The 118,612-nt window shown below is 32.5% G+C and overlaps 1 protein-coding gene across 1 annotated transcript; it reads left to right on the top strand.

The window, feature by feature from the left end:
- The first annotated feature begins 2,802 nt into the window (after window positions 1–2,802).
- Window positions 2,803–102,013, top strand: LOC129218566 (uncharacterized). The gene is made up of 2 exons (XM_054852876.1): window positions 2,803–2,913; window positions 100,638–102,013. Exons 1-2 carry the CDS (start codon window positions 2,878–2,880, stop codon window positions 101,733–101,735), a joined length of 1,134 nt encoding a protein of 377 aa, XP_054708851.1. The 5' UTR covers window positions 2,803–2,877; the 3' UTR covers window positions 101,736–102,013.
- Window positions 102,014–118,612: the final 16,599 nt, after the last annotated feature.

Consider the following 118,612-nt stretch of genomic DNA (forward strand, 5'->3'; position numbering starts at 1 on the left):
ATCCGACAAATTCAGAACCTCCTCCTTTTTTTTTTTGAAGCCTGCTAATTAATATAACCCTAATTCCAAATTGAACTGGCGGCATCGTGAAATAGTAAATCTAGAATATTGGTCAAACTTCAGAAATCATAAACAGTTATAATGTATACGTGGGGGAGGGGTGTTCTGTATTCAATTCCCCCTCAATTGAACACTAAATATATTTAAAAATTGGAATATTAAATAAAGAACTTTATATTTTAGTGCCTAAATAAAGTTATTTATTAGTAAATAAAATATTAAGGTAATTGATTCAACTATTAAAGTAGCAAATATGTTTAATTTACTGCTTTGCTACGCAGTAATAAATACATTAGTAACACCTATAATAAAAAATTAACAGGCAGCGCAGCGTTGCGAAAATTAATCATCCATGTGCCGCGAGAATTAAATATCGTTTAAGAGAAAACCAAAACCTTAGGTGTTAAAATACACCGATCACAGCAAAACCACATGATTGTGACGTATGAAATTTAAAGTTTCTTGGATTTCTCTGGGATCCCTTATTAGATCCAGACCAAATTACATTGGACCATCTGGGAAGTATACCCTTCCAAAGAATTTTTTTTTTTTTTGAAATCGGTCCAGTAGTGTTGGAATAATTCGAAAACACACATAAAAAGCCGCAATACGAAATCATAACCTCCTTTTTTTGAAGTCGGTTAAAAATTAGTTTTCAAGATATTTGAAGAAACTCGTTTCGGATTAAATACTGACGGTTGTGTTTTCGCGTTTTTTTTTTTTTTTTTTTTCAGTGGAAGCCAAATAAACAAGCTTTTACAATAAAGCTAACGTACAATTAATGACAAAAATGAAGAAATATGAAAAATGAAGAATTTGAAGTTACTATCTTTTTCTTTCCCAAGGCTTTTTCTTTCCTAATGCTTGTAAGCGGTCATTATTTAACAAAGTTATAAAATCAAAAGAATTCACCTGACCGGTCTACAATGTGTTAAGATTGAGATTTTGTTTCTCTCGCTGTTTTGGCTGTAGCTATATTTTCAATTTCGGTTAAGTCATACTTTGATACACAGTTTTTCCATTTTTGACTTTTCCACTTACGTTTAAGCAGCGTTTTAGCGTCTATTGCCAAATAACTGAAGATAAAATCTGATGTAAAGTTTTCCAAAACAAAGGAATAATAACTATTAAAGCCTTTTAAAATAAATTATTACCCTGGTTCAAAGTTATATATCCTCAATAGATAAGTTTGAATCTTACACAGTAAAAAACTCTATACCATTCCAAAATAATGGGCAGCTCGCGCCTTATTTCTACCAGTTATTCATCTGACAAAAACAGGAAATCTTCCCTCTAAAAGGCAGTGAACTTCCAGAAAACAATCTGGAATCTTTCTGTAGAATTCAAAAAACATTCCTAAAAATAGTCATTCAAGTTTCTGGAATAAACCAGAAACCTTTCAAGAAGCTTTTAATAATAGCGTGGTCTCTTCTTGATTTTCCAGGAAAGCTCCTAAAGCTAAGCCAGAAAGATAAGAAAGTACCGAACAGATTATATACATGCAATTCTTGCAAAGCTGCCTTATCCAGAGGCTATATTTCGCCCTCATTTGGGGCTTAATCAATCTAGAAGGAGCGTAGCAGAGCTGAAAGCGAAGCACCCAATAAAAAAGCAGCGTATGTGTGCGCACTGGTAGCTAAAAATGCTTTTCACAGCAGTACGAAGTCTGCATTCATTAATTTTGTAGCGATTCAGAAACCTTTCGCAAATATACTTATTTTTCACGGGAAACTGATGTAAACACGTGAAAGTGGGAACAGTGCCTGGAAATAATCTGTAACGTTTCGGAATTTTCTTACGTTGTATGGGAAATGTGGCATTAAATAAATTATTTTAATAAATGTAGTGAACTCGAGTCCCAAGGGACCGGCTAAAAACTTCGAGTTATTGGTAGCCGACTTATGGAAAGCTCTCACAGCCTTCAAGAGTTTGGGATCCAATAAAAACTTCGAAATGTTCGAGTTATAAGGCTTCGAGCTATCACGAGTTGACTGTATCTAAATGTTTAAAAACTCCCCGTTTTTGTTTCATAGCATCACACGATTTTATTTCAGCAACTTCAAAGTAGCATTCAAGAGTATTTTTCTAACAGTAATTTCTTGTTGGATAACTGATTTCCTGCACAAAAAGTAGTAAACTAGTACTTATATAGGTTCTACAGAAGAATACAGTATTGGACGTTTTACAGTTTCTATTGAAATCAAATACAGTAAAAAATATGAAGCGGAGCATAGTTCACCTACATATCTCAAAGTTACTCTATAAGACCGTATGTATACTTTGAAACTCAAGCATCATTTTTCAAAACTTTGTGAGACTAGCTATATGTGTTAAGGTATATTCCCTCAGTGACTGCACCTAAACGTTTTACATTTTAACAAACTTAAAAATGCCGATTAAATTCATGAATAAATATGTTATGGACGAGTGACTATTGCTCCGGACTTTACAAAAAGTATAAAAATTCAAGAACTTTAAAATATTTTGAAGGAAAACCCATTTTAAGGATACGTAGTAAAAATGCAAAATCATTTCTTAAATGGCATTTAAAACCCAAAAACATATTTCCCGGATCAAAATCTACTCACTTTAAAAGAGTACTCTCCCTTTCTCTAATCTCAGGCGATCCGTAAAAGTGCGTCCCCCGCAAAAGCCATTGCTGACGTCACAGAAAAGTCGACCAATGATGTGATGATTCCTGAAACTCGGAGTCAGAGCATATAAAATCTCCGGGAAATGATCCCGACGCACCCATTTGAAGAGGCGAAAGTTGCAGTTCGATAACCGCCACAAATTTTACCAGTTGCTCAAAAAAAGATGAAAGCTCTTATTTTTGTCAGCTTTTTCTTCCTGGTGAGTTTTGCTCGCGCAATTTATTCCAGTGTTTCACTTTTTTTCTTTGTTTCAAAACTTTATGCAATATGTTATTCGGTAATCTGGTAACCAGGAATAATGGGATAAAATAACTCGAAATACGGGTTTAACAGAATTACGGAATGCTAAAATTACTTTAAAAATATGATAATATGTGCCAAAAAGTGGCCCTAAATAAAATTCAGTGCTTTTTTTGTTAACTTTTTTTTTTATCATGGGTTTAACCCTTAACTGGGTGAGGTCTTACAATACAGAAGAAGTCGACTTTTGCATTCAAACGCATTGCAATGTTATATATACGGATTTATGTGTATCAGTATGTCACTTACGCTACTGTTTCAGTGTTGTTTATATGGATAAATAATGCGAAAAAACATTTAAACGAATTCAACTTTGATTTCCTACATTTTGTGAAGTGCGCGATAAATATAATGTTGGGGTTACTTAAACACCACCTCACCATTTACGTCAAAGAAAAATCACCAAACCAAAGGTTAATAACGCAACTCGTTAAGCCTTGATTTTTTAATCCAAAACTGAATTCACTGTGTTCATTTCCACGCTGATAGTTCTCATAACTGCATGGAAAACAATCATCTGTTTAATTACTAAGTGCAGAAGTAGATTTTTTTTTTAGTTGAGATAATCTTAAAAGAATACTCAGCTTCAAGATAAAAATCCTTTTAAAATTAGTTCGAATTAAATCAATTTGCTTAATTTTAGAAATCTCACTTGAAGAATTTTCCAAAATTCCTATCATTGTGGCCCCCAAGTTTTATATATTTTTCAGACAAGATTGAATGTTGAAGAAAGAAATTTGAAATGTGTAGAGAAAAAGTTTAAAAAATCGTAACAGATTTTTTTTTATGCTGCAATAAAAGGTGGTTCGAGTAATCTGGCGCCAAAAGAAGGTCCAAAAAATTTTACCACATATTTTTGTGCAGCAAACTCATGTTTTGGTGCCTGCCTGCGTGATTAAAGCTATCATTTGTAGCATATTATAGTGAAAAATACCACAAAAAAGTTTTAGTGTATTTGAAATTCATTACCTGGACACGATATAATATAGGAGTTTTTCAATATAGGTTCTTAATAAAGGATCGAAGTTTTGCAATCTTGAGTTTTATGTAGATTGAATTTTGAGCCCCTGAAAAGGTCTTCAACAGATATCTAAACATTTATTTATCTATACAATTAAAACATGTGGGAGTCTGCGTGTGTGTCTTTAACCCTATCTCCTCCGGACTGTGAATGTTTACCAGATCAATACTGGTACTGTTGGCTACAAGTTATCCAAGGAAAGCCATTCCGCTCTATCTCACCCCTCTAAATCTTAAGGGGCAAGAAATAAGAGGGCCAGAATGTCCTGAGGACATCCAGGGGTAAAAGTATTAAAATCTTCAATTGTCACACGCCGCAGGTGGCATTGTCTCATCACAGGTTGCAAACGGAGGTTAATGAGGGAAATGAGTAGGAGGAGGAGCATGTATATCAATGTGAAAGAGAAATTAAAATTGAAATTTAATTTCATATTTTTTTCATTTCAAAGTTAGGAAATTATTCTTTGACCTCCATTTTTGTTTCAATGCTACCTTACAACTTACGTCTAATAATCAAAAAGGGTCATGAAAACTTGGGTTTATGCTAGTTGGAGAGTAATTCAATAAAACTTTTCTTTATTGTTTTTGACAACTTTTTTTCCCAAACAAAATACATACTGCTTTTTAAATCCATTTGTGACTCGATTTTTCGATTTAAAATTCAACATGACTCTTATTTTTTTACAAAAAATCCTTCTACATTTTACTAGTAAAATTACTTGAACGGTATTTGCTAGCTGACAAACCCGTTTTATGTCGGAGTGTAATAAAAAGTTCTTAGAAAATATTAATTCAAATGAGGTGATTAATATTTAGATTGCGCAATTTGTAAGTTTTTCAAGTTTGCTGTTTAACTGCATCAAAAATTATCGTGTACTACTATTTATACGGCACAAAATCATGCTTTTATCATTTTACTTTCTTTGTAAAATCTTTATAATTTCTTCTCAATAAACGTACAATACAAAGAATTTGAAAGTGGTAGTATATGTCATGCTTGTTTTTAAACCGTTATTTGCAAAAACTATTACGTTTAATTTATAGGAAATAATGAACCAAGCAAAATGTTTATTTCACCTCCAAAATCCATTTAACATGACAGAAATTCCCTGTATATTTTATTTCAAATTTAAACTTCTTAATTGAGGATAAATATTAAGAGTTTTTAATTAACAGCTAATTCCTTTTTATACTAATTCTGCCCGAACATTATCACACACACACACACACACACACACACACACACACACATATATATATATATATATATATATATATATATATATATATATATATATATATATATATATATATATATATATATATATATATATATATATATATATATATATGTATATATCCCTACCCGAGATAAACGAAAATATTGGTCTCTTTAAGACACTACTGCATGCAATATTTGTAGAAACTATATGAATTGATATTGAATTTTTGAAAGAAAACATGCTTGTTTAGTTTAATTTTCCCCCTTTAGTTTTTTTAACGAAATAAAATAATAAAACAAAAACAAACGAAAACAAAACACCACTATAATTCCGTTTTAGAAAATTCTGAAGTAAAACATACATAAATATATAGTTAATGTTATAATTTTAGCCTTGATATAATAATTATCGTCATATTCCCATCAATGTTTCACGTGCAGCTTAAATAAGAGAAGTCCAAAATACATTACATTCAGAAAAATAAAAATTAAGTAAATAAAAATATAAAAAATAGAGTTAATAAAAAAATAATAAAAATAAGAGACCACATTTGTCTTAAAAAATAAAATGAAAAAAAAAAAAAAACATTTGTGCCTCAGTCGTACAATTTTGTTTTTTGAAAGATAGTTTTTTAACAAAATTTTAAGCAAAAAAAAAAGGTTTTTTAATATGAAAAAGACCTTTATTTGCAGTTATTAACTTCACTGCTCACTACAGTACTGTTCACTAAAGTATAAAGTCAGTAAAATTCATACAAACATTTCAGTGCTTCAATTCTTAAATTAATGATAAGGAAATAATTTTTGGATTGGATTTGGTTTGGATCTGCAACCTTTCCAACCTGAAGATTTTCTTAGTTTTAGTATAAAAGGAATAGAAAACACAATTATCCCACCTCAAATAGCTGAATTATTCATGTCATTATTTTACTAGCTTTAACATACAACATAAAATCTATAACACTAAACAAGTGCTATTTAAATTATCACAAACATATAAGAAACCAAATAATTACTGGTTAATTTTAAGCTGGCTTAATACAATTAATTTTAGTTACTTTGCAGGAATAAAATATTTTGAATTTAGTATTTGACTAAATTTAATTGAAAACTAGATCAAAATATTTTTTTTTGCTCATGCTACGTAATTTTGAATTTATGAACACGGACTGAAGTTCTTAAGATGCATGGAAATAATAATGCTTTCTCACACAGAAACGATGTTCTAATAGGACTGGTGTTTTTGGTCGAAGATAACAAATTTGCCTCTGCTTGAATTCAACGATAATAGTCTGATATTTGAGCAAAAAAAAAAAAAAAAAAACGGTTGTGTTTTGTACAAGAAATATTGCTTAAATCATATTTTTACAAAAAAAAAAAAAAAAATATGAAGAGCTATGTTTTGAGTTGAACAAAAAACACTTTTAAAACCTCTACTTTTATACTTTAAGATAAGATACTTTTAAAACCCTCAAATTTACCCCTGTGTGACATAAAATACTATTTTTTTTCCAAATCGACCAACATTTTGCAGCAAACATGACATTTAATATATGAGCAGTATGAATAATCAATGTAAGTATAAAGCATAAATCGTGAAATTGATGAGGCAAGTTGATTGTTCGTTTTATACATATTTCAGCAAAAAGAATTTCTGGTGGTGCTCATGGTTTACGTATGCACCTGCATAAAAATGAGAATTTTTTGTATTGATAGATACAGAAAGTTTAAATAACAAAGTTCCGTTACACCTTCTGCAGATCAGATGATTCAATAAAATTGAATCCGAAGGTGCTCTTAGGCAATGGCGATTGGAAGCAACAGGTTTAATGAAAGTTTCTTAATGGACTGTGTCAGGCGGCATGGAATATATTTCGCCTTTTAATGAGATGCGTCAAATGTAGTAAATAACACTGACAACACGTTTTAAAATTTTACGATTTGAAAATTCTGTGTATATGAAATGTCTCTCGAGGTATGTGCATAAAAATATTTCCTATTGATCACAAAGTAAACACAGGGCATCTCAATTCTTGCGAACAATAAGCATTTCTTTTTTACTATGAAAATGAAAGGTATAAGATAGATTGAAATAAACATTAGCTTATATTTCAACTGATGAGGAGGAAAAATTTGACGATGAAATTTGATTTTAAGAAGAAGATTATTGGGCAATCAAGATTGTTTACGGTTCGGTTGGCTCACGTTCCGATCTTTTTTCATTTCTTCATAATAAAGAAACGCATACTCGTAGCTTGTAGTAACCTATAGGGTTTCCAATCCCGAAATCCCGATCCCGAATCTCGCGGGATCCCGCATGATATTTAATGGGATCAATCCCGTGGGATTGAGAGCCAAATCTCGCAATTTTTTTCCATGTAAAAGTTTTCCAACTTTTGCCGCTCATAAAATGACAATTTTCACATGCATCATCTGAAGTTTGAAGAAATTTCCTCTTATATCTGTAAGAAGAGTAAGAAAAACTTTGTGTCTCATATCATAAACAGTGGATTTACCATATAACACAATGAAAAATTGAATTTGTTTTTCTGAGATTGAATTGGTATTCCATTCGAGGATTTAGTTTTCATACGTTCAGCAATTGAGAAAGTGCGTATAATTTAAAAACATTTTCGAAAACCATCACTTAAATTTAAATTCCAGAAAATTACGCTTCAGAAAAAAATGAGAGATTGCAAAACCCGATGGGGTAGCCTCAATGCAATATTGGAGAACTTATGTAAGCTTAAGGAATGCACTCAATACCTTTAACTTAAAGGGCACAATATTTTTCTACAAAGCAGAAAGCAATGTAAAACCTGCCATTACTAATATATTCGGCACGACTCTAAAAGAGGCGGCAGAAACTTGGATGAAACATAGGATGACTCGAATGACAGTGTAGTAAGTTAAGCTGTTCAAGTTTTTGAATGTCTCTTTAAAGTGAGAGGTAAAATTAGTGAAATTATCCAAAAACTGTTACTGAGCCTACGACTTGGTGAAACCAAGTAGCACACTCACCCCTTGCAGTAATGAACCAAATTCACTGATTCAATGACCAACGTTTATGAAACAAAAATGGCATTCTTAATGCAAGTTAAACTAAATACAGCAAAACATACATAGCCATCGTTTTTACCCGAAATTTGCAGTTCTTGTGGAAAAAACCATTCATAAGAGTAGAAAAATCTATTTCAGAAGATGATGAAGATAATGGGAATCTTTTGCAAAATTGGAGCCCCGGAGGAGTCACAGCACGTGTTTTCGTCAAGCGCATTATTTTTTGAGCAAAAATACCTTTCTCATCATGGACTAGCGATGCTTTTTTAGATGCATTGGACGTTTTTAGGGCATACTTTTGCGTACCAAACAATAATTACTAATTGTAATTTGATTTTGTAGTGCACTTCAATTGATGTATGGAATTTAAAAAAAACCTACTAGTTCAAGTAACGAAAACAGTCCTTCCTAAAAAGCACACCTTTTTCTATTTTTAGAAGAATAAAGTCAATTCCGCGGGATTCCGGGATCACTCAAAACTAGCTCCTTACAATCCCGAAATCCCGCGGGACTGAAATCGGCGCGGGATTGGAAACCCTAGTAACCTTGTAATAAATTGCGAAAATTATCGCCAGAGAGTTTAAAAAAAATTAATTAAAAAAAAGCAAAATTATTGTACTGATATATTTAATTTATCTTTCTCTCTCTCTCTATATATAATATATATATTGTTGCCTCAAAGCACGAGTAGAATATCTTTATGTTATTCCTAGGATTAGATATCTTACTGTTTTTCTGTTTTCCCCAATAACATCTTGAGAACGTTCGAACATTAAAATATGGCATTTCCCTCTTGTACACTATTGGCATTTTATTTTAGAAATTTTTTTGGGGATGTAGATCATTTCAATGGGTATTTAGATAATCACTGTAATTGTAGCTTGGCTAGAATCCTATTCCTTGGAAGACCAAAGTTGCTTATGGGAAATATCTGAAAAAGTTCTTTTCTCGTGTTTTCGTTTTTTAAATGAAAACTAAAAAAATCTAGTAAAAGTAGTGACATGACGATAATTTCGAGTTTTATTGGACAAGGATAATAATTTTAGAAAAAAAGGTGTTTAAACTTCTAGATGATACGGTAATTGTTATGTGTGTGTGAACTTAACTTGATTGATCGATGCTTTGTCTAAGTGCTTTATGTCTGTGACCCCCTGTATTGTTGCGATAGAGACTGTTTACATTGATTAAAAAACGGGTTCATTACAGGTCTTTTCAAACCGCGACAGGAAAATCTTTTTGCAGTGTAATTACTGGATCATAGCATGTAAAATTTTAAATCGACTTCTTAGCTAGTGGAAAGTAGATAGATTGCTCAACTCTAGGTTGCAATGTAGACGTTTGTAACTTACGGGCGTAGACGGGCGTTTATCTTATTTCCGACTTTAAGCCGGTTTATTACATTCCGATTGTAAACATGCTCATAGAGTCAACATGAAATACCGTCCTGGAAGGATCAACTTTTCCGAGGGTTTCAGATACCACCAATCTAGCCTCCACCTCTCCTTCGTAATTATTTTGGTTAGTGCCGACAGCAATAGAACCATATAGTTTCATCTTTACCTTCCTCATGCACTCAATTTTTATTTATTCTTGAAAGAAGAGGTATCGGGCATGTGGACTCATTCAAGAGGATTTTTAAAAGAAACAACTCCAAAAAGTAGGAGTAGGGTAGGGGTCACACTTACCCTTTCAGCTTTCTAGATACGCGGCAATTTTTACATATAAACAAGCAAATATTAAGTTTTGTTAATTTTCTTCAAAATGTCGCTATATAAAGTATCTAATTATCATATTTAACCAAAATAAACTGAGCGGTTAACGTTCAACATTACACTTAATAATGTCCAGTTAGGTAGTTTAATTACAGTAATTCAGACGGCAGCACGCAGAAATTAATAGATCAAATTTCTCTCCCTTAGCAAAGGAATATTCCGAGTGAAACGAAAGCGAGAAATAAGGAAGTATTACTATGTTTTATGAAGAAAAAACGTCAAAATATGAAATTGTCGAAAGCACTTTTCAATTGCAAAACTTCTTCTTCCTCAATTAAAAATGATTAATTTTATAACTTTAATAATCATTTTCGGAATTCCGGAATTTCTTAAAGTTCTTTTATGTAAAACATAAACCAACTCTTGCACAACGTTATATGTATATATATATATATATATATATATATATATATATATATATATATATATATATATATATATATATATATATATATATATATATATGCTTATGGAGTCGCAGCACAAATAAAAACAATGGAAATCAGCAGCAATATCTTTAACGAAATTTGAAACAAAATATCGATATTATAAATCCTGGAAAATGATCTTTCTATCATAAACTGGTTCTCCTCCGCTAGACTGTTAATCTGGAGAAAATGTTATTACTGCGTGCAATTCGAGTAAGCCGATTACCCACTAGTGTTATTTAGTGTAAAAGTCTAATTAATTAAAGAAAATAGGTCGGTATATTTTTGGCAAAATTAATTATATTTTCATTTTGAATAACTTTCTGAAAAGAAAGGATTTAGATATTTTTCCTTGGAATTATGTGTTTTAAGGAAAAAACTTATATGACAATGTGTACACGAAGTACTATATATAAAATTCAACTTTTTTGCTATAAAAACAGCGCCATGCAATGTTTCGAAAATGCTCAATCCATTGATGCTGAGGTGACATTTGTACACATATATTTTCTTTCTAATCCAGCAATTTTACACTTCGGCTTTTATTTTTTGTATATTTGTTTATAAGTAAACATTTTGTATCTTAATATAAAGAACCAATTTTATAAAAAATTGCTTGCGTTTGAAAAGTAATAATTTGAGCGTGTTGCAGTTGTCACGTACAAAGTCACACCCACGTTTTACGTACTAATTAGTATTCTTTTAAGTAAAAATTTTTTTGGAAAGTTGATACTTTTTTGTGTCATTTTTGAGCACTGTATCCAATTTTGTTGAATGTTTTACTTGTTCGGCCATTTTGATGAACATTTCTTTTAACATCATTAAAGTCTAAAAATTTGGCGAAACATTAACTAGGTTCATTCAAGTCTACACCTCAAGGCCTTTCGTTTCATGCAAAACTATCACATAAATTTCCTATTTTGGGGACGAAAAATCCTGGCTCGCTTTAAAGTTTTACATTAATCGAAATGAAATTTTAAAATACCAATTTTAAAGTGAATAAAATTAAATTTATGTTATATTTCCAAGAAAAATTATTTCAAGTCGGACTGAACGCAAGGAGATAGGAATAAATATTACACTAAACACGATTGATCGACATTCGACCACTAGTGATAGTAGTGTTTTAATAAGCTCTAAACATAAAAACTCACATACTTCGAAATGATAGGATTTGCCATGATGGATTTAGTTTCAAAATTTTAAATTTGTAACTCTACCATGTACAGTTGCAGAAGAACTTACATATTTGTTTTTGGTTTATTGAAAGTTAAATGTTTTCAAGTGAGTTACTAAACGCATTTGCAATTTGGCGGCTCTACAAAGCAAGTACTTTTAGTGACATATTTGTTAGATAGAGTCAAAATATTTGCGTGAAATTGATTTAGTTAAATAATTACTCTTATTTAGACAGTGGTCAAGAGCTATGTTCTAGATAAATGAGAGGATATAGTGATTTTGGTTTGAGTCTGCAGAATGTTTAGCGTTGCTTTGTATTACATTTTTGGTCCTATATTAGTTTAAGAAGAGGTTAAATGATCACTCTAAAGGAAATTATTTTTTAACACAGAAAAAAATATAAAAAACTAGAAGACATGTAATCTGTTAGACTTCACTAAGAGAACATATTTTTGAGAATGTTTGTCTACATAGTAATAAAAAGATTAAAACACTTACGAAAAGCCTATCTTAGTCTCACAAGTGCGACACAATGGTCACTTAATTTACTACTGTACTGAATGTTAAGTAATAAATTAAAAAACAATTTTAAGCATTTAAAGCATTACTAATAAACTATATTAAGAATAACAGCAACATTAGCATTACTATTAATTAGCTTTAAGCATACGGGACGAATTAAATTAATGACAAACTAAACACAACCTACTAGCCTACAGCAAAATAACGTGGTTTTATAGTTTTTCTACATATAACACAGAATCATAGAAATTTCCGACTAAGTAGGGTATATAAAATATACTTACCTGGATTAGAAATTTATATAAGTTTCATTATTTTCACAAAATAATTACAACTAAAAGTAGCAAAACAGTTAAATTTCAAAATTCAGTTTTAAAACTGATAAATGTTTAATTTATACTTCTAAAAACCGTCATTGCTTTAGTAATTGATTTCTGAACAATTTTATGCTGTTTTAACCAAATGTATTTTACAGCTTCTTCATTCTTTGATTTATGTTTATTCATGGTATCGTTAACTAGACCTTACTTGTCCTGAAAATACAAGTACTTTTATAACACATGCTTTTGACTTTTTATTTGCCGTATAGGCTAGTTTGGGCAATAAATCAATACAAGATATAAGTACTAAGTAAATAAATATATATATAATCGAAAGAATATCATAGGACATAGAAGCATATCAGAAAATGAATTAAGCCTAAGCACAAATGTTCACAAAATCGATAAAAATGTAGCTTTTGGAACATGACATTAAAGTATTTTTATTGATAAGTGTAATTATTTTTTAAAAAATAAATAAATAAAGCTGAGAAATTTTTAATTTGTCTGCTTAAGGTTTTTGGGAGTGTAAGTGAAAAGTGACGCAGAAACCTTGCAAATGGACACATCTAGTCAGTGGACAAACAAGGAACGTTCGAGTAGTTTCCTGTTTGGAATGGCATAGGAGGAAGTTACTGTTGCTAATTCATCTAAGAAAAACTCTTGGAACCGTTTTTTGGAACAAACACAAACTGCTAATTGTCTTTACTTGACTGAAGTTGGCGTTTCGGGTCACTTTTGAGGTCCACCGTGCGCGAATGCTCCTCCTGAGAGGTTGCGTCGATGTCCCCCGGAATCAACTTTATTTATACCCGACTCTCTCAACCTTACACTATCCTCTTTGGACAAAAACAGCATCCCATCACACTACATGCACCATCCAGTACACAACATGCAACATCCAGTACACAACATGCAACATCCAGTACACAACATGCAGCATCCAACATCTAGCATCCAGCACACGACGCCTAGCATCCAGCTATAGGATTAATTTGAATTTTGACGTCTTGAGTTCAAATTATGTGTTTTTAAATTATGATGGCGATATGAGCCAATTTTAGAAACAAGAAACCCAACGAGTAGGATCCTATCGCAATTCGTGATTGCGGAAAACAACTTTACTTTCTAACCAAACTTACAAACAATCCTTAGCATTACGTTAAGACGGTCTTGAGCCTTACATCTTCCATTCTACTTCAGTGGACTGTCTAGAAATTATAGGATATCATCATAATGTGGACGTAGTTGAGAAATTCTTCAAAAATTTCAAAGTTGTTTTTACTTTGCACCTAACTTCTGAATATTTGTTTCAATATTGATGCGAGTAACTTGTAAGTAACTTTGCAGAAAAAGGCTTTATTTCTCAATTCCTTTTTCCATATTGACTTTAGCTCTCCTTTTGCCTAAGAACGATACATGCTGCTTCTTTGCAGCAAACACTATTTAATAACTTCGCTTGAAATGCTTTCTACTCCATTAGTTTCAATCTTCTAAGACGTTGCCGAAGTATTAATAAAATTAAATGCCTTTTCAGAGTCAATGGGGACAAAAAGAGAGTGAGAGATGAACACATAGTATTTCTTATGGAACTTAATCAATCTTTTTTTCTCACACGGGCTACAGTGATAAACCACTCTCGACTCCTGCTTACTCCCTTTGTTGCATTAGTTCCCAAATTTTTGCAATCAGTCGCAATCTTTTTGAATATCTTGTGAAACATTTAGAGTAGAAGAAGAGCATCTTTTATTCCTTTATCTATTTCCTTCTTTCGATTCCTACTGTCTTGTTCAAATTTTCAATTATTGATAAAATACTTGTTATTCATCCACTCAAGTTCAATTTTTTAACTCGTTGTGGATGACACTTGATGTTAATAGTTTTTAAAAATATTAATTCATTAATTAAATTTAATTTCTATTTTGACGCTTAATATTGTGATTCTGTCATATGTCTATACATATTTATGTTAATTGCAATTAATTAATAAAAAGTAACTAAAATAAAATTTTTCTTTGTTGACCTAAGAAGTAATTGGCTAATTTTTTAAAAAATATTACTTTTTTGAAAAAAAAACAAAAAAACAAAACACTTTACATCCCTTAAACTTTTGTTACTATTGTGTTTATGAGGCATTCGGCGAATTAACACTAGAATTACGAGTGGGACCACTTTGACCCCAAGCTGACTTATTTTGCAAACTGCTCCTCTGTATTCTCACAGAAAACTTAATCCTTCCTAGAATTTTCCTAAATTATCGTACTGAATAATAATATAAAGTTTTTAAGCAAATTATAATTTTCTTAAATCCAAACTAGAGGGTTGTATCTAAAAGAGTAAGCAGGTGTCATTTTGACCCTTTTGAGAAAAAGAGAAATACGAATACATTTATTGATGCTGAAACAGAGCAAAAATTCAAAAATGCCTCTTAGAACATATCATTGTAAGAACATGAAGCATTTATAATGCAACTGTAACAGCTCTGTTTATTTTAAGGGGCTTATTTTTTATATTAATCTTAAAAAAAAAATCATTATATATCCTTGAAATCTCTGCATCCTTTAAAAAAGCTGCATACACGAAGACGGCCGTAACTCTAGTGTTAAACTTCCAGTATTGGTGGAAGCTTTTCACCTGTATCTTTGGACTAGGTCAATTAAAGCACCATGTTCTCCAAAAAGATCTTAGATTTTTTTCCATAATAAAACAAACTTTACCCCTTCAATATAAGGGTTATTTGTCGTCTTTATTCCTATAAGGCCAATGATATGACCACGCTTTACTTTCTGTTACGTTCAATTGCTTTTACTACAAGATCAAAATTAATTTTTTCTAAGTTTTATTGATATACATTTTTTTCTTGCAAAATTCAGGGTACTGAATCTTAGGAAGTGGATAGCTTCCATTCAACTTAAATTTCGTATCTTTCACAGTTCATTACAATGTAAAGTTAGATATTTTCTTCTTCAGTTTTGAGTCTTCTTTCCGATCTTCATTTAGTGCTCTTTCGTAGGATTTCAGGCAAACTTCTAGTAAATAGTAAATAATTTACTATTAATTACAGTGTTTTTTTGCGATGCTTAAAAATGAGTATGAAGAGGTGATGCACTTTTTGATACCAAATTTGGCCACAAGGTACACCAAAACTTAGTACCTTGAGTCACTGTGTAGTGTGCAACGTACCTTTTGGGCCATGAAAGAAATTTCTTAATCAACTTAAACAACTACGGTTAACCAAGTCATTCACTTTAACTTTTATGAAAATTTTCCAAAGGTCTTAAAATTTTCCAGATCTTCGCTAGAGGATTAGTAGTCGTAATCATTTTCACTTCATATCAAGCGATTTGGCAATGAATAGGCGAATAATCTGACAGAAGTGTCATAACAACCAAGCCCCACGGAAAATAACGTTGCCGAATATCAAGGTGCGGCATATCGATTTAAGGTGCCGAAGATCAAGGTGCGGCAAATCGATCTCCGGTGCCGAATATCAAGGTGCGGCATATCGATCTCCGGTGCCGAATATCAACGTGTGGCATATCGATCTCCCGTGTTTGGAGAGGGCGCTGGGTGATTTGTGGTGGGAATATGGCGATAAGGTGGTTTCGATCAATAGCGTAATTCGCGTCATTTGCAGTAGTCGCAATGGAGTAGCACGGTGAGCATCGACGTATGTTATGAAGGCGTATGACCATAATGGTGGTTTTTTGACTGCTACATTTTGACAGCAAGCATTCGGTTCCGACTAGGCCAATAGGACCCTGTTCGGTTGGAAAACGATTCCTGTAGTGAAAACCAATGTGCTGGATTCTTTTAACATTCCAATCAGACAACCGCAAGGCAGCTGCATGTTTAACTGATGAACCATTGAGAAGAGATAAAATGGAAGGAGTGAAGATTTTCTTTTGTGAAGCAAAGACCCCAATTCATGTGATAGATTTTAAAACAAAGCATTGTGGAAGAAATCATGTTTGTTTCGCTAGTTTCACGAAAAACATGTCAACCATTCGCCGTTAGTGAGTCACGTGACTTGGTCTTTACCTCAACTTTTGCTAAGCATATGATTGAGTTTGCTCCCTCTATTTACTAATTCCGGCTCTAAGTGCTAAACGCTTTGGCGAGTCTAGGATGAACGCTCTCACGCGCGCCAGTACTCAGCTTTGGTACGATCTGAGGTCAGTCAGGGGTTTTTTCTTCGGTGAAATGCCTATGGATATAAGATTTGATACCCACACGTGAGTAGAGTTTCTGCTTGGAACAGGGTTATGTCGGCCACTTTGGAATAGACTACGAATTTCTCTCTGAATAGCCACCGTAATCACAGCCACCGTAACACAAGACGATGCTCATCGTGCTGCACCATTGCGAGTACTAAAAGTGGTCTTTATGCTACGATCAATCAACACCACATTCTCCACCATAACCCCACCACAACCCACAAAGCGCTTTTCCAACTACGAGAGGTTGATCTCCCGCACCCTGTACTACTATTACTATTAATAATAATGATAATATTGGCTGTTGTATTTTGACTTGTGCATTTATGTTATTTATTTATTATGTTAACATTTTAATTACTTTTAATATTATTTAATGGCTAAAAATGTAAAGAAAAATTTATGTTTATATTTATTTACTTTGTAATCATTATCACAACATGAAAAAGAAAAGCTGAGTTTATATGTTTGGCGAGCTGTAAATTTAAAACGTTTCTGATGAAACACTAATAAAATGCTTAAAAAGCTTCTTAAAGTTTAAGTTAGGTGATTAAGTTGACATAAAATAGTCCGTCTGACTATAAGAATATTAAATTTGCAACGTTTTCGATTATTTTTCAAAATTTTTAATGAAGAATAAGTCACCAAGATCTATTTCAAAACATTATTTAGAAGCAAAATATTTTGCTTTTAATTTGAGCAAAAGTACAGAAGAATTTTTTAATTGCTTAAAAATGTTCGTTTACTAAAAATTTATTCTATAAATTTCAAATTCTAAGAAATTCCATAAAATATTTGATTTTTACAAAAAGGAAAATTTTGCAACATATGCTGTGGAAACCAAGGCAACATGCTTTTGAAAATTGTGTGGAAGCTTTTCGAGTGGGAATATAATGACTACGAAAAGTTTTAATCTGTCGGTAGAAAGAGTGAATTCTTTTTCCCTGAATTCTCCGAAACAAATCCGATTGCGTGAGTTTGAAAACGCTTCGATGTGAGTTGCTGAGAGATTCTTGTCTCCTCTTCCAGCGAAAGTGGGGGTGTCGCGGGGGTGGATTTAACGATAAATCGTCATTTTTCATTATTTGCATTCATTTCCCGGTATATGAATCAAAGACGACATTTGTCTTGGCGAAATATATTTTAAATTTACTTTTTTTTCTCTCTCTCTCTCGTATTCACACACACATATACAGTGAAACCTGCGTATAATGATACTGTCTATAACAATAAACCTGTCTATAATGATATTTTCCTTGGTCCCAGCAAAATATCAGCATGAATAATCAAGCTGTCTACAATGATAACCTGTCTATAACAATATTTTTTTAGGTCCCAACAGTATCATTGTACACAGGTTTTACTGTACATGTATCTATATATATATATATCTATATATCTATCTATCTATCTGTTTATCTATATATATATATATATACAAGGGTTGGGTTGGTGCCGGATCGCACCAGAAAGCCTTTCCAGCTCTACTATTCTAGTTTCTCCTTTGAAATTTAGTATACTTCATTTTATTTTGTAATTGATTTTAATTTTTTTACATTAAATATTGGCGCTAAGGTCCAAAAAGGGGTCTAAAGCAAGGGGGGCGGGGACGCTTAACCTGTAAGCAATTCCCGTCAGGAACCGGTTTTATTTTCGTTGACGTTCCAGTGATGGATAATTAATGGTACCAGAACATTCTTAAGATCTGGTTTTATGAAAATAGTCAGGAGTACATTCAGAAGTTCATATCTTCTATGAGGAACCGCTGCAAAGCTCGAGGAGGATTTACTTAATACCGAAGTGTTTTCTCATTATTGTATATAGTACTACTTTTAAGTATATATAATATTATAGCTGTTATGTGGAATTCTCTTTGACCAAAACGTGTGTGCATCTATTGCTTTGTTCAACGTTTTCTTAAATATTGCATTTTTCACCTTTTTTCATTTTTCGAAATAATTAAGAGAAAATATTTTTTAAATTCTAACAAAATGTGATTGAGATGCATTCTACAATTGTATATTCTCAAAATGATTCCACCATTGCATAAAATATGCACACAGTGGCGGATCTAGAACTCGAGCAAGGGGGAGGGGGGCTAACCTCGGTCCAAGTGAGGAGTCACCGTTTTAGAGGGTCTTTTTTCGTCGTTTTTGCGGATACTCTCAATCTTGGTGGGGGGAGGGGGCATCGCTCTTAAAGGGAGATACACTTTTGTTTAAACAATATGAAATGTTCTCTTCAAGGGGTCCCTCTCCCGAAAAATGTAGGACTTTAAATACGGTTTTTTACTGGAAAGAAACTTATATAGTATACTAAAGAATATAAATAATTTCGCAAACATTCTAAAGGTCTGAAGACAATACAAATTACCACCCCATGGCCAGAGCTAAGACGGAATTGCAAGCAAACTCCGAAAATGTCAGTTACAGCATCCAGAGAATGCAGCTGCACTCTAGCTTTATGTTCATGAGTCTGGAGTAGCTAAAACCATGCTCAAACAAAAAACCTCTTATAACGCTGAGTAGATTATCACATTGGTAGATAAAAATACATTCGCATAATAGAAAGAGGTGTGCAAACATGGCATGGCTCCCTATCGAAAAAAATAATCTCCAGAAATACAATCAAAACTACAAAGTAAAAAATAAATCACAATCTCCAGAAATATTCGAAAATAGTTTACTAAAAATGCAATTTTTAGTAATCTTTGATGACATTAGCAGGAAGCGGAGGCTCACACAATAAAATTTTCCGAAATTAAAATCCTGAAAGCAGTTTTATAGGCTCTCTTTGTAAATGTATTGCAGTATTTAAAATCTCTGAAAATTCGGTTTTATCCAATGCAAGTTCTGACCTCATTGGGGGGGGGGGGGGGGGGCTATAGCCCCGTTAGCCCGAGAACGAAGTAAAATATATAACTGTGAATTTGAAACTGAAAACTTCAGATTAAAAAACCTTGATAGCATCAGTACGAAGCTATTTCCTCCAAGCCTTCCCATGCTATTGCAATCTGTTGTACGTTTTGATCGAATGGGAGAAGGAGTTACAGTTCCTTAACCCCCCCCCCTCTTCAAATCACCATTAATAAGCCACAGTGTATTTTTTTTCATTTAAATATAATGTATATTTAAATTCGGAAAAGTATTGAAGTATTTGAAATTTTTGAAATTTCGGTTTTGTTTAGAGTTATTTCTGACCTCATAGAGGGAGGGGGGTGGGGTTATAGCCCCCTTAACCTGGGGATGAAGTTAAATATATATGGCTGGTTTAAGTTTGAACTTTTAACTTTCAGATTTAAAATAAAAATGATTGCAGAACGAAACTATTTCCTCCAAGTCTTTCCATTCCATTGCCGATCACATTTTAATCTGTTTTAAGTTTTGACTAAATGGGAGAATGGGAGGGGCTACATTCCTCCTAGCGATGCCCCCCCCTTTATATTAATATGCCGCTATATATAGTAGTTATATTTAAATGTAATACATATTGAATTCGCGAATATATTGCAGTATTAAAAGTCTTTGAAATTTCGATTTTATCTAGTGTAAATTCGGACCTCAAGGGGGGGGAGGCGTGCTTTAGCCCCCTTAGCCCCCTCCTTGGATCCGTCACTGCGATGCACATGAAAAGCATTGTTTTCACTTGTCCACTTCTTTGAAAGTGATATAGTTTTGTTTTGTTTTTGTCCGCCCTTGTACATAATATGCAGGGCCCAGCATATCAAACTCCCTTAGAAAAGGCACTGTGCGAGATGGTAGGGATACGGTAACAGAGGTGGTATCCATCCATCCACGTGCCATTTGCAGAAGTCGCAGTGGCACGGCACCTTGAACTTCGTCGTGGGTTGCAGACGAGTACATTCGTACTCTCTTTGATCACCATTCTGCAATCATTTTGCATTCAGCACCAGAGCTCTAATGCTTGATATCCAATCGTTTTCTTCCATTACAGTGGTCATATGAAAAAAACGACCCAACAAGAAATAATGGTTTTTGTAAAAGAGTTTGTTGAGTTCTGTCACATTCAATATATAACGACCGTAAAATCAAAACGACTCTTGATTAAAAAAAAACACCTGTATTGCGAGGTTCGAACCAAAAGCTGATAAAATTTACTGCTCTGCGAATGTTTCATGCATCTGGCAGGGGAAAAAATGCTGTTTCCCTCCCCCCCCACTATTGGAGCAATAGACAATTTCTTCAGAAATGAATATTCTCCAACTATTTTCCAGGCTCATTAGGGCATGTTAATTATTTCATTGCATTTAAACTATTGTAAACGATTTCATTTATAAATTCTTGTTGAATAATTTATATTTACATTTGATTGTATTTACATAGCATACAGTCGGACCCCGATTTAACGAATTCATTAGGACCGAAACTTTTATACGTTAAATCGGGGCTATTCGTAAAATTGGGGAGAGGAAAAAAAATGCACTTGCTTTATCTAAAAGCCCTAATAAACAACTGCACAAAAATATCCATAATTAGAAATTGTACACTTTTTATTCAGCATTCCGAGACTTATTACACACTAGTTAATATGAAATTTTAAAGTACTGAGCAGTGGAGATGTTTGACAATTTCCTTGATATTTGACTCGAAATAGTTATATTTCGACTTTATGGAGCGAAGAAAATACTGTGTCAATTTACAGCCTGCTGCATGAGATATGTTTTTTCAGTTTCTAGGCCATGTAAAGCATTTGAAAAAGTAAGTTTTAGTGGGAGTTTCATTATCGCCTTCTGAAGAATCGCTACTCAATGGCTGCCCCCTCGCCCGTTAAAAATAGCTTACGCGGTTAGCAATATTTAACACACGGTACTCAAACCCACACAGTACTCAAAATATGGATTTTTTTCAAGTTTAAGTTAAATTTTTCATTTTGAATACATTATTTTTTTTAGTATTCATTTGCAAATGTTGATTGGAAAATGTGTTCGCTATTGATTTTCGAATTTGATATTTTATTGAAATGTACATGTAATTTTTTAAATGATAAATCGAAAAATTCCATTTTTTGAAGAAAATCATAATTTTTAGGCCTCTTGATGGACACCTAAATACTTTTTAATTTGGATAAATATTTTTGCGGTACATGTGGGGCTATAGGGGCAACGTTTTATCAAAATGAAATTTCGAACTTCCCCCCAATTTTTTTTTATTTCTGCCTTATATACAGGGCTGATTTACACTTCCGGGCGCAAGTCGGCACGGGTTGTCGTTGTTCAAATTATATGAAACTTTTTTTACAACTGTTTTGACCCAAAAGGAAAAATATAAGATGGTTCGTGACTTGAAACATCGACTTTCGTTTTTCATGGGACACCCTGGTATATATGTATTACAGATATAAAATAATAAAAGCAAAAATGTTTGCATCATTTTAAGTACAAAAAAAAAAAAAAAAATACGATGTGTAAGATAAATATAAAGGAATAAAGAAAAAATATTAATGCGGCTTTAAGTACAAAATTAAAGATGAATACAAATGTACAAAATGTAAAAATAAACTGCGCAACGAAAATTGATGGGAAGAAATTGTTTTCATCGACATTCAAGCTTGGGACGTTTACGACATTTCCTTTTTCCTTACATATTTGTGTACTTGTTTCATGTTTGAAAGTGGAACATTACTAAGATATTCTTAAAATGGTGAACACTCTAACATTAGGCTCAATTACTTGTTTTAAAACTTTCGCAAGATTTATGTTACACTTGTTTTAATTTGGCAAGCAGCTTGAAGTAACTCAGTCAGGAAGAAATTGCTTTTGCCATAAAATTGGCGTAACTTTTCTGGTTTTATTTTGTCGTGCTTAATGATAAGGAAAGCTAGATTAAATGTACCAGTTCAACCAAAATAGTGTAGTTTGTGTCTGAATTTAGCAACTAGAAAGAATGAAGGATTGCGTTTGAAGAAAGAAACAAATTCTTCTGAGATTGTACTTGCTTCTTTGAATGGCGGTTTCTTTTGTGAAAATTGAATATATTTCGATATACTTTATGAACTTAACAAGAATTGAAGATTTTAGTGCAATTTACGCTTTTAACTTCAGAGCCTTTTATTTTGTGCAGGATTAAGAGGCTTAAGATAAGTTAAATCCATTGCACGATTAGACTACTCTTATAACGTTTTGGTTTTGTAAAAATGAGTAGATAGGACAAAGTCTAAAACTTTATCGAGTATTGAAAACTATTTTCATAAATTAAATTCAACGTAAGATTGTATTTATATTCAACATTAGAATACATACATTTAACAATATTAACTAAGAAAAATACACGCTGAAAGTATTATGACCGTGATTTCACGATCTGAAGGTCTGGATGCCTGTTTTGATGCTCTCTTTATTGGGGAGGGACAAAAAAAAATAAAATATCTATTACTATTAATAGAACATTCAGTGGAAATATACGTTTCAGACGTAGTGCATAGTTTTTTTGATGATTTTCTATTTTACAAAATTTTTTCTCAGTCCCAGCCTATTAAGGCTCTTGTGCAAAAACTAATAGAACCAAAGAGCCAAAATAGAAATTGGTTGCGTAGCTATATCAATAATTTTTGGAAAAAAAGCGATTACAAACGCCCTATTTTAAGGTTGTATGACATTGGAAAACATTTGTTTATCACTAGGTAATAAAAACGAGGGCTATTCAGAAAAAATGAACGTTTTCGAATTTAAAAAGAAATAAGTACAAGAAAAAAAACGTCTGCAAGAGCGAACAAAATTCTGCTTTTTCATCAAGTAACCACACAAATTGAGGCACTTATCATAGCGGTGTACAAGCTTTGAAATAGTTTCGTTATATAGTTCTTCCGTTTGCGATATCAGCCACTCAGTTTTCCTCGTCGTCGTCAGAGCACTGTGTAGCTAGCCAGTTAATCATTCTACGAAACAAGTAAAAACCACTAGGTGCAATATCGGGACTACATGGCAGATGAAAGAAAGCCTCCCATCATCAGCCTTTCTTTACCGTAAACGTTGGTTTGGCCAGTTTTAAACTGATTGCAACATATCCGGAAGCAACTTTCATTCATTACGTTGTTTCCATACATTCCACACACTTGCCGATAAATGTCTAAAAGTTTTAGGTTTTTTTGCAAACAAAAATCAAATCACAGACAGCATCACCCAACTCGTGGGTTTTTCAATTACAGCGAACATTTTACATTTTAATATCGAAAAAGCGGGCTGTGCGGAAATGTTCCCGTTGTGATGGCTGGATGCCAACTGAGATGCCGAACACGCAGACACCAAAATATAAACGATCGACGCGCTCCTGATAGCGTGAGATGGAAACGTTCTTTACTCCATGAATGGCCCTCGTATGTACGCTATCTTTTAGTTGTATTAAATACCTACACGTGCGATGGGTAAATGCATAATTTATATTTAAAGTAGAAAACTATTGTGTATACTAAACGTTAAGGAACCACATTTGAAGAAAATATATCGAAAGAGGTTCCTCTTGAAGAAGCCTTTATAAAGATGAATTAATAAAACGTTTTTTTTTTTCAAACTAATATTATACTTTTTTCCCCCGAGAGGAAAGCACTGTTGATGTATTACGGTTAAGCCTCAGGTGTATACGCAAAGGATTTGATTTAAAAAAGCACATAGCTTTTCAGCTGCATTAATTTCAACGACTGAGGTGTTATACGCGAAATACTTCCTTTAAAAATGCTATCATCGTAGACCGAGCAGGTACCCGATCTCTGGGTAATCGGTAGAAAGTCTAATGTTCTACTGACTGAGCTCTAAATATTAACAATGCCAGCGGGAGTTTGAAATTTAACCAAATGAATCCATCAGGTTTTTGGGTGTATTAAAAAAAAAAAAAAAAAAAAAAAAACAGTTTATTTTTTGAAAAAGCGGGGGAAAAATCTTTGAAATAATACTTACTTATGAAGTTTGGTGACTAATTAAAAAAGTTATGGTGTTTTCACATAAAAAAATGTATACGATATATTTATCTTAATGACAATAATTATATTTATTTAGTAATCAATCATTTTGGAGAGGAAAGGGATTCTCTAAGTGCTAAGAATAGCGAAAACATTACGTTCAAAAACATAAATAATATTGATTGTAAAACTCTCGTCTTATATAAACGTTCTTGGCCAGTGAATATCAAAATAAGTTTAGATAAAAAAATTTGGAAGTTTTTTCTAGACCATGGCTTACTTGAATCATGTTGGTTCTAAACAGTTTTGATTCATCAAAGCGGTTGATTCAATGAAGCAAAATTGTGTAAGCATTTTTTTAAATGTGAAATTCTACATGCATTTTAAGAGAACTTTAGTCCAGCTATAAAAAGTATCATTGAAAGTATGTAGTTCACGTAAAATTTTCATTCTTTGATTGTTTAAAGAACTTTATCGGAAAACAGTATGAAAAAGCAACTACAAATTCAAACTTTAATTTATCTGCTTCGAAAAATGCATCTGCTGTTGATTGCTAAAAATAGGGAGTAATTAAGACACACTTTTTTTTAAATGTCATAAAACTACCTGTAGTCCTCAGAATTCGCACCTTGCTGCCACTAACTTAACGCTACCGTTGACAATGCCAACAGCGCAGAAATCTTGTCGGCACCATGTCTCTCTCCGTCTAACTGTTTTTGTGTGATTTTTTCACGAAAAGAACTGTCTCTAAAAGTATGCAATATCCTGCTTTTCCTCTTTCCAGTATCTACAAAAAAAAAAAAAAAAAGTTACTGAGGGAAGGCAAAGAAAAAAAAAAAGACTGCTGATGCGATGAACCACGTGTTTGTAAGAAATGGTTAATCACACATGCTTGATTCACTTGCGGCGTATTTAATTCAAATATCCGGCAGTTTTTTAATGCTAAAGCCAGACTTCGTTCTTTTATTGAGAATTTGATTTATTAAAGCGGCTGATTCAATTAACCACTGATTTAATTACCTGGCACTCCGCACAATAGTAAGGCCAATGATAATAATTTATACGAAACCGTTTAATGGCATTACACTGGTTACTTGGAAAACAACAAGAGGGAACGGAAGAAAGAATAACAAAACACCAAATTTTAAAATTGGACATTTTTTTAAAAGTACAAAACACAAGTATTGGCATTATTTTTTGCTTGTGCCGTTATACTTAACAGTAATTACTTTTAAGAACACGCTTAGTTTAGCAAATTTGTTGTTTTTGTAAATAAAAGTTCACTGGTTTTTAATCAAATAAGCACCACTGGAAAGTCTTGATCTTTCGCTCCATTCGGTTCAACCATTATTTTCGTCTTTTCCACCATATATCATTACAGTCATCAAAGTATTCACGGGCATAGAAGGACAATTTTAAAATACTGCACTTTTTTTACATTAGTGAATAAAAAACCATTTTGACTCCAAAAATGAAAACAGAGAAGTTTTTGTTATTTTATCTTCAATTTAAAAAAATCAAATATAAAAGTGGAAGAAATGGAAAAAAGACTGGGAAATGCGTAAAAATGTATAGCAAACAATGAAATGATTTTGAAAATCGCATTAAAATTTAAAAATTACAACAAAAAGTTTTTTGATTTGTATAGACAGTACATTTTATTAGCTTTGTATGAAAATAAATTATTAAAACAGTTAACGCACATAGGTGGATATTTTTATGATTTACAGTTTAACTGCGAGTTGGCCAGTAGCTAGACATTTTTTTTCTTTCAAGTTCATGCAACGACTAGGCGTTTTTGGTCTATACACTGTTAAAAATTCAGGAAATTTTTGTGGTAAATATTACTGCAAAATGGAGTGTTTACAGTAAAGGAAAAAAACTACAGTAAATTGTACCGAAAAAAATAAACGATTGCAGCGTCAATTGATACACCACCTGACTTACATTGCGAAGCAGATAACACTGTGTTTCCCCTCACTCGAGTGTCCCAACCTGCATGGTAGTGAGCAAACCCACCCGCCAGTACAAAGGTCCCGAGATTGAACCTGCTGCTCGCATTTTGCGTTTTTTACCTCTCGTTTATACTACCGTAAAATTTTACAAAAAAAGAAAAAAGATTTTAAGGTGAAAGTTACTAGCAACATGGATGCCAGTAACTTTTACTGTAAAATTTCAGGACTTTTTAAAACAGTGTTCGGTGTGTCCATTTATGCCATACATTTAAAAAAAAATGTGTTCTCCTCCTAAATTTCGTGCTGTTGTTTGCTTCCAGTTTAGAGAAAGAAAGGATATTTTAACACGTTTAACGGCTCAGCATATTTAAATAAATATTGTTCACATGAAACTCCAATTGTTTTGAATTTCCATTAAGCTTTAACAAGTCTATTCTTCCAAAGAGATTGAACCTTGGGATAGCGAATGGACCAGACAAATTATTAAACTTCAAAAAGTGGAACAACACTGGGGTAAAACAAGTGGTAAGTTTTGAGCGTAAATGTCGGAAAAATAACGACACATTTTCAGTTCAAAATTTTAACTTACATAACATTTTCACGGTTTCCAGATGATGATGAATCTTAATATGCTTCTTTTTTGAAATTACAGTAACTCAAAAATAAGTTTAATAGTTAAATGTTACGTTAAGAACCAGTTTAACATGTGCAAGGCGTTTTCTCTGTTCAAGCCAATACCACTCGTATCCGTAAATGCACTTTTTTTGTTGTATGAGTTAAGCTGCAGTGAAAACGGCACGAGCGTTCAGCGCTATTTTACAGGAGATGAAGTTAGATAGAAATTTTCAGATTCTGAAAAAGTTTTTTATTTCTTCGTGATAAATTACGGATTGATGTACAGGTAACCCAATAGAAATTTCTTTTAATATTTAGTAGACTTGAATAAATTAGTTATTACTGCCGAACCAAATTCAAGACAAAAATAATCGGAAATAAAGTTCTGCTATGTATTAAAAGTTCCTTAAATAGTCAAATGATTTGTTGTATGTATTAGCTATTCTATAAGTTGTGAACTGATGTACAAAAACTATACAATAAAAGATAAAAGTTTTGACCATAAATCTACTTTAAAAAAGAAAAACGAAGTATTTAGAATTAACTGTGTAATAGTAATTAGAATTAACTGTCTAATGTATAATAAACTCAGTATTAAATGGTAAAATAAATAATATTTTGTTTCTAGTTTTTAAATTTTCATTCAGTTCAAATTGCTCGTTCAAACCAGTGGAAAACAGCACTAAAGCTGAGGAGCAAGAGGTGTATGAAAAGTGTTCTGGCACAAGCAGGACTCTGGAAAATGGCGCAAAGTTTGACAGTTTAAAAACTTTTTCGTTGCGTTTCGAGAGAAAAAAAAAAACCCGGAAGGTAAAAGGAAAGAAAAAAAAAAATCAGTGTGAAAAGATCCTCAAAAAGCAACATCAATTTTGAATGCCATTTTTTGTTTGCTTATATTTTCTATTCAATTGCTCGTGAATAAATCCAACACTGTAGCGTTGAAATTTTAATGCAAACTGCGTACACGTTCTTCGGATTTCCTGGATTCTTCCTTCTACTATTCTTCTATACAATCAAGTCAAACTATGCATGAGCCTTCTTTGCATAGTCTAACTTCCTTACACTGAAGAATGAATTCCAGGAAACTCTGAAGCACATGTATATTAATGCCATCAATTGATCTTTTCAGTTAAAAAAAACTGCATTAAAATGTAATATTTTTTGCAATTTTTTTTCGAATTTAAACTTGCGTCTATAATAATAATAATAATAAAACAATATGAATGTAAATTAAAAGAATATTATCCACAGCTCTGTAAATTTTTCCATGTTTCTTTTAAGAAAGAAAAATACTTAGATGAAGTTAAAGCTCAACAATAGGGAAAAATTTACTAGTTAACAGCTATTTTATAAGCGAGCTTGCTTTTCTATAATTTTTCTGTTTCGTGGTCTGATTTTTGTTTTAACAAATTTATGAGAAATTCTTATTATAATTATTATTTTTTAATGTATTATTTTAGTAAATGAAAACCCATTATAACCTATTTTTCAAAAATATTAAGCTGAAAATTTATTACTTTTCGATGAAACTTAAGAAGTGATTGACTATGGATTGTATTCAAAACAAGTAATTTTTACCGTCAGAATTTAAAATTTGGGTTAATTTGACTAAACTGACAAAAGTGGCAGGCACCATCTATGAATGTTTTTCTTTTTTTTTGATGGAAACATTTTTACCTGCAGCACTTATTTTTTCCTCCAATATGTAAGAGTACAAAAGAAGAACTGAATTATAGAACTGAGTTAACTACAATAAGTTAGCGGAATATAACATTTTAGGTCAGACAAGATGGATAATTAGGTCCTTTTCGTTGGATTGCTGACAATTTGCGAAATTTAGCACTTTAGGACAGACTAGACAAAAACATCAAACATAGTAAAAGTAAGTTTCATGTAATACTACAGAGAAAGCTTCTAGATTTAACCAGATAATATTGAAAATGCAATTTTCTTTTAGGTTCGTTATATTTTTTAATCAATTTCAGACAAAAAATAAATTAATATTCGAGTTTTCATTTGTCATTACATAAGAACAGAATTAACTTTGCAACCAAAGCAAAAGCAAAAACAACAATCGCAACATAAAAACTACTCTAAACTCAACTTACTGAAATTTTAAATCCTTTATGGTTCTAAATTCAGGAAAAAGAGACACGGATCCACTCCTGAAGCTGAGAAATTGATCCCTCGCATGCAATCCACAAACCGCTGCTGCTGTTTCCGTGACAAGTTTCACTGTTGTCTCAACAGCTATGGTAAGACATGGGAATTTCAGAAACTCAGAATTGATAAATGACTCTTCAATTAATTGCTTGGAGTGAATTTCTTCGACTTTAATTTCCATCGCTACTTGTGACTTTTGCCAGAAACTCATTTTCACGTCATCAGTAGTTGGAAATTTATATCAGGGATAACAAACTTTTCTCAGTTTGATCTTGTTTGAAACTGTAGTGTTAATTAATTTAAGAATTTTCAAGTCAATAACTTTGGTTTTCAGACTTCGACAAAGTTTTTCTAATACCACCATTGGAGTTCTCTGGTCTTGTAGTTTTTCCATCCAAAAATGTATAGAACTATCGCAAAATGTAGTAATCTTCCATGAAACAGACAAATAAGCCATTTTAGGGGCTTCCCAGCTTATTTTTCCTACTATGTTATGATTCTATATTTATTACCCGTGTTTTTAACAGTTCCATCGCATCCAATGTCTTTTTTTGGGGAGGAGGGGGGTGGAGAACGATTTCTCATGTGATATTAGTTTAAGTGAAAATTTCTTGGATGTCAACCATATGTGATGCCGTTGCTTATACAAGCTCGTACTGGAGCCTGCAGCCCCCCACATTCCACGCGCAAACCACTTTACTTTTTTTACTACATAAAAACTACAATAAAAAAAGCCCAATTGATGATACGAATTTTTAGAAGACATATTTGCATTAAATAAACAAATGCTAAAAAATTGACAAAATTCTAAAACTAGGGTACACCCCATGAAATTTTTTTTGTCATAGCCAAAATTTTGAACACTTTACCATAGCAGATAAGGTTCCTTTTTAGCGATATCGCTAAAGAGGTAATGAAAGATATTTTTTTCTGTCCACTCCATCCCATAACCTTTTTTTTCAAATTTTTATTTTTAAACATTCAATTATAATTCTTTATTTCATTTTAAATTATGTATTTCATGATTTTCATTAATTTTTGTCTTTAGATACATTTTTAAGAGATATGAAGCTATTATTGCTTCATTTCACACATACACATTTCTATTTTTAAAACTTTATTGAGAAAGTACTTTAAAACGACATTTGAACACAAAAATTTGAGTAACACTGCTTTATAATCACTTGTAAATCGGAGGAATTTCTGGGTCATTTTGGATATAGAGTTCTGTACGTGACACTTTTGTTCAGACTGCTACATTTATTTGTAATGCGCACATGAAGAAAGTAAATAGTCACAAGAGCATTGCAGAGATTTTCAGAGTTTCAAAGCAGTGTTTGTACGCCTTGTGTGAAATTTTTGAACTACGTATTTGAACTTTTGTTTTATATCAAGCCATATCTAATGAAAAAAATACTCTATATATGTTCGTTCATTTTCAGGAGTATTTTATTCTTAAGAAAAGGAGGTGGATAAACACTACTTCATGGTTACTCACAAAACATATAAATATATGTGTGATTGCAGAGGAAAGGAGTCATCTATTGTTTGGGTTGATTGCTGCAAAGAAAAAGCATTTAATTATATTTAACGCGCGAAAAAAAAGACAAATAGAAAAGTATACAAATGTTTTCTGGATCAAAATTATATATTTTAAAGCCGACGTATTAATGTTACGAACTTTTTTGATCCAGTATTTATTAGGGTGAATATGAAGACTTATCAATTCACCTCTTGAATTGCTATTCTTTCATGCGCACTCAAGCGTCAAAATACTCGTAACTTTATAATATGAAAAAAGACAGGCAATATCAAATGTTAAAATTTCTTTTCACGCATTTAACTTTCATTTAAGTTTAGATAAACATAACTGAAAAAGTCATACTTCTCATGTTTATTCGCTAAAGTCAGATACGAATTTATTATTTGTTTATTAGTATAAAAATATCTATTAGAATATGAGGCAAGGAGAAACAAAAGAATGTAAGTGCCAAAATCAAAAGTTTGGAGGTAACTTGTAGAAATCGCAGAACTCTCTCAAGGGCGGATCCAGAAATTTTTTAAGGCAGGGGCGACTGTTTTTTGCAATTTTCTTTTTACTCTGTATACTGGTTTACAAATATTGATTACAAAAGTTTTGGATCTCAATTTCGAAACATTTCTAAAGTAGAACCTCCCAAACCTCCCTTACCTCAACATCATTAAAACGTATCTAAATTTGCGCTTTTTGAACTTCAATGTCGAAAAATTACAGGTGAAGAGTTCTCAAAGGAGGAGTGGTCACTCTCATCGTCTTTCCCTTGTATCCGTCCCTGAACTCTTCTCTGTTTTAGGGAAAGAGATAGTAACACTAGCAGCCTTGGTAAATGTTGCGGAACATCACGATGTAAAAAAATATTTCAATGAAAGTCTACTTTCTATCTGAACATTAAAACGTCCCCTTGCAGCCTTTTGCTTCTCACAGTTTCATGTCAAAATACATTTCCTAAATGCGACACAGCTGAAATTTCCATTTTTTTTTTAATCATGCACAAAGTTTAAGACCAGCACCGAACTACGATAGAATTTTCCCCAGCTGCATTAAAAACAATCACAGCAAATAACCGCTGTTATTATTAAAAGTTTTCCCAGTCATAATATGATTAAAGAAAAATACTTTTACAAAAAAAAGGAAAGATTAAAAAAAAAAAGCAATATGCATAGAAAAATAAAAGCTTCCAATTAAATTTTATTTACTCCTCTTATTCCTACCAATATTCAGATCCAATTATGAATTGATTTTAACGTATCTTTGAACGTCAAATTAATTAAATTATTTACTCAAAAAAAAAAAAAAAGACTTACCTACCATTACTAAACTATATCAGAAAGGAAATGTAGGTAAAAACTGGTATTTCAAATTTCATTTATTGGATTGTATAATTTAATGAAAAATGCTTTTTTACTTCCAGGAAAAACTCGTTTAAAAGGAGCGAAAAAATAATTAACTTATAAGATTAAATAAGTAAAGAGCAAAGGAAAAAATAAATACGTAGAGAATTCGTTTAATGACATACCAGGCATTGTATTGTTTTTGCACGCTATTCATATATGAACGCATATAATTTTTTTAATAATATGAAAATACTTTGAACTGAAATGGGCTAAGCTGACTGAATCAGTTTTTTCAGTTTTGAATAAATTAGGACTTAAAAATGTGCATAAAAATACTTCTCCTTTTTTTTTATTGAAAATCATTCCATGCGTAATTCAACATGATGGAAAATGGAATAGACAAATCTTGTTGCATTTTAAAAAGGAGTATTTTCATCTTTTAAATTTTAACTATAATAAAAATTAACTGAATACTTGATGAGACTTTTTTCATGGTTTGTTAAAACACCAGCAGTAAAATAAAAATTTAAATTGTGTACACTTGAATGGATATATTTACAAATTACAGAAAACCACCACTTTTGACATTATAATAGGCTTTATTAGTGAAGTGACGCCAGAAAAAGTACTGAATAGAAAATTAAACGGAAAAAAAAAATCCAGCTAAATATTTCGTTAATTCTCCAAAGAAGTGTTGACAAATACCACGCAATAAAAAAAATGCATTTTTGTTTGAATTTTTTTGAAAATAGAATGCAATAAAATTGAATAGTAAATAATTAAGTATATAATAAGAGAAAAAAAGGTTTCTTGAATACTTTTTAAATTATGTCTCTTATTTATTTTCTACCTCTGTTGAGGTGATAGGCTATAAATGGGACATGGGGTTGAATAGGCTACTACCATTTTCTGAAAATGAATATTTTGAAAAATATTTATTTTGTGTGTCTGCGATAGTAGCAAAGATTCAAGTTATATGTCAAAATTATTGTTCTTATGTGATAAATCATTTTCTTCTGAGAGCATAAATAGTAAGAACATAGCATAATTAGCTTGAAAAGCAGTTTTTTTTTAATTCTATTATTAAACACTATTCATTAATCATCAATTATTCTGATTGTTATATATAGGGTCTTTCAATGGGCGCGGGTAGATGTTGACAGCCTGCGGCGGCCACGTTGTTTTCTTGACGTCTGTCTAAACTGTTGCTTATTATTCAGTCAGTGATACCAAATCACCACGGCACGTTGCATTGAGCAGCATGTCCAAATGATACCACTTTCAGTAAATTACCGCCCAATAGCCAGGGCTAAAGCAGAAATACATGAAATACACCGCCAGCTCAGTCGTTTCCAGCCGAGGACTGCAGTTTCGTGCTTATTAGCACTCATCAGTCCGGCATAGGAAAGTGACTGAGATGGAGATAGAAAATCTCTTAAGGAAGCCAAGAGTGCCAAACAAACTGGTAGCTAATATAGAATCAGCGCAGACCAAGGACGAATTACTGAATATACCATGCCTTGCCTTCAGTCCTCGAATTGAACCGAACCATTGCTTCAGTTGGTCTGCGCTGATTCTATATTAACTACCAGTTTGTTTGGCCCTCTTGACTTCCTTAAGAGATTTTCTATCTCCATCTCAGTCACTTTCCGATGCCGGGCTGATGAGTGCTAATAAGCATGAAACTGCAGTCCTCGGCTGTAAATAAATGAGCTGGCGGTGTATTTCATGTTACCACTTTATTATCAAAACGGATATTCGTTTGTGCAAACGTTGCGCCCGTTTCATGGGAGCAGAGAGTAACGAGTTGATGGTGTATCACCGTTCCCGCATTGCAAAATATAACCTCATTGGCTGCTATTCTCAGACAAAGAAAATTACCAAAATCATTCTACTGCTAAAATGAACGTTACACTGTAAAAAAATGTGTAAGGTTACCAGTATTAATAGGTGTAACGCTACACGAATTCTGAAATGTGTAGCATCATTGTTTTAAAAACTCAAATTGTTGGGGAAATCTTGCACTGTTTCAGTAGAATTCAAAGCGCATGCGTAAAGATCAGAATCGGTGCAAAGCAGGTAAATTCTTATTAGCAAAAAGAATACCATCCTTGGTGACCAAGAGGTTTAAGATCTTGCTTTGCGACCTGTCTGAGATTCGCGTTCTGGGGTTCTGACCCCTCTCAGGTCATTTCTTCTTTTAACGCAATAAAAATGTCTTGTTTGTATATTAAAATAAACAGAAAATTGGTGTACATTGGTTGATAGATCGTTCAAGAAAGTCGGATAAAAGCTTAATTTTTGTACGCACGCAGAAAATTCTGGTGTAACCTTTATGTGCACTCATCAGTCGTTACGCTACAGTTACATTACTATGGTGTAACCTTCCACAAGCGATGTGTAACTTTACACCAGTTATATCAGTTAAGTTACTCCAGAGCAGTGGAGGAAGCTAAGCTGCCACCGATTTTATGGGGAGTAAGGTTACATAATTTTTACTTCCTTTTACAAAAAAGGAAGTATTGTATTCGCGAAGAAAATTTCACTCAAAAATCAGCCTTAATTTCCATTTTGCTCACCCCCGAATGAATGCTCAGTTTTTTTTCAACCCGACCACACATTGATATATGCCTAGGAACGTACAGACACCCGAAATATCCATTTTGAGTATCCCAGAGTTAATTACAACGAGTTTTCTCGCGACGTCTGTATGTACGTATGTATGTGCGTATGTGTGTCGCATAACTCAAGAACGGAATTTCCTAGAAAATTGAAATTTGGTACGTAGCCTCCTAGTGGGGTCTAGTTGTGCACCTCCCTTTTCGGCTGCATTCGGATGCTCCAAAGGGGGGTCTTTTTCCCCTTTTTGGGGGAAGTCATTGTTAATTTCGATGTAAACTAAAGTGGTGTTATAATTTGGCGGACACTTGGCGATATATCGCCAGTCTTTTGGTCGCCAACTTTTGACACCAACTTGGCGACAAATTTAGAGATTTTTTTTTTTTAAATATTTTTTTAAAAATCTGGTTTCAATTTGGCCACTGTTGGAGATAGTTAGAGAGTAAACAATTGAATCACATTAAAACTGCCAATAATGAGAAAATGACATTAAATTGGAAGTCATGTGATGCACACATCAGCTCGTTTTACAGTGCAACCTTACTCCATAAAATCGGTTAGTTAATAGGCTAATGTAATATTAATAACACCAGTTTGTAATGTTTATCTAACACTTTAGAAACAGTACAACAAACAATGGAAATATTGTTCTCCGATGGGTTCAAACTATGATGACCTAGTTATTTTTCTTACATGATACTAGGATTTCCATAACCCATTTCCTATAGTATCGTTCACACTATACAGATTTGACCTTCAAGAAATTTTACTAGGCTGGAAATATCATTAAAAAAAAAAAAAATGCTGTTTTCTCATTGTACTCACTTCTCTCCTACATGTTTCGCTTTTTTGTTGTTTTTTCCTACATTTTTCTGTTTTCCTGCATAACGTTTATTCCTTTCTCCGCTAAATGCGAAAACTGATTCGTTGCAAAAAAATTTCTAACATTAAATTTTTTGCTAAATTATTAATTAGCGGATTCATTTTGACAGAAAAACGTGTTTTATGGGATTTTTTTTAAAAGAAATTTGTTGCTTAACGGTTTTTACTTCCTTTTACAAGAAAGGAAGTATTGTATTCGCGAAAAAAAATTCACTCGAAAATCGGCCTTAATTTCAATTTTGCTCACCCCCGAATGCATGTTGGGTTTATTTTCGACTTGACCACACGTGGATATATGCCGAGGAACGTACAGACACCCAAAATATCCATTTTGACGATCCCCGAGTTAATTACAACGAGTTTTCTCGTGACGTCTGTATGTACGTATGTAGGTGCGTATATGTGTATGTGTCGCGCATAACTCAAAAACGGTATGAGCTAGAAAGTTTAAATTTGGTACGTTGACTCCTAGTGGGGTCTAGTTGTGCACCTTCCCTTTTGGTTGCATTCGGATGTTCCTAAGGGGATCTTTTGCCCCTTTTTGGAAGGAAATCATTGATAATTTCGATGTAAACTCAAGTGGTGTTATAATTTGGCGGAGACTTGGCGATATATCGCCAGCATTTCGGTCGCCAAGTTTTGTCGCCAACTTGGCTACAAATTTAGCGTTTTTTTTTTTTAAATCTGGTTTCGATTTGGCCACTGTTGGTGATATTTAGAGAGTAAACTATTGAATCACATTAAAATTGCCAATAATGGGAAAATTGACATTAAATTGGAGTAAAAGGAAGTCATGTGATGCACACATCAGCTCGTTTTCTTGAAGGGTTCTGAGTTTCATTTCGTCTTGTTTGTTTTTGTTAATTGCTATTTTCCTATTTAAGCTGTCTGCTGTTCATTTTCGTTGCTTTTACCGGATGTCTTTACATCTAAACGCCCACAACTTTGAACTGAAAAGGGGTTTCTGGAAAATCCAGAAACACGTGTATTCAGTAATCTTTTTATTTTTGCTAAAAAAGTTTGACATTTGCTGTTAATATTAATGTTTATATTAAAATTTATTCTAAAACCTATGTTTTGTTAAAAATTTGGCATTGTAATCTTTCGTTACTTTATCTTTTAAGTACTACAATACAATAAATAATTTTAGTTCTTAATTGCAGACATTCAAATAATTTTATTTGTTATCTAATTACTTGAATAATTTCTCAGAGAAAGCAAACTTCGGACATATTTACAAGTTTTGCATTTATTTATTTATTATTATTATTTGTTATTTATTTTGTTGATAAATAGTTGATCGAAAATTCAATGTTATGTAACACTTACAGGAAATAAAAAGACAAAATATTTTCCTTTAATTAAAAACTGAAGATTAAAACCTTTTTAAATACATTATCATGCTTGGTATGAAGCTTAAAAGCAATATATAATAAGAATTATTTTTACATAAAAAAATAATATTTTTTCTATGCCGTCTTATAAGATTTTTCTTTTCTATCCACAGTGATCAGAACATGCTAAGAAACTTTAAAATTTTACAGTGAGCAAAGATATATTAGGGGAACATATTGTCTTAATTCTGCAATGTCTAAATTCTTGCACACATGCAAAATTGTTGTACAGATTAAACTGACACAGTAAAAGTTACAAACCCCGCAGTGAAATTGGTATATAACGTATGTTTCAGATTAGGACTTATCGTTGAAATATGCTTTCTGGTCCTGCATTTTTTGTGTTCATATGTGCCCCGACTTGTTCCCATGCATTCCCTATGTGATCACAAGTGAACAATTGAAAACATTTTTGAAAAAATATCATAAAGCAAAAAAAAAAAAAAAAATATCAACAACAACAAAAAAAACTTCGACTCTGATAACATTTTCGCTCTGAGAAAATGATAATATTTAATATATATATATATATATATATATATATATATATATATATATATATATATATATATATATATATTAGGGTGGTCCTTATTTTTGAAGTTGCAGATATTTTATACGACGCCCCCTCAATTTGTTCCATTATACAAATAAATGATTCATGCAAAATTTTAAGTCAATCCATGAATATTAACACGTGCCCCTAGGGCCCCCTTTTTTGAGTTTTGAAGAAAAAATTGCGGATTTTCTGATTTTAGTGTAAAAGTATTCCTAGGTTTCATATTTAAAGTAATTTTGAACATAAATAGATGTTGCTACTTCCAGACCAACCATTCTCTCACTTTCATTCTGTAAAATTTTACATATTACATAGGGTACAAGTACACCAATGGCCTTGGGACAGGGATACCGCTATTCGCGCTCGTTTCAAACCAAGCGGCAGGGGAACATTTCTTTCCACCAAGATGGACACAAGGGATTCTAAAGGCCATAATTAATGGCCTAGACCATTTATGAATGATTTTTGGTAACAACAAATTGCCTTCTCCAGGCTTTGGGTGTGTTGATTTAGAACATTTTCTGTGTATGTAATAGGTGTGGCAAATAGGGTCACTAGGTTTCCATGCTATAAATATAAGTAATGACAATTATATTTTAATTCGCTGTTCTTTAGTTATATACTTAAATGTTTATGCATTCTTATAATTTAAAGTTTGAAAAATCCTCGATTACCCTACCATAAAAATAAACTCTATTTTCCATATCTAAAATATAAATTTAAAAACATTCCAGATCGGAATAATGTAAAAATCTATATTTTAAACTGTCTTTTATTTCAGTACATAGTCCTTTATTATCATCAAATTCCTCCTGCATTTCACAAGATTTAGAAACCGAAATGGGTATCTATCCTAACCTGTTGAACCATTTTTCTATATCTGGTCTACCACAACGCAAAAAAGCTTGACAACTATTGAGATCTGCTCGCATTTCATCAATGTTAGACAAATGAAATATTAGGGACAAAGATGCTGCTCATTTATTAACAGCCTATGTTGATGCAGTAAATTTAAATCCAAATAATTTTATGATCAATCATACATCCTTATGAGAGCAAGAGAAAATCTTCGAGAGGTAAAATCAGATTTCATGAATTTAAATTTAGGTTTTTTATTTATTCCCTGGGATACAAAGCTACATCCAGATGTAACTGGAAAAAAACGCCCGATAGGCTTACCATGATAGCTTCAGGTTCCAATGTTGAACAGCTACTCAGAATTTCTGAGATATTTCTTAAGTTGTATATGTGTGTGATATCTTAGATGATTGCTCTTTATTGCTAATTGTTCAAGCTGCAGCGTTTTATACAGCGGCTTACAATACCGGCCGTATAAATTGTGCATGTAATTTTTTAGAGCAAAAGCTGAGCGGTGATATATTGCATTTGTATTGCTATCATCATGCACTTGAAATCGTACTGCAGAGTGTCTTTAAAGAAGTTCTTGCCTTTCTTAGTTCTAGACTCGATATTCCATTATTTAAGCGCTTCAAAATTCAAAAATTACACATACCACTTAAATTCTAAAAGAAGAATTTGATGACATATTATTGTTCATAGAAAGCGGAATTAAGAAATATTACGGAGAATTCTCATAACGTGTAATAATATTTCTTGGTGAAGTCCTCGCTCCTACAGGGATATGTTTTCGGCAACCTGGAGCTTATCTGTGAGCCAGATGGGTGGCAAAAGGATTTTATTGTTTGAATATTTATATATTTAGGAAACAATTTAAATTGAACTTACATGAAGAGATTGCCCGTAAATGCTGTTTTACAGTTAAATGTTGTATGAAGATATAGTTTTTAGCAGCAACCCTTTCTAGGCCTTTTAAATTAGTATAAAGTCTAGTGTCTAAAAAACCTGCAGCGTACAAAATGATGACAAACATGCAGCAGAAGCAGTGATTGAAAAATTCATAAATTATTTATGGTACTTAGGGGATGAACTAGTAGCTTTGTCCGTATTGAATGAAGGAATTAACTTTGAAGATAGGAAAAGACTACTTCAAAAAAATGCTTGCTGAATAGGAAGACGTGTCTGATGATTGTATAAAAAATTTCAAATAACAGTAGATGATTTGGAATACTTTCTTAGTAAAGATCTTCTTCTTTATAGAATCAATTACAAGTCAATAAAACTTTGATAAGTTACAAACACCAAAAGATGTTTTCCCATTTGATCCTGATTCGTGGCAAAATGAAAGAGTCTATTTAAAGGGAAGAGATATCTTTAAAATGCTGAAAGTTGTGAATGATACAACTGAAAGAGGAGCATAATTAATCGAAGAATTTCACAATCAATTTACCAAATATGAGTCACAAAAGCAATTTAGTATTTTACAGACACTCCAAGACTATCAGAAAAGAAATGCACACGATTGAGATACATTGAGAAAAGCATACGATTAAGGTAAAGTTTCTAAAGCAATATTTCATTCTTATTCAATGTAAAATCTTTAGACGATATAAAGTAATGAAAAAGATTAATTTTAGTGCTTCCTCGCTGTAAAATCATTTTGCAAACATAGGAGAAACGATGTACGGGATCTGAAGTAAAAACTCGAAGATTTGTGGGAAAATTATCAAAAGTGTTAAAATTCAACGTCCTAGGGGCACGTGTTATTATTGACCGATCCAGTTCAAATTTTGCACCGATTACTTTTTATTATAGTGTCACAAAACTAGGGGGCTTCACTTGTTGAATTCCGAAAAAAAAAATTTCCCATGTAAATAAGGACCACCCTATATATATATATATATATATATATATATATATATATATATATATATATATATATATATATATATATATATATATATATATATATATATATATATATATATATATATATATATATATATATATTATATATATTCAGTGTTCTAGGGACAAAATCTCGGACGCCAAGTCGCTGCGGCGACAAAACATTACCTTGGTGACAGGGTCTAAAACAATATTACCCTGAATTTTCCTTAGATTTAAACTTTCTCCTGGCTTACAATTACTTCTCCTTTACAATTTTTGTCAGATTTTATATGCATACAAAATTTTTAAAAAAATATGATTTCATTTGATTTGCGTCTTTAAAAAAGTGGAATTGTTTCCAAAATAAAAAAGTTAGTGTAGCTATTTACTTCAAATAAATAAATAAATAAATAAATAAAAATAGCAGAGCAGCTTTTAAGTTTTACATTTTACAAAAAGAAGGGCGAGAAAGACGTAAAAAAAGATATATCTCAATTTAAAAATCTGCATAGTTTTGTTTACAATGCACCTGAACAGTTTTATAACACACTATTGCGTATAAAAGCTTATGCAATGTATATGATAGCAGCTTTAACGGCAATGTAATGAATTAAAAAAAAATGCAACAATGACTAAGAAATTCTGTTAAATTGTTGTTAAAGGGGGGGGGGGGGGGGGTAAAAAAAGGTTGTTTGAATGTGTCATCCAAAATGTAACTCATACCGGAGAAAAATTAGATTGTTTAAAAATACTTTAAGCAAAATTGTCGAGCTCATTATCTAGTCAACAAAATCCAATATGTGGTGTCGTTTACACCTGCAGTAATTGCCTTCTTCTGCGCCTTACAAGATAAGCAAAAACGGCTAGTTCTCTTAAGAAGTAATTGAGTCGAAATTCACAGCATTTCAAGTGCTATGTAAACTTGTTAAGAAGAAACGTGATTTCAGTTTGGATAATAAATGGCTAGAAATGTTTTACAGAGTATTGGAATAATAATTTGATATTTTGCGCAAAAAACGTTTTAATTTAAGCTCTTTTTGTATAAAAGTAACTTTTTTTCACTTGACTCGAGTGTTTTCAATAGTGTTCTGCTTTTTGATGTGATTGTAGTTTGTTCTTTTATCAAAATCTTCTCATTATTCATAACACGACTCGACATAACTCGACGGTCATTCATCAAACAATGAGTACCGAATAGCGTTAATTATTGTACACTTTGAATGAAGGATTGGCGTTCTTTGAGGTGAATATCATGTTACTCATTTTTATACAGGGTGTAGCAGTACAGCGTTTACAGACTTTCAGGACAGATAGAGTAAACCTAGATGATGGGAAATAACATAGCAATGCATGATCGGAAACGCTTTCCTGGCGCGGTAGTGACGACACAAATCATCAAAAAGACAAGGCACGAACAAGAGAAGAAAACATGTTTATTATCCGTAGTACAGCAAAAAAAACTAAGAAAAAAGAACATGAAGGAGCCAGCGATCGTCATCAAAGTAGGTGTTCAAAATTAGGACCCCGGGCCGTGATGCATGTTTCACATCTCCAGCGCATTGAAGATCGAACGTAAAAGCAAGTGCGGCAACAAAAAGCCGCGTGTGCGCAAGCACAGTCATCTGACGCTTCGGTTTACGTAACGACGTCTATCGTGTACACCAGACAAAAACTTACCAGCATTTGTGCTGGATTAGAAATAACAAACATGTCTTTTCCTCTTATTTGTGTTCCGTCTTTCTTGTACTTTGCGTCGTCACTATCGCGTCAGGAAAGAGTTTCAAATCATACATTGCTGTGTGATTTCCCATCGTCTAGGTGTACTCTATCTGCCCAGAAAATCTGTAAACGCTGTACTGCTACACCTTGTATAGTAGAGTCTTGAAAATTCGGCACTCGATAGCCTGGCAAAATCCAAAAAACTTGGCCAGACTCTGGCAAGACGAAAAAAACCAGTTTGTCTCGTATTCACGATAACGCTGTATTTTCAAACTCGGCCGCTTTTTGCTCCACATTAGGCCAAATTTTCGTGATTCTACTGTATTAGATTAACAGATGGATTTCGTTGTTGCGACCCGGATCGCTTTTGTAAAATTGCATAGATAGAGCCGATAAGTGGTGTAGAAGAAATAATAAAATCTTTCAAAATGTGGTTGTAAGGATATACAGGGAACATAAACAGTTGGAGCAAGCAAATGACTTAACAATACGGAGTGTAGACTAATCGCTACGGCCTGTGCTCTGTTGTAGTCTCAGCGTTGTACACTACTTGCGAACTGCAGAATGCCATCACCTCTGAGTCATTGAGACAACCTTATGGACATGCGTTGTTAGGCAGGACAGAATAGAGAAAATTACTTATTAGTTTAAGCGTTCCAAGGAACTTTCCCATCCAAGATGAGTCGACGAGCAACCTAGTTTAATGGAATTATTTGGAGATCATAGCATTTGTAAAATCCCCAAGAAGAAATTCGACAAGAAACTTATTAGTAACTGCTTATTGTTATATGTGTGATAATAGATATCATAAAAAACACTTACGGGCAGTCTCATTTTTATAGATTAATTATTTGTTGCACACAACACTGTACAAAGAGTTCTGAAATGTGAGATTGTTATTGCTTCATTGCATGAACTTTATGAAGAACATAGACTCTGCTTCCATAATTAGCAATAGGACAAATATTTAAATATTGTTTGTTCAAATCTTCAAAATTTAATTCTATTACATAGAAGAAGAGCTCATGTCTTTCATATAGAGTTCACGGAATGAAGCAGGAATATAAAATTTTTGTTCTCTTTGTATGGTGTTCGGTGCAACAATTGATACATTTGTTACGGAGAAATTACCGCTAGCAGAAGGAATTCGTCAAGAAATTCATAAGTAACTGCTTATAGTAGTTATGATAATAGCCGTCATAAATATATGCTTACGAACAGTTTTATTTTAATAGATTTCTCATTTGCTTCACAAAACACCCAGCAAAAAAGTGTTCATTGCGTGAACTTTATGAAGAATATAGACTCTTCGTCTATAAAGTGCAATTGAATTTTGGAGGCTTCCAGAAACATTATTTAAATAATACTTTTTGGCTCAGTAACGGACTTATCTTCAGAGATACGTCTGTTACTGAGCAAAAACAATAAAATATCGTTTATTGAAATCTTCAATATTTAATTGCATTACATAGAAGTAGAGTTCACGTCCTTTATAGAGTTCATGGAATGAAACAAGAATCTAACATTTTTGTAAGCTTCGTAGGATGTTTAGTGCAACAATTGATACACCTAGTATCGTGAAATTAACCATGCGCGATTACGCAAGACTCATCATTACGCAAGATATTTGAGCCATGAAAAGAACTTTATTGGTGCAGAAGAATTCACAAATTGGCGTTTAGATTAGGTTCAATTTAGAAACATTTTAATCTTATTTTCTTGAACCTGCAAAACTGTATTATTCTGCCTCAAATGATATCTTATTGCTATTTTGAAGATAAGATCGTAAATGGAAAACAAAAACTGTTCCACAATAACTAAATTTATAATAGAGCATTTACCTGCAATATTTCTGCATATTTTGACATTCAACTATCACCTAATGCATTTTACTCTAAAAATCTAGGTTAAGTCTTCAAGTGTTCTTTTAGGTGACTTGAAGGGCTAGAAATATTAATAAGTTAAAATAACCTTACAGAAAAGTGGGAATTTCTTTACATTTTAAGCTTTCAAGCAACCAATTAAGCTTGCTCATTATACTATTTTTGCCTAAAAGGTTATGCATAAAATACTGAACAGTCATTCATTGCCTGTCAATATTCCAATGCGTGATATATTGCACTACAGCAGATTTACTGAACATATTTGCGTTATTAAACTAGTTGAAAGCTTAAGTTTAGGCACCGTCTTTCAATGTGAATCACCGAAAAATGAAGGCTTAGGCTATTTTAGTATGTTTTCACACTGAGCTACATAAATATGCAATTTAATTTTACAATTATATGTTGAGTTTTCAAAAGTAATAACCTCCAATCCGTATGTACTCTACTGGAACTGCCTCTGGCTAATATTTGAGGAGAGGTCTGAAAGGTTAATTTTCCCTGGAAAGTCGCATCTTTTCGGCAAAAGCGTATGTTGTAAGCCAGCTGGAACGTCAATCACAACGACATCTGATATTAGATCGTGCTTTTCAAAGTCAAAAAAATTTTTACGCTGCAATATGCAACTTCAGATAAAAACATTTTTCTACTGCGCTTTTGCTCCGCAATAAATTTTGTTCAAAAGTGTTTCAGTTAAAACGATAGATGCAGTATTTTGTTTTAGGTATTAAAAAATTAGAGGGAAACATTAAAACATTTTTTTTGCTTCATACCGCTAACACAATTATACAAAGAATTTTTTTTAGCAAATTAACTAATATTATGATTTGAAGTTGGTTAAGACGATTTGAAATTTTATTTCAACTGTAACACTTAGCATTTAAGTGTATTTTCCATTTTGTTTCTCAAGTAAGTTGCTGAAGAATGTATTTAAGTTTTATGGTTTGAAAACCAATTACAAGTAAAAATTTTTGGGTATTTAGAATTACATATTACATTTGCCGATGACTTTCAAAATATAAGTAAAATCAAATGGAAAAGTACACTACAGTTCAGTTCAGATTGAAGCTAATAGTTTCTTAATAAAGCTTATAAGTGCTTTGTAAACAAATATCAGGAATATTTGGATAATTATGGCGGTCGGAAATTGCATCTAAATGTCATCCTTTTCCGTTTCTTGCATTAAAGTCAAAGCAGACACTTCTAGTTACTCAGACTTTGATTCTTTCGAGAGTGAAAATTCCGATAATGAGTATTAAGAGAAAGATTCAGAATATTTATTCTGTCTATTTTTCGATATCAACTTGGCGATAAGTGGGTGCGACGTGTTCGGTGTTATCGCTGCACCAACTATAATTGTGGGGTAGAAGGGACAATCTCATGTGTCTTAATTGCGTGAAATTGAAATGCAAATGAAAGATACTCTATAAAAATTGTGATGAATACTTATGTGTTATATATTTTGCATGAGAGACACTTTTTTGTATAAAAAGTCATGCAGGCTTGGATTTTGCTGAAATTTCAATGATATGTTGTTTATATTAAATTATCATTTATGTTTATGTTATGTTTATATTAAATTATCATTTATGTTATCATTTATGTATCATTTATATTAAATTATCATTTATGTTGTTTATATTATATTAAATTATCTATGAGACACACAAACTTTTTTTCTTCAAGTTTTGAAAAGTCGAAGTTTGATTTTTTTCCCTTGGAAAAAAAAAGAAAGAAACATACCAATTTGCATAAGCCAATATTTTTTGCACTGAGATTGAGCCATGGCTCTATTGTGTGCTCTAATGTATCCAACTGTTAGAGCATAAATACTTGCGGTTGACTCTTGGCAAAAAGGTCAAGGGTCATTTAAACTTGTACCCCCCCCCCCCAAAAAAAATAGGCAACTTTGATCGACAAATTTTCCACACTAGTATAGACTATACACTAAATTCGGCAACTTGTGTGCACTGAAGGAATATTGTTTATTTATTTTTTTAATAGAAAAATATTTATGAATAAGTTTGTGATGAAATTCAGGCGTGAAGTACAATGCGTGTAAATGATATCGCAAGAAAACCTGACGGATTGAAAATTTGGATTCAGCCCATCGTCAGTACATAAAAACCTTTTTAATACTTTAGACAACGAACAAAAAGTTTTAAATTCGCTGCCTAGTGTTATTTGCCTTCATCTTCTCGCTGTTAAAGTATACACTTTTTTTTGAAGGTACACATTTAGTTTGAAAAATGAAAAATTACATCTCAATGCAGTTTTACTATTAAAGTGCATTGTTCCGTCTTTATATACTGTAACTCTCAAAAAAAAAGTTCAATTTTTTTAATTTAAAAAAAATATAAGTTATCCTAACCATTTCACTATGCCCCACACTCCTCTACTAGTTTTAATAACTATTAGCATTATACTAGGTTATCCAATTCAAATCTTTATTTAAAAAGTAGTGTTTCATGTTAGGAATACTTCCTCTAAGCTTTACATTTTAAAGATCTTGTTTGCTGGAAAATAAATTAATAGAAAATTGCAATATTGTTGCTGAAAATACCTTTAGATGAAATGTAACGTTAGCGTAAAATTAATTTTCTACTCTAAGCCTTCAGAAAGAAGAAATTACCAACAGCGCTGAATAACTAATTTTTATATTTGCAATATTAAATGGAGTTCATTTGTTCATTTAGTCTTTTTGTCATCAAAAATCTTCAAAAGTTCTTTCTTTCATATCATCAATACAAAAATTAATATCCCGAAGAGACAAAACCAATCATTAGCAAGGTAACTAAGGGAAAACCATGTGAAGTGCTTTAAGTGTTTCGGAAACGGTTCCCAATTAAAGGGTCATATATCCTGGTAAATTCAAAAATCGAAAGAGATTTCGTAAAAAAAATAACAAAGACATTAAATGTTTAAAATTGGTACGAAGTTTTTAATATCCGTTATGGCTAGAAATATTCAAATAATTGTATCGTGAAGTCTGTTTTAAATGAAGACACATTTTTGTTTTCTGCGGATAAAAATTATGAAAAATAATTAAACATAAAGATTCTCCTTGGCGTAAAATTTACAATTCGAAAGCTGCAATGTATTTCTTAGAATAATTATACTGCACTCAAAAATATATCATGAAAACAAACTTTAAATCCTCAAGAATAAAATATCAACTGAATATAAATGAGTTAGGATTTGAATTGTAAATTATTGACACTGAAACAGATTCAATGAAATAAAGAAAAAATTCGCAAAGAAAAAAATTTTTCCACGTGTTTTTTGAAAGACACCATTTCTTCAGTACACGGCCTTATGAGAGAAGTAAGTGTTTTATTCTAGAACTTCATTTTCTTGTTCGTACCACTTTAAGAGAAGCTTAGGAAATTCATCGTAGGCGAAAATCCATCGTGTAGTTATAAACCTGGCATTTTTCTTTTATAATAGAACGATTTTAGTCTTCGGTTCTTATTAGATAAGCCAGTGAATAATTGACGGGTTAAAAGTACAATCAATATAACTATAGCATATTAACTGATGTAAAACGAAATTTATTTTCTCCTCCAAATAAGCAGTACCGGAACGGCTTTCTGACACTAATTCATTCCTGAATGTTGGAACCTAACTTCGAAATCGGACAATGTCCGAAAAAATGCTCACAACGCGCATGCGTCAATCACAAATGTGCCAAGTCCGAAATTTTACTTTATTTCGAACTTAATGCACTTGAATTTAATCATTTTGTGATCCGGCAAATCAGTATTAAACCAAGTCCGATTTCACACTTGGAGGATAGAAAAAGACGCAGAATATCAACGATGACGTGGGACATCGTCGCGGTCTGACAACTTCTTCTTGGTGCGTCGATCTTTTTGTTGTACAGTGTATATATATATATATATATATATATATATATATATATATATATATATATATATATATATATATATATATACTAGTGGCGTACGAGCATGGGTGACACCTGGGCGGTAATTTGTGGTGTCATCCCTGGCGATCACAAGCGAAAAGAAAAAAAAATGTAAACATGAAATTCATTCAATTTTCATAAACAACTACATTTGTGTAAAACAAAATTTTAAGTGGGCTAATGGACAAAAGACAAATAAAAGTGGGTGGTCCGGGGGTTTTCCCCCGGAAAATTTTCAAATTTGTAGTCTTAAAAATGCATTTTGAATTCATATTTTTCAAAAATTTGCAATTTCACTCTGGATGTCAACCCCGAGGCGGGTGACACTCGGGAAGAACCGCCCCCTCGTAGCGACGCCACTCTGTATACGAATATTGTGTATCAGGGTGTACCAGAATAACGATGAGAAATAATTAAATTTTGAATCGCTACGAATTTTATTAGAAAAGGGGAGAATTTATTTTTAAGATAAAGCATGACCAGAACGACGTTCCGGTACGTTCCGGCACCAAGGGAAAAATCAAATAAGAAAACAAGTCAGCATATAGGGAAAAAAGGTGTGCAAGGAATAGAGCAGCGTTGGGCCTTTAAAGATGGCAATTAATACGTTAGCTGAAATCCCAGTCAGGTCCCGTACGCAGGGTAGTACATGAAACCAATGTATTGAAGGAAAACCCTTTAAAAAAGAAAAAAAGAACTATTTCAGAGAAACCCATTAGTGTTTGATAAAGTAAAATGTAAAAACACTAATGACACAAACCAGGAATTTCACTATGTATTTTTTTAGTTTCAACTCGTATTTTACACAGTCTGCTTAAAATGAAACCTGTGACCGGAGTGGAGAGTTCAGTGTTAGGCACTAATGACGGGCGGGGCCAGTAAGGTGTTAAGGGTACAAGTAACACATAAAGCTATGAGACTGTGCAAGAAAAATTTACATGTAACATAATGAAATATAGAATTAATACACACGTGTTAATGTTTTGTGATTATTTTTAATAGTCTAACTGGCAGTAAACTACTTGTTTGTTTTACATAGACATTTTTTTTTTTCAGTATTTTAGATGTTAAACATTTGTTTAATATAGGTGCCGAAAACGGTTGACTCATTTATTCTCTTGGGAAAAGCTCGAAATATTTTGCCTTTTATGCTTACTGTGCATTTTTTCTGCCATAAAATCCAAATAGGTTCACAGCCCGTGACTTTTTTGGATGGCAATTTCTTTAAAGTATGGAGTTTTGACACGTCTCTGGAATGAGCTAAAAGTGAATTTGGGACCACGAAGATTACTTCATAAGCTTATCTTTGCGAATTTATGTATTAAATTTTGCCTAAAGTCAGTTGGATATTTACCCCAGAAATACGTAAGCTTTTATTGCGTAAGGAAATATCCGGAATGCTTGAAGTTTAGCTCGGTTATGATACGAAACATTTTTTGCTCAGGTAAAGTTGAGGCACATGCATTCCTAACTCAATAGCATGAAGAAAGTTTTTGTTAAAAGGGGATATTGCATCGTTTTCAAAGTTTTTTTTTTATTTCTCGCACTTGTTTTTGCGAACACGTTTTTATATATTTGAACTTTTCTAGAAAAAAAGTAGGTTGCATTTCACGCATTAATAACTAGTATAATCTCATAAAAATTGATTACAAATTGTTAACTTGTATTGAGAATCTGACACCGTCTGATTTCAACAAGTGAGGAGGAAAATGGCATTATATAAAATATATTGCGCGCTTTTATTCCCTTTTTTGACTGTTGGGGACAGCAGGTCTATAAAGGAACAATTAGTTTATATTGGTATTACACTGTACAAGATTTTATGATGTTGAAAATTGCTTCTAAGTTTTAGTGATGATTTTGTGCTTGGCGTAGTGTCCGTCTAATTCGCGATTCCACCTGACTACTTTCTGTTACTCTATATTTACTTACTAGAAGTTACAACATTTCAGTTTTCAGTTTTTTAACTAACACTGAAAATTTTCAATCTTTCCAAGAGCTATTTTTACCTAACCGTAAAAAAAAATAAAAATAAAAAAACCTTCAGAAAAAAATAATTATTTTTCATAATTCGATAATTATCAAATTATGAAAAATGATATTTTTAAGTCGGTAATGTAGTGAAAAAGATTATAATCTTTCACTAAATTAACTCCTGTATTGTATACTCTTTTAAATGCCTTATCAAACCTTATATCAAGATCATTTATTTTCTCTTCCGACGATGAGCAAAATTAACTATAAAATGATGCAGCAAAGTGTATATAGAGTAAATTTTTCCCTTTGTCACTCTTTTAATGAGTTATGAATATTTATGTAGCAAACATGAGAAAAAAATCGCAAGGGCATAAAATCGTTTCTGTTTGACATACCAAAAACAATCTCTCTCACAGCAGCTTAGATTCTCTAAAGATATGTTTACTCGACAAGTACTGAAAATTTGAAACTCGCTCTCGAAACACTATCATTAAAATGGAATTTATCTTAACAAATGGCAGCAGCAATTCGCATCTTTCGCCTATGAATAAACGCAGCAATATTTTACTCGATTTAGCTCTTCTTTGCGCATCAGCTGTGATTAATGTCATTTCCGAGAATTCTGAGCTATAAAACGCTCTCCTTTACGCAGCTCTAATGCAGCTGCTGACTCTTATTCTCGCTAAACTGCAGCATTTACAATTACTGACACCTACATACCCGAGATAATTTATCAAAGTAGGAAGAGCAATTATTCACATAATTATAAAGGCAAAAATGACCGAAGCAGAAGGTCCGAATTGTCTTCTTGCTGTAAAAAGAGATTTAAAGGAATTTATTGTACAAAAAACGATTAATTTTCCTAGTTTTAAAAGCCTCTTCATAATGAAAGCCCACACATTGTTTCAGTCTGTTAAAGGTTTTTATTCCACCGCAGAAAAAATACATCCTGCGAAGAGATCTAAAAAATTTTGGCTGTGAAAAGATGAATGAGTATTGCATTCACGGAGTTGCAAGCATATCAGGTGGAACCTGTGCCTGTTTCCCTACTAGGGGTCAACATTTCTATATTAAATCCTTTGTGTACTGTTTAGATAAAATTAGATTACAATTACGTTTACTTAATTAGTGTATTTTGTTGGTAGGGTTCAGCCTTAGCCTTATTAAAGCATTTTCGCATGACTGTCTATGTAACACTATACCGTGGTCCTGATTGGTCTACTTATGCTACATCGGCTTCGTTACTCAAAATTTACTTGATCAACTCTTAGGTATATTTTTTTTTTTTTTTCAAAAATTCCGCTCTACCTTTTGCTGCACTTTCTTCAAACGTAAATTTTGTAAAGAGTAGATCTTTGAAAACTTATTTTTATTTCTATTTTCTTTCATCCTAGACTCAGTTTTTAACATGAAAAGTATTGTGTCATTTTTACAGTAATAAGTAAACGATGAGTCAATAAGGTTTGTATTAGTGGTGTTTTTAGAAAATTGAAAGAATCTGTGGACGAAAACAGTTAGGCAATAGTATTCGTAAATCTGCGGAACCTGAAAATAATCAAAGTTTGGCATATTTCAGTTAGGCAGGAGTTTATCATTTTGTCACCACTAATTAACGTATACCAACAGCACACAAAGTGATACAACTATAAGTACGCAATTTAATTAATAAAAGCAATTTTTCTCAAAAATAAGAAGCGATAATTATGAGAGCAAAATTGTAATCTTAAGAGATTGTATCAAAATTAATACGAAATATCAGTCATTTGGTGTGTGTCTTAATGACAATAAATACATTTAAATACCTAACTGAAACATAAAAGAGCAATTAAAATACTAAATTCTTTAATTGTTGCATAGTTTCAGATACTAATCTCAAAACATTTTTGTATTACTTATTTTATTAATCGCCTCAATTCTTTTTTACCATACATGGAAAATGTTATAAAAATGTATTTTCCCCCCTCTTCTCAATGAAACCAAATTTTAGTTGATACGATAATTATTTCGATTAGAAAGATCCATTTTTGGGTCAAAAAATTAAATTTCAAATAAAAAAAAAATCTAGTCCATTTTCAAACGGTGTATAAACCTTCCCAGCAGTAACGTAGACAGACTGTGGAAATTTCAACGACATCAGTTTGATAATTTTTGAGTTTACCCAGGACATACAAATTTGGAGTTTGATTTAGTTATTTAATGATTTGCTTGAAAAATTTGTTCTGAAAGCACATAAGAACTAACCCACACCGTCGTGGTGATGAGTAAACGACTCTTACTAACGAAACTCGCATGAAATATATACTTTTTTTCTTCTGAAAATAAGAATCGAACAAACTTCAGTGAAGATACAATCACTAAAAAACCCTAATTAGTATAATTTACAATGTAGGGTTTAAAATAAGTGATGAAATTAATGTATTTCCTCTTCTTTTATTTACTTCTTTGTTTGAAAATTTTATTCTAAAAGCACATTAGAACTAAACCACATTCTCGTGGAGATCAGTAAACGACTCTTATTAACGAAACTCGCCCGAAATAAAGACTTTTTTTTTTGCGCAAGCTTGCTTATCAATTTTCGGTTTTATACACAATGAAGCAATGCGTGCGTCGTGCGTGTGTCCTCCACTCTTTACGAAGCAGTTTTTTTTAACGTTTGAAAAGGAAATCACAAAAAAAGGAAAAAAAAAGAACTGATTGTTCACCTAAATCCAGTGATATTTATCGCGAGAAATCTTTCTTCTTTCTCTCCCCATTAAACTAACGAGACCACACATTGAACCGTTCGTAGTCATTTTCCATCCAGGTTTTCTCTCGAATTCGCTCTGCAATAATACAGACGAAAGATTTAAACAGTAGTTATGCATCCTCCATACCCATAGTGCGCTCTTGTCAGTAACTGGTTTCCAGCCCTAACATAATTGTTGCATTTCATTTAATACGACCTTGAGAAATGACAATAAAAGGGGAAATGCTTGCATCTAATCTTCTCGTATGAAAACCAAAACCGTCTCCGTCATGTCTGACCTCAGAAAGTGCTGAACTCATTCAAGGTCAAGCATTTGTACTTCTGTTGCCCACTTTCCAGAAACTTTTACTTAGAAAACTTTTCATTTCAAGGAATTTAAATAAGAATATATAATTATGAAAGAAAAAAGGAATATATTTTTTAATTAAAAGACATTAAAAAAAAAAAAAAACAGATTAATAATTTAGAAAGCACAAAATCTGGGTCTCGCTTGGTGCCCCCTGATATGGCGCTCCGGGTGACCATCCGTCTTATTACGCCCCTGTTCACCCCAGATCATTTGAAAATGACCCTGTGCAATCATCACACACTGAACTGTTAATTTTCATCTTCATTTTCACTTCTCTACTCTTCCTTTTCTGAAGAAAAAGAAATTTACTTCAGCCCAAGAGAGATGTCTTACTTTGAACATACAGGTGACGCACTGCAGTGTAAGGGTTTAGCAAAAGATTCTCAAAAAATATTACTTTTCTCCTTGTCAAATCATGTTTATTATATATTGACCGTTAAATAGCATGAATAATTTTATTTTATGTGCACAATGGGGTTTTTTACACAGCAGCGAAAAAAAAAAAAAAAAAAAGTGCGGTTTAACGGATTAACCCAATTGAAAAATCATACTTAATACAGAAGAAATAATAGCTTATGAAGTTAAAATGTTCAACTTATAAGAGCAGTGAACCCTATTTACTACAGCACTGTAAAAAAAATTCGTACCACACACCTATAACCTCCACCACTGGCGTTCAGACCACTGTTTCTTAGGGCTCGACCGATGGCATTTTTTGGCCGATGGGCCGATGCCGATTGTTGGCCGATTGTTCAAAGATGGCCGATGGCCGATGGCCGATTGTTTTCCTCCAAATGGCCGATTGCCGATGGCCGATGGCCGATGCTGTTGGCCGATGGCAAAAAAAAAAAAAAAAAAAAAAAAATCAAACAGAAATAAATTAATAAGATTGTCAGGGATTTAAAGGATCATTGATTCATTTCACTTTACTTCCTTTCGACAAATAAGGAATTGTAATCACAAAAAAAAAATCAGATTTCGACTTAAATTTCTATTTTACGATTACCCAATTTATACTTCAAGTTTTTTCGCCACATCTGTACATGTACATGCATATGTACCTAAGAATATATAGATGACCGAAATATCCCTTTTGAACCCTCCTCAGATTCTCTTGTGATGTCTTCATGCGCATAAAATTGCGTCACTCAAAAACGTTATGAAATAGTAAATTGAAAACTCATACGTATGATCTAAAAGTTCGAGGACAAGTTTTATAAATCCTTACCCTGAATAGTTCACATTACCAAAGCACATCTATCTACAAAATAGTCAGTTTGAACGACTATGCACTTCTGCTAACGTTCATGTAGGTTTTTTAAGCACTCCTGGAAGACATTTTTCGCAACCTCCTGTAAGGCCTCTTGCGCTGCTGCTTTAACTTCATCGTGGGAAAGAAGACGATTTTCATGGTGAGAATGCACGGTTTGATTGGTCAAACAAATAAAATAACGTTTCGTCGGAGTTAGCTCCATGTGACTTTTACCAGCAAAAAAACATTTGCATGGACGCCGCTTTCTTCCGCCAGGAGAAGATAAAGCTGCATCATAGAAGGTAGCAAAAAATGGCTTCCAGGCGTGTTCCCAAAAGTTATATGAACACTGGCAGAAGTACATAGTCTTTCAATGTGATCTTTTGAAGGTGGATGTGCATCGGTAATGTAAACTATTCTGGGTAAGGTTTTATACAGCTTGTCCTCGAACTTTCGGATCGTACTACGTACAATCTGTATAGAGTGTAGTTATGCTTCTCCTTTTTTTTGACTGGTGTATGATGAAGGAGAAGGAACAACAGCCGAAAAAAAAAGAAAGAAAAAAAAAGGATGAAAAACAAAGAGACTGTTTAATAACCAATTGATTTGTTTTTTTTTTAATTGAACATTCAACTAAGATTTCAGTAATATTGTAATAATGTATGGATTTAGGTACATTAAACATAGTTAAAAAGCGTTAAATTATGTTGTTTAATCATTAAAAAAAATAATAAAACTTTGAAACCGTCAACAAATTACGCAATTAAAGTGGGAAAATTGCAAGTAGACATTTTTTAGTCATCAAATTAAACAAAAAAAAAATGTTTCAGATAAATTACAATATTAAATCAAAATAGGAATATTTTTATACTTATTTAAAATTTATGAATAGAAAAGTTTGCATTTTTCATGAAAGTTATAACTCTGGCATAAATTTTGCTGAAAAAAGAAATAGCCATGAAAAGAGCGAGGTTCTTTAAACGCCGCTACAATAAACAAACTCAATATTTACACCAAGTTAATAATTGAATACATATACTACTTGGTCTGATGTTTGCACACGTAATATTGAACAATTTGATTGTTTAATCTTTTATGAAACTTTTCAAACAAGTTCAAATTAAATGTTTCAATTTAACAATTTTCTGAAATTTAAAAAATTGCATAATAGAAAATCCTTGAAACTTTTCTATAAAAAACGAAAATATCTTATTCATTGATTTTATATAAATACATAAAAATAGCTACTTACAACAGAAAAAAAATCGATCGCTATTATTGATGCAAAAAAGATGGCGCATTAAGAAATATAGGTGAAACAAGTATGAGAAATACGCAAAATGACATTTCTTGACTAAAATAAATAATCGCTAAATATTTAAGAAATGCTTGAAACGACGAGGGAGGGTTAGGGGGAGTCACCCTCTGATTTTGGAGTAGCCCACACTTCGGCCTCATTTTTACTTCCTTTTACAAAAAAAGGAAGTATTTGCGAAAGAAATTTCACTCAAAAATCAGCCTTAATTTCCATTTTGCTCACCCCTAAATGAATGTTGACTGTTTTTTTTTTTTTTTTTTTTTTGAACCCGACCACCCGCGGATAAGTGCCTGAGAACGTATAGACCCCGAAATATCCATTTTGACAATCCCCGAGTTAATTACAACGAATTTTCTCGTGACGTCCGTATGTATGTATATCGTATAACTCAAGAACGTTATGTCCTAGAAAGTTGACATGTGGTACGTAGACTCCTGGTGGGGTCTAGTTGTGCACCTCCTCTTTTGGTTGCAATCGGGTGTTTTTAGAGGGGACTTTTGCCCCTTTTTTGGGGGAGGGGAATCATTGTTAATTTTGATGCAAACTCAAGTGGTGTTATAATTTGGCGGACACTTGAAGATAATTTGCCAGTTTTTTGGTCGCCAAGTTTTGTTACCAACTTGGCGACAAATTTGGCGATTTAAAAAATATATATATTTTTTTTTTTTAATCTGGTTTCAATTTGGCCACTGTTGGTGATATTTAAAGAGTTTTAACTATTGAATCACATTAAAATTGCCAATAATGGGGAAATAACATTAAGTTGGGGTAAAAAGAATTCATATGATGCACACTTTAGCTCGTTTTAGTACAGAACCGCAACCATCAACGCCTCGGAAGAGTTTCTGAATCTACTTCAGCACTTCCGAAGAAAAAATTCAAGTCCCTTTGATTTCCGAATTATGTCACTATTCAAAACGTCTTTATTCAATTTCTTACATTAATGCTCTAATGTCTTCCTAAACAATAGATAAAGTTTGAAAAAAAATCTCTAGTTTTATGAATGGTATTAGTTTTAAACAACTCAGAAGTACAACTAGAGTTAATTTCAGAAATTGAGGGAGTGGGAGGAGGGGCACGCAAGTGTTCTCGGAAATTAAAAAAATAGTCATAAAAAATAGAGTTCAAAATAATCATAAACATTGAGCAGAAAAACCCTTTCAAAACTTGCACTCGAGTTTGTTTTGACGTGCAGTGGCGGATTTAAAATATAGCAAATGTTGCAATTGCGCGAGAGGCCTCATAACCACAGGGACACCGTAGGAGTTACAAAAATTCTTCTGATAAATGTTTTACAACTTCTATGATAGAGAAATAGGGCCCCAAAATGTATTTCGACGGGCCTCAAACTTGTAACTCCGCCGAAGAGATACAGAAAAGATTGCATTACTGTGATTCATATTACAAATATCGAAAAATTAAAAATTATCTTCGGTTCAACGGGAATCTAATAAAATGACACAAAAATCGGTTTCGCCATCTCATATTTGTTTCCATAGTCTCTAAATCGGCAATATATCACCAAATGATCGTCAGTCTGAGACGCTATATTAGTTTTGCATTGAAATAAGTAATTAATAGCCACAAAAAATGAGTAAACAGGCTTTTCAGAACACGCGATCGAAAACAAAAAGGGAAGTGCACAACTGGAACGTACGCACACCTCACATGCGAAAATTTATCCTTCTACAGCTTACCATTTTTGAGTTATAACTTATGAGAGATACATACGTACATCCAGCTGCAAGAAACAAAGCAATAATTAACTTGTTTGGTACCTAAGAATGCAGTATTAAAAGCTCTTTCAGGGGTGACTGATAGGGGTGTCATACTGAAATTTAAGTAAACAATTTTGTATGAAAACAGTAACTCCCTTTACTTTGTATTAAAAAGTAAAACAACAAAGGTCCTTTTTTTTTTTGAAAAACATCGGCCAATTCCATCGGCGTTTCGATGTTTTTTAAGGCCGATGGGCCGATGTTTCCTGCAAGTTAGCATCGGCCGCCGATGCAGATGCCGATGGCTAAATTGCTGAACCATCGGCGCCGATGCATCGGCCAGGCCGATGCATCGGTCGAGTCCTACTGTTTCTAGTCACAACACAAAGCATCCAATCTTACACAACCTACATTTTTCATGAGAAGGCGGATGCATATATGAAAAAACACAGGTAAAGTCTGACCGCGAAAAGTTGACCCTTGGCTCCGCCTTGTTTCAGAAGTGTCCATTTTCGTGAAGGGGCGATATGGAGGGAAAGTTTAAGAACGGAGTTTGCAAGTGCGTCATTGGTTGCTGAGCTTGAATACATCACCTTGGAATTTAAGAAATTAGCCAAAGTGGTAAAACATTTCAATTTTGTGCTGTCAAGGCAGGTCCTGTCTCATTGGACAGGTCACATCTTACGCAAATGGGTGGATCTTGGTTTTACTTCTTTCAGCAGCCATCGTTCAGAGATAACAAAGCCTCCTATAACACTAGTCAACACGAAAAATGCATCCGGCTCAAAAATAGCTATTTCCGAAGTATTTTGCCTCGTTAAACACGAAAATTACCATAAATAGTTGAGATTAGCACTAGTTTTCAAGATGCAGAGCCAACTAGGTAGTGAAATCTCACTAATGATCTTCTTTCGTGGCAAATCGAAACACTCCCCATCGGACTGACTGTCTTCTAAACTTTGACCCTAGGTTGGGATGAAAATCTCACTGCATGAAAACCCGAAATGGACTTCAAGAAATTTAAATTCTGGAAAGAGAAATGCATAAAATCAGCCTTTAGTAGATCCACTCATTTCTGCTTCCACCCATGCTCATTCTGCTACAAATAATGAAGAACTTAGTGAAAGCTGTGAATAAAGACAATTTTCCAATACCTTAGAGGGAAATTTCCAAGATATGTTGAAGCTAAGCTTAAGGATAAAATATTTAACTACCTTTAAAATGCGAGCAGTTATGAAAATCACTGTTTTTGAAAAAAAAAAAAAAAATGCGATGGGAGAAAAAAACACCCAGAAAGGTGTTTTTACACCCTTAAACGGTGTATTACAAGTATTTCTAAGCAGCAGAGAAGACAAGAACTACAAACAGCTGGTCAAACAATCCCTACGGAAGTTCTGTGACCATTGATGAATAATGTGTCTCTGAAACTTCATTTTGTTTACTTTTTCCAGGATATTTTGTTTAAAAACTAAAGCTATGAGCAGTGAGCATGAGGAAAGGTTGCACCAAGATATCTTTACAATGGAATGCAAATATCAGGGACATTGGGCTGAGTTAATGCTCACCAAAGCTGTTGAACTATTACAAGAGAATGGCATTCTTTGGCGTAGAAAAAGCATTCAAAAATAAAGCGTTTGCAGCAATAAGTCAAAAGCAACCACTGATTTATGAAAAATAAGTACTGTTTAATAAAACAGGACCTATTTAATAACATTTAATGCTCAGGAGTTTTTTTTTTTTTTTCTTTTTAACATTACCTATAAATCAGTGTGTGGTTGCTGTGCATCTTTCTCCAGTGGGCTTTTATGTATCCTGAACACAAGAGCTAATTAAAAAAAATCTACTGCCATATTCGTTTTTCTAGACTCAAAATAAGTAGAAATTGTCTATTTTAAATCAGGATGGAGACAAAAAGTTTTTTTTTTTTTTTTTTTGTGATTAAGTAATAAATTTCAATTGAAAATTGGCGAGAGTAATGTTGCAATAGAGAGTTCAAAGCTTATCATTTTTATATTTTCGCCACTTGAATGGAGTTATTGCTGCAGCTTAACCTTTCGGATCTAAATAATCACATTAACGAAAATATAACACAGAGTACTTCTTTTTTTCATACCGCCAAAATGTAGCTAACTCGTAAACTTATAAAAATAACTTTAAAAAAAAAAAAAAAAAAAAAAAAAAAAAAAAAAAAAAAACTTAAACTAACTTGTAAAATTGTCATACGTCCTTTCTTCCTTCTCTACCCTTTTTAAGGAATAGACTCGTTTTCTCAAATGATTGACAAGAGTCATTTGTTCGAACTCGGACTGTACCTCATACTAAGAAGTACGTCATATTAGGTGGCTTTACCCAATGTATGTGAAGAGCTAGCTAAAAGATTTCGTGTAAATTGCATCGTCAGTGAGCGTGATAAAGAAAAAAGAATAAAGATATGATTCACACTGGGTCTCAGTAGGGTGTCCCCCCCCCCAAAAAAAAAAACTAAATTCGATATTCTTTGTTCGTCGTTCCTTTCAGACTGAATATTTTCAATTAAAAGTAGCAAAATCATGATTCCTTACGTTTTTACATCTACTAATATGTAAAAAAAGTCAGTTTTTACGGTTGTGATTTTTTTTTTGGTACTTTTTTGCGTTTATGGCTTTTTAAAATTCAAATTCCCTGAAAAATAATCATGTCAGGCGACATTTTCTGACTAATAAACAAGCTAAATCCTGTATGAGTTATCACATACTTTATTTAGTTACAATTGCCTACATTTTATTATATTTAAAAATTTTAAATATTTTCTTTTGTTGTATGCTTATATCTTTATATTAAAAATATATATCCAGTGAAATTTTATTTGCTGTTTTTGTAGACTATCATAATCTTTTAATTTGTTATTGTTACTACTAGTAAATAGGGTATTTGTTTTTTGAGCGCTGCGTTCATATTTTTTTCAAAAAATGGCTACCAAGAGTGCAATAGTGGCTACCATTTTTGGCGACTTTGGTCGCCTGTGGCTAATGTTCAGAATTTCTAGTCTAGAGCCTTACATGAGCAAAATGATACTGTTTTTAACGAGGCTACGATTTTTTGAAAAAGAAACTACGCTTTAAGTTTTTCTTCACTGGTCGGTCTTTTAAGTTTTGTAACAAAGGATCCAAATGCTGTCCTCTGTCAGCCAAAGACCCTAGCCAAGACGAAGGAGGAGGGTACGGGCTCAAGAACCTTCCGCAATTCTACAAGTTTTCATTTCTGTTCATAAATAGATGATAGATTTGTTTTTCTTGTTCTGGAATTTTAAAAAATTGTATTTTATTTTAAACGGATACTTTCGATGGATATCCTATCATAAATATGGAAAGCATAACGTTTCGAAAAATCATGACGTTAAACTAGTTTGTTTAAACTTCGTGAAAAACAGCGATGAAAAAAAAAACTATCTCAAAAAATTCTGGCTATGATCCTGCGTCAGCTACTCCAGTACCTTCAGCTGAGCTTGAAAGTAATACAGTAGTAAAATGCAGTTCTCTTACAGAAAACAAGTTTTTCAACTTTATTTTCAATGATCTCGACAACACTTTAAATAATACGATTTAACCTTGAAAATGTTCCTAGCTGAAGAACAAAAACATAACCGCTGAAATTAAAAACAAAAATCCCGAAAAACAACTGTGGAAAATCTTTTTGATTACGCTTCCCAAAGCCTCCACTGTCCGCCATGCAAAAATGGCCGCACCTTCTTTTCACTTTCTAAATGTTATCCCTGGATTTCGGCAATTCCCCGTGCGCAAGATTAAAAAGAAGAAAACATCCTGCATTTTGAAACCGGCGCATAGTGGAGTATTTGACTGAAAATCCTGGCCAAAAGTCCAAAATTAAAAATTTACCCGATTTTTATGAAAATTTATTCCATGATAGTTGACTAACTGGTGCATCGATCGGCACCTGTTTTGGAAACTTGAGTCACATACAATTGCTCATAGCCTCAGTGAAAAATGAGATTTCTATAAGAATTTTCGCTTTTTTGTTACGTTTCAATGTAGATTTTTTTGTGGCTTTCTAAATGAATGGAATTGAATCAAACTAATTTTACGGTATAAAGAAATGTCAGGGCTTAGTGCTAATTGTAAATCAAAGTAAATATTTTTATTTTCTTTTAGTGAAAAAAATAAAGAAAACTTGGTACGTGCGATTTTTAAAGGCTTTTCGCCTTAATTTATAACTAGAGAAAGCTTTTTAAATGGGTGTCGGGCTTGGTCGGGCTGTTTTGAAAGTTGCATCGTATTTGGCAAAGTCTCTAGTGCTAATTTCAGCAAAAAATCTTCCGCCTACAACTGCCCTTTTTTTAAATGATTTTTAAAAAAAAAGTGCATAATCCGATCTTTTTGTGACAAGTCATGATTTTAAACTGAATTTACCTACAAAGATTTAATAAATTTGCAAAAAAGTTATCATAAGTACTACTGAATGAAAAGATCGACATATTTGAGCGCACAAACAATAAAATTTCAGACACGAGTTTCATGGTTATGAGAAACCGCTTCATTAATGTGTAAAGATGTAAGTTATGGAATGAGAATCATCCAATTAATTTCGAAAACGCTTACCTTTATGCATCGCTAAAGAGATTCACTGCACCCCTAAAATATGTGTTTGCGTTCAGTTATGTTAATTTTCTCATGTACGTTAATGAGTTAATAAATTAAATTATTTTGTGATCTCGCTAAGAAAATTTGCTCTTCCTTAAAATTGAGATAGATTTTAGATAAAATAAATAAATATTTATATTTTTTCAGCTCATTGCTGCAAATAATGTGCCGGGGGAGGGGGTCTTTCCCCCTTATACGTAACAAAAGGGGGGAAATACCCCCCTCCCCCCACACACACACTTGCTAGCGTTAGGAGACAATTGTAATTGTCTCCTAACGTTACTACGCTAGCGAGCTATCCATATTTAAGGCATTTTACCTACTCATTGTGAAATTAAAGTTATATAAAATTTTAGTTCCAAATTTGTTCGTACAATTTTTAGCGGGACACATCACACGATGTAAAACTAAGGATCGACCCAAGGTACGAGTACAATATATACAATTCAAAAACAAAGAGCTTTTGAATATCCATTTTCGAGTGTTTTTACAGTTATAATATCCTAGTTCATTTATTTATTTTTTTCAATAGAAAAAAGATTCTTTGTAACCCCGAAACCCTTGTCTTTAATTCTTTTTGTGCATGATTAACTCAGGGTTTTAATAATTGAAACCAAACGAAAAGAATAAAATTGATTATTTTTTTGGTTTCAAATTAGTGTTTTGTACAGAATACTAGGATTTTTTAACCGCTTTTTGCTCTTTTCCCCCCTCGAACAGTGCACTTAATTACATATCTTCAAAGGAAAACAGCAATTCGCATCGAACATGTTTACTTATCTCTTGTCTAAGCATTATTGGCAAAGAGCCAACCGTGGCATTCATTTCGGATCGAGTGAAATTTATTGAAAATTTTTATTTCAACTCATTGAAAAAAAATTCATTATAAATCAGTGAAAGAACATAACTTCACCGTTTTCGCTGAAAAATGAAGGTAAGGTGTTTATATTATTTCCTTAAAAAGTTTCAGAGCCATAACGTTATTAGAATATTGGATGCAAGAATTTTAGTTTACATGGATTGAATAATTGAAAAAAGTCGAAAAAGTGACCTCTCTTTGTAAATTCTTAGAAATTCGGTTAATTACGTTAGAACTTCAAACAAACCATAATCTTGAAGAAAATTATTTTTCCTATCTAGTGATGCATTGGGTTTTTTTCTACGTATACTAGGATCGTTTTTACGGTCGTAAACATGCAAAAGTCTAAACCGTGGATAAAATATTAAATATTTCATTTTCTAATTCAAATTTTAAAAATCGAGTTTCAAATTGTAACATTAGACATTTCAGACAACTTGTATACCAAGTTTCATGTCTATAAGTGGGATAGCTTCACCGTACAGCACACAAACGCACACAAGGATGTCGCCTTCAGAAGGGTGAAAATTTCAAACTAGTTTTGGCCAGGATTTTCAGTCAAATACTCCACTGTGCGGCGTTTGGACTTCGTGGGTGGTCCACTCCACCTAAGCAACGGCATACGACCAGACGAGCATTGTTAAGTAAAACTGGAATTGGATTTCTCAGAACCAGGCCCGTGTCCAGGATTTCATAAAGGTAGGGGTTGAAACTTTTTCCCTTTGTAACTTACGTTGTCAAAGGAAAACTAACTACGCGTGTTGAATAGTTCATTTCATTTTAGTTTGATAAAAAAGTCTTATCTAAGAAAGTTCTTCTGCCTTTATATAGGAGTTTAGTAAGACCTCACTTGGAGTATGCTATTCAGTTTTGGTCGCCTTATCTGAAGAAAGATATTTTTGTATTGGAAAGGGTTCAAAGAAGGGTAACTAAATTAGTAAGGGGACTCTCAGAGTTAGATTATGATACCAGACTTAATAGGCTTAACATGTATAGCCTGGAGCAAAGGAGAGTCAGAGGGGACATGATTCAGTTATTTAAATTTATCAAAATGAAAGATGTAAATGGGTTAAATTTTTGCGGGGAAAGCAGGACAAGGGGTCATTGTTTTAAACTATTTAAATCTCAGGCTAACTTGGATATCAGGAAAAACTACTACTTTAGCAAGGTCGTGGGCACTTGGAATAGCTCGGAAGAGGCGGTAATGAGCAAGGGAGTGGATAGCTTTAAGAGGGCCATTGATCTTCATTGGGGACTAATTAATTGACTAGGACCAGCCTAGCTGGGCCCAGAGCCTGTTGCTGGTCGTTACATTTGTATTTGTATATAACTAGGCTTTTTTTTATACGTTTTGTGTGTGTGTGTGTGTTTTTTTAATGAAATCTTAATTGTACAGTTGAACATTTTGTAAAAGGGGAAAAAAAGACAGACATATTCCTTTTATGCCACTTAATGCTAGTTTTTTTTTTTTTTTTCGTATTTCCAGCCAATAACATTGAACAAAAATTTAATGAAAATACAAATTTTATGAAAAAAAAAATGCTGTTTCGCATAGAAACATTTTTCTAATGTGTGAAACGGCTAATTCATTCAACACTAAAGGCGTACCATAAAAAAACCTAATAGTAAGCAAAGTAACCATTTTCCCCGCCCCTAAGTTTTTATTTTTTTTGGGGGAGGGCTACATCATTGTTTAATATTCTTTTAGATAATTTTCCCCTGCATGCTTACAGCATTGCCAGACTCTTCAGCCATTCATCCATCGTTAATTTTTTCAAGCACTTAGAAGCGAAGGTGCTTGGGAATCCTACAATTAAGGAAAATGTTAATTGTTAAAGATGGGGAAATATTAAAGAGGGTGAATACTGTATCAGAGTTTAACTCTAAAATTAATTAAAACTTAAAATACGTTTTGGAAAATCGTTTAATGATTCATTGATTTTTTTTTTCAATGAGAGGGGTTTAACCCCTAAAACCCTCCCCTTGGACACGGCTATGCTCAGAACCCTTCAGTTGGCTGACCGTTTGGAATTTCAATTAAGTAGGAAGGTTAGATCTTCAGGTTCACACTATGTTCTTTTAGAATGCATAGACTTTGGAATACTGTTCAATAAGATAAAAGGTGTAATTAGATGGTTCTGCTTCACAAATCTGTGCCTGGGAGGTAAAGGGCGCTTTGTCCATTTTTTATAAACTCGAGATTTAAGCACCATCATACTGAATTTTCTATGTATTTTTATTTTTTTGAATTACAATATGAGACCTCAATTTCGGAATCTCAAAATCCGGAAAACCCGCAATGCGAAACTTATACCTTAATTTTTTTAATTACCTTTTTTTTTCATTTTAAAATTTCAAAACTGATAACGTTTGGCAATTACTTGTGGAAAACACAGTACATCCAGTTCAGTTTTTTTTTTTTAATTTTTAAAGTCTCGTGTTATACGTGAATAAGCTTTTTGCTATAATTCTGCAGCCATCTTTTAACATCCGTTTTCAGCTAACGATAATTCTTTTTTGATGTTCATAAGTATTCATGTATACAACTCCTATTGAGCAAAAGTACAAAATTAATTTTAGTAAAAATATGATTGATACATTGGTCCGATCGTCGCAATGCATAATAGTAAAAAGCAACCCCCCATCCGCGAACGCCGCTACAGATCATCTCCGTTTTTTTTTTTTTTTTTTTTTTTTTGCCATAATGAAGTGTACTTTTATTGAGATGTATCAAAGAGTAAAGAAATTTAGCACGAACGTTAATGTAACCAGGAAAAATGAAAAATACCGCACGACTGGAAAGTTTTCACTATTTTTTGAATCAGAATCCAAAATTTGGAAAAGTCGCGGTCCCGAGCATTTTGGATTTGTGGTCCCGTACTGTATTTTATTAACCGACTTCAAAAAGGAGGCGGTTATCAGTTCAGACCGTGATTTTTTTTTTTTTTTGTTCGTCCACTCATAGCGTCTCACCTAGTAAACTGATTTTAATGATTCTTTTTTTAATGGTTAGGATTTGTTCCAACTTAGGTCCCATACCTTTAATTGACCATATTTGTTCTTTAAAAAATAAGTTACGGGTAAAAAATATAAAATTCATGTAATTTCTCTATTTATGGCCTCAAGAAAAAGGTGCTGACGCTTAAGCATCAACGCCATCTAGTGAGGCCATGCTACAGTGCCTAGAAAAAGTAGTGTGTCTTTCGCTTATATTTTCCCATTTAATTCTTGAAGTCAAAGCTGTGAAATTCCGATAAAAGGGCAATGCGACCATAGAGCACGTTACTTTTGACGGATTCGTAGATGCGGAATTTATCTGTAGTTATATTTTAAAAGAACTTTTTAAAAGAAATTCATGGACTTATGAAAGTTGAAGTTTAAGATAAGAATTATTTCATACCGGGGTGCAAAAGTGGGTAAGGGTCAGACAAAGAAAACATTTCGCTTTTTAAAGCTCTCGAAGTAAAGAAAAACTTAAGAAATGGAACTCTTTAATTCCTTCTCAAAACTTCAATGATGCAGTCAGGAGAGGTGAGGGTCTCCTTGTAAAATACAGCATGGCCAAAGTAAGAAGACATGGGATTTTTTTCGCGAGTAACTTTTATTGCTGTGATATATAAATTAGTTAGAGAAACCAATAATATTTAAATGGTTTTAGTTGCATTAATAAGTGTTTTTTAAGTATAGGGTATTTATATGAAGTTTTGTGATAGTAACAGCGTACTATTTCTGAAATACATTTACAATAAAAAAAGTGGAATAATAAAAAATAAATAAATAAATAGAATTGACTTCAAAAGTGCAGCTGGAAATTGCTCTAAAAAAATAATAATTTCATTCCTTGAACACCATAGATACTTCTTTTAAATATATATTTTGAACTTATACAAAACAACCGATAAAGTCATGCTTAACCAGCATATCTGTGTAGCGATATAAATGTTACGTTCTTCACTTTGACTGGTTTTCATGAAAAATGCAAACGAAAACGAAAAATGGTTACACATCGTTTACGTTTTCAGTTTTGCGCCGAGTTCAAAATATATGTTCAAAAGCAGTATCTATGGTGTTCAAAGAATAAAACTATTTTTTTGCTTTGTAGAGCAATTTCCAGCTGCAGTTTTTACTTAGTATTATTATAAGTAATATTTTAAAAAGCAAATTTTTATTTTATAACCTGATAAATGACAATGCAGTAATACAAGCTATCACACAAGAAATTTTTTAAACTCAATTACTGACTTTGTTTTTGTGACTTAGTATCTCCCAGGTACAGAAATATTAATTTATTGGAATTGAATACCATTCGTTTTAATGCGCCTTTTAATAGTTTGATTAGCACCTGGTTGAATAATCCCAGTTAGAGATGCAAATAATCTGGAAATTTAGAGCTGGTGAAATTTTTTTCCCCAGATTTCCGACTTTTTTAACGGAAAATGCTATTGTTTTATTCGTTTGCTTAAAAAATGAATTTAGTAGTGCATAGCTAGAAAATATCAGGCATTTTAAAAAATAATTCATCGAACTGATAATTTGTACTTATTATTTTTCCTATTTCGATATCGAATTATCATCTGAGTAATTTGCTGGGCATGCATTTAAGGTGCTGTTTCTAAGAAATACATAATAAGTTACTTACATCACTTGTACCAGTCAGGGTGATTATATTACATCTATACCTTAGAGCCAGATTGACGCAAGTCCAAAAATTGTGATTTTTCTGTTTGTTAGAGCATTGTATGAAGAATCCTATTCCGCATCGAGCTATCTGAGCGCAATTATATGTATGTATGTATATATATATATATATATATATATATATATATATATATATATATATATATATATATATATATATATATATATATATATATATATATATATATATATATATATATATATATATATATATATATATATATATATATATATATATATATATATATATATATATATGTGTGTGTGTGTGTGTGATAGAATCCATGTCAATTCAACAAGGGCTGTAACATGATGGTCTCGGATTTTTTTGAATTTAACATTTGTTAAAATTAAAAAAAAAAGTAAGACATACTTTTTTTTTGTTTGGCCCAAAAAAATTCCTGGGCCGAGATACAGGCCGCCAAAGATGGCAGTCCTGTCATGATTTCTCACCTGGGATTTTCGTCAAAATTTTTAAAGTCCATTATCTCAGGAACGGTCGAGCATATTTTGTTGCGGTTTGTTTTATTTAAAAGGATTTTTTTTTTGTTTAAAAACATATGCAGCATTTTGAAACATGTGCTTTAGTTTTTTTCCACAGTCTTTTGAAAAAAAAAAAAAAAAAAAGCTTAAGATATTTTTTTTATTTTTTTCAAAAATGTCATTTTTTAACACTTTCATTTTTTTTACAGTTTATTGATAACACTGAGCACTATTTTCCCTGATAAGGAGAGCATCTACTTTTTTGTAAGAGATTTTAGAGGCATTTGAAAAAATGAGGGTTTTTAAGGAACTCTTTACGTAATGGCAGACTTAAAAATTCAAAAAAAAAAAAAAAAAAAAATCGAAACAAGTGACCAGAGAACATTTTTAATTAAGTTATACAGCAAAATTTTCATTTTGAGTCTCCATTTCATACAGAAGTTTTACTTTTTATGAAAGCAAGAACACGGCCTCCAGCCGATTCGCTGCATTTCCCGACGAAACATTTCAGCGTAGCGCCGAAAGAATCGTGAAGCGCAATATATGCCATCTTGTTCTCACTAAATTCAATATTCTGAATAAAATGGCGACTCAAAATGAAAGTTTCGCTATATGACTAACTGTGGCCACTTGTTGAGAGTTTTTTTTTTTTTTTTTTAATTTTCAATTCTGCCATTACGTAAAATATTCCTTAAAAACCCTCATTATTTCAAATGCCTCTAAAATCTGTTAAACAAAAATTGGAAGCTGTCCTTTTCAGGGAACGGAGTTCTCAGTGGTACTAATAAACTGTAAAAAAAGTAAAATTTCTAAAATTGGCATTTTTGAGAAAAAAAAAAAAAAATTAAACTTTTTTTTCCAAAAGACTGTGGAAAAAAAAAATTAAAGCACATATTTCAAAATGTTGCATATGTTTTTAAACAACAAAAAATATACTTTTAAATAAAACAAACCGCAATAAAATATGTTCTACCGTTCCTGAGATAATGGACTTTAAAAATTTTGACGAAAATCTCAAGTGAGAAATCATGACAGGACCGCCATCTTTGGCGGCCGGCATCTCGGCCCAGGAATTTCTTTGGGCAAAACAAAAACAAAAAAAAAAAAAAAAAAAAACGCATTTTTTAATTTTTTATGAATTTTAACATATGTTAAATTCAAAAAAATCCGAGACCACCATGTTACACCCCTTGTTGAAATTACATATATATTTATTAACCAGTGTTAAAAGGGCGCTCGTCCAATCTTTTGCCTCCACCAAGCAAAAGTTTTTCCTCTCTCCTCTAAACTTGTGATTATGTGACTTATATTGTTCTTGCTCTGAGGTACAGATATATTAAAGAACCCTTTTTTTCAAAGTAGTTTTGTTTTAATTCTACGACATGTTGCTAACTTAAATTTTTCGGTATAAATCACACTGAATAAGGACAGTTATCAGCAATAATATTAATAAAGAATCTTTAAAACTGTTTTGAAAGAGTAAGCGATTATAACCTTTCAGGGAAGGGCGATAGTTTGTGTTTTTTGTAGTTCATAACACAAAAATATTCAGGGCAATCTGGCTTAAATCTGTTGTCATAATGTATTAATACTAAATGTCATAACATGTCAAAAGGATAATAAGCGACCCAGTTTATTGCTAGTAGATTGTTGAAGAATGTTATGTTTCTGTCCTCCTACTTTCATAGAACAAGTACTAGAAACAAACAATTACTACTTCTAATCTCCTTTCGCAATGCTCAGGAAATTGCTTTTTATGACAAGGAGAATCATATTTTCTTTTCTTTTAATCGAATCTTAATAGTTTTTGACATGTAAGGAAAAGTGTTTCATGAATGAACTTTCTGAGCCTTAGCTTTATTCTTGCATTATTTTTAATTAAAAAATCTTTCAAACCGATCTGAATATTTTTGCTTCACACCTGCACAAAGTAAAACACATAAAAAGGAAGTTTACCAGTGTTTTACGTTCGTAAAAGAAATTTTATTTTCATTGAAAATGCTTTTGTAGTTTGAAAATATCGTAAACTTCTTTTCCGTTTACGATAGAGAAATGAAAAAAATTCGGACAATAGTTTTAATCATCTTCATTTTTTAAGGCGGCAATCACTATTTTAGTTCTCTATCTCAAAAATAAACAACAAGCAGAGAAATGATGAAATGAAAACAATTCTTTAAAACGCACATAAACCCTCACAGGTTATTTAACAGAAGAAGAAGTAATGCCACACAAAATAATGGAGAAAAGCAACAATTGAAGAGTCTGCAGCAACAAAGAGTTTTAACTCTATTTTTTGATTGTTGGGAAATCTCCTGGAGTTAACTGCATGTTGCCTCAAGCGTATGAAGCAGCTAACTCAATCTAGCGAATAACTTGAGAACTATCAACCGGGGATAACTCCTTGTTGAACCAAATAAACTTGAGAACTATCAACCGGAGATAACTCCTTGTTGAACCAACCGACCACAACATGGAATTAACTCTTTGTTGCTGCAAACCCTTCAATTAGTTTCCGATTAAGCGGTATGAACAATAATATTCTGAGCTCGTGCTAAAAATATATAACTGAAAAGTTTTATCATTAGTGTGTGTGACCATCTCTACTGGAGATGCAAACTCATTTTCAGGAATATAGGACATAGAGATGGAGAAAGAACACTAAGTAAAGACCCTTCAACGCAACGAAAGAAATAGCAACTTGAAATGAGCCTGAGCCATGCGTAACTATCTAAATATTTTACAACGGTAGAGATTTCACATTCACTGCTTGCTACATATGCAAATTTTTTTGCTGTAACCTTTGCTTCGCGCATTATACTAATTTTACTGTTTGTTATTTAGTTTTCGAAAGAGTAAGTAATTGAATTCTTATAGGACATCAAGTCATGAATAGGTTGATAAAACAATATACTGGATGTGCAAGGATGAAATGCGGGGTTTTTAGCCTAAAAATTCATGTTAAATTCAAATCAATGGAAAAAAGGATTTTATTCAAAGTATGCTCAATAGGGGTGACCGGGGCAGGTTTTCGCGCGGGGCACGTTTTCGATTTGATTTTAACTCGTTAGCTAGCCGGTAGAGCGAAGCGCCGACCAGCCTATTTGAAAGGCAGCTCCACTAGACGACAACTACGAGAGTTTCAGTTGGATGGCTGTTCACATCGCTGCGTAACGTCAGTTTCACTTGTTTTCATACAGGTAAGTAAATTTTGATGACCTCATTTAAACTAAAAACAAACATATACGTCTTAAGTTAAGTTTTTGTCTGTTGTAATATTTCGAAAGAGCACATTTAGGAGCTACCAGTGATGTGATAGTTTGTCCATAAAATTCGTTTTTTGACCGTCTGCGTGAAGTTAAAGGGAAAACATGGCGACGGGGCACGTTTTCGAACACCAAGCGGGGCATATTTTCGCATCGAAAACGTGCCCCGTCGCATCGAAAATACGCCCCGCCTCCTTCGATCGCTACTATTTATCCATGTTTATTATACTATTTACTCTTAAATGAAGCATAAATAGTTAAATACACACGAAAAGGTAAGCTTCTTATTTGACAACTTATATTTTTAAACAAAAAACAGACAAAAAATAAATCATAATCTCAATCATTTATGAGAGATACATGTTAAAACAAAATAAGCCTAAGTGTTTATAAAAATACCACTAATTTGATATGTTCACAGAATGACTTGATTATTTTGACTTGATATTGATCTGTGTGTTGGGTTTTCAGATTTGTCATAGTACGACACTAAGAAGTCTGAAAGAGGCAAGTACACCATAGAGACTATGGCAGAAGCTGTCAACAAAGTAAGAGAAGGAAGAAGTATGAAAAGTGTAACGACAGAGTTCGGATTGTGCGACAGGACTTTGGGAAATTATTGTAGAAAGTTAACCTCTGAAAAGGTAATTGAAACTCCAAGAACGTCCTTGTCTTCTCTCACTAGATAACCATGAGTCCCATTTATCTGCTAAAGTTTTAGACTATTTAAAAGATAATGGTGTCGCCCTGCTTTCTTTCCCACAAGCTCCAGCCGTTGGATCGCAGCGTGTATGGGCCATTGAAGAAGCACGTCAATACTGCTTAGGTTTGCACAAATAAAAGGCCTATGAAAATATATCATGTCCCATCAATTATGGCAATAGCAACGCCTCTGGCCAAACAATATAATGTCTGGCTTCAGGGTGTCAGGGATTTTTCCCTTGAACCCAGATATCTTTACAGCTGCCGACTACATGCCAGCCTATTTCACAGACAGACCTGCCCCAGCGCAGGCAGAGGTGTACAGGTCTATAACAGGGCAGCACGAAGAGGCTGATACTCAAGTTCTAACACAGGCAAACGTAGGTTGTTCCACCCCAGAAAAAGTGAGATCTCTGGAAAAAGCGGGTCCGAGAAAACAGACCGGCAAAGGAAGAAAGAAGAGAAAGTCGGCCATTTTGACCGACACTCCGGTCAAAGAGCAGCTTAGACTAGAGCAGCAACAAGCTAAGCAGAGAAAACAAATGAAAAAATGAGAATGAAAAGAAAGATAAGAAAAATGTAAAAAAGAGTTTATTTAAGAGACAAATTGGAAAACCTAACAAGCCCGAAGAAAATGAAGAATCAAGTGATGAAGAGGAAGAAGACTGTGCTTGCATTTACTGCTTAGAATTGTACAGTAAATCTAAGGCTAAAGAAATATGGGTAAAGTGCACTCGTTGCAAAAGATGGGCCCACGAGTCTTGCATCAAAGGAAATCCTATGTTCTTTGTATGCATTACTTGTGACAGTGACGTTTAGTGTTTTTAACAGTCCTACATGTATTAAAATTATTAAGTAGCCAGGTTGGTGATGAGTTTTTTTTAAGGTATATTTCCTGAAAATCAATAAATAACCTACCTTGAAAATATGTTGTTTGATTTCCTGAATTATATTGATATAAGTGCATGCGAAAACTTGCCCCTGTCTATTAATAAGGTATGCGAAAACTTGCCCCGGTCACGGGGCACATTTTCGCACGTGACATAACGACACTTAAAACTATTTTTCTATAAAACAAAGCTTAATTAATTGATGTAAGTAATTCTACGTTGTAGCCAAGGTTTCTCTGAATGGTGTAGTACAGTTTTTTCAAACTTAGGTAAATAAATAAAAAATATAAAATATAATTTTAAAAAAGCGCGAAAACCTGCCCCGGTCTCCCCTATCTTCTTATGCAGTTTTTTCACGTTTCGTGCAATTTTTGAACATTACGCCTGGAAAAGGCTGTGATTTATTCATCCATCCGTTTATTAACATCCTCGTACAAATCAAAGCTCTACTCATCAAGTGCGTGACTCTACGATGCAAACAAGTGGTAATTGGATGAAGCCAAGTGGGGTGAGTAAGCTGCATTGGGTGAAACTTCCTAGCTGCTTGATTACAGCGAGTCGCGAACCGATGCGTGATAGAGCATTGAACATGATGAAAAATATCTTTTGTGCTGCTTATTTCAGTATTCGGACCTTTTTTTCTCATTGGAAACAGCTTGTTGACTGCCTCCCAATTGCTTCTTTTTGTGCTTGTGAATCATCTTCGTCCAACAATGATTGCGACTCCACATCTAAGTATTTTGTTGGCTTCTTACCACGTTCCTTGTTTGTGGCATCAAAGCAGCCATTTTTAAGACACTTAAACCATCGTTCACACGTATCTTGCGAGATCATGCTTTTTTATGAGCTTCTTGATTTAATCGATATGGTTTTCTTCAAATGAAAACAGAAAAATTCTTGCTGTCGGTGAATATTCTTGTTCGAAAATTTACACATATTGTGCACTCAACAACACTAAGCACACTTTTCAAATTTATCTTAAGTGCGCGTAAGCCTGGCTCAACCTGTCATTGGCTCGGTGTCAAAACTTTTTGTGAAAACTGCATTAGTGAGGCAGTTAATGCCTGAAATATGTATTTCATACTTGTACACCTGGTTAATAAAGCTCAACTTGTCAGGAAAGTTATTAAAATAGCAGTTTCATGGCTGCAATGGAGTCCCTTCATCAATGCAAAAAGTGCTCAACACACAGCAAGAAATTCGTGAGTGAACTCTCGACTGTGAGTGTCATATGTAAAAGAATCGCTTGAGCACTTGCTTCATATCATTCGCATAAAAACAGTCAAATCTTTGTGAATGTTATAATATTCACATAAAACTTTATTTTATTTCCCTTAAGGGATATAAATGAATATTTTTAGTAATAAACAATTTTCCATGATTCTGCTTTAATATTAACTGATATACATTTTTGATCTTTCGTCAAAATTCCCGAGCATAAAAAACTAGTTTTCTTCTGCTGTTTTGTAGTTGTTAAAAATAATTTCAGGCTACAACAGGCTTATTTTATCTAGTTATCCATGACTCTATTTTTTTTGGGGGGGGGGGGAAGGGGGAAGAAAATTTTAGGCATGCTGCTTTTTGTGCCACGTTAGGTTTAATTTTATGCTGCTTTGATTACACAAATTAAGGTTTGATTTTGCTATCGTATCTCAAGATTTAGTGCATTGATTTCTTCCTTTTTTTTTCATGTTGTGACTTTCTAAACATAATTAGATCTCTTATTTGTTCCAACACATAATAATAACTTTTGTTTTGGGTTGGAAAAAATAGGTAATTTCGGACGTGTTAGACTTTTATTAACTAGACAATGTGTAAAAATCAACACAAAACTTTTAAATATATACTATATAACGCAGATCTGCAAATTTCGCTATTGTTTGAATTCACATCTAGTATATATCACCTTCAACTTTTTGCATTCAGTCAATGGAATATTCTGTTTCACCTTTTCCGAACAATTTATTAGGTATCTCAATGTACAGGGTGTTTCAGTTAACTTTTTCAGAACTCCAAAGAGGGGTTGGGTGCATCATGACGACTCAAAATTATATAGCAATCCGGGGCTGGAAATGCTTTCCTGAAGCGGTGATGTACACAGAAGCCCCATAAAGAAAGGAGACCATAAATGAAATTTTTTTTAAATAATACAGGGAAAAAAGAAAAGGTACATGGGTCCAAGTAAATGTTTGAAGTTTTTTCAACCGTTTATACAGTGGACACCTCACATCTTTGGCGCATGGAACTCCCAACAGTTTGGAATAATCCCGGCGTATGTCACATTTCTAGCGTCGGGAAAGCATTTCCGACTCCACATTGCATATGATTTCGAGTCATCACGATGTACCCTACCCCTCTTAAAAGGTCTTAAACAGTTAATTGAAACACCTTGTATATAATAATGTAGAACCTCGAAAATTCGGCCTAATGAGGATCAAATAGTAGCTGAATTTGAAAATGATGGTTTATCGGGAATGCGAGCACAACAGTTTTTTTGAGAAGGGTTTTCTCCATCCTGTCAGAATGTGGCCGAGTTTTCTGGATTCGCCTGGGTTATCGAGTGCCAAATTCTCAAGACTCTACCGTAGTATACTGCCGTGTGCAGGTAAACGGCAGTATCTGCAGAAATGAGTTTTCGAGATATTTTAAAAAACGTGTTTCGGATTCAATGCAAACAATAGGGAAATGTTGGAATTAGACGTCTTTTTCGCGCCTTTTTTTCAGCGGAAACCAAATAAGCGAACTTGTACAATAAAGATATCGTACAGTAGATGACAAAAATGCAAAAAAATGAAAACTTTGTAGTTACTGCCCTTTACCTGCACACGGCAGTATATTATGAAGTACTGTGTATTAAAGTTGCTAATAAGATAGAGGTAGAGATACAAATTCCACCGACAGCTTTTTGATTCATTTCTTCCTTTTTTTATGAAATTAGAATTATCTAAGAACCTTTAGGGCCTATTCACACGATCCGCTTGCGATGCGTAAGAATTATCAATGCTTAGAACTTATGTGTTTTAGCGAAATAGAAAGTATTCTGTGAGTATGTTCACATTCAGCACTCACTAGTTCCAACACAATCACTTGCGTTGAAGCGATTTTGAAAACGTGAGAAGGATTTTAAAAGGTGCGTAGGATAGGAAGTCGAAAGTTCAAACATTTTGTTAGAAACCTAAAAAAGTCACACAAAACATTACTAATGGACACATCGGAAAAATGCAACAACAATGGTTAAAGAAAAGTAATGAATAAAGCAGTATAAATGTTTCGAAATGAACATAATGTTATTGTGTTGAGAAAAAGGAAATTTTAGATTGTTTGAGAGTTAAAAATTCGAAGATGATTCTTACTGTAATAATTTATTTAAAAAAAAGCGATTTTATCAAAAGTGCATCAATACAATGTTTCAAACTGCTCATCTTTCAATAGAACGGTTTGTTCTTTTTTTAACGTTCTGACACGTTCATTTTCAGGATTCGTTGTTTTAGACCCGTTCTTTGATGAATGACACATCCCCAGTTGAGACAAATCTAACCTGGTAGGATTGTGAAGGCTTCGCAGAACCTAATCACTTTAAACAACTTCCAAGTTAGGTTTGCCTCAACATTAGAGCTATGATTAGTAAATAAATTTCATCCTTGCTTTAGTGAAGCGCTTCATTCAAAATTCTCCGTTATCATTATGATTGCTATTGATATTATTATTGTATGCCGACAAACTTTTGCAACGAAGGGTTTTATATTTAGTCAGTTAATGGAGAAATTACATTAATATTTCGGTTTTTTGCTCATAACTTTTTTCTAAAGAACAAATATGGTCAATTAAAGGTATGGGATTTAAGTTAGAGCATGTCCTATCCATAAAAAAAGATTCATCAAAAACGGTTCACTAAGTGAGTCGCATGAACTGATAACTGCCTCCTTTTTGAAGTCGGTTAAAATGATACATTTCAACTAAGATTAAAATACTTCCTAAGTTTTAAATTACTCCCTCCTCCCATCTTTTTGTTTTTACTTCCTTCTACAGAAAAGGAAGTATTGTTTCACGAAAGAAATTTCACTCAAAAATCGAACCTTAATTTCCATTTTACTCACTCCCCGAATGAATATTGAGTTTTTTTTTTCCGACTCGAACACACGTGGATAGACACGCGAAATATCCATAATGACAATTCCCGAGTTAATTACAGCGAATTTTCTCGTGACGTCTGTACGTACGTATGGATGTGCGTATGTATGTCGCATAACTCAAGAATGGTAAGTCCTAGAAAGTGGAAATTTGGTACGTAGACTCCTAGTGGGGTCTAGTTGTGCACCTCCCCTTTTGGTTGCGTTCGGATGTTTCGAAAGGGATCTTTTTTGTCCCTTTTTGGAAGGAAATCATTGTTAATTTTGATGTAAACTCAAGTGGTGTTATAATTTGGCGGAAACTTGGCGATATATCGCCAGTCTTTTGGTCGCCGTTTTTGTCTCCAACTTAGCGATAAATTTGGCGATTTTTTTAAAAATCTGTTTCATTTGGCCACGGTTGGTGATATTTAGAGAGTAAACTATTGAATCACATTAAAATTGCCAGTAATGGGGAAATGACATTCAATTGGAGTAAAAGGAAGTCATGTGATGCACACATCAGCTCGTTTACTTTTATGGAAAGATACATCAATAGAGGGATAAACGTTCGAGGAAAAAAACTTCTGCCTCTTACAAAAGCTCTGCAGTTTAAAGGAATTAGTACGGTTTTTAAACAAATGCATATTTTTTGCACATTCCACTTATTTATGGTAAGTACACGTTTTACACATAATTAATGGTATTAACAATAAATTAAATATTTTTTAATTTATGAAGTACACGCAACTTATTTTAGAAAATGAAAATTCTGAAAACTCTAATCTATTGTAGCTTTCGATAATGTTCAACAATAGAGCTAAGCTTTACAAATTTAAAATACTGTATCCTTCACACAATAATCACTTTCAACTGAAAAAATGATAATACTTTTCCCCAGGAATAAAAATGAACATTTTTCAACCGAGCGAGTATATTTTTTTGAAATTTATTGGTTGATTGAAAGAAAAGAAAAATTATGACAAAATTTTTGTCGTTTTTAAAGTACAGTACAATTCCTATCTCGCTAGTCTAGAGCGAATAATAAAACGAGATATAGTCAGTTGCCTTAAACCTTACAAAGACGAAAATGCTCAAGTGTAAGACAGGTGTTACTTGTAAAATACTGATTTCGGACACATTTCCTCATAAAAAAAATCTACCGATATTTTAATCCGAAAGAATATATCTGCTCATTATTTTCATTTTTATATGCTGCAAAAATTGTAGATTTACTGTTTGTTTCTTCTTTTCCTCCAAATTAAGAGAGATTCAACGTCCATTGTTACCTTAAAGCTTTTCTACTTGAAGTCGTAGATCAAAGCTGCTTCACTTGCAATGGAATTTCGAGAAAGACATTTTTTTTAACTGCCATGAAACGCCAAAAGATAAAATAAAAGTTTTTTTTTTTTTAATTTTTCCTTTTCCCGAGTGAACGAAAAAAAAAGAGGCACCATGTATCCAAACGAACGATTAAACGAACGAAAGATATAATAATGCGGGGGATTAAGTGTAGTACAATGTAACTAAAATAATTTCAAGTGGCAAATGTTACACATTTTTCATTCCAATCCACACTAGATGTTTTATTTGAAATTCATTAAACTATACTGTATCAGAACGCAGTAAATTTTTCCTTGTCTAAACGAGCGACAATTACCAACTTTACAATGTTTTTTGTATAAGGTATCCATTATTTAAATGTAAGTTGACAGCTGACACATTTAACGGCGATAAATATGCTAATTATCGACGTAAGCGCATAATTTTCTCCGTGAATTACAGTGATTTATTAACGGTCTCATCTTCATGTATTTTCAAAAGAAGAGATATGATGCACATTTATGATTTTATTTGCTTAACGTTCCACTCCTATGACCGAAACTAGTCTTTAATTAATTACTCGACTCATTTTTTCTTCGGATTTTGATCACATTCTCGTTATTGCAGTGTCTCAGTCACCTAGGATTTGTAAAATGAATTGTAAGATTCATTTTTAATTTTTTAGCGAAAATCTTTTTTCGAGTCCTAATTGTTAGTAGGCGTATTTACGAATAGTATCTTATCAATTTGTTTTTGTTTACAATGAATGTGCTCACTCCGGCATTAGCGGGTAATTATTCCTTCTTATAGAAGAATTGTATCAATTTGGAAAAGAGATTAAAATTTTAAAAAATGTGTAAAAGCACGAGATAATCGCCAAATTTTGGAAAGGTTGTTTTTAAATACGAATGACTTCATTGTTTTGAAGAAGTTCTGAACATTTTATACCAGTCAGTAAACAATGTGTCCAAGAACACTAATTTATGTCATCAAATAAGGTTCGGTAAAGATTTAACAAAATAATTAAAGCAAGGTCTGTACTAGTAATTAACTTTTTAAAATACTAATAGCTAGCATGTTACGGAAACATTGTTATATCGTTATTTTATCTAGTTCAGCCATTAAAAGAATCAAATGTGATTATTTTGCATTCTCTAACGCGAATCGGTAAACAATTCGCAATATATATATATATATGAGCCATTCAGAAATGATTACCTAATTTTTTGAATATTAATGCTTCAAATGTTTTAAGGAAATTTATTTTTTATGCAAAAATCTTTAATGTGTCCTTGATTTAAATGGGCGTACTTGCAAAGAGTATCTTTCCAATTTGATTTTGTTTTTCCATGGATGAATTGTGGCATTACTTACTATAATTGAGTAAGAGTGAAATTATTGTGATTATATATACGATTATATTAATACTTTACAAAGAAATTACAGCATAAAGGTCCATAAAAGAGTTAAAAAAAACGATGTAAGAAAAAAAGTTTCAAAATAAAATTCATACGCATGTTTAGGGGTTGCAAGGCGTCTCCTTATCAATGCAAAAAATTAGAAGTTCCGAATCTAAGCTACTTGGGCAAAGTCTGGTTCGTTATTAAGCACGAATCAGAAAATATTTCATAACATACATTAAACAAAGCGATTTGTTTTTTTTTTCCTGTCTTAAAGACTAATGTCAAGGCTGTCAGGCCTTATTAAGTTCCAGCTGTATAACTTAGCCATTACCTTATTTACTTTTATACTAATGTGTAAAATTAGCTGTCATAAATTAAATTCTAATAGATTTAAGGCCAAACTAAAGATCTTATAATCCCATTTTTGACCTCGAGAACGAACTTGGATGACTTATCTTCTTTCTTTACTAATAATAAAGCTGAAAGTCTGTGTTTCTGGAACTCTGGATCTTTGTTATGCACATAGCGCCAAGACCGTTCGACCGATTTTCATGAAACTTGGCACAAAATTAGGTCGTAGCATAAGGGTGAGATCCACGAAGCGATTTTTCAAAAATTCAATTTTGTTCTCTTTCTATTCCAATTTTAAGAACATTTTGCCGAGAAATTATCATAACGTGGACGAGCAAATCACCATAACGTGGACGAGCAAATTACCGTAACATAGGCGAGCAAATGAACATAGCAAATTGGAGAGAAATTCATCATCCATTATTTGTAAATATACAGGCGAACCAAATGACCTTTTAATTTTCTACTGCGGGCAAAGCCATGCGTACCACTAGTATTTAAAAAAAAGGACAATGGTAAAGAAAAAATAAAAATTGTTTTTAACATCTTTCACAAGTGGCAATAGGGGATTCGAGAAGTAAAACAAATAAAAAGGATTGAGAAACTCTTTTCTAAGAAATTCTATCAAAATTACATACATGAATTGACTCAAAGAGTCATTAACACCATAGCCCAAACAACCCAACAATCAACTGCAAAATTTTTTCTTGTACTCTGAATGATTTTAAATGACCGTGATTTTTTTCAGTGCATTGAATCGAACCTTTTTTGTTAAATTCCTCGAAACTTGGAAAGCTATTAAAGCCACAATTCTTGTTCTAGCTCCTCACGCCCACTTTCGTCTTTCTCTTTGCATGATATCTCTCAAGCATGAATATCCAGTTCTTTCTTTCACATTTACTGCCATGTATTTATTTATTCACATTCATCAAATGTACGCAAAATGATTCCCTATTTGAAAACATCGAAAAGAATTGGACATTGGAAAACAAAAAGTGATTTAAAATGTTTTCGTTGTTTTGGGGAAAAGTAGATGCTGTTATGGAATTCTGCAGCCCATCAAACTCTAGAAATAAATGCGCAGAACGATGAACCTTGGAACCAGTTCGAATTTAGAGGGTAATGAAGAATGGTTTAGGCTGAAGAGTTCAGGCGTATATTGACGATGGAGGAAAGAAAGTCCTGTTTAAAAGTACTTCAGACAATAGTATTTGATTGTTTGCAATTCGCATTTAGAAGGTATTTCAAAAACTTCAAAAGAAAAGTTTACAGATGACTTAAATGATGCATTAACTTCATAAAGGAAAAATTAAAATAAATTTAAATTTGATTGATTCAGTTACGACATTCGGTTTTGAGAAGAATTCAATATCGAATTTTCTTCGGAGATTCGGTTGGATGATTCAAATCAGAACAGTCTACGGCGAAAGGGAAGGGGGGGGGGGTGTCATGGCAAAGGTTATCAAATTCCAAATTGATAAAATCAATCAAAAAAGGGCCCTTAGAATTAAAAATAGTTGCAAAAGCGCAAAGTAACAAAAGCAGAACATTAGAATTAATCCAAGAGATCTGAAAATTTTGACAATGTAAGCCCTGCATTTGGATATTCCGGTGTCATGGGAAAAATGTATTCAATAGAAGGTAATGATTTTAAGTTGAAAAAAAAAAGGAAACATAGAACTAAAAAGGGAAATAACTAAAAATATTATTTAGCTAATGAAAAAACAAAACGGAAAATATTGATGTTAGTTTTGCCCAGTTTTAAAAGATATAAAAAAATAGCTAAACACAAAACTCGAGATATTTTTGAAAATTATTTCTTAATCATAACGTTTAATCATATCCAAAACTAAGACTTTTAAATTCTTACAACACATAACAGTATCCTTCAAACCAAATACAATTTTCTAGTGTTTTATGAGAATCGTCATCGTTTCCCAAAACACTAATCTGTGGTCTCCATATCCGTCAGCATTTATATTGTTTAAAACATATTTTGACAACACATCATTGCATCTCAGCTGTTATATTGACATTCCTTCTCATTTATTTCTGCAATTAATCCACAGAAGCGTATATTTACTGAGAACAAATCCTCGTTATTCGAGCAACGGTACTCTTAATTGATAAGACAACTTACAAGTCTCCACAATATTGTTTAGCAACGTGATAGTATCGCTCTCTACAGTTCGCTCTGTTGATTTGATGGGAATTGTCTTCATTTATTGCTGATAACATATAGCTAACTCCTTGGGCAGAAGTAATGACGTACAGTTCTTGGGATCGATTATGTAAGAGTTAAAATATCTATCAAAATGGAAAGTTTTGATGTTGTATGTTATTCTTAGGAGTGGGTACTTTAGAATTGGTAAAGAAAAATAAGTTATAATGATTGAGTAGCAATTGGGGGGTTGGGGGAGGAGTTTTTTGTTTTTTAACTTGATTGATCAAATAAGAAACAATAAACCTTTTCTGCTTTTTGTAGAGTAGACTCACCATTGAAAACACTCTTCGTTGGGAATGAACAGTGTTTTTTTTCCCTTTTTTAACAAAAAAAGGAAGTATTGTATTCGCGAAAAAATTTCCTCTCAAAATTCGGCCTTAATTTCCATTTCGCTCACCCCCGAATTAATGCTGAGTTTTTTTTTTTTCAACCCGACCACACGCGGATAAGTGCCTAAGAACGTATAAACACCCGAAATATCCATTTTGACATTCTCCGAGTTTATTACAGCGACTTCCCACTTGACGTCCGTATGTACGTATGTATGTATGTGCGTATATGCGGATGTGCGTATGTATGTCGCATAACTCAAGAACGGTATGTCCTAGAAAGTTGAAATTTGGTACGTAGACTCCCAGTGGGGTCTAGTTGTGCACCTCCCCTTTTGGTTGCGTTCGGGTGTTTCTAAAGGGGTCTTTCGCCTCTTTTTGTGGGGAAATCATTGTTAATTTCGATGTATACTCAAGTGGTGTTATACTTTGGCAGACACTATACGATATATCGCCAGTTTTTTGATCGCCACGTTTTGTCGCCAACTTGGTGACAAATTTGGCGATTTCTTTTAAAAACCTGGTTTCAATTTGGCCACTGGTGGTGATATTTAGAGAGTAAACTATTGAATCGCATTAAAATTGTCAGTAATGGGAAAATGACGTTAAAATTGGAGTAAAAGGAAGTCATGTGATGCGCACATCAGCTCGTTATTTTTTATTAAGGTTTCAAAAGTTTTTCCGTTGCATAGTTGACCGACGTCAGTGACCATTGTGTCAAAAAATTACATAATTTCACCTTAAAAAGTTAAAGGTATGAAATTAAATTTTTGTTTTGAATGAAAATGTTTTACGTTATTAACCTCTTGATAGCAAACGTCCGAAAGCGCAAACATAAAATTATATTAAATGCTGCGCTTTGATCTAAGGAAAATATTTTATAATTGAGTCTGAACAGAAACAAGATCCAATATTTATTTGAACCACCGTTAGATTCAAACAGAAAAAAGAAGAAACAATTTTGATCCATCAGAATTTAACTTTTTGATTCTTAGTGTTGTTTTCTCCTCTCTTCGTATAAATTTTTATAATTAAAGATACTGTCAAAAAATTTTGGTGAAGCACATTTACAAATTTCGGCTTCACGTGGTTTCCCGAAACGAGGAGAGACAGGAGAGCGGATTCTCCCGAATTTGGGAAACGGATTCTTAATCAAAAATTAATAAAACCCATTCACGATTTTTTGAATGAATATAGAAATGCCAACAAAAGAATAATATGGTGACTTATGAACTACATAAAAAATAAATCTAATTCCTTAGTAGATTCCTCCTAATCAATTCAGCAAAGAAAAAAATATTTCTAGTCCTAATTTATTTAATTAAACCTCACGTCATCATATTTGTGTTCGCATATCTACATAGTAAACTAGTTAGCAAGATATATCTGAAGAAAAGAAACCTTATTTTTTCAAAAGCTTTCCCTGATTTCTTATTTATTTATTTTTGAGCTTTCTAAAGCAAGAAAGAAGACATAAAATGTGGTAAGCAATAAAAATAAATTCTATTTTCAAGCTTGAAAGGGCAGCCTATCACTTGTTAGATTCAATGACGGAAGTCCAGTGTTTGGTACTGGATCACTGATTAGGTATTGGAAAGACATATGCTGTTAAGCAGTTCCTGTAGAGTTTTGAATGAAAGTGTTGGAAGATCAAGTAAATTGATTTCCAATTTGTTGAAAAGTACCTAAGTGAAAACCGTTGAGTGCTAATCTTTCATCTCGGCGATGTATAAAAAGAACAGAAAAACGAAAATTAAGGCATTAAACTCCTCAATATTTCAATTATGTTTTGGGGGCAATGTTTCAGATAAGTTACATGAATTATTTCTTACCGATGGTGAAGTTTTAGGACATAATTTGACTTCAGATTAATCTGAGTTTGATTAATAACGTCAGGTGCCCTTAATTAATCTGTAATTAGTGTCCTTAAATTAATCCTTAATGTTTCAATCATATTTTAGGGTGAAAGGTTTTGATAAGTTACATGAAATATTTCTTACTACTTGTAAAATTTAATGCTGGTGAAATTGTATAGCATAATTTCACTTCAAGTTAAATTAGTGGACAAAACTGAGCTGTGCTCATACTTTTTTCGAGCAATATGGTTCTCTAAAAATAATGCAATCGAAAACATTTTAAGCATTTTATTTTTCTTTGTAGCAATTTTTACAATGTCTTCCTTTTGCACCGGTCAACTAACTTATAGCATATTCTAGCTTCCACGGCAACTTGTTTGTCATGATTTATCGATAGGAATTTCATTGATCTAGTGAAAATCCAAACCTTTCAATTCAGATCATAATGAATCATGGTGATCGAGAAAATGTTAACGCCAAAAGATCGAGAAGTTAAACCACATTATTAAAATAAATACTCTTCCAATACCACACAACAAGAATGCGTCTAGGTAGTTAAATATTTTTATTTTATGGTTTTTATATGACAATTTTATTTTATTCAGGTCAATAAAGGCAAAAAACCCTGACTTTTTTGTCAGGTCATATCGATGTGATTTTCATTCGTTTAGTGAACATCCAAACCTTTAATTTAGACCATAATGATCCATATATGTTGGTGACAAAAGAACAAGATGGTAAATCACCTTATTAAAATAAATACTTCTGCAATAACGCATAGGAACAAAAATGCATTTAGGTAGAGTTAAATATTTTATTTGATGATCGTTAGTTTTTATGTGACAATTTTGTTTTATTCGGGTAAATAAAGGCAAAAAAATGAAATGCATTAATGTAATGCTTCAGTTTACGTATTTCATAATTCAAAATGTAAAATGCAGTAACAATATTCTTGCATTGTTAAATACTACATTTGTTCAATTAAATCCTTAGTCTATATTTACCCTGTATTATTCGAATTTCCATGAAGTTTAAACTTAGACGAAGTAGTTTCTAGTACAGTTAAGAAAGCGTAAAGACAGACTTTAGCTATTTTTTTGTTTTTAACATAATATAGGCGATGATTTGCTCCTTTGGATAAAAAAAAAACATTTCTTTGGCTTTAGTGCATCAACTATAGTTTTTGAAAGGTAGCTTAATGCATAAAATATTAATATGCACTCTCTTTAAGCGATCTCTTTCAGAAATTCAAACTTTTTATTGTTTTAATTCAAACTTTTTATTGTTTTATTGTGCGTCCTTTAATGTTATATTTTTCACTGAATAATATGTTGTTGATTTACTGACCCACCTTTCAATTGATCGATTGATTAGTAGCATGTATAAAGTTCTCAATCGTCGATGAAAAAAATTGACTTTCTGGTTTTTCACAAAATTAAATGCGAAGGTTCGACTCGAGAGTAAACCAGAGAATTTTATTACGCTTAGTGATCAAGTTATTCCTTAAACTTTCAAATGCTGTTGTAATGTAATTTGACCTACTCACTAATTGCTATTTGATGTTAATGTGATTTGCTAATGCGTCATGTACTGCTAGTGAAAGTGTTCAAAATTTGGAATTCCTTCAACTGATTTTTTTCATATTTTCATTGTTTGAATCATGTCAAATTTCTCCTTCCTAGGAGGTTAGGTTTTGTGCAGAGCGTTTAATTACACATTGAAAGTGGACAGATGTATTAACTTCTGTGGCAGAAACAGAGCAGCGTTTATTTCAGTAATACAACTTAACATTTTCATCTCTGTAGAAATCAGCAGGCTCAGCTGCCAAATGACACCAAATAATAACGATATTCATAGTTTACTATTTCTTGCATATCTATTTTTTTCCATGGGAGACTTGTGTCGAAATTTCTGATTTTATAGATTTACTTTCCATACTTTTGCTTCAAAAGCTTTCCTGGTAAATCAGGAAGATGCCGAGCTGTTATCGTAAACATATCAAAGTTTTCTCTGGAAGGTTTCTGGTTCATTCCAGAAATATGACTGGCTTTTATTGGAAAAGTTATTGTACACGTCAGAAAGATTCCAGGATACTTTCAGAAAATTTACTGATTTTTGGCCGGAAAGTTTCTTTTTTTGCCCGATATGTTACTGGCAGAAATTAGGCACGTTAGGTGAAATTATTTTCCAGGAACTTTTCGCATTTTTTTTACAATGTATTTCCCGGAAGAATCTAGCTTTTGCATTCAAATGTTTTGTAATGTTTACTTGTGGCTCTATATGTATAGTATGGTGCCATGGGGTGGGCAAGAAAACCGCAGTATCTGCAGAAATTAGTTTTCGGGATATATGAAGAAACGCATTTTATATTTAATTCCAATAGTAGGGAAATGTTGGAATTGAACGTTTGGGTTGGAACGTTTTCAAGGATTTTTCTGAACAATCACGATTGCTAATTGTTTTCACTTGACCATCCTTGACGTTTGGTTCCTTTTTCAACCCGCCATCCTCTGCAGGTGCGACCCCTCCCGGTAGCCGCTTCTCCTGGTCGGTGGCGTCCATGTCCTAAACACAGGTACGCTTATACACTCACACACATACACACACGCCAACGTTCATACACACAGGTCTACGCACACACACAAACCTACACATATTCATACACAACTGTACACACGTAACCAGCCAAGAGGAAGGACAGGAGCCGTTTCTATAGAAACAAGAGATTAGGGTAGTAACCAATAAGTAGGGTCCTGTTGCAACCCGTGATTGCGAAAAACATAATTTGAATTCAAAATTTCAGAATTCAAATTAATTATAAACCTAAACAGTTTTTTTTTTCTGTCTTTTTTTCTGCGGAAACCAAATAAGCAAGCTTGTACTATTAAGCTAACGTACACTGGATGACAAAAAATGCTAAAGAATGAAAAACGAAAAATTTGCTGTTAGTCTTTTACCTGCCCACGACAGTATGACACTCACTGTAGTTTTATTTGTATTTATATACGTAAATGATATTAAAATCATTGGATGTTACCCTACTTTTATTTGCGATGTTTGCAGAGTGAGAAATATAGTGTTTGGCCTACCTTCCCACTTATACGTTAAAAAAAGCAACCTCACCAGCTGAGGATTGAACGAACGACCAAAATCTGGGCAAAATTATTTAAAACTGTATTATTTCTCTTCTAAAATAATTAGAGAACACTCATTGATTTATCTCAAAAAGAAGTCTTGGCATAAATTTATTATTTTTCTGCAAACAAAAGAAAAAAAAATATTTAAGAAAAGATGGTTCAAAAATTAAGTATGATTTTGCGATGATATATAACGTGTAAAAACCACTTCAAATATTCTGTAATTAAAAGGAGATTAAAGATTAAGAATACACATTATTGTTAAAAGTTTCCTATCAAAAATTTAATATTCTATTAGAAGTGTAGTATAATTACCTCTATGTTTGAATTTCTAGTAACCTTTTTGTCCTAATTTTCAATGCATAAGTTACCAGGAAATCTTATTCAATAGAAAGATTTCATAGTTTAAAAGCAATGCATCGTTAAATTTCAACTGTTTTTATTTATTTAAAACACAATTTTAAATCAAAATGAAAAACTCAAATTATTGGAAAACATTCACTTTCTTAATTTTTATTCATACTATTTCCCCAGACCTTAAACATCTGCGGTAACTGTGAGGGATTATCATCAGAAGAGTTGATTTTAGAAGTTTCTTTCACAAAAAAGGAATAAAACTAAAATGATAGGGAATCTCATAGATTAATACCTGAGACTTTGGAAATAAAAATGTTTAATTAACGATGCTCATGTTGTCAGCATGTCTTCTTTGATGCATTATTAATGTTCTTCGACAGGTGGTGCAATATTTATTTATTTAAACAAAATCATGAGGTATTTGATGCTTTGAATATTGTTCGTTGTCTGTGCGCTTTTTCTCAAACTGATTACTTCAAGGCATATACTATGTGCATATTATTTTTTAAAATTGCTTTTAAAGTTTTCTAGCAAACTCCAATGTGGATTTTACCGCCATCATTAGATTATTTTAACTAAATTTTCATTAATTGTCAGAAAAATTAAACTTGAATTATCTAATGTAGGAAGAAGGAATTAGACAGCTCATAACAAAAGAGTTACAATCACTAATACTCATTCAAAAATTTCTTTCTTCGGCATCACTTCCTATATAAAGATTGTTTACGAAGCTCATAGAGTCATTATAACATAAAATATCTGTTAATTGGATGTATGAGGCATTAAAAGCAGAAAAACCTATATCAATTTAATTAAAAACGGCAAAAAATTTAAAAAAAACCATAACTATAACACAGTGCACAAAAACCAAACACCTATGGTGGAATGAGATATGTACCGGGTGATCAGAAAAGGAGTATACATTTGGAACACTAATAATACACGGAATAATGTATGTAGATAGGAAAAAATTGACGAACATGCTTGAAATGACATGAAATTTTATTGTAACTACGGGAAAAAAAATATTGAGACATTGGCGTTGAATTTTATCTATTGATGTCTGTCGATCGCGGTAGGATGTTAACTTCAGGTAGCCTCAGAGCAAATAATCACACGGAGTGAGATCTGGAGACCGGTAGGCCAAGCATGACGAAAGTGGACTCTCAGCACTCGATCATCACCAAACGACGCACGATGCGCACAAGAGATTCCCCCCACGTCTAGCAGTATGTGTTAGAGCGACGTCCTACATCAAAATCCTGCGTATTTTTTTTTTTCGTGGTTACAATCAAACCCCATGTCATTTCAAGCATGTGTGTAAATTTTTACCTATAAATATATATATTTTTTGTGTATTATTACATTTTTAAACGTATTCTTATTTTTGGATCACCCGTTATGTGGGGTGTGATTGAGCAAAATATAAGTTCTTGAAGTCATTATTAACCGCTTGGAAACTGACATCAGGATCGTTCTTAATTCAATAGCACTGAAGTTAGATGATATTTGTTATACTACACTCACTCATACGTCGCTGTTACACTTAATAGATCAACTGAAAATGAGCACAAATTTATAATCAACCTAAAATTGTATATTTTCTTTTATTTTCTTTCTTTCTTTTCAGCTCTTTTTTTTTACTCACACTTGAATTATTCCACAACTACTATCTCTGGTCGATTTGAAGTCTTAATTCATCGATCCTCAAAACTTTCTTTTTGTAAGACGTAAAGATTCCCCTTCTAAACTTTGAGCTATACCTTTTAGAAAAACAGCATTAAAGTTTTTAGTAGGGGAGACCGGGGCAAGATGACGAATGTCTAAATTTTTCCGTTTTAAACTAGGTAACTGCATCAACTGCATGCTACTGGCTCTCATATCCGCTGTTCGTTCAGCAATAGTATAGAGACGCTGAAATCGCCATATTTGTGTTAGTTACGAAGCTCTGATTGTTTACCGTTGCCACGGTATAACTTTTATGCATGTGTAAATAAGCTCTGCTGCATATACATATAGGATATATCGTGTCTCTTGAGTATTTATGAGTAACTTAGTTTAAATACTACCTATTACCATGAATAAATGTCAATTAATTGCCTTTCCTTATGGCAATGTAGAAGAATCCGTTCAAACAGGCAGTCTGGGGTAAGATGACAAGCAGCAACCCGGGGCAAGATGACGAGCTTGCCTATTGCCCGTTTTTTGGAATTTATTAAACTAACTATGTTGTCCACTTTATTGAATTCCTGTAAACGCTGTGTGTTAGTCCACGCGACCTTGCGGTTCTCCTCTGTGGCTAAAGGACGCATTGAATCAGGGGAGGTATCGTTCGAAAGCGGGTGATCAGGGGCTATTTATAAACTAGTTGACCAAATTCTACCAGTTGACTAGTTGAATGAATTAAACCAAGCAAAGAATCTGCTGATTATTGACAATCATAAATCTCCCATAGCTTTGCAGGCTATCTTATATTGCAGTGAGAAAACATTTTCATGGTTGGGTTTATCGTATCTAGCTCCTGATACGATATTTTTCTGCCCTTTAAAAACCTACTATAGCCACGCATGTGACAACTTTATGGTTATTCATCAAGGACAAACTCACAGAAAAAAACTAGTGGTGAGCTTTTGAGCACTGCTTATTTCAAAGCAGCTACAGTTGGAAATGCCAATAAAGGGTTTAAAGAATCAGGTATCGAGTCTCATAATTTTCTTGTTTTTAGCGGACTATGATGTTGGCTCTGAAACTGAGAATAATAGTGCTAATCCTCAGACCTTGGGAGTAGAAAAACAACATATAAACCCTCCAGACGAAGTAGAAGCTGTGGCAAATGCTGATTCAGATACACCAAAGAAGCATGTTAGTGATTTTGATTTCAATGCATTGCTTAAAGCAACACAATGCGAGAAAACAAAAACTGAAGTTCAAAGAAATTTACAGGCACACCTATCAAAGAAATGTCGGAACAAGGAGCAAAGCGGAAGAACAAAAGGAATTGTTTTGAAAAAAACTGGGAAAATAAGCTCGTGAAGCTAAAAATGAAGTAAAAAAAACTCAGACAGAGTTCCTGTGGGCCCAAGTCTATTAGTTGGGCCCGTATTCATGCCAAGCTATGCAGTTGTATCATATTCAAAGAATAAAGTTCTAAGATGCCTTGCTTGGAAAGTGGAATTTTGTGACCCTCCAACAGAAGAATGGATCCAGAGTTGTAAAAGCCAAGAGTGGTGCCATGAGGAATGTTCCAATCATGAAAATGGTATTTTTATTTGTGTCTATTGTTAGCTGCACAACTTAACACTTGAACATTACTCTACAATGCATTACGCTTAATTTGATACTTAGTAAGAGGTAAAAACACAGTTATCATTTGTAAAACTAGGTAACATATTCAAAACATAAAATATGTTCAACCTTTTTCAACGTTGTCATCTTGCCCCTAGGTCAAAGTCGTCTTGCCCCAGTACTGGGGCAAGATCATGATTTGTTAAAGTTATGAAAAAATAAAAATATCCTTCGTTATTTTTGTTTGAAAAGTTAAATGGTAATATATTTAATACCACAAAGGACCCCTCTAACAGCTCATGTAAAATTAATTTTACTATCCTTAAAAATTAATTAATAAACCACGAAAATTGTTAGCATAGTCATCTTGCCCCGGTCTCCCCTACGCGAATTCAAAAACTAAGCTTGAGTTTTGTATTTAATGCCTTGCAATTGACAACGAATGATCCTTGATTAAATTAATCGATGAGAAAATCTTTCACGGAAGTAAATTGTACTTCCGTGACTTTCAATATTTTACTCACACATTAGTTACCTCTTTATATGTTTTTGTTCTTTTAATAAATTTCATCAAATAATCATTAAGAAAGCGAATATAACACTAAATAATTCCCAAAATGAATCACTTTTGAATGCGATTAATATTTTGAGCAGTTATTCCAAAAACAACCTTTCAGTTCTAAAACATTCTCAAGCAACTTTAAAGCGTTTCTACTCCAAATCTGCACCCCCAATGAAACTCAGAGAGCACATTTCCACAAGTTAAAGCAGAAATTCTTCTGCACTTTTCGTGAATGAGACAGAGAATAACTTCCAGAATTAGAGGATGTGTAATTAAATTCCTAATCTATGGTAATTCAGCGCGCATATTTCAGTTCTATTAGAAGTTGCCATAGTTTTGAAACTTGAACACAAAAGATTCTGTCTAAACAAAGCGAGCTGTGAGTAAAAGAGTTCGTAGCAACTGCTAATGACATTGGAATACGTATAGAAACTGAAGTTTATATTTCATTTAGCTTTTATTCAATTTCAATCTCCGAGAAAACAAAATCCTTAAACAAAATGTTTAGAAGCTGCAGTTTACTCTTAAATTTAATTAACTGAAGTAGATAAAAAACTCAGAGCGGTTCGCTAATTTCGTAATGATTTGGATTAAGTTGGTAATCTTTTTGTTTAATACAACAATTCAATCCTCAAAGTAGCGTTGAGACAAAAATCTCTTTACTTACAATGGGACTTATTCCAGAATTACTCAGTGAAAAGTGTGCATCGCTATTCAATTTAACTCAAATTCAATTCATTTCATTTCAATCAGCGAAATATTTTTTATAAAAAGGCATTTCACAAATGAAATAAAAGAAATTACAAACGTAAGTACATTTTGCCCTGATTATTAATATTAATTTGATATTATTTATTTATTTAAGTTAAATATAAATAATAATATTATATATTATTTATAACAGTTTGGTACATTATAATATATTAAATTATTAATGCAATTGAATACAAAAGATATAATGACTAATAATAATAAGAAGAAGAATCTCAATTTCGTTAAGTGATCACAGATGGGGAGAAAAACAAAGTGTGCTACGAATTTTTAGTTAAACTACAGATAAATGTGAGTAGAAGAAGTTATGGTTCCAACATTTTTCTTTAGTAACTGAGGATTTTTGAAACTCAGTGTAACGATATCCATCATCAAGTCAATCGTTGTAATCTCAAATAAAATTGAAGTTATTTCTTTTTTCTCAACCCTTAACTGATGAGGTGATATTTGTAACATAAATGGTGAGAGGGGGATGTAACCCCAAAATTGTATCTGTACCTTGGAGCAAGAACAACTAATGTTATATTTGAGTGGTCGTAAGTTTGTTCATTTTTTCTGGTTCTACCAAACTTTCATGTTCGAGTCGAGTGACAATTTGAACACTCCAAGAAATTATTGTCTCATGCTACATTAGAAAAGCACAAATAATTTTAAATTATTTTAATTACACTTGAATTACTCGTAAAATTGATTGTTTTTACCTCTAACTAAAAATACTGATTGTTGAAAAGGCAGTAATGATAGAATTTAGGTAAATGTGATCACTGTGATTCAGTACTAAGACATTGCATTACATTGGTTGTGGTTGCACCAAAAAGTTTACTACTTCGTGGAAATATTCCTATCACAAACTAAATTTGGTTGAAATCGAGAAACGGTTGCTTCTATTCCAAGGTTGAGATATTTCTTTTGCATTCCACAAAATTTAGAACATTCAAGTGGAAAATTCGCCAATGATTTTTAGCATTTCTATACAAATACAACTAAAACTAAAGCGTAAAGTGACATATACGAGTATATTCGTATAAATCATTCCATTATAACATCAAAAAATGTTAGAATGCAAAACTCTAACGATTCTGGGGTATAAGACACTCCACTCACCAATTAAGGCTTCAAGTTTTCGGCATATTTACCTTTTCCCATAAATTTGTTTCTTGTTCTTACCAGCAAAAATAAGATGACGTTGTGAGGACGTAAAAGATGAATTTTCCGCTACATATTAGAAGAATGTAATAACAATAAATCAATTGTAGGAAAAAGAGGCACTATTTAATATATATATATATATATATATATATATATATATATATATATATATATATATATATATATATATATATATATACAGTGAAACCTGTGTAAGTTGACCACTTGCGGTGCACTACTTTAGTGGTCAACGTAAACAGGTGGTCAACTTTACAGGTTTTACTGTATATATATATATATATATATATATATATATATATATATATATATATATATATATATATATATATATATATATATATATATATATATATATATATATATATATATATATATATATATATAAACTTAATAGATTTGATTTGTATACCTATCTTTTAGTTTGCATGTTGTGCTATTGATCATCTCACAAAACTAAATCACCATTCTACACTTAAAAAAATTTCCTAAAATTAACGGAGAAAGTACCGGCAGCTAAGTTGCCGTAAATATTACGTTTACGTTCAATGACTTTCCGTGATTTAACAGAAGTTCCATTTCTTATTTCTCCGTAGTTGTAGCTTTCCGTTTATAAATTTCCCGTGACTGAACGAAAATTCCATTTCTTATTTTTCCGTTCATTTGCGATCTTTCTGTGTTTTAACAGAAATTACGTTCCTTATTTTTTCATTGTGATATTTTTTCCATTTCTTAATTTCCCGTATTTAAGTAAAAAGATTTTATTTTCAAAAATATATTTAAAAAGTTATGTCAAGTATTGACTTTTCGTTTCATCAAAAATTTAGTTTTTTGAAATGATACAGATATAGTTAACTGTTCTAAAATTATTACTTTTTTTTATTTGCATTCGTTACTCAAAGATTTTTTAAATTAACAACTGGACAGAGAACTTACCTAACGTAATTTCTACTCCGAGCATCCGTGACCAAAACTTTTTATATCAACTTCAGATGAATCAAATTAATCAAATAGTACTAGCAGAAAAATTTATGGATTTGAATATGACACCAATTATCCCTGCTGATACTGCTCGATATTCCCTTCTTGGTGTCTGGGTTGGCATGGAAAAACATACATGAAAAATATGATATTTTTATTTGCAGAATATGTCAAATAAAATACTATTAAAAACAGGTTGACGTTATCATTTAATAATATACCTGATAGAGAGTACCGCATATCTATTGTATTTAAAAATAGAATCATTGACATGCACGTGAAGAATTTTTGATTCAGAAGCTGCATGCCTCCCCCCCGCCCCTCAACGATATCCCAATTTTTCACTCATTGGAATCGCAACATAGATTTTTAGTACATAATCATCATACTTAAGCATATCAATATCAATCAGTTCGTTTTACCTGAACTGTTTTTCCAAGAAACTTGCAATAATCTCAAATAAGTTGTTGGATAAGAGCCTAACAAATTGAATTAAGTACTTATTGTTGCCAAAACTTTCATTGTTTTTTCAAAGATCATTAATACACCTTTATTTAGAGATTTAAAATAGTGACTTTCAGTATTCCAAACTGTGAAGCGAACCCTCCCCCCCCCCAAAAAAAGGGATTTTTCCTATCTTGCTTGCACACCTCTCCGGTAGATACGGCATTTAGCGTTAATGACTTCAAGAATGCAATGCGTTAAAGCAATAAAAAATAACTTTATAATAGTTCTATAAATTCTAAATAAGCTAACATCGGAATTCTATCAAATGCATATTAACAAGAAAAATACATTTGTATATTAACATGTACAAAGATGTTCAACAATACTTACATGTGACCAGCGGTGCTAAATTTAAGTATCTCCATTGCATCTGGATACAAGTAATCCAAAAAATAGCGTTTATTTGAAATGGATAACACGAGATCCTAAAACTATTCTCAACACTCTAGAACACATAATATGACTAACGAATAGAATTGTTCAAAGTAGTGAGCAAAATATTAAAACCACAAGGATATTCTAATACTGACTCAGTAAAACCCACATCAAATCACCAAGACGATCAAAACACATCTGCCAGTCTAAAAATGGCGCCGACATTTTTCGAAACCTACAAAGCTCAAAGGCGTATAAACAATTTTGACATACGAGTACTATTACTCTCCAGACATGAAATAGCAAGCTATCTATTTTGTTTACAGCATCGGAGTTGTTATTCTAAATATGCTTTTAATTAGCAAAATGTAACAGTGCGAATTATAAGCACTATCAAAAGTGATATTTATCATGACTTGAAGGCTAATCAGAGCGAAGTACAGCACAGCGGCAACCCTAGTGATGGAAAAATTCTGTTTTCGTTACTTCTTTTCGTGATGTTTCTGTTATTGTAAGGAAAAAATACGTTTTGAAGCATTACAGAAATATTCTGTTAAAATCAGTCAGAAAACCACCTGAATTTTCAGTTTTTTTTAACAGTGTACCATGACTTTAAAGTGAAAAAAATGAAATGTAAAGATCCGCAGTTTACTCCATAAACGAAGCACAATGGGACGGTATTGGTCGAATTTGGAAATCCATTGGGCAAGCTTCTTTTTTTTTTTTCAATAATCAAAAACAGACAGAATGCCAACCGCAGAAATAGATTTAGTAACACATTGTACATTCAGAAGAAGTCGAAAATGCGCGTTAGAAAGGAGTATAACATGTTTAAAAATTAATTTATTTACATGCTTTTGAGAGCGATGCATCAAAATAAAGGAATTAACAAGCAAGTAAGAAAGTAAAAATTATCTGAGACTTTTATTTCCATAAAGTAGAAGAAACATAGAAGTTGTTATTACAAAAGAAAGTGGCTACTTAAACACCTATTATAATTTACAGTTGTCCCGATGTGTTCTGATACGTAAGGACACAAACTGCCTCATCAGCTCGTTTTCAAAAGAAATGATTGAACCTATAGAGCAGGAATTATAAATGGAGAGAGCAAGTTTTTCACTAACTTTCATTATTAGTCAATCACGGTATATATTATTGTTTTTGTTTGCCAAATACTCTTGATTAGTTAAAGCTAAAAATTAGTTTACGCAGGGTGACTTTTAAACATTAAAAAACATTTAATGCACTGTTTTATGAATTAATCCATAAGAAAGGCGAAAAAAAAACTTTTGAAGGCATCTCTCATGATTTTTTTACTGAAACTTTATTCGACGACGGCTGATTAAAGTGCCATTTAATGAGCAAATTGATAGAGGGGCGGAAGTAATTTTAAAATGTCCCTCTTTGGGTGATAGAGATAAGAATGACGTGATTTCTTAAGTTCTTGTCATTTATGATCTCTGAGCTTAGTTTGAAGAGAAAGAAAGACGTAGTCGAATGAAGTTGTTCCCATTTTTCTTCATTTTCATAAGTAAATTAGTCCTCGTTAGTTTCAAAATGATCCATAGAAGAATCTATACTTGACAAATGATTATCGATTGTGAAAATTATGTGACTTCATGAGTTATAGGAAAAGGAATGTTTAGGGAATAATGAATGCTCTGATCATCCACATTTTAATCGTTATGCATATATTATTGGCCAAAAATACAGCAAGTTTGAAAGATTTATTACTTTTTCAAAAAGCCTCCTTTTTAAAAAAAACAATATTTTTTCCAAATCAACTGCTCTTTTGAAATGAAACTTTTTGTGCTAGGGTTTTAAAATTCTGATCCGCAAACTGTTGTGTGACGGAAGTGACGTAGTTGCTTTTATATGTGAAACAAAGTCGCACATGCGCTCTTCTATTTCTTTCTTTCTCGTTGTCCGTGTTTGCGTGCAGTTTGCTTAGCGGTGTGGCGATCCCTGAGTACAGCTGTTGGTTATCAACAGAGCATCCTGTTGAAGTACGCGTATATAATCAGCGCATTTCTTTAAAACGTTTATGAAACGTTTATACGTCATGTGTGTTACATGAGAGATGCGTTCTGCACGCGAAAGGTCAACTTCATTTGGAAAATTATTAAAAAAGTTACTGAAGGGGAAAAAACTTAACAGATCACACGTAGGGTCCTTTATTAGGGAAGCAAATTTTTAACTTTTAGCCCTAACAATTTGTATACCGTAAACCGGGGTTACTTTAGACTGACGGGATAACTTTACAAAAACCTGTTTTTTTATTTTTGAATCGTTCTGGCGGGCTTAATTTTACAATTGGCGACCCCCTGCTTTTCTCAGGGTTTCAAGAATCACTTTTCAGAGTGCGCTGACATCGCCAATTGATTTAAACAGTAAAATGGTTTTGGCAACACTGATTTATGTGGGGATGGGGTAACTTTATCACAAACCATCGAAACAGTCGTTTTAGATGAAGAAAACATGTTGTTACAAAGTAACCCCGGATGATGGGGTAACATTAATTTTAAAAAAAATGACCCCCCTCCCTCCATATTCAATATATCAAAGAATTTCAAGCAGCAATTTAAAGCTGAGATGTTAAGCTATCGTTTGGTTTAAGAATTGTTGAAATATCTTGAAAAATGAGGGTGCTACAATACAAAATATGCGAAACCTGTATCAAAGTAACCCCGGTTTACGGTATGTTTAGAAACGCAAGAAAACATTAGCCCAATTAGTCTCACACGTGAAGGAGGAACCACCCTGTTGTCATTTGCTGAGAAGGACGATTTTCGTTAAGTGAATCTTGGAAAAAAACACTTAAGACCTTAAAAAACAAGACTCTACAAACCACGCGCTTTTACTTTTATGCACATATTTATAGCAAAATACAGTGAAATCCCATTTCAACAAACTTCAAAGTTCCGCACATTTTGTTCGCTGTAACAGAAATTAGTTTCAATGGAATCCAAGCATTGCAATGGAAATGTAATCTGAACTGAAATTTTTTTTTTCATGAAACGGATACTTCGTAGTAAAGGGATTTCGCTGGAGCTTCAACTAAAAAAATAACATTAACAACGTTTAGTGAATCATATTACTTATCGACTTTAAAATATTCTTTCGCACAAGTGTTTGAAATCAAAAACGAAAATTCGAAACAAAAATTGGTCTTGAGCACTATGGAAATTGTAAATACTTATAGATTGAGAGTAGAACCAAAAACACTTGAAAACCTATAATAAGATCGTTACAAATATATCAGGTGATGGATGTGTATAGAAGCCTATCCATCTATCGACCTTTCAGGATCCGCCATTACATCGCACAATCTTCCATTTAACTGCATGCAAAACCAAACGATGTTATGCCTGCATCAACTACAAAGATAATTTATGAACATATGTAGCAGTGAGAAACAAAGGGATGTAAGTGCCGAAATTCAAAGGAGAAAATCGGTACAAATGGTAGAAGAGTTTCTCCTCTCTTTTTGGGCAAGAGAAGGTACTAGTAGTTCTGGCGGGAGCAGCTATATGGCATAATGCAGCTAAAACTCCGGTTGTAGTTCACATAGAGTGAAAAGTAAGACAGTTTTGAAAAGCAAATGAATCAGACTACAAAACGGAATCATAAAAATGCTTACGAAAATGTAATTGAAAATGCCAATTATAGTTTTGCACGTCTTACCACGCCGTAGCGAGAACGTTTCAAAAGCGTTTTACACATATTTTTCTGATGCTAAATGATCGTTGTCAAATCGCAGGGCCGTAGCTAGGCATTGATATAAGGTATGTCACTTAACTTACATTGCAGGTTACTAAAAAATAAAAAAAAACATGAAGAATCTCCCGCATCTTACTCATGGTCCAGGATCTTCCCAAGGTTAACGTAGTTCGGATATCTTAAACGCGTTTTACTCGAAACTTTAAAAAGTCTTTAAACATAACAATATGAGGCAGTGAAAATCAAAGGTAAAACTTATAATGACAATCGGCAGGAAATTTTAAAAGAAAGAACTATTAATTAACTGTTTTTATTTATGCATTGATAATCCCTGATTTCAAAAAAGAAACATTTGTCCATTTCAAAAAATCAGTAATCCAGCGTCAGAAAGCACAAATATTTGCAAAATATTGCAGACACGTGTTTCGGTGTTACAAGAACCAAAAACACTTGAAAACCTATAATAAGATCGTTACAAATATATCAGGTGATGGATGTGTATAGAAGCCTATCCATCTATCGACCTTTCAGGATCCGCCATTACATCGCACAATCTTCCATTTAACTACTACTTTTTGAATTTTCAGCACAAAGGTATTTATTCGTTATTTGTCCATTTACTTATACAGAGAACGGAGTCATGAAAATTTTTTCTAAGGTCTTGAACTGAAATGGCTATGTCCCATTTTTAGAATTTAAAGGGGATGAACCGAGTGACGAACGAAATCTAATCCGGCTTCGGGAAAAAGACAAGAAGTATATGTTCCTAAACCAATGTAGTGGATAATTTGAGAAGTTGTTATAGCAAACGTACAAATTAAAGGCGTTGAAAAATGGATGTGTGTATCCAAGTAGGCGCGTTAGTCGTTACATTTCTTAAATATTTATTTCTGCGTTTTTAATTTTCACGAATTTTTAGTTAAAATGAGAATTTCAACATGCAGCGGATGTTATGTACATAATACACGGATACATGGTTTCAGTTTTTAAACAGAGATTGTACATAATGGAGGAGAAACATTATAATATAATTTTTGATTCAGTCATCCGGTTTCATCGTATTTTCTCACATTGGTTGATAATGTTTTCCTACTAATGAAAAAAATATAGATATATATTACTAATGCTGGACCAACAACCACATAACTAAATTAACTCTTTACATGTCCACTAATGATAGTCATGCTTCTGTTTTTATTCTCTAAACAGTTTAAAAAAATGTATTTTGCACTGTGATACACTCTATTCAAATAGCTTAACTATACTCTTTTTTCTTTCTGTTTTCAGGTATTTCAAGTCTTTCAGTCTTACGGATCTTCTGACGTTGAAAAAAGATATTTAGCAGCTTTGGCAAAAAATGGCCGTCTTCCTAAATTTGCAGCTCAGAAAAAAGATTCCGTAGAATATTCAAGTGTGGAAACAACTTTCCCAAATGGAATAAAAGTTGATGAATACCCAAAAGATTCCTTTGTGGAAGATAAAAGAAACGTCGGAGCTTTTCTTAGGTCGCGAGGGAAACCAAAATTCTTGTCCAACAAACGTTTCGACGAAAGTGATAACGCCGACCCTTCTGAAAGTGTGACTAGCGAAGAGAAGAGAAATGTAGCTTCTTTAGCTCGGTTGGGTAGATTAAACGCAATGCGTTACGGCAGTTATCATCCATATGACGTAGGCGAGAAAAGGGTCACTAGTGAAGACAAAGGGCAAAGCGATGCAGTAAGTAATAATGATGAAGATAATTCAATCAGCCTTATAGATGATCCTGATTGTTACGAAACGGATGATGAAAGCGAACGTGAAGCACGAAATGAAGACAATGCTAACTGGGAAAAAAGATACGTGGCAGCTCTCGCTAGATCAGGTAGGCTTCCAATATGGCATCCTCAAAGAATGTGGTGGGGTGGCAAGCGATATGACTCGAAGCCTTACTGGTCAGATTCACAAGTAGTAAGTGAGAGTAACGACGAAAATGCCATTGATGACGCAGCTTTTGTCGATCCTAAAATGAAGAAATGCAGATCTTACGATTACCAGGTTGAAAAAAAGAACATAAGAGCCCTAGCAAGAGATGGAAAATTACCAACGTTTATTAATGGAAAACGAAACATTGCAGCTTTAGCTCGGGATGGTAAGCTTAGGGGATCGACAAACGACAAACGTAATATAGCTGCTTTGGCTAGGGATGGAATACTCAGGGTATCTTCAAGTGACAAGCGTAACGTTGCTGCTTTGGCAAGAGATGGAAAACTACGAATGCCATATGATAACAAGCGCAACATTGCAGCTTTAGCCAAAAATGGAAAACTGCCAAGATTCACTGACGAAAAGCGCAATATTGCAGCTTTAGCTCGTGATGGGAAATTGCGTATGCTGCCAAATGCTTAAAGGGCTTACGATCGGCATGTGGTAAGATACAGTTAATATTGTGATTTTATTTACATCACTGCTTGCTTGTTTTTCTTTGAAGAGCAATCATTTCCTCTGCATTAAAATTATGAACATTTCAAGTTGAAAGACTAATTGAGATATGTTTTATCGCTTCACAAATTTAATACATCGATAAATTACGTTGTATAGTGGGTTTTATTTCCTAATGTATGTTAAAAGTAGTCATATTTTTTTTCTGAATGCTGAATTGTAACTTCAATGAGATGTCATAATAAACACAACATTGATTGTAGTTTGTTAATTTTTGTCCTGCCATTTTTGAACATAAAATGGAAAATGTAAATCTTAAAAGAGCTTTTGTATTAGAAAAAGATTTGAATTCTTTGGGAGGCGGTTTCCAAGCAACAAAACATTGGGAAACTATTAGAGAGAAATAAACCACTTAATTACGAATTAGGTATTTTAGATTTACATGAAAGAATAAAACTGAAATTGCATTACTGAAAATTACCAATCTAATGAAATATAATGTATAGATGAAATCGATGGAATAATTGATTCACTTTTTTTTGTTGGAGTTAAATTTTGTTTTGAATCAATTGGACCTAACCGATTTCACGTTGCACATTTAGAACAGTATTTTTCCCATCATACTGTTAAGTCGTTTTTCAAATTCATTTATTTTAATGAAATGTTTTAAAGAAAAACAAGAATTATATGAAAAGAGATAAGGTCTCCTTCATATAAAGATATTTGATCCCGGTTTGCAGAAAATTTGACCCGAGAAAAAATGCTCTTGTAAGTATTTTCAAGTCAAAAATTTATTACGGCGTTCTATTTTATTTATTCTTTCAAATAACAACATGATTCGGGCCAAACTAAAAATTGAAATTAAACAAAAACAATAGCTTATAAAACTAACATTTAACAAACAAAATCAACTCTAATATGAAATAATTAACATCACTAAAGAATTTTATACTTTTTCATTGGTCTTGATCAAGTATTCAGCGAAAACTACGAAACAAATATTAAAAAGACATTTAAAAGAAAACGCATACACTGTAAGTGACGAGCAAAATTAGTGTTTTAACGTCATAGAATGTAAACTGTTTCAAAGCTGATACCAAAGATTAGCTAAAATTAGTGTTTCACAAGAAAAGAAAGAAAAAAAAAACTATTAATTTTTGAATTTCAACAACTGATTTGGACACATTAAACATCCGACAAGTTTGATAGTGGATTCAAAAGTTGGTGTAGCTATTTTCTCATAATGTGGCAACGTGGATCAAGCCTTCTTGGTTCGAGAGGATCGAGTATTCCCAAGACACTTTTTAAACATTTTTGAAAATTATAGCCAAAAAAGCTAAGTTTTAACACTTCTCACACTCTAACATCTTTCTGAATCTTCTACTATATCATAAAAACAATGTATGTGCTGCTTAGCTTCTTCAAAAAAACTAGTAACTTCTTTCATCTCAACAATCCAAAAAAAAAAAAAAAAAAAAACCTCACCTTTCAAAACAGACAATGACACGTAACCTGAAAAGCATGGGCTAAATGGATCATCTGACACTTAGGGATGTTAACCTACCAATGCAACTCAGTGATGTTGCCGGGTTTAAAGTTGTACGTTAGAGCAGTGTCGAGAATAGAGAGAAGGAACAAGTCTTCTGAGGGGTCAAGTATCCCCACTCTCCCCTAATTTCATTAAAGGCTAGCTTTCTGTGTGAGGAATTAAACATTTTTAGTTATATGTGTAATTACTAAAAAAAAAGAAAATAATAATAATTTGAATTTTGACATCTTGAATTCAAATTATGTTTTCGCAACCACGAGTGTGTGTGTATATGTACGCGTGTTTGTGTGTGTAGGGGAGGGGGTATGTTTGTTTGTGTGTGGGGGTATGTGTATGTAGGCATGTGTGTTTGTGTGGGGAGGGGTATGTGTATGTGTGGGTAGTTGTGTGTAAGTGTAGGTGTGTGTGTATCTGTGTGTATGTGTGTAGGTGTCTGTATGTAAGCGTGTGTGTATGTGTTTGTGTGTGTAGGTGTATATGTGTGTAAGTGTATGTGTGTATGTGTAAGTGCAGGCAAGTAAGTGACGCAACCTGGAGACGGTTTTCGGTAAAGGAGCAGCATCGTGAGGCGGCCGGCCGACAGTGGTGCTGCAGAGGGAGGCGAGGGGAAAATAAAATCATAGGAATTAAAAACTGTCAAGTGAGAGCAATAAACAAGAAGATTTTTTTTTTGTATGCTTCGAGTATTGGGGGGGGGGGAACAGGGGGGAAAATTGGTACCAGCTACCCAGCAAATGAAAGCGTCTAAATAATGAATATCTAACATTTTCTAACAGCTTCCTTTTTGTGTATTTCTCAGAGAGAATTTACGAATGTCAATTTATCTTTAAAAAAAGCATTTATATCTTAAATTATAGAAAAAGCCAAAAACAGATTCTCTGATCAGATTCCCCTGCATCATCACCGAGTTTATAAAATTTCGAAAAATAGGAACAAACATTTTGTTCATTAACAGAACCTTTTCTCTATTCAATAGTTGAAAATGGTAAATTATTGATTATGTTCATAAAAATATCTTTTATGTGTTGGATTACAGAAAATCGTTTCTAAAATTTCAAATAGGCCGTACAAATTAGTTGCGCCTAAACAAAGCGACACAATCAGATAATTAGTTAAAGCAGACTGACTGAAAAAGCTAATATTACTCTACAAACAGTTTCCTTCTACACGAACTTCATAGAAATTTAGAGCAATGGAAACAAATAATTCGCAGGTAAAACCTGTTTGAAAAGGTGTCCATGACACCTTTTCAATTGAAAACAGCATAAGGTCATTCCACAGTATTTGGCTGTAAAATGCCCCTTACATAATGCTATATTTGTATTTTTATATTTTTCACTACAAAAATAAATAAGTGTTCAAGATTATAGAAACCTTCGTTGTTTATATTTTTGCAGATAATAAATATATATATTTCGAGATTTAGAGTTACGTACGGGGCATTTCACAGCCAAATACTATAAAAAAAAACCCGCAGTAAAACTGAATTTTGCGGCTACATTGGAACGACCTCGTGGTAATATTTAATTTTGCGGTGACCTTCAATCATCGAAAAATGTCGCTGGGAAAACTGAACTTTTTTCCCACAAAAGATGAACGTAAGTAAAATTAAAAACAAAAAGTTTATCGAAAAAAAAATATAAAAAATAACTTTAGCTTAATGGAAAATAGAAATATAAAAATTAATAGAATTAGTTTTACATTACATTTAAACTAATATAAAGCAATAGGTGATCAGGTGATTTTTTTTTTCAAAGAAAAGTATTGCAGATGAAATATTGCATGATAAATGAATTTCCTTAAAACTTCTTTTTGATAACTTTTACAAACGATACTAATTCGCATGATCAGTATGATTCACATCAAGAAAGTTCATTTAATTATTTGCAATGTTACGAAAGATTAAGCTTCTCAAGATATTATGAGATAATATGATCCATTACAAAAAAAATTTGCTTGAACATTTACAACGTTATACTAACCAGCTGTAACAAGTAATACATTTCATATTTCTAATACTATAAATGTTTTTAATCAAAAATGAGTCAGCAGGGTTAAATTGCAGCTATCTTACTATTTTAAAACATGTAAAACATGGAAAGTTATTCGTTTAAATGTATTATAAATTCAAACGTAAAAAGTTTCAAAAGTATTAAAAGTGGAACATTCAAAATTGTGGCAGATTTAAGAGGACGTTTAACACTCAATAGGAAAAAAAATCATTACATTAATACTGATAAAATAATTGCATAAAATCATTCAAATTTTTGTATTAATAGTTCAGTAACATTATATTGACATACATGGATCCTTTTTCTTTTGGTTTTATTGACAATGTTTGAAAAGTTCTTACTTTGTTCATTCAATGATACTTCAGAAAAAGAATTCAGGGTCTAGAAACATTTGAAAAGCTTTCCGTAACTTGAAAAGTCAAAGACAAATTTCATTTCCACGGCAACATATTCTGCTATGACACATAAAATTGAATTTGGCACTCCGATGACATTTTCTAAAGCCATCAATGTTGCAGATTATGAGTTTTGAAAATAACTTATGACTTTAAAAAAAACACCTTCATTACATAAAAAAAAAACTTTAGACTTTGATTTGTTTGTGGCGTAAACTACACGCTTGAATTCATGTACAAAAAGGTTAGTTAATGAAAATTGATTTAAAAAGTTAACTGCTTGTTAAACGTATTGCCGCGTTTTTGTACAGTACCAATAAGTTCAAAAGAGTAAGTAATTCACTTAATACCTCTAGATATAAATAACTTATTGACTGTATATATGAGTATATAAACTCACTATAAATACTTGCGCACTAAAAAAGAGTTGTTAGAGTGAAGCGAAATTTTATATACGTAAAGACAACATTGATACAACGAAGTGATTACAAAATGAAATCAAAACGTTCATTTATCACACGAAAAATGTCAAGTTAAAGGAGATTTTAGTGCTCTACTGGAGTACCTCCAGCGTGCATGCACGAGGTGATACTGACGAGAATTGAGGCTTAATAGTATCGCAATCTGTCTTACGTCATCTCGTTCCACATTGACTGTAAAGACGTCACTACTTTGACCAAATTCGTAAGCCGTTCAACTTACAAGGAGAGGTTACGGTCTCGGAAATTCAGATTGGGATGAGATTTGGTAGATTTGTAGTATCATTTAAGGGTACTCTCAGGGTAAAGTAATAAAGTGCACTAGCCATAAAATTCCGAGAAAATAGCCTTTAAAGATTTACGCGTAACATATAAACTAATAGAGATTGTCCGTAAACAAGTGCCCGGTGGTCATGTGGGCAGCACTCTGGGGTTCCATGTGGCCGATCCGGGTTCAAATCCACTGCAAGTTTCTTTCTTTGTTCATTTATAAAGTAACTGTTACAGCTTTGTACAATTTGAGTTGAAGATAATGCGAAATTTTTAAACACGCAAAGCACTTTAATAGAGAAAATGGAGATAAATTAAATCGATACTAGTTAAAATTTGAATTACAACGGCTACAAAATCACTGTAGAGCTTAGTTTATAGATGATTTTTAACAATATAGTTGTTATTTATATACATACACCAGAATGATATTTATCATAAAAACATGTAAAACAAAAACTGTTTTGACATCTCGCACAATTTATAAAGGAAGATTGCTTACAGGAGCAACTTTTTTGTGAAAGAGTCGTTGGAAAACATACTTCATTTACATTCAGGAAAATTTCTCTTTTGTCAGAAAGTTTAGAAGTATACCAGGCATATCGAATCATTTTATCGAAAATTGGCGATGACAGTTGATGATGGACAATTGATTGTATTTTTATGCAGTCTTCACGGGTATTTATTTCTCTATTATTTTCAACGAGATACGCGCAATTTCGTATACGTTTTATTAAATTCTTTACCTGTCTATAAAAATGGACGCGAGAAATTGAACTTGATATGATTCTGATGCAATCAAATGATTTTCAGTAAGCAAGCTCTTGTAATAAACGACCGCATCTTTTAATCTCTGCTTCAACATTTCACTGTGCAATGAATTTTTATCCATTTTGCCAACAGATTTTATTCGTTTCAGGGTTACTTCAATAACCGACCATTTCGATTCACAATATTTTAAAAACTGAAATCCTTTTTCACGGTATAGAATTTTCAAGTCTAATATACAGCACAGACGATAAATAAATTTAATGATGAAAACAAACATGAACATTGCAGACGATAATAGATGGAAAATAAAGAGTTGAATATTCAATGTAAAATACAGCAGACGACAAATTTACAAATAACAGAATCAAAGAACAAAACCATTGCTCGATAAGTGCGGTTAGGGTTTTTAAAATTTGACTACCTGCTTATATGCAATAAAACAAGATTCTTACTTATCCACAAAGAAACTGATTATTTATTTATTGCAAAAATCATTTACTTCGTCAAAGTTTATAATATCTAAAAATGTGTAATCACTTGTTTGTGAGAATAATAAATAAAAATTTAATGTACTATCACACATTAAAAATACATCATATTTTTTAAATTAAGTATTACCTTCAATTCAAACTGCAAAAAGCGGTAATAGTCACTTTATAAATGAACAAAAAAGAAACTTGCAGTGGATTTGAACTCAGATCGGCCGTAAGGAACCCCAGAGCACTGCCCACATGACCACCGGGCACTTGTTTACGCACAATCTCTACTAGTTTATAAGTTGCGCGTAAATCTTTAAAGGCTGTTTTCTCGGAATTTTATGGCTAGTGCGCTTTATTACTTTACCCTGAGAGTACCCTTAAAGGATACTACTAATCTACCAAATCTCATCCCGATCTGAATTTCCGAGACCGTAACCTCTCCTTGTTAGCATCCCAAGAGATCCCAGATACATTCAAGAATATTGAAAATAGCGCCCAAAGAAAAAAGAAAAGTACAATCACGAAATTTTGCATGCAGGAAGAGTGACATCTGATATGCAAATGATCCAAGTTTGGTGTCAATGCGCATGAACGTTTGCCCTACAGTATCGGTGAAATCTGGGGAAAAGTCCTATATAAACCAGTGCATAATTTAATATTTATAAATGTTACGATTACATCCGGATTGTCAGAGAACCTCAATGAGTGAACACTCTCAAAAATAATTCCTTCAATTGACGGAAATTCTCTTGGCAGCAGTGCTGCCGGACTTTTCACGATTTTTAACGGATTTCCATTTTTATTTTCTCCTGTCAAATGAAGGAACGTCCTTCTTATTTCTTTTCGTCATAGGAGGAAAATTTTCCGTCATTTGACGAATTTCCGTTTTTATTTTCTCCTGTCAAATGAAGAAAGTTTCGTCCATATTTTTCCCGTTGTGGGAGGAATATTTTCTGTCATTTGACAATTTCCCCGTTTCTTTTCTTCTCCGTTAAATGTGGGAAATTTTTCGTTGTTTTAAGAAACATCCGTTATGGTAGTTTCTGTTACATGAAGTCAACTTTTCGTTATTTGAAGAAATGCTCGTTATTTTTGTTTGTTACATGAATGATTTATTTCGTTGTTTGAAGAACGTCCGTTATGATCGTTTCTGTCAGATTAAAGACAATTTGCGTTATTTGAAAAAACTTTTTTCTTTTTTGTTTCTGTTAATGAGGTTTTTTACAAATATTTTTTTCAGATACTTTGAAGCTGTATTTTTTTCTTAGTCCGAAACGTGGATACATCAAACCACCAAAATCCCAAGTAAAATTTTAGACCCCACCCCCTCCCCCGCGAAAAAACTCTCCAAAAATAATTACAAACTTATTTAAAAACAACTTTTATTTTTTTTAGTTTTAGAATATGTTGTCAGTCGAAAATTTTCGGAAACGGCAACCCAAAATTTTCGAATCAAATACGCCTCTGAAAATTCCACAAGAAAGTTCAAAAGTAGATTCCTTATTGGCTAAATGTTTTTATCAAAAATCTATTTTTGTCACCTGAAAGCAGGTATCTAATTTCATAGCGATTTCAAAATGCAGGTTTCTTTCATGAAAGAAGACAAATGGTGTAAGTTTCAAATTTTCATAAACTTCATAAAAATTTTAAGAATATGAAAATTAGTTTGTGAAAAACGGCCATTTCGTGTAATGAGATAATCACTTTCAGACGCTGAAAATAAAATTATGAAAAAATTGATTGTATGCTGATCAACTTGAGATTTACTCACTCTGGTATTTTTCTGAAGTTCTATTTAAATAAGAACCTGAAAAATGCACGCTGTAAAACATATATAATGGATAAAAAATGTGCTTAGTATTGGAAGAAGATAGATTCGTCTAGTATCACTCAGTAAAATACAAAAAGAAAAAGAGTGTATAAGAATGTAGAATTAACTTTATTTTTATAAGCATTTATACATACAGGTGATATTAACAACATCAGCAATTTCATTCCAATGTAAAATGAATCTTTTGCAAATGAATAAAAAATAAAATCTCTTGAAAATTCAATTAATTTTATTTATATTCTTGCATCAACTACCATCTTTATGGATATGAATAGTTGACTAAAATAAAGAATTGAAATTGACATTATATGATAAAATTTAATTGATTTAATTATGTTAACCATAATTGAGACTAGGTAATTTAGAAATAGATTTACACCCCAAATAAGAATATAGTTTCTTTACATTTTTTTTATTTGTTCAAAGAGTATATGATATTTTGAACAAAATATACAACACTCATTTTACATAGTTTTCCAATCAGAAAAATTACACTAACTAGATAAATAATAAAGCTTGATTTAATTTTTGATATTAGTAATTAAAATTTTAATTTCTGAAATTAAGATTTGCAACATAATTGTAAGCTTCTATACATAATTTTATGAATAAAGAAACGGGAGAATAGCCACTAGTTTCAAATTAAGACATTCCGAAAATTATGTAAAAATAGTACAATTTTGAAAAATAGACGAGAGCAAAGTATAAAAATTACCAGGCAATTTTTTTCTTTTTGCTAGCTTGTTTGAGCAAATTACTTCTAGTAAGGTACCTTTGATCTATACTTCGGTTTTATATTGTTGTTAGCTTTATAGTGATATGACAACACTGCCCATATAGTTTGAATCTTTATCACCGTAGTTTTCAGTGCAACTGAATTTCTTTTTGCGAAGCAACAAATTTGAGATAATACATGTTTAAGAGTAACTTAAAGTATTAAAAGTATTTTAAATCCATTAACTTTGAAACAGCAATGTAGATTTAGTTGTAATAGCATGTATAACTAAAAAAAACTAATCCCATAATAAACACTGTACAGAATTATCGGCAATAATTTCCAATGTAGCAAAATTAGCATTTAGATAGCGACTTTTGACATCAATATGTTTATTCATCCATATTTACTAATTCATTAGCATTTCTTCAATTAAAATTTTTAATCTGTCTTTTAATTTTTAAATGACTAATTTTTTTTTTAGCCAAATCAATTTTTCTGCCAATTTTATTAGTTTCAGCAGTGAACAAAATGTTTTTCACAGATTGTTTGAGTAAGAAAAACCTATTAAAAAAAAAAAAAAACCTTAAGAGTCTTGACTAAAATCTCAAATATTTTTTTGTGAGTTCTGTGCCACTAAGGATATTTTTTTAATGCAGTAATTTAAAAAAATTGACACTTTAAATAAAAGTATAATTTTCAAGGATAATTGTATATCAAACCATTGCTGAATGGGGTCGTTTCCTAAATTTGAAAGTATTTTTTTTTTCTGAAAGAGCATGTTTAAAAACATAGTATTTGATCATTTTTAAAATAATTTGACAAAGTTTACTATTTTTAAAAAATTAAATTGATGCGCAGAATCAATTTTAATTTTTACTCTTCTGCCCATGACATAACATATAATGAACTGCCATTCACACAGAGCATAATATTTAATTCGCTTCTTTACTCACATGTATGGCAAGGATATGGTTGATAACAAGCTTTGAGCGCAATATTAAATTTGCTTTTTGGTTATCATAACGTGGAATTGTGGTAAACAGCAAGTGTAAGCATTCAGAGTGCCAGTGAAGTATGCGCATAAGTTGATCATTTGTGACGTCATAAAGACCATGCCTTGTTTGAAAAATCGGACATTAAAAAAATTAATTAAAAAATAACTGCTGGGAAAATGAAAGTATTTTCTGGGTCCATGTTATTATTATTTATTTTGCACATTCTATCAACTCCAGTGACTAAAAGTAGTACTTTTGACTGAAGAAAACAACCCCACTGTTTATTCAATTAAGAACAACATTCCCAATATCAGCTGGTCTTAAAACTTTTACTTAAATTTGCATTGATAAGTTTTTGTTCAATAATGATTAAGTTGCAGAACATTAATGAAGAAACTATTCTTAAAATGTCTCAAATACAGTATACTCTCGATATTACGAAGTCGAAGGGACGGTAAAAAAAGTTTGAGATATCAAGTTTTCGAGATAACAAGGGTATAATCATAATTAAAAATATTTTAAAAATTAGTCACACTAGTTAAAAATAAGTGGAAACATATAATGAAAGCTTAAAAAAGGATACTCTAAAGAAGTAGCAAAATGTAGTGATTTACCACAACTAAACTGATCAAAGATTTGGATTACTAAGTTACAGAATGGTTTCAAATGAGTTTCGAGTGCTCCGGAACAAAAGAAGTTAGACAAAGGATTTCACCATTCCCTGCGTCTCTAAAGGGGTTTTCCGTTCATCTCCCGTTTTCAAGGAGGTGAAAATAGGGTCAAAAGGTCCAACGAAATGGCATGAGAAGGGGGCAAAAGTTTTAGGTACGTTTCTTGGACTTAAATTTTCTGAATCCCCTAGGCTGCACAATGAAAGTGACAGAAGATAAGCTTCGCCTAATCATTCGTAACCCTTGAGAGAAATAATGAAGGGGTGTGAAACTTTTGGAAACATTCCTTGAGTGGCTTCAAGACAATAAACTGCGGTTTTTCCGAAAAAGTCATATTTGACTTCGAAAAATATTCCACATAACAAGGTTTTGATTAAAAACGCTTCAACATAAGAATGAAAAATAACATTAGAAAAATATGCAAAAGGGGGGAAATAATTTTTCGTCATATCAAATTTTTCGAGATATACTGTACTTGAAAGACATAGCACAGAATTAAAATATAAATGTCAAAGGCACCAAAAACTAAGCCTTTTTTGATTAGGTTAACACTTTTTTACTCTTGGTTCTTCTTTCCCGGTTTATTTCTGCAAAGACACTGAAAGAAAAGAAAAGAAATTATCACAAGACAATAAAACTAAACAGAGAAGGGTGCAGCAGTATGCCTGCTGTTTAATAAATTCTTGCCCTTTTCCATACCTTGAGTCAATTAAAGGTGAGCATTTTTGAAAATAAGAAGAAAATATTTGAAAAAATTGGCTTCTATTTTAAGTGACTAAAAAAACTTGAAGGTAAAAAATGTTAACATAGTTGCAACCGTCCATAAATAATCAACATTCCAAAAGTGATGTAATTTTGTTGTGTTTACCTATGCATTTTTAAAAAACACTTAAAGTAGGTTACAGTAATTTTAACATTATATGGGAACTGTTCACATGTGCCCTTAGATGTTGTTCATAGGATCCCGACCATTCACCTTAGAACAAATTGCAAAAGTGTAAAATCTAAATTTACTAAAAAAAGGAAACATTTTCATTAATTTACTTGAATGTTCATGTGGTCAGACTGGTATTGAGATCACTCAAACAATTTTCTAGATTTTTTGCAAGTCAATTTCGCACTGGCAAAAAATTTGAATTCTGAAGTCTCACATTTGAGGTTTCATATGCTAGTGATTAATACTTTGAAGTTACATCATACCGCATGCAACTTTCGACTGTAAACAAGACTAATAAAAAAGTTTGAACCAATTTAAGCAGGAAATTTTCCTTTTTTTTTGAAAAAAAGTGAGGTGAAGTTATGAAAATTGTAGGATATTTAGTATAAATTTGAAGGTATTAGGAATTATAGGATTTTTTTAAAATTAGAACAATACCTACACCTGTAATAGTAATAAAGATGTGCTAGGAGATTGAAAAAATGTTCCATAAGAGACAATGACAATAAAGGGCTGGAACAAATAGATAAAATTCTATTGGACAGAAGTTTTTTTTTCTATCATATTCTTTCAACAAAACAAGATTGCAAATTTCTTTACTAAATAAATGTTAAATGCGTACTTAGAGAATGTGCTTTCTTTTACTAGAAAGGTGTTTATTTTTGGATGGGTCTTGGTAAATACTTCCCAAACAAACATACCCAAATATTAACTATAACTTACTTAAATTATTAAAATTAAGTCGCACATGCATGACAATATCATACCGCTGAATGAACTAATTCAGAAAATATATTACTTGCATGTATTGATGCTTTCCATCCAAAAATATTAAAAACTCTTCTGAATTTTAATGTTGTCCCCTATAAACAAACAAAAAATGCATTTTGCTAAAATTATGCAAGAGATGATTTCAAAAGTTTTAGGACACAATTTTTATAAAATTTTAGTACATTTTTAAGACAACAAATATCAAGTTTTTTTTTTTTTTTTAAATTTAAATGTAATTCATTAGCTTGATTTTCATATTGGATTATAAAACGTTTCAAATTCTTGAAAACTACAACAGAATGCATTCAATCTTTTATTATTTAACACAGTGACACATTATGAAGTAGAAACATATACCAGTAGAATAAATGTCTGTTCAAGTGCCTCTTTACTTACCTTGTTATTGTTTCATCAAAGTGAATTAAAGAATGAGAAAGAAATATCCTTAATAAGGAAAGATTTAAAGTAGGCTGCAAGCCCAAAGTTTTATGTATACTTAACTTTTATCAGATATGTCCCTGTAAATAACAGATAAATCATTTAAAGATGCAAATGAATAATTGTTTATTACCGCAACTAAAACTAAGAAAATCTCCACTTTCAAAATTTTATCTTGGAGTGAATTTGGTGCAAAAGCTTTGAATTGCTTCATTACAACTAATTTGTTTTCAGTAGAGGACGAAGAACATGGAATTAAAAATACAGCTTGATTTTTCAAGCTACTTTCAACCTCTTATGTCTTGCCACCAGTGGTGTTCCCATTGGGTATGCTCCACATACGCTATATACTCTCAAACATTTTAAAAACATATAGCTTATACCCTCAAGCTTCAAAAATTCTCACATTATGACATATTATGTATATGATCGCATACACATATTGTGCATAACTGATTACTGGGAGTATACCCTCAAAAAATTAATGGGAACATCACTGCTCGCCACATCAGCACGAGACAGTACCTGTAAAAATCCTTGATTATCAATATTGGAAAGATAGTGTATAAACAGAACAAAATGCTTTAAAGTGATCCTTTTCTGAACAGCACCAATGCTGATCTTGCATACATTTTTGTCTGCTTTTTCCAACCACAAGAAAGAGAAATTTGTTTTCCGTGGCATTTAAATAAAACAAATTACTATTTACAATTTTAAAGCAAAAAATTAGTGACTAAATTTAAAAATTATGAGTGCAAGAAATGATCCAACTTCAATGAAGAGAAACACAAAGCAAACTGACTTCTTTGTACTGAAAGAACAAGGTAATGCTCAGACCACAACACAAGATAAGCACTATAAAAATAAAATTACTTCCCATTTGGGGGCAACTCATTTAAACTTTGATCTAAATATATTTTTTGATCCAAATGTTTACAGTTGGGTTCTAACTCAACTCATTATATTTATTTTATTTCAATAAGCTATAATACTCTTCACTCCCCTCCCCTCGACCACAAAACTGCAATTTGAGAGGAGGGAATACTCCCCCATTTTTCATTTCTTTTGAAAAGAGAAAAATTAAAAATATCATATTCTAATTTTTTGCAGAAGAGAAACGACTGCAAGAGTTACAAAGTATATAGATAAAACAAACAGCTTTATATTGAGCATATGTTTTGGTTAACTGCATCCCCCCCCCCCTTCATCAGAAAAAAAAACAGCAGCAGCATAGGCTTTTCTCTTTTTTTAGAGAAAATTTCTTAGGGTCTACCAAGTTTATTTTATCCTACAATATAGGCATATCATCATGAAAAGTGTCATTTCTGGGTTGATTTTTAGGAGAATTCCTACCCTTGCACTAAGTACTTGCAGAGCAAGATAATACACAGAAAGTAGTATAGCTCCATTCTACATGTCAGGTGCGAGAAAAAAATTATTTCTACTTGGTGATTTATTACTTGAACCTATCTAACAATAAGAATACTTTTTCCTGAGTTACAGCAAAAAGTATATATCTTTAAAAATTGCATGTCATGTAGAGACTCCCAACTGAAGAGATTTTTGTTCAGCAGACTGCATATTACACATGTTCTATCCAGTTCATACAGGGTGTATGAGAGCTGTTTTAAAAAATTAAGATGCATTAGCAATTATCAGAAAAGAAAGAAAGAAGAGAAAATACATTCACATATTATTTCCTTCTTAAATCTATCTAGCTTTGAACCGCCATATACATAGGATGAACTCACAACAATGCATATTTATTTCTAACCCTGAATTGAACTCTTTCTTCTTTTTTTTACTGATATTTAAAATTTTCTCCCCCTTAAATGTATTAAACGGTAAGATTGCTGAAACTGAGAAAAGGGGGAAGGAAATTTTATACCGGCAAAAAGTATGAAACACCCAATTCTTGGGGAAAATTTCATTGTTCTCATTTGATTCTTAACAATTAGAAGGCTAGTAAAATCGAGTTCAGGTTCTATTGGATAAAAAAATCACGTACACCATTAAATTACTTTTTTTCTCAGTACAGTCAACTCTCAATAACTCAAAGTCCCTAGGGACAAGCTAAAACCTTCAAAGAATCGATAGTTTGAGTTATCGGAAGTTCCTTTCTCAGTCTTTTAAAGAATAATTTGTATTTTCTTCTTCAGGAACAGTGCATATTGGATAAACTATAACACAGATCGTTGGGACAAAATTAAATATAAGTACAACATAGAAATATTTTTACAGAGAGAATAATTAAAATGATACTCTGAAAAAGGAAGTTAGTTTCGCCTGCTTAGGCTTTTTATTGCATTTTAAAATGTCATTAAATTTGTATGCTGTGGGCTCAATTTTTTTTCTCTTGATCAATCTTATTGTCTTAAAAAGTCTTTTTGTTCTCAAAGCAGATTCTTTGAGTCATCCAGAAAAAAACCTTTTTCAATTTTGGTCAAAATTTTAAGTCTCTCTAAGACTAGCCAGCAATAAAATTTTTAACCGTCAGCCACAGCAAAAAATATCCGCTACTTTTCCTCACACAATCTTGCAACACTACGCGCTTTAAGGAGCAGTACTGCATAAATAATCAATCTTAAGCAACTTGATAAGCAAAGCAATGAGTTAAAGAGAATTTTTTTTTTTAATTTCTTAAATCGACTGCATTTTTATGCCTAAAATGAAAACTAAATTTTCGTAAAAACTTTTTACGAAATTTTTTTTTAAGCCATAAAGTTTTCCCAAGAAGCGCTCACCAAAGAGCCAAATGAAACATTTTATTTTAATTCAAGTATGTATTTGTTCAGAGTGACATGCATTAGCATTTGAATGAATTTAATGTTGTAACCCAATTCTTAAATCCGACAAAGTCCAAAAAAGTAAAAAGTTGCTCATAACACAAATGGATCATTGACAAATACTATGCTCCAAGTCCGAAATTTTACATTATTTCTGAATTGGTGCATTTGAATTTGATAAATTCCTGATTCAGCAAATGAGTGCTGATCTAAGTCTAATTTTACTCTTGGAAGATTGGGGAAACACCCAAGCATTCATAATTGAGACAATAGCGGAAAGGAAAATCAGTGTGGATAAGAGAAAAATAAGCAATACATCATCTCTAAGGACTCGAAAAGTAAGAGGTATCAACTATTTGTGACATCAAAATTGAAATTAAAAAAAAATAACAAGTTGTGGCCCAACCCAGAAACACTTTTGACAAAACTAATGACGAAATTTTTTGAAGTTATTTATTGAGCTCATATGAATTTTGGTCACAGAAGAATAAAATTAGGTCACATTCAGTGGCGAATCCAGGGGGGCGGCTATGAGGCTGCAGCCGCCTCCAGACTATAACTAATTTTTTTTCTATTAGAATTTTTTTTATTGTGTATGCATCTTAAGGTAAAATAATAAAATATATAATTTCCTATATTCATCCCATCTTTATCATTTTAATCGTTTCCCTCAGGTTTATACACTAATTTGCTATAGTAATAGAGATACTTGTTTTCCGAAATTTCCTGTCGAATTTCGGAAATTTTTCCCTGCCTTTTAAAAAAATTTATTTACTCAAAAAGAAGAAAAACAGAAAAAAATTTCAGACCTCCTTAATTAATGCGCTTAGTGTCAATTCTCAGAATTTTATCTTCGTTTTCTCTTTTTGTAACTATTAGTCCACGATTTTTCTTACTTACATTTAGTGACTTGCATTTGCCATGGACAATTTTCATAATCAACAAGAATTGTTAGTTTTGCCTTCAAATTGCTTAGAAATAATGTCTAAAAATTTTATTTTTTAAAATTTCATTTTTTACTGATATTTAAATTTTAAAATTTTATCACTAAACACCACATTTTAGATAATTTCAACTGTGAATCCGAAAATTTCATTAGCCCTTGACACCTCCTGAAAAACATATTTTTTTTTCAAACGACTTCGTTTACATCAATGAACTTTTGGTGATGTCAAGGAGACATACATTTTTAATGATCTCAGCCACCCCCAGAACTAAATCCTGAATTCGCCACTGGTCACATTAGAACATATTTTTTTCACTATGGACTATTGGAAATGCTTTTCTAACTGTAAATATTCAATAAACATCATTCAAGATAAATTTTAACTCATTCCATTCATAGGTTAAGTACCCTAGAGTTAAAAATGACTCTTCTGACATCTATATGGCTTAGAGATGTAAGGAGTATTTCACCTATCTTTTAAATATGAAGTCGGACTTGGGTCACTACTAATTTGCCCGATTGCGAATTAATGAAATTTAAATGCACAAATTCCGAAATTAAATTTTAGAATAGGGTTGTTTCTATCAGTCAAAAGTACTACGTTTCGCCACTGAAGTTGATAGAATGAGCAAAAAAATAATAACATGGAGCAAGCAAAATCTTTTTTTTAATGGATAATTTTCAATTATTTTTTTAAATGTACAATTTATCAAACAAGGCGTTGTCTTTATGACGTTGCAAATGATCAACTTTGGGGCGTACTCCAGTTAGTGGTGCTGACGCTTGCTGTCTACCA

The sequence above is a fragment of the Uloborus diversus genome, chromosome 3, assembly GCF_026930045.1.
Source record: "Uloborus diversus isolate 005 chromosome 3, Udiv.v.3.1, whole genome shotgun sequence".
Taxonomy (NCBI): domain Eukaryota; kingdom Metazoa; phylum Arthropoda; class Arachnida; order Araneae; family Uloboridae; genus Uloborus; species Uloborus diversus.

What these genes read in the sequence shown, in the direction of transcription:
- LOC129218566 (XM_054852876.1), top strand. Translation starts at nt 2,878, where the DNA reads ATGAAAGCTCTTATTTTTGTCAGCTTTTTCTTCCTG. An exon ending in TTGTCAGCTTTTTCTTCCTG is followed by an intron (nt 2,914 to 100,637) that starts GTGAGTTTTGCT and finishes TTCTGTTTTCAG; the next exon opens with GTATTTCAAGTCTTTCAGTC.